General features: G+C 35.8%; 4 protein-coding genes, 1 long non-coding RNA gene and 1 pseudogene across 9 annotated transcripts; 3 read left to right on the forward strand and 3 right to left on the reverse strand.

The window, feature by feature from the left end:
- The first annotated feature begins 41,646 nt into the window (after positions 1 to 41,646).
- LOC145592395 (uncharacterized) lies at positions 41,647 to 44,610 on the forward strand. Of its 4 annotated transcripts, none has more exons than XM_081648840.1 (6): positions 41,647 to 42,433; positions 42,602 to 42,704; positions 42,902 to 43,474; positions 43,566 to 43,653; positions 44,196 to 44,276; positions 44,390 to 44,610. In XM_081648840.1, the coding sequence occupies exons 3-6, from the start codon at positions 43,230 to 43,232 to the stop codon at positions 44,474 to 44,476; spliced, it is 501 nt and encodes a 166-aa protein (XP_081504966.1). In that variant the 5' UTR covers positions 41,647 to 42,433; positions 42,602 to 42,704; positions 42,902 to 43,229; the 3' UTR covers positions 44,477 to 44,610. The 4 variants fall into 4 exon arrangements, 2 of the variants coding, with proteins under 2 accessions (XP_081504966.1, XP_081504967.1); XR_014102400.1 differs by having other exon boundaries at positions 41,650 to 42,433; positions 44,192 to 44,276; XR_014102399.1 differs by having other exon boundaries at positions 41,651 to 42,433; positions 43,581 to 43,653; positions 44,192 to 44,276.
- A 6,088-nt stretch (positions 44,611 to 50,698) lies between these two features.
- On the forward strand, positions 50,699 to 61,714 carry LOC145590830 (phragmoplastin DRP1C). The gene is made up of 16 exons (XM_081647220.1): positions 50,699 to 51,092; positions 51,209 to 51,272; positions 51,368 to 51,472; positions 52,099 to 52,200; positions 52,899 to 52,949; positions 53,080 to 53,141; positions 54,400 to 54,490; positions 54,615 to 54,679; positions 54,774 to 54,968; positions 55,081 to 55,200; positions 55,285 to 55,355; positions 57,204 to 57,429; positions 58,035 to 58,085; positions 59,743 to 59,974; positions 60,106 to 60,245; positions 61,132 to 61,714. Exons 1-16 carry the CDS (start codon positions 50,961 to 50,963, stop codon positions 61,258 to 61,260), a joined length of 1,836 nt encoding a protein of 611 aa, XP_081503346.1. The 5' UTR covers positions 50,699 to 50,960; the 3' UTR covers positions 61,261 to 61,714.
- Positions 61,715 to 61,826: 112 nt separating this feature from the next.
- On the reverse strand, positions 61,827 to 63,413 carry LOC145590831 (uncharacterized). The gene is made up of 2 exons (XR_014102175.1): positions 62,840 to 63,413; positions 61,827 to 62,319 (listed from the first exon to the last, which is right to left on the reverse strand). It is a non-coding gene; the product is annotated as an uncharacterized LOC145590831 (long non-coding RNA).
- A 1,996-nt stretch (positions 63,414 to 65,409) lies between these two features.
- LOC145592104 (auxin-binding protein ABP19b-like) lies at positions 65,410 to 66,043 on the reverse strand (annotated as a pseudogene).
- A 2,880-nt stretch (positions 66,044 to 68,923) lies between these two features.
- Positions 68,924 to 73,078, forward strand: LOC145590832 (transcription factor bHLH74-like). 2 transcript variants are annotated; one of them, XM_081647222.1, is made up of 9 exons: positions 68,924 to 69,217; positions 69,915 to 70,457; positions 70,922 to 71,152; positions 71,238 to 71,303; positions 71,394 to 71,462; positions 72,181 to 72,252; positions 72,348 to 72,488; positions 72,579 to 72,660; positions 72,776 to 73,078. In XM_081647222.1, exons 2-9 carry the CDS (start codon positions 69,918 to 69,920, stop codon positions 72,796 to 72,798), a joined length of 1,224 nt encoding a protein of 407 aa, XP_081503348.1. In that variant the 5' UTR covers positions 68,924 to 69,217; positions 69,915 to 69,917; the 3' UTR covers positions 72,799 to 73,078. The 2 variants fall into 2 exon arrangements, with proteins under 2 accessions (XP_081503348.1, XP_081503347.1); XM_081647221.1 differs by lacking the exon at positions 68,924 to 69,217 and having other exon boundaries at positions 69,352 to 70,457.
- Positions 73,079 to 89,894: 16,816 nt separating this feature from the next.
- Positions 89,895 to 101,652, reverse strand: LOC145592396 (transcriptional repressor ILP1-like). Its single transcript, XM_081648843.1, has 7 exons — positions 101,495 to 101,652; positions 100,156 to 101,304; positions 98,379 to 98,546; positions 94,633 to 95,309; positions 94,173 to 94,455; positions 93,785 to 94,074; positions 89,895 to 90,312 (listed from the first exon to the last, which is right to left on the reverse strand). Exons 2-7 carry the CDS (start codon positions 101,242 to 101,244, stop codon positions 90,120 to 90,122), a joined length of 2,700 nt encoding a protein of 899 aa, XP_081504969.1. The 5' UTR covers positions 101,245 to 101,304; positions 101,495 to 101,652; the 3' UTR covers positions 89,895 to 90,119.
- Between the last annotated feature and the right edge of the window lie 42,527 nt (positions 101,653 to 144,179).

A 144,179-nucleotide genomic window follows, 5' to 3' on the forward strand; every position in this document is an offset into this window, starting at 1 on the left:
TATTAATTATTGTTATTATTATTATTATAATTAATTATTGATTATTATTATTAGTATTATTGTTATTATTATTATTATTATATTTATTCATGATTATTATTATTATTTATTGATAATAATAATAATAATAATAATAATTATTTGTTGCGTCGTTGTAATAAGAGCTTAAAAGAATGAAATTTGGCTTTATATCATTAGCAATATCATTAGACATAAGAGCTGAACTGAACTGAACTGAACTGAACTGAACTGAACTGAACTGAGCTGAACTGAACTGAACTGAACTGAACTGAATTTCAACGGAAGAGAACAGACCTTACGTTTTGGAGCTTTGTTGATAATTTTAGTTGTTGTTTATAAAGAATAACTAAAAGGAAATTTTAGAAAATAACACCACAAAAAAACCCAAATTATAACACCAAAAAAAAAAAAAAAAAAAAAAAGTTTTTATTATAACACCATAAAAAAAACTTAAAAACTTGATTTCACCACCACTTAACTTTTCCATCCAAAAACCGTTAAGTGGGCCCATAATTGACACGTGTCAATAATCTACAGGTTTAAAAAATTAAAATAAAAAAAAAAGAAAAAAAATATTAAAACACAATCTGTCCCCTAATCCAGCCAGCCCCACCACCGGAGCCACCTGCCCCAGCCGCCGACACTCTAGCCTAGGCCGCCATCCGTCGGACCCCTAGCTTCCACTCAAAACCGACGAAAACCAACCCCACCACCCATTCTTGACTTCCCACTCCCCGAAAACCACCCTTCGGCGCAACCCAAGGCGTCAGAACTCTCCTACCACCGCAACATCACGCCACCATCACCTACCTCGCAACATCGCCGAACTACCCCCCCTTACCCAGATCCGTCGCCGATACTCCAACCCACACCCAAACCCAAACCCAAATACCGCTTTACATCTCTCACCCTCGCTCACTGTCACCGTGACCAGAACCCAAACCCGCACCCAAACAAAATCGAATCGGGGCTGAGGCTGAGGTTGAGGCTGAGGCCGGTGGTTTAGGTGGCTGGCTGGGCTAGCCTAGTTTCATCGGTTGACTAAAGGGAGTGGGCAGCGCGGGTTGGGTTGACGACGGTGGCCAGGGTGAATCGACACCGGTGGTGAAGGTGGTGGCCGAGTTAAGATTTAAGGGTTTTTCTTTTTATTTTTTTCATTTTTTTTATTTTCTTTTTTAATCTAGTAGATAACTGACACGTGTACAATGTGGGGCCTAATTACGGTTTTTAGGATGGCGCTAATAACTATTGGTGAAATCAATTTTTTTATTTTTTTTGTGGTGTTATAATTTTTTTTTTTTTTTTTTTTTTTTTTGTGGTGTTATAATCAAAATTTGGGTTTTTTTGTGGTGTTATTTTCTAAAATTTCCTAACTAAAACAACAAAAGGGGGGGGGGAAGGTAAGAAATAGTCACACATTAAAAGATAGGAGCAAGGGATATAAGAGTTATAAAAGCAAACTTTGAGCCCCCCTTTTTTTCTTTTTCTCTCTTCTCTCTCCTCTCTCCTCTCTCTTCTCTCTTCTAGGGTTTTAGTTTTTTTTGGCCGTTTAGGTCAAAAATAGTCTAATTTCTTCTAAAATTGGACTATTTTCGACCCTTTTTCTTTATTTCAATTGGCATTGTTTTTTGTTTTCAGTTTTCTATTTTTTTTTTAAACAAGAAACCAAAAACAGGAAACAAGAAGGAAAAAAAAAAGTGTTTTCACTTTTTTGTTGTCAGTTTTCAAAATTATCATGAATTTAATAAGTTTATCTAATTTTTGTTTCATTATATGACATATATCATATGAGTTCGAAAAACAAAAAACAAAAAAATCGAAAATCACGGTAGTGCCAAACGAACCCTTAGTTTTTTGTTTTGTTTTACGTTTTGGTTGTTTGTTTTGTTTTGTTCTCTCCATCTGTCAGAGTTTGTCCCAATTTTCTGGGATTTTGATTCTCATACATGGATGAGAATTATATTTTTAAGGTTCTTAAAATAATTGGGGAGGTGATTTAGACTCCTATGGGTCTAGGATTTGTCATCAACTGGTCGATCAAAATATCAGCGCAAATTACAGAGGTCTCAATTTGAAAAGATGCACAGACACATGCAGTTATTTGAAGCTTTAAACAACAAGTGTTCCCATCCTTGAAATCTAATTAGATATAGAAATTCCATAAACCTAGCTTTTCTACACCATGATAAATCAAGCCTATGACCAACAACATACCTTCCAGTGTTTGCTTCAAGTTCCGATTGATCATTCTCTTCCTCCATTGGATTGTTTTCCTCTTCTGAATCCAAATCCCTTTTACAAAATCCTCGACCTCCTCAATATGTTCCTCAACTTTTTTTTCTTTTGCCTTTCTCTCTTTCCATGCTCTCAGTCCCTTGAGGATGTCCGAAGAAGAAACTTCCTCGACTACTAAAGTCTTCTCTTTCACCATTGTGCTTTTCTTGGTAGTAGATGAAGTCAGGGGTGTTTTCTATGTGAGTTTCTTCGGGTTTATCTGTCAGGGCTTTGTAAATTACCATAGCTAGAGGTGAGGTTTCTTCAGGTTCAGAGTGTTGTGGAGTGGAGAATTTTTCTACGGAGTTTGGCTTGCCATGGATTCTTGACGTGTGAAGGGTTTTGAAAAGCTTGATGGTTTTTACTAGAGTAATTTTTGTGATTTGACAGTGGAGAGATAAGGTGGGTGGAAGATGCTTTTTATATTAATTAAAGCGGTGTTATGGATATGAGAAGTTTACTATTTAGTCATTTATTGAACACGTTCAATTGATTTAAAAAATCAGGATGAATTTTTACCAAAATCTTTTCTTTCTAAATTCAATTAATTTACAAAAATAAGATTTTCCAAAAATCGGATGTATTTGGAACACGCATTTTACACATATACAATGTACATTACTAATTATACACGCTTTCAAGCATTAGTGGACTAACCTCCAAGATTTCATCAACGGTGACACTTCAGCTATGTTTAGCACACCATAATTGTACCAAATGCTCTTTTTGCTCTTTTTACATTATTTCTGATTTTTCCATATCTTGGAACTTCAAAAGCAATCAAGTCATCATCCCAAGTTCCATTCTCAATTTCTCAAATCTTTCTCTGTTCAAGGGCTTGGTTAAAATATCTGCAATTTGATTTTCGATTTGACAAATTCTAACTTAATATTCCCTTGCTCCACATTATCTTTTAAGAAGTGATGCCTAATGTGGATGTGCTTGACCTTCGAATGTTGAACTGGATCTTTAAAAATACAAATAGCACTATTATTATCACAGTAAATATGAACACATTCAAATATAATACCAAAATCTCTAACCTGTTGCTTTATCCATAACATTTGAGAGCAATATGCTGCTACAGCTACATATTCAGCTTCAGCTGTAGATATTGCAACTGTGTTTTGCTTCTTGGAACCCCAAGATACTAAGCATGGTCCTAAAAATTGTACCATACCTAAAGTGCTTTTTTTAATAACCAAGTCACCTGCATAGTCAGCGTTAGTAAAACCATTTAAATCAAATGAGTCACTTCTAGGATAGAAGAGACCTAAGTCATCAATTCTTTTCAAGTAACGAAGGATTCTCTTTACTGCTATCAAGTGAGACTCCTTTGGGTTTGCTTGGAACCTGGCACACAGACCTACACTAAAAGATATGTCAGGTCTACTAGCTATTAAGTAAAGTAGAGAGTCAATCATACCTTGATACATAGTATGATCTATGCAAGTTCCACATGGATCTTCATAAAGTCTTGTTGCAATAGCCATTGGAGTTCTATTGGTTTTAGCATTATCAAGCTTATATTTCTTGATTAGTTCCTGTATGAAATTTTGTTGATGGATCATGATTCCTTCTTCAGTTTGCTTAATTTGCAAACCAGGAAAGAAATTTAACTCTCCCATCATGCTCATTTCCAATTCTCCTCCCATAAAGTCAGCAAAATACTTACACAAAGATTCATTAGTTGCACCAAATAATATATCATCAACATAGATCTGTACGACTAAGATTTCAGTTCCTTTTGATTTTAAAAACAGAGTTTTATCCATTAAGCCATGCTTAAAATCATTTTCCAAAAGGAACTTAGACAACCGTTCATGCCATGCTCTAGGAGCTTGCTTTAATCCATAAAGGGCTTTGTCAAGTTTGTATATATGGTATGGGAACTCTGGATTCTCAAATCCAGGAGGTTATTCCACATAGACATATTCTTTAAAAAATCCATTCAAGAATGCACACTTGACGTCCATCAGATACAACCTAAATCCCATATAAGCAGCAAAAACAATAAGTAAGCGAATAACCTCTAACCTGGCTACTGGTGCAAACGTTTCATCATAATCGATTCCTTCCTGTTGACTGAAACCTTGTACTATAAGTCTTGCCTTGTTCTTGACAATAATACCATTCTCATCTAGTTTGTTCTTAAACACCCACTTCAATCCGATTGTCTTTTGATCAATAGGTCTAGGTTCCAGATGTCAAACTTCATTTCTTTCGAAGTCATTTAATTCTTCTTGCGTAGAATTAATCCAATCAGCGTCAGTCAAAGCTTCAACATGGCTCTTAGGTTCCATGGAGGCTAGGAATGCATAGAATGCACAGAAGTTCCTAAGTTGAGATCTGATTTGAGTTCCTTTGGTGATATCACCCATGATTGCATATACTGGATGTGAACTTTAATGCTTCCAAGACTTAGGCGTAAAGTCCTCGATTGGATACAATCTTTCTTGATTATTGTTGTTTGGTACTTCTGTTGGAACTTCATTTTAAGTTTCAGCTTGAACTTCTTCTAGAACTTCCACCTGTTCTTGATCTTGATTTTGAACTGGAGTTCCTTGTACATCCTCTGTAGTTTGCTCTTCATTTGCTTCATGATTCACTTCACCTTCCTTCTGTGTGTGCTACTTCTGCAATGATGTTGGTTCCTCATTTGGATCATACTTTCGCACAAGTCCAATTCCAAAATCATCATCACCATCCTGTACATCAACTAATTGTTCAGCTTCATCAAAGATAACATGTACCTCAACTCACATTGTTCTTTGGAAAAATTGACAAAAATAATCCCAACTTTCACGTATTCGCTTTAAATAATCCCAACTTTGGATTATTTTTAAATAATCCGAACCTTAGGGCATACTTGCTTTAATTGGTCCCAAATGACTGGTAACCTAATGTATTTTATTTTGTTTGTTTATTGACAAGTGTCAGCACATTAATAGTCAAAAATTAAATTAAATTAAAAAAAGAAATTTTTTTAAAAAATCCAATCACATCCATGCCACTTCCCCACCCCGATCGTCCGACAGCCTCCCTCCCCACAACCACCCTCTAAACTGCCTTCTACCGACTCCCCGCCACTAGAAACACCCCATTCCCGACAACTGCAACCACCATACTTCGTAAAAAAGAAAATTTATGGTTGTTGACTGTCCAATTGTTGATTATACAACAAATTGGTGGCTGATTTGGTTGGTTGGCGGTCAAATTGATGTTTCTAGAATTGATAAATATTGTTGCGGGGCTAAGTTGGATGGCGTTGTTGGTGGTTTGAGCGGCACGGAGGAGGGAGAAAGGAACCTAAAAGGGAGAAAGAATGGGCAAAGATGAGAAGGGATTGTGATGGGGTGGTCGTCTGGCAGCACAAGGCTGCGTGTGGCTGGGTTGGGTGGTCACAATGGTCGAGAAGACGACAGGGAAGGCGTGGAAGCAGCGGTGGTGATGGTAGCGTTATTAAAGAAGTAGGGGAAAATATGGGGAAATTTGGGTATTTAGGGATTAAGTTCTAAACTCTTGAAATGGATTTAAAAGGTAGGTGTTGGGGTTCTCGGTGGTAGGCTAAAGGGCGGCGTTTTAGGGGTGTTGGAGGTGGCAAACTGGAAGGGGTTGCCACGTGCTGGAGGTTTGGGTGGTGGCAAGGGCTAGGGAGGGGGTTTGGGTATTTGTTGTTTTTTAATTTATTTTTTTTTTAATTTTTTTATTTTTTCAGACCAATTATGTAATGACACATGTCTAGTAACCTATTATAATAGGTTGGGTGACTGGCTAGGACTAATAAAAGCGAATACGCCCCAAAGTTCGGATTATTTAAAAATAATCAAAAGTTAGGAATATTAAAGAGAATATGTGAAAGTTGGGATTATTTTTGTCAATTTTTCCTAGTTCTTTTATTATAAACTCTATAAGCTTTACTGTTTGAGGCATATCTTAAGAAGACTGCCTCATCACTACGCTCATCAAACTTTCCCAAGTTTCTTTTACCATTATTATGAACAAAACATTTATAACCAAAAGATCTAAAGTAAGAGATATTAGGCTTTCTCCCTTTGATGAGTTCATAGGGAGTATTGTTGGTGATAGCCCTAACAGTTACTCTGTTTAGTATATAGCATGTTGTATTCACTGCTTCTACCCAAAAGTTCCTAGGCAGACCACTTGAGATCAACACTGTCCTGGCCATATCCTGAAGGCTTTATTCTTTCTTTCTACTACACCATTTTGTTGTGGTTTTCTTGGTGCAGAGAAGTCGTGATCCATTCCATGCTCTTTGCAGAATTCATCAAACTTGTAGTTTTCAATTTTGTTCCATGATCTGATCTTAGATGTACCAGTTGATAACCTGTTCTTCTATGTTCTTTCTTTACAAAAGCCACAAACTCATCAAACGTTTCATCTTTTCTAACAAGAAAGAAAACCTATGTGAACCTTGAGAAATCATCAACTATAATCATCACATATTTCTTACCACTTCTACTCTGGATTCTCATTGGACCACAAAGATCCATATGGATGAGTTCTAAAGGTCTTTTGGTACTTACCATGTTATTCGACTTAAAAGAAACACGAGTCTGCTTACCTCTAACACATGCATGACATACTTTATCATATAGGAATTTTATGAGAGGTAACCCTTCCACAAGTTCCTTGGATCTAAGTTTACCAAGTAAAGAAAAACTTGCTTGACCAAATATTTTATGCCATAGCAAAGGATCATCCTCAATGACACTAAAACATTTCAGACTGCTATTTGGAACTTCGTTAAGATCCACAATATATGTGTTCCCTCTACGAGTTCCTTCCAGGATAATGTTCGCAGTATCATTGTTGATGATTCTACATTTGTTAGAAGTAAAGCTAATAGAGTTACCTTTGTCATAAAACTGTGATATACTTAACAAATTGTGTTTGAGACCCTCGACCAAAAATACATTATCAATAACATAGGAACTTGACCTTCCTACTTTCCAATAGCAATAATTTCACCTTTCATATTATCACCAAAGGTCACAGTCCCACCATAGTATGCGTCCAGTGAGAGAAATCTTGATTGATCTCCAGTCATGTGCTTAGATTAACCACTATCGAGGTACCATGTGTTGTCTCCCCTCACTGGAACCTGCATGAAGAATCAAACGTTAATGTCAGGAACCCAGGTCTCCTTGGGTTCCTGTGTAACAGATGCAGAATGAGATTTCCTAATCCATATTTGTTTAACATTATTTTCATTATTTAGAGTTCACTTTTCTTTCTCAGGACATTTAACTTGTTTGTGTCCTGTGTTGCCTAGAAATAGCAAACAATACTACTAGGAAAATCAACATACTTCTTTTCGTTCTGGAACTTCTTTTTGTAACCTAAACCCTCAGTTCTTTTAGCTTGGGCATTGGCATTCCATTCAGGTACATTGTATTGTATGGGTTTCTTACCCTTCCTAACTCTTTCAAGTTCCCCCTTAAGTTTTGCTTTATCCATCTTCAATTCTTCTAAATCAGATTTTAGCTTTTCAAAATTCGGATATTGATCAAGAAGTGGAACTTCAGAGTTAGGAGTAGCTCCTCTTAATGTTAGTAAAGACAGTTCCACATTCAAAAGTATCTTATCATGTTTTAGTCTTTCAATATTTCCTTTCAAGACAACATTATCATCAAAAAGACTAAAGAACCTATATTGAATATCAAATTTCATATTGTCCATCCATTCACTGTGTTCTTTGTAAGTGTCAAGTGCCTTGTTTCTTTGTGCTTTCGCAACATGCAATTCCCTTAAGTCATTTTGAATTTCCAAAACAACGTGAATCAAGTTTTCTTTAGAGAAATGTTTTAATTCATTAGCAGAATACCATACCTCAGCCTCATATGCTTCCAATCTGGCCTTTTCATCAGTTTTGGCCATTAGACATATGTGTGTTGTTTCTTCTGATGGTTAATCTTCCTCCTCTTCAGATTCTGAATCTCCCCAAGCAACTATCAAGCCTTTCTCACATTCTCTTTCGAGAAGGATGGCTTGTAGGCTTTAGACTCCTTAGCTTGGTCCTTGCATTTGAACTTTGATCTATCATTTTCCTTTAGTGGACAATCTCTAATAAAGTGATCCTTTGAACCACACTTAAAATAGTTAGTGTCTTTGGAAATTGAGGACATCTTGTTCCTATGAAATTTCATGTTATTCATCATCTTCTTGAATCTTCTCACTAGCATGGCCATCTCTTCCTCATCAACTTCAGATTCTTCAGAGTCTTGAGCTTTCAAAGCAAGACTCTTGTTCTTGGAACTTTCAGCATTGAAACTTAAGTGAAGTTCACGAGTCATCAAAGATCATGCCAACTGTTCCATAGTGAACTAAGTGAAATCCTTGGATTCCTGCATTACAGTGACCTTAGATCTCCATCATTCATCTTGTGGAAGACTCCTTAAGATTTTCCTAGCCTGTTCATCTATAGGAATATGCCTGCCAAGGGAACCCAGTTCATTAATTATATCATTGTATTTAGTAAACATTTCCTCTATGGTTTCCTTAGGTAGAATTCAAATCTCTCATATCTAAACATTAATAAATCAATTTTGGAACGGTTTACCTCGTTTGTATCTTCACGAGTAACTTCAAGTAGATCCCATATTTCCTTAGCAGACTTACATCCCATGATTCTATTATGCTCATGGGGTCCAAGACCACAGTATAAGAATTTTATAGCTAAAGAATTTAATTCAAGTTTCTGATAATCTTCTTTGTCAAAATCAGATAAAGGTTTAGGAACTACCTCGTTTTTCTCATTAATTGAAGTTACCTCGAAATCACCAGACTCAATAACACGCCAAACTTGGTAATTTTTTGCTTTGATAAATATCTTTATCCTGTTCTTCCAGTAAGTGTAAAACTTACCATTGAACATAGGTGGACGTTGGGTAGAGTACCCTTCTACAAGCTTCTCTTTGTAATTCATCTCTCCTCATAAACTTACTCAGTAAAGTTATTTGCTTACACGAGAGAACCGTGCTCTAATACCAATTGTTAGTTGAGACGAACACTACAAGAGGGGGGTGAATTGTAAGTGAGTTCCCATTGACTACTTTTGTGGAATATTAAAACAGAATGTAAAGGAACTTACACAACACACAGTATTTTACGAGGAAACCTTCCAGGGCCTAACTGGAAGTAAAACCTCGACCCTCTAAAGGATTTCCATCACCAAAAAACATCACTATAATAGGACTAGCACACTTGTTACAACCTATTATAATAAGACCTAAACTCACAAGTTCCAGACTGAACTTGCTACACAATAGAACCCTAATCTACCCAATCTAAGTCCCCGGCTTAGATTCACTCCGTACTCTTTGAGTACTTAATCTCTCAGCCTCACTAATGAAGCTAAAAAAACTGTATGCAAATATAATTCACTCACCCAAAACCAAGCCAGTAGAAACACTTGACTTTTAGTATATGAAAGGAAAGCTACACATGGAATCTAAAACTAATATGACTAAGCTTAGACTTGTCAAACTTGCACAATTAAGCTCTTTTCATATTCTTCACGCATAAACTCACAAGTTGTATAAAATGTGAATGCTACTTTATATACAAGATGAACTCGTATAGTAAGTAGGGTTTTCCAAAAGATAGGTTGTATTAAATCTGCCGATTTAACATAACACGTTTTAAGTAAATCATTTTGTAAAGAAAATCTTTTTAGAAAATCTTATCAAAGATTTATTTTATGTAAAGAATAATATCTTTTAAAGAACCCGGATTTTATAAGATAAAGTACTTTAGAAAATCTTTTCATAAATTAAAACTTATCTTTTTAAACTTTCCTTTTATGACCTTGCCAAACTTGTTCACGTTTCTAATAAATTCCGTGCATAGACTAACATAACATATTTACAACAATCTTAAAATATAAACTTAACAAAACTCAAATTTCTTCGTCAAATGTTGTAAGTTAGAATACTTGGGCTTCACGTAGTCCAGGATTAAGTTCTTGCTATATTCACTTCTCCAGTACCTTTACTGGAACGTCACCGACCAAATTCTAGTGGAACTTGCTGTCTTCAACGAAGGCCAAGTAAATCTTCTCAACTTGTTATCTTCATGTTCCTGTTAGGGAACTCAGTTAGTTCCAGTGTGGAACTCTTGTTCTACTTCATTTAACTTTCCTCATAATCTCCTTGAGTCTTCATAGATAGGTTTCTCTTCCACTTCCAAAGTATATTAACCTGTTCTAATTCCAACACTTAGAGAGTTCTTGTTAGATGAATTTTGCTCTTTGTGTTCATCATCATCAAAACCTTTAAGCTTCAACAAAGCAGAGAAACTTTCTCATTATTTCTTTAGTAAATCTTATTCATTGTAGGTGTTTTTGTTTATACAATTTTTTAAATTGACAAATTTTTTACAACACATTTTGTGTACGGCTAGCAATGGTTAGGTGGCCATGCCATTTGCAAAAGAACAAAGTAACCCTATAATGCTGATTGAGTAACCCAAGTTATACTGACCGACTAATTTTTGTAACACTGACTGAGTAACCCCTGAACACTACTAATGAAGTAATCCCTATAATACTCATGTAGGGAATATTTCAAGCATCCCACACTTGAGCCCTACTGTGATTATACACTTAAGTATGGTGGCATCAAAGGGAAGGAAGTTAGAGCAAAAGAGTCGCCAACAAGTTTTAGGAACTTGTAAATCATTCACAGGGTGAAGGTTACACCCCTTCACGATCCATGAGATCGCTAACTCCATAGTGATCCTGAACCATGACTGGATATTCGGGGATGAAGGTACAAATCCAACCTAAAAGAGATTGAACCTGCCTTAAAAATAGGCCTCTATTTTATTCTTCTCATATTCATGTGCGCTTTCTGACTAACATACAATCACTATATTAATCCTAAACCTGTTTAATCTATGTTAGTTGAATATTAATGCACAAACAAATCTATTTTTGGTGATCACTTGAATTTAAATGATATTAGCCTAAACAAAATTATTAATTATCTTATTAAGCATGATTTCAAGTACCAATTCCCTTTAAACCTGCAAGAGAGGGCGTGATCAAGCAACAATAATAATATATCAAGCAACATAATAACAACAACAAATCATCATCATAATAATCTTAATCTCATCAAAGCATAATATTATTAGCAAGATCCTAGGCATAATATTAACATGATTAATAACAAATCCTAGCATGTCACTAAACATTAAAGATTAAAGCTTTAGCCCTAACATGATACTAACATGATAGAAGAAAAAAAGGAAGCAACCTAAACATGATACTAGAAAGCAATAAATAACATCCTAACATGACACTAGGAATTAATATAATCAAAACATGCTTTCTAAAGATATATAGCAAAACTACTTACTTTGTTGCCTCGTATCTCTTTCTATCAAAACAATACACACGTTAGTAACTTCAATGAAAATATATCAAATGATTAATTTAAATAGTTGAAATAGGGATTTGGGACCAAACCCTCAGAAATTATCAACCTTTCACTCTAGGGCGAAAGCAACTTCGAGCTTGCGTAGGTGTGTCTAAGTCTCGTGATGGATAAATAGTATTTTAAAAAGGGCAAGGCTTAGAAAGAGGGAGAAAGAATAAGCTTCTAGCTTTGAGAGAGAGAGAGAATAGAAAGATGATTGTTGATTGTTGTTGATGGTTGTTGGTGATTGAAAACGGAGTAATTCGACCCTATTTATAGAGAAAAACATCCGAAAACGATAGAAAAGAGTTAGAATTCAAATCGGAATAAAACTGGAGCCATCACGGCGCGATAGAGTCCATCGCGGCGCGATGAGACAGTTTTTTGCGGATTTTATTTTTATTATAACTTTTGATCTAGAGGTCCAAATAAGGAATATAATATGTCTTTGGAAAGATCTTGAATTCAATTTCCAACCCAATTAGAATCAGATTAAAATATTTTGTAGAATAAAAGAGATGGCTGAAATAGTGGAAGGGTGTCAGTTTTGGATAGAGTTATGTATTTCTTTCATATCTTTTTCGTTATAGCTTGGAATTAATATTATAATATATCATTGGAAATATAATTTCAAGATCTATCCAACATATAAGATTTGGATAAAAATTATGAGGCACGTAAATAATATCTGATCATCTTTGAACGTCTTTCATTTAAAAAAGAATTAGGACTTAAAAAAGGAAAGTTTTATTCAATTTCAAACTCTTTAATCTTATCTTTTTCAAAAGGATAATTAAGATCTTTTAGAAACTAATAAAATCTTCTGATAAATCCTAATTATTTAAGGAATATAATTAAGATTAGTGGACCCTCCACATGATCATTGGGTCGCACATAAAACTCGTTTTAGGCCCAGTTAAGTATTTTGACCATAACTTCCTCGTTATAACTCGGAATTGGGCTTATAATATATCGTTGGAAAGGTCTTTTCAAGCCCCATCCAAATACATTATTATTGGACCCTAATTATGGACTATATTAAACTGGTTTGGACATTTTTCACAAATAGGATACGAAATGAATGATTTTCTAAAACAGAAAGAATTATTTTTACGACCGCATCACAAGACTTTTCACATTTCACCTCACTCGATATTCATAAAGTGAAAAGTACTCATCACTGGGTTTGGTTTTTGGGGAGACACAATCAGGTGTCTACATCTTGTATTAAATGTTTTAAAATGATAGTAAAATAATTATGAGGAGTCAGAGCTTATGTGGCACCAATGAGTAAGTGCCACATAACTACATACGTAATATTGTGATAAACGTTTTTTGTCAGAAGTTGTGACCTTTTTAGCATCACCCAATCATCGACTTAACCTTTTAGTTGAATTAATATTTTAACATGATATCAGAACTAGTGTAACATATGTATATTACATATGTGTTAGGTATATTGACTCATGCTACATCCACACTTCAGCCCCAAAGGACTCTCATGTGAAGGGGTGTGAATACATGATAGTGTATAAAACATATTTTTGAGCCTCAACCAATGTTGGAATGTATTTTCAACATTAATGTTATATGTGGAAGGATTCTCCCACATGGAAATAATAAGGAGGAAATGAGTGGTTTATATACTAAACCCTTGAATGTGACTTATGAAATGGGCTTGAGTGTGGTATTGGTCTAGTGGACTAAGTGTTAATATATATTTCTAATCAAAGACTTAACACTTAGCCACTTGACACGAGCATGAGTGATATATTAAGGTAATAACGTTAATTACTTTTTGTCGTTTCTATTTACTCATGAATTAAATACTTAATTAAATATTAATTATTTGGATATTATTTATAAGTTATCATCATAACATAATTGTTCCTCCTTATCCAAAACTGATATTATTTGGATATTATTTATAAGTTATCATCATAACATAATTGATACAAGATTAGTTTTCCAAAACTGGGCGTTGTTTCAGGGGTTTTATGTGTCATGCAGTAGAGTTACTTCACAAACTGGATCCTCTTTGCCTATAGATGCAAGCAAACGAAAGCTCTGGTTGTTCGGAGTTCCGCCTCCGACGATCAAGTTAGTAAGAATCGAAGTTTAGTAAAATGCAGAAAGTAAAGTGAACCATCTCAGATCCCGAGATTAGGTAGATCAGATCAGTTAATTACTCTGTTGTAAGAGAATTATGTTTGATGTTATAAATGAATGTGTCCCCAAAATGTGGTGAATGTCCCTATTTATAGGGTATTTGGAATCAGCGTCCTCTTCCTAGGTTATTAACATAGGTAAATGGGTTGCGCCATTTTTACAGCGCCTCAAGATTTGGGCCTTTGAAGGCCACCATTTTCCTAATGATAGGGATGTCACTTGTCAGTCGTTGATTGGTCCCCCTGGGACCACTCTTGGGTTGACATGTGTCACCTTTTGATTGGGCCATGTGACCTGGGTATTTTTACCCAAATCATTTGCCCCTCACAGGGGTGATGTGGCTTTTCACATGGCGCCTATGACACTTGTCACTTAAGCACTGGTCAACAGATTTTAAATGTTCACCTTCTGGGGAAATTATAGGGATTCCCCTGAACTTTTCCCTATATAAATAGAAGTTTACCCCCCCCCCTATTTTTGACATTTTCAGAAAACGTCTAGAGAGAGAACAAAGAGATTTTAGAGAGAGAAACTCCTGATCACCGCCTGATACAACTGGTCAACGTCTGAGATCTTTCTTTACCAAAAAACTTTGAGGTAACCGTCTCTCTCCCTATGCTTTCTTGTCCTTTTTTTACCATTTGTACATACTTTGAATAAATGGCTTCACCAACAACACAGACGGCACAACCTAGGACAAGAGTTAACTGGTCTCCTGGTACGGCTGAGTCTAGGATTGGTGGTGCCGTCTTTGGGTGCTTGGACTACCCTTGTTCTTCCCCTAATCCGCCCGTCTCTATGTTTGTGCATGACACTATGGCTTGAACAAAGATGACGGCACCTGACCCAGAATATAGGGGAGACGGCACATTGAAGTTCCGGCTAACGAGGTCTATGACCATCCCCCTAGTGCACCAAGCACCCTGTACCCGAGTATTCAGGTACCTGAAGATCAGGGTAATACTCGGGTACCTAGATCTTCGGGTAGTTGATAATTCGGCCCATGTCCCGTCCTAGATAATTCGGGTACCCGGAGGTACCCAGATTTTATTTATTCATTTAATTCTAATAAGTTTGTACCTTAAATCTGGTGATATTTGTTGTTTTCATTTTAAATAAACTTGTTGTATTTTTTTTAAAAGAAAATTTGCTAAATTTTTACAAATAAAAAAAAAGAAAAAAAAACTGCTTTATTTTTAAAAATATTTAAAAAAAATACTTGTTGTATGCTTGTATTTATATCCTGCAAAATACTCGCAATTTTTTTAAATTTGTTGACAAACTTAAAGCTATAAATTAAGAATCAAAGTAAAAATAAAAAAAAATAAAAAATAATGAAAAAACTAAACAAAACAAAACTAGAGTTTAACGACAGGAATACAAGTGTTTGAGTCTTTAGTTACATAACTCCAAAACATACAAAGTACATAGGGGTGAGCAAACCGGATACCCGGTCAAAATTTTAGGATTCGGACCCGAAATTAGTTGGGACCGAGTCCTAAAATTTTGAACCGGAATTGAAACCGGTACAACCGGGTCCTAAAATTTAGGAATTGGAATTGGTTCCACCGGGTACCGGTTCCGGTTTCGGGTACCCACTTATATATATAAGTGTTGAAATATAAGCAAATCATAATTTTTTTTTGGTTTATTTTCACTTTTAGCGTTTAATACTTATATTTTTATATGCATTAAGCTATTTTAATTATATTAAATATTAATACAGAGTATTATTTTTTTATTTTATTAATTAGTTACATTCAACATGTTGGGTAACCGGGTACCTAACCGGTTCCGGTTCCAAAAATTTGAGAATTGGAATTGGAACCGGTTCCAACCGGATCCTTAAATTATTACTCGCAATTGGAACCACCGGGTCCAATTCCAATTTCTGACCCGCCGGCTCTTAACCAGTTCCAGTTCCAATTTCGTGTACCTGAAATTTTTGCTCACTCCTAAAAGTACAAATAATAGCACAAAGCCACCCAACAAACGAAATTTGAAGGGATCAACTCATTCACTTGAGAGATTCGATATTTCAATTGTCTCATCAATAACAATCGTCAGTTGATCCAAAACCAAGTCTTTGATTCCTACATAATAATGCAATAAAATAAATACCTATCACATATATTTTATACAATAAAATGAAAACAGAATAATAAAAACGAAAACAACACTTACATTAGATTAAATTAGTTTAAACAGAATAATAAAAACAAAATTAGATTAAATTAGTTTAAACAAAATATAAAAAAGAAAATAACATTTAAATTAGATTAAATAGATGACTAATATATACCTACATGATTGAATTAAATTATAATGAAAAAAAAACTCAAAATAGTTTAATACAGTACCACATAGTCACATACGAAACAGGAAGTGAAAAAAATCAAACGAAATGAAATTAGGACAAATTACTTGTTTGCTATTACAACTCCAACAAATCAAACAAAAGCACCCATCCACAATCACTAGAGACCACGAAATGATTTAGATTTATCAATTGATGATAAATCAAATTAGATTCGAAAATACCACAAAAATACTACAAAAATACCATGAAAATACTACGAATTAAACTAACCTGATATCGAGTGACTCCGTGAGGATGAATCGAGTTGAATTTAGGGCTTGAGAAATTGAGTGAGGTAATTTTTTGAGGGAGAAATGTGGAATGAGGCGCACGAGAGAGAGAATAGAGAAGAGGGTGGCATGGGACTTGGGAGTAAGGAAAATTAAAACCCTAGGTCACTATTAAGTGGGCTGGGCTGGCTTGAGCTAGAGTAAGGAATTTTTTTCTATTTTAATTTAATAACGGGTATCCGGGTACCCGAGATTAGCACAGCATGGCCCATGTCCTAGCCCACGAAACTGCTATTCTAGAGGGACGGGTACCTGACCCGAAAAAAAATTGAAAAAGGGTCATCAGGTAATCGGGACGAGACAATCGGGTTGGATTTTTTTAAACACCTATACATATTAGAGGAGTCCGAAGAGAGAACCGATGGAGAGTCTAGCTCTAGGTCGGACTCTAAAGAGTCTAGTAGCTCGATGCAAGCGGCTACTGGTAGTGAGGAGGATGAAGCATCCTCGTGGCCTAAGTAAACGGATCCGTTTGGGATTCATGTGTCTATTAGAAATAGAGCAAGCATGGAGACGAACTTGACTGCCTTCATTAGCAAACGTCCCCTAGGGGAGAATCATGGAAATAGAGTGTCGCATGAGGATGGCACAATTAATTGTATAGGAGGACGACCAACAAAATGTCGACAACTACTTCGGCTGCTATGAGGCAGCATTCTTAGCCGGCTTACGCTTTCCCCTTCGCGATATAGTGAAGGCTATCTTGAGGGGGTATGACTTGGGTGTATGGAAACTTATCCCCCAACTCTTGGGTGAATATTCTTGTCTATGTTGTCGCCTGGGAAATATAGGATATAAAGCCAGACTGGGAGGCCTTTGCAAAGATGCATTTTCTAAGCCGTGCTCTAAGTGACTGGTGGACGTGGTATACACTAACCACACATCCCAAATATAACTTATGTCTCAATACATATTCAAATTAATAGAATAGTAGGATTATAAATATTAAATGTAAAATTTTAGCTGTTGAAATGAAATTGAATAAGGAAAAAAATGGATTATTAATTCTTCCATTGACAATACAAAGTAAGATTGAAGAAATTAAAGGATGGAATATGAGAGGTTTGAGATTTTTTTTATTTATTTTTGGAAAAATTGACAAAAATAATCCCAACTTTCGCCCATTTGCTCAAAATAATCCAAACTTTAGATTATTTTTAAATAATCTCAACTTTGAGGGTCATTCGCTCAAAATGATCCCAGCCGGTCACCATTTAATTGGTTGGAAAATAAAATTAAAAAATCCTTAAAAAGAAAAAAAGAAAACACCCCCCTCAACCCACGACGACCTCCCCACCACCCAGCCACAACCCTAACCGAAACCCCCACGGCCCACGCACACGCCGTCGGTGCCTTGACACCCTCTTCCCATGTCGGCTACCCCATCCCCTACCCACAGAAACCACCAATCGAAACCCACATATTCCCACCCGAAACCCTAAAAAAATCCCTCCCCCACCACTTTAAACCCCAAATCTGGCCGTCCCCCACACTTGAAACTCCGTCGCCCAGGTTCTTAGGGTGTTAAAGGGCCGGATATAGGGTTTAAAGTGGCGGGGGAGGGTTTTTTGAGGTTTTGGGTTGCGTATTTGGGGGTTTTGGGTTGCCGTACGGTGGTTTTGGGTGGTGGTTCATTGTTGGGTTAGGGGGAGGAGTGCATCTATGCCAGCGTGAGGAGGAATGTCTAGGCACTGACGGGGTTGGGGGCTACTAGCATGTGGTGGTCGGCCAGTAAGGTTAAGTGGGTATTAGTTGTGGGATTTTTTTTTTTTTGTTTTTTTTTTAAATAATAATTTTTCCAACTTATAATGTGCTAACACGTGTCACTCAAAACTAAAAAAATAAAATAAAATCTTTATAACAGGTTACCAGTCACTTGGGTTCATTTTGAGCGATTGACCCCCAAAGTTGGGATTATTTAAAAATAATCCAAAGTTGGGATTACTTTGAGCAAACGTGAAAAAGTTGGGATTATTTTTGTCAATTTTTCCTTTATTTTTATAAATTAAAAGAATAAAAGAGTATTTAAGCAATGTGAATAATTTCATCTCAAAAAAATAAAAAGAAGTAATTTAAAGATTTATAGTGAATCTTTGTCAATAACTAGGGAAGTAATGTTGTAAATGTTTTGTTATATTGTTGACTAGCTGACTAGGTGACATCCAATACGGAGGGAGGGGAAGGGGTTTTTGTTTTTGGGAGCTTTTTTTATGAAATAAATTTAATAAACTTGAGCCCCTTTAGTTTTAGGACTCTGTGCAACTGGTTCATGTTTATATATATAGAGTAAAAAGGGATCGATCCAAATAATCTTTTTATGGGAAAATGCAAGGTAATTGGATATAAAAATAAAATTGTGAGTGAATCAGTGTATGAAGATGAGGTGAATAAGCAATTAGAGGCTTTTAATGAAATATTTAGTACTCATATATATATATATATATATATATATATATATATATATATATATATATGCATTAAAGATTACAAAAAGTGTGATTATGTGCATATATTAATAGTGGTTGTTCAACATGTTTTGGAAAAAAGATCATTATTTCCTTAAGAAAGGTTAAAAATCCTATGTAGATTAGAATTGCTAATAATAGTTGTACTAAGTTCACCATCTGAGTAGGGACTGACTAGTTTACCACCATGAGGGGCGAGCGACCTATCAAACTCTAACCTCAAAAGTGGCCAAAAACAACCAGACTTAGCATAAAGCCGCAAATCTTCATAGACAATCACACAAAAGTCAAAACCTATCGGATCTCTACTATCACGACAAAACCAGTAGTAAGCTAGGGGAATCCGGGAGCTGAGGATCTGACTCTTCTTCTCAATGTGGAATGCCGGTGACTAGCCAAAATAATGAAACAATCACTTAGTAGATTTCAGCTTAGAAGCCCCAACAAGTAAGCATGCCAACCATACTACAAAACCTTTCTAAGTGTAGTAAGGAGCAGATCACAAACATGACAACAATCTTAAATAACTTCGGCAAGGGACCAAGCATCAACCTATTAGGCACGAAAGCTACGCAGTCAGCTAAGAAGCCGAAAAAATTCCAATCTAATTGTCACTTTTGAATCTTCAATCTCTCAATTCTCCATTGAAAATCTCTCACTCTCTCTCTCTAAAACTACTCCTATGAATAACCCTAAAACTACATAGAGAGAGCGCACAAGCTTATTTAATGTAATTAAGCTTGAGTAATAGTTAATTACCCATTCGTTACGTGCAATTTTGGGTATTTATATAAAGCTAATAAATAAAGAAAGTAAGAGAAAAGAAAAAAAATAATAAGAAAGAAAGTAAAAGAAAAAAAAAAGTAAAACGAAAAGAAAGAAATTTTACAAAATTAAAAATGAAAACAATAGCGGAGGACTGCTTCTGTTTTCCAAAATTGGCTTCTGAAATCCCATCACCACAGCCATTCGCTCAATCACCGTTAATAACCAACGACTATCATCAAGCGTCAATTTAGAATTATTGAGTAAATATTGTTCTTTACCAACAAGTCAAATACCATATCTTGTTATAGAGTAGTAAGAGGACGTCCCTATTACTACCGGTTTCAAGTTTGATAACCTCGCTAACATAACACAAACAAAAAAGTAAAGAAGTTATCCTCAAAGAAGTTAGACGAGTTAGATTTCTAAAGAAACGAGTAGATAAACATGTGACAAAATATGCAAATGCTTTCCATTAATTGATAGATAAAGTCAGGGCTACAATTGTACAAGTTGAAGGAAAGGTTACCTCCATGTTCATTCAATTAAAAGAAACGACTAATCTTCAACACATGTTAAGGAAGCTACACTATTGCTTGGATAATATAAGGAAATGTAATGCTTTGTTTAAATAAAGTTTAAAGGAAATGAAATGCTTTGCTTTGATTGATAGCTGATGTCGATTTTTTAGATCTCTTTCTCTATTTATAGACGAATATCATGCAATTTTCTCCTACTTACTTCCATAACCGCTAGTTCGGTATAACTCTTGGCGCCAATTTGCTTTGAATTTTAATACTCTAACTACTCAAAACAAGACTTAAATTGTTTGTCGGGCTTCTCCTCAGGGCTTTGACACTTAATTACATTCTCCATCGCATGATCACTTTACGCTAGTAAAATAACTCTATTTTCAAAGTTGATCTTCATAGGTCAAATACTACAATCAACGTAAGTCAAGAAATTTGGGTGTAACAAGGACCATTCGATCTTTATTTATCCTACAGGCACAGAATGTAGATAGTTCACTCACAGTTTAATTTGCCACTCTCAAAATTTAAGAACTTCTTGCGTTGCTTTTTGCACGCGAGTTATGGCTTTGCGTGAGCAACTAAGCGGGGTAGCTGGAGTTTCATGTTGATTGCGGTTTGATGGTCGGGATTGGTGGTGGAATTGTTGTTGCTGTTGCTGCTAATCTACAGTTTGATAGTTGTTAAATGCAATATGAGTGCTTCTGCAATTATTATTTATGGATGCAAGTAGGTTGAGATTTGGGTGCTGCTGGGGTGGTAATTAATGGAGTGGAGTGAGGGTGTCGAGTGGCTGAGAAGGTGGTGCAGGATTGGAATTGTTGGTGTGCGGTGTGAGAGTAGATGACAAGGGGTTGTTGTTGGGTGTGCGAGGCAAGGACAATGAGAGGAGGAAGCAGGGAGGTATGTGAATTAGAGCTGCTGGGTTGTGTAGGGAATATTTCAAGCATTACCCCCAAGCTTGAACCCCACTGTGATCATACACTTAAGCATGGTGGCGTCCAAAGGGAAGGAAGCTAGAGCAAAAGAGTCGCCAACAAGTTTTAGGAACTTGTAAGCCGTTCACAAGGTGAAGATTACACCCCTTAACGATCCAGGAGATCGTCAACTCCAAAAGGTCTTGAACCAAATAGGGTTCGGGGATGAAGGTACAAATCCAACCTAAAAGAGATTGGACCTGCCCTAAAAAGGCCTCTACTTCATTCTTCTCGTATTCATGTGCGCTTTCTGACTAACATGCAATCAACAGATTAACCCTAAACCTGTTTATCTATGTTGGTTGAATTTAATGCACAAGCAAAACTATTATTGGTGATCACTTGAATTATAATCATATTAGCCCAAACAAGATTATTAATTATCTTATTAAGCGCGATTACAAGTACAAATTCCCTTTAAACATACATAAAAGGCGTGATCAAGCAATAACAATAAATAAGCATCAAGCAACATAATAACAATCATCATAATTATAACCATGTTAAAGCATAATATTAATAGCTAGATCCTAGACATGATACTAACAAGATTAATAACAAAACCCTAGCATGTCACTAAACAATAAAGATCAAAGCTTTATCCCTAGCAGGATACTAACATGATATTAGAAAAGAGAATAGGAAGCATCGCAGGAATCATAATAAGCATATTTGATATTATAACCTTTTCCCTAAACATGATACTAGAAAGCAATAATAACATCCTAACATGATACTAGGAATTAAACAAATTTAAACATGCTTTCTACAAGAATAGAGCAATAAGATTACATACTTGGATGCCTCGTACCTTTTTCTAATAACAAAATACACGCGTTAGTAACTTCAAGGAAAATATAAAATAAAACAATTAAATTAAATAATTAAAATAGAGATTTGGGACCAAACCCTCAGAAATTATAACCTTTCACGTCTAGGGCGAAGGCAACTTCGAACTTGGCTAGGTGTATCTACATCTCGTGAATGCGGAATTTTGTAAGAGGGAAGGTTTAGAAAAAGAGAAAGAAAAAGCTTCTAGCTTTAGAGAGAGAGATGATTGTTTGTAGATGAATAAAAACGGAGGTTCAGGACCCTATTTATAAGAAAACAGTCCGGAAATAGGTAGAATCTGATAAGGAATAAAACTCCACGCTGTCGCTACAAAACCGACCTTGTCGCCAGGCGACAGGGCTTGTCGAGTGGCGACAGGCCTGTCGCCTGGCGACAGCCTGGATTTCTACGTGCTTTCAACACGGAGTGCACATATGAATCAAAATCCATTTGTAAAGTCCGTATGAAACTGAAATCGTATCTTTCATAAAATAATATTTTATTCCAAATAAAACTTTATCAAAATATAATTATTAATTCTAATTCTATTAGGATTAAAGAGAACCCTCTAGAGAATTCTAGAAGACTATAATTAATTCTAATAACTTTAAGAATAATAATTAACATTGGACCCTCCCCTAGATCATTGGGCCGCATGTAAAGATCAAACCGGGCCCAGTTTAGTATTTTGGTCATAACTTCCTCATTATTCATCGGAATTGGGCTTATAATATATCGTTGGAAAGCTCTTTGCAAGCCCCATCCAACTACACTATTATTGGACCCTTGTCGTGGACCAAACTAAACTGGATTGGCTATTTTCATAAAATAGAGTTGTTTTCGAAAACAGAAAGAGAGAATTTTAATAAAAACCAACCGCAACACTTGACTTTTCACACTTTCACCTCATTCGATAATCATTTGACGCAAAAGGTATTCATCACTAGGTTTGGTTTTGGGGAGACACATTTGGGTGTCTACAGGTTGCTGCCTGCTGGTAGTAGCAGCGAAGTGAGGAGGAGCAAGAGGGCATGTGGTGTAGGTTTAGGATATGTGTGGTTAAATTTAATGGGTAGCTTTAGAAGTACTATCATTAGTTTAGTATTTATAGTTGTAATTTCATGTGGCAAAGTGGTTCTTTTTAGATGGGTTAAGGGTGAATCTGTAATAGAATAATTACAAGATGATTAAATATAATGAGCTGGATTATAGTAAACTTGACCTTAAAGGAGGGTATCTTCATCATTAAATATGATTGGGCTTAGGACATGGGTTAAGCCCAAACAACAATATTTTCCTATTTGTACATGTTTTCACTCTTTACCTCTCCTCATCACGAGTCTCTATCTTTATTCCTTTCTATCTCTCTCTTCTTCTTAAAAATCGTGTTGCATTCCCATGTTGCAATATTTTGGAAAGGGGGTTGTTGAACATCGCTCCCATTTTACTAGGTATCGCTCGCATTTTTTATATGAACTTCCATATTTACCCCTCGTAAATAAATACCCACGACACTCATAACACTCATTTCTGAAATCACATTTTACTCTCATACTTCACTCTCAATTTATCTCTCTAAAATTTATAAAAAAAAAATTAATTAAAATCAGAAAATAAAAGAAAATAAAAAGTAAACACCCACAACCCACCACCTACATCCACTAATCTAAGGAGGCGTGCTGAATTTCGGCAATGGAGGACTCGCGGCGAATCTGGGTGACATACGGTGGTCGAGGCGACGGGTCCGGAGGCAAACGGGTATGGCTTTAAATCGAAAAATATACCGGATGAACCAAGGAGGATCTGAAAATTTCAGGCGGATCCACCTTGGTTCTTCCGAAAATCTTAGGCGGAAGTCCTTTTTTTTTAGGTTTTTCTTGATTAATTTTTTTAAAAAAAACTGATTAATAATAATATTGTTATTATTATTATTATTGTGGTTGTTGCTTTGTATTATTATTATTAGTATGTTGCGAAATATGTGGTTTATAGTTATTATTATTATTATTATTATTGTTATTATTATTATTATTATTATTATTATTATTATTATAAAATTATTATTATTATTGTTGTTGTTGTTGTTGTTATTGTTATTACTATTACTATTACTATTACTATTATTATTATCGTCCTTACTATTATTATTAATAATGTCTTTGGTGATGGTGTTGTTCTGAAATTTTTTTTTTTTGAATATTAATATTTGTTGTTCAACTTTAATGAAATAGTGTTATTTGTAATTGTTACGAATATTGATTTTGTACTTATTTAATGTAGATTGAGGGTTCGGGTGCTCATCATGCAATATCACGACCTTTGAATGCGTCTGTTAGGAAGGAGTCATCTCGTTCAATAATTACAGGGCCACCGCTTCATCATGAGTAGCAATATGGGTTTTTTAGTAGTTTGTTGGGAGAGCATTAGTCACAAGGTAGCCACCCCATGTACTCGTCGGGTGGACTGCCTACATCTGATGATGAGGACGAAGATCCGGCAAGTCATGATGATCGGGACGAAGAGTCTGACCCACATTATTATCTTATGGTATATATAGGGGTCAGCATGGAAGATTTGTTAGTAGTCAAGCGAGTCAACCTATTACCAGCTCAATAGAGACATGGTTAGTGCAGCAGCAGATGCCAGGTGGTCCAGAGGATGGGATTGTTATCCCTAGTTTTGGTGGTCATGTGGCGTCATATATATGGGTCGAGAAGGAGCAAAATGTTTTGCGCTGTTTGAGTAAGACACAATTGTGTTCTGAATTGGTTAATTGGCGAGGTCATCTTGCACAGGAGCACCTCGAATTGATTGATGGCAGTGATCTATCTCACTTACCCGGGATTATGTTTAAGCGTCTCGATTGGCCGTTGATTTATGCTTTTGTTGAGAGATGGCAGCCAGATACGGACACATTTCATATGCCATTTGGGGAGATCACAATCATGCTGCACGATGTGTACCATATTCTTGGGCTTCGTGTTGATGGTTCCATGGTTTCCACTACCCCTAACACGGACGCCATACAGGACGCCTACTTGGTTACCATGGATATGGCTGCGGATGAAATGAATGAGAAGTGCGGTATTAAAACCATTTGGCAGGCTAGTGGGGTGCTGACTACGAGAGTTTTTGGTACGACTTTGGAGGTGCAGAGGCCCCTTTAGCGCCCATTATACTGCATACATGTGGTTAGTACTAGGAGGATCACTGTTTTTAGACAATAGTGGTAACCGAACTCATCCTTCCTTCCTCCACGAGCTTGTTGTTGAAGGTGTTCTAATTAATGAGTACTCTTGGGGTTCAGCTACTCTAGCCTACCTATACCGGCAGTTGGGTACAACATCGCGAAAAGATGCTGATTCGATAGCTGGTTGTCTCACACTTCTGCAAGCGTGGATTTACGAGTACTTTCCGTGCTTTCGGCCTCAGCAGGGTACCCTGACGAGGGAGCTTAATATCTCTCGTGCATCTGCTTGGGATGTTGGATTGGGATGCCCTAACAAAAGCATGGAGCGCCTCTTAGCTTTTCTTACTAGACTAGATGAGCTGACTGACCGTGAGGTTAACTGGCTCCCGTACGGAGTTATGCTGCATGACACGTGCCATCCACTTTATTTATTAGTTGCATCCAGTACCGTAGCATCATTGAGTCGTACATGCCTGATCGAGTGGTTCGACAAATTGGATTCGTGCAAGACATTCCAAGGAGAATTATCACGCTAGAAAAGGCCAAGAGACCAATCAACTTGAAGATGTATAGGGTAGAATTTCCGACCGAGATGACATCTGTGATGTGGACTAGGTTTGTCCCGGTTCATCTTTTAGTGTAGTTTTAAGTGCCCACACCAAACATAGTCGTCGAGCTCCTACGGTCGCTCTTGGTTACATGCAGTGGCTGTATAGATTTTCTCACCCTCGTGTATCTCTTGGGGGTTCAGCAGCTAGGAGTAGTAGTCTACCTGAGAGGACTAACACGGATTATGTAAGTAGTTGTGTTTTATTATACTATTAATTCGACTTCCAGTAATTGTAATTTCTATAATATGTTGTTTTCTTATTTGGAGTGGATGAGTCGGTCCATGGAGATTCACCAAAGAGCACTGGATGAGTATCCCAACATGTCGCATGAATTAAGGGCAATGACTGAGCAGCTGGTAGTTTATTGGAAGACGATGATGGGGTTGTAGGTTACTCTTTATTCGTATTAGTGGTTGCATTTTATTACCTGTCTTAGATATTTTATATTACTTTTTATTCGGCATGTAATTAAAGAACTGGACACTTTTATATTTGGTTTTGTTGGAATTTAGTTTAATTACTTTTATTAATTTATATTACATAGCTACAACTATTCAACCTTAGTAAAAGTACATAAATAAGTTCACTACCTAATTAATGCATCCCACATGTTCCTTCTAACTTCATATTGCTGATCCCATCCATCAACACTTTGCTCGTGGTGCTCATTCCACCAAACTGCAATTGGGGGAAGAGGTGAATCTTGTGCAAGATCAAGACAGATGAAATGTGACCCACCAACTGTAGCGATCACGAAATGTAGACACCTAATTGTGTCTCCCTAAAATGAAACTCAATGATGAATACTTTTCACGTCATTGAATATCGAGCAAGGTGAAATGTGGAAGAGTCTCATGAATATTTCTTTTCAAGCCTGTTTTGATAAAACTAATTTGTTTCTTATTTTAAAAATTATTCATTTCGTATCCTATGTATGGAAAACGTCCAATCCAGTTTATTTTGGTCTATAATATGGGTCCAATGATTGTGTAGTTGGTAGGGGTTTGAAAAGAGCTTTCAAGCGATATATTATAAGCCCAATTCCGAGTTATGACGAGTAAGTTATGGCCAAAATACTAAACTGACCCAAATTAAGCTTCATGTACGGACCCAATGATCATGTGGGGGATTGTAGGCGTCGATTGAAGTGCGCCTACGTTAAGCATGTGTGAATAAGCTTGGAACTCTTAAGAAGTGGGAATTGACATATACATTTAGGGACAACAATTAGAGACAAGGAAAGTAGGGAGCCGCCAACAAGTTTTTAAGGAACTTGTAAACCGTTCATGGATCATAAAAGGCAACCACGATAAAGGGACAATGAAAGGCAACAATGATTGACCCGTGAAGGTTACACCCCATTCATAATCCATGAGATTACTAACTCCATATGGTTCGCAATCAGGATCGGGGATGATGGTACGAAGTGAGTCATGAAGTCACATTCGCCCGTATTGGCTTCTATTCGATTCTTATAGTGAATAGTATTCCAGCGATCCCAAAGGCATGCAAACAAATATTCAATTTGCTCCAAACTATTATTATGCTAAATTGGTTGAATATTAATGCAACATATAATTCTAAAATATTCGTGATCACTTCGATTAAATAACAAGATTAAAAGGAACCTAAACCGGTCGTCCAAATTATTTTATTAGTCGTGATTTTCAATTACATATTTTCTTTAACATGCAATATGGTGATCAATAAATATAATAAAATAAACATTAATATTGGAAGCAATTCAACAATAAATTGTTAGTCAAATCAAATAATAATGAACCTAATCATGATACTAGCAATATAAAATAAAATACGTAACTAAATTAATTAATTACTCACATTTTGCGCGCTCCTTTAAATTGCTACATCATGAATAAACTGTTAGTAACTTCAATAAAAAAAATATAAAACAAACTGAAATTAAATTAAATAAAAAGTAGAGTTGATTTTGTCCAAACCCTCAGTTAATTCTACCTTTCACGCCTTGGTTTAAGTATAGAACTTCGGGTGTTGTATGGACTTCTTGGAGTGCTTAGGGGATGTATTGTTAGAAAATACGGTAGGCTAGGGTTTACAATAGAGCATAGAAGAGAGAATAGAGAATTATTTGATGCCCCGAACTGTAGAAAGGAGGGGGTATTTATAAAGGAAATCAGTAGGGGATCACACGAAACCCTTGAAAAGATAAGAGCCGCAGAAAAACCCTAATGGGGCACCGTGACACGGTGTGTTTACCGTGACACGGCAATGGGCACCGTGACACGGTACTGTCCACCGTGGCACGGTAAAGCACACCGTGTCGCGGTGCACAATTTGTCTAAAAATGCATCCAGATTCATAAGCGCATGAGAGAAAACACGGAGAAGACACGTGAAAGCACCGTTTCACGGTATGTGTACCGCGGCACAGCGCAGAATACCGTGTCACGGTACAAAGCACCGTGACACGTCAGCTTATGCCGCGACACGGCGTTTTAACTGTTATGCGATAATTCCAGTTTTTTACGCGTTTTTAAAACTATGATAACTTTTGATCCGTAACTTGAAATAAGGCATATAATATATCATTGAAAATACTATCAAGTCTACTTTCCAACCCAGGTCAAAATCATTTGTAGATTTTAAGATATGGCTGTTTTAGAGAAACGGTGTCGATTTTGGGCCGAGTTTAGTATTTTGCTCATATCTTCTTTGTTTTAAATCGGAATTGGACTTATGATATACCGTTGGAAAGCTTATTGAAAGGCCTATCCAACCAAATAAAATTTGGATCAAAATTATAGGGCCACAAAATCAGTTCAGCTCGGTTTTGTGATGTGGACACGAAAAGAGGAAAATATGTTATGGTTTGGGGAAATGGCTAAAAATTGGGTTGGTTTATGAAATTTATTGAATGAAATTATGGATTTAAGCACTCCAAAATTAAATACTCAACCCAACCAATGACGGCGGTGAAAGGTTGTTCATCATCGGGTTTGATTTCGGAGAGACATTTTTAGGTGTCTATCGAAGCCCCCACTTTGTCTGAGTTTGTAGAAACGTCAGCTTTGAAAACGATAGTTAAAGTAGTCAATTGGGACGGAGAATGATTTAAGATGTTCTGTGATCCTACATCACTCTTTATTCGCCGATACCTGCAGAAAATGTTAGTTCTACATATAAAAGAGTGAAAAGATAGAGTGCTTATCTGACACCAGTGTATCGGTGACGAACATGTTCGATAGTATCTAACACCAATGTATCGGTGGAAAATGAGTTCGGTAGTTTTCTAAGCTTGAAGAAATCCACCGGATGAAGATTGTTATGATATAATCGCTGACTTCTTCATCTTGAGAGGTGGCAACGATAGATAATTTTCCATGCTTGAGGAAAAGCTTGTCCGATGATGAGATTGCAAGTCTTTGTGCATCGAGAACCTTGTGTCATGAATGGTCTTTGCTTGGGAGATGATCACTAAATATTTTTAAAATGATAACTGTTCGATTGTCCCCGAACATGGGGTGTAAATGGTTCGCTTGTCCACAAACGTGGGTTGTATATGGTTTGCTTATCCCCGAACGTTGGTTGTAGATGGTTCGCTTGTCCCCGAACGTGGGCTGTAAATGGTTCGCTTGTCCCCAAACGTGGACTGTAAATGGCTCGCTTATCCCCAAACGTGGCTGTAGATGGTTCGATTGACCCCGAACGTGGGTTGTAGATGGTTCGCTTGTCCCCGAACGTGGGATATAGATGAGACCTGCAAAATAAAATTTGCCAAGGGACTCGTATAGACTATGATTGACTTCACCAAGCTTGACTTGACATGACATGTGTATGACTTGTGGTTATGTGTGTATATGTATATATAATTTGAGTGTGTGTGCAGACACAAGCAACTGAAAATGCAAAAGCAAAAAATTTTCCGTCATTTTTGTCATGAGTGGAGGGTATCGACTTTCTCCCAAAAAAGAAAGACGTGAAAAATGAAGTTTGTTTTTTAACTTCCCTCGATGAAAATTTTGAAAAAGTTTTTGAACTTCCCTAAAAGAAAAGACATGAAAAAGGGAAGAAGTTTTAAACTTCCCTGTCGAGCAAATAGAGAAAAGCAAGGTAAATCGCATGAATATTCTATTTGTCAAATTGAATTGCTTTTCTTGAAGATAATGTATGCATGATGCATGTTCTTAGGCCAGGAGGCTAAGGACGATTACATCATGTGACACGAGATGAATGAACTTAGGTCATGGATCTAAGCATAGTAGAATCTTCGATGGATGTTGCTTAGATCTGGGAGCTAAGCATCATATAGTGTATGAAAACACAATCTTGATGAACGTTGCTTAGGTCTGGAAGCTAAGCACGTATATAGATGAAGTGATTATTGAGTATTGCATAATGAACGTTGCTTGGGTCAAGGAGCTAAGCACGATATGCTTTGTATGATTACAAATCATTGAAATATAAATGTTGCTAAGCACATTATGTGATGTGTGAAATAATGAACATTGCTCAAATCAGGAAGCTAAGCAAGTATACAATGTTTCTTGTAATGAATGTGGTCTTGAAAGATGATGAAGCATGTGCGGTAGGGAAGCAAGGTTGCATGATAAAGGGTTCCTAAGGGAAAGATGATATGGCTATGTATGTGTGAAAGAAGTGTGTGAAAGTGATACTAAGGTGAGGCTGCAAAAGCTATGGTGATGGAAAGATATGTGACAAGAGTTGAGATGGTGACTCTTTAGGCTAGGTAAGCTAAGTGATGTGGGTTAAAGCCCTCAAGTCTAGCTCTATATGGGTAGGGATAAGCATTGGAAATGACTTGATCATGTGTGGATATGAATGTGGACATGAATGTGAGTATGAATGTGGCCGTACCTCATTGTGAGGTTGCCTACGTATCCGTTAGGAATTAGGCCGAACATAGATCTAACCGAATTTTATATGTACACCTCAAAGAGGTCTTTCAAGGGTTTTAATATGGTTAAGCTGATGGTTTAGGAAGAAAGGGGTAAAAGGCTCAAGACTCGAGATAAGCCCCCAAGATATGCAATTGTGTATTTGAAAATTTGGACTTTGCAAGCTTTATTTTTCATTATTTATATATATATATATATATATATATTCTGTTTTGAATTTCTTTTCTTTTTTTTCATTCTTTTGAATCAATGTAGGCAATCTCGGATCATGCAGTCAATCACTCACTTAGAATTCATGTTTCTCAGGCACGGTACCTAGCACTCGATGAGAGACGCGATTCGAGACGTGTTCGTATCCAAGACATTGGAACACTTGCCTTTAGACATTGTTTTTTATTTACTTATTCTTTTTTTTCATTAGAACTTGCTTTCTGAATGTTACACAAATTACACACTTTCCTATCCCAAGGTTAGGTGAATGTGGGTTGAATAAATAAGGTCAATTGTTAGACGAGGCTCAAAGTGGTTAATGAAGAAATGGATATGGGATTGAATGTTTAATGGGGAATGAATGAGTTGCAAAGGTGCCTCAAGTCATTGGTGTACCTTGTGTTTGGTTCGGCGATTTTTTTTTTTTATAACAAAGACATGATCGAGATATAAAGGAATAATGCTCATTTTATTGATGGGAATGGTGGATAAACAAACACATAAACAGAATAGAGTCTACGAAGAAAAACCTATGCTAGACATAAGAGGGCAATGGAAATAATTAAAAAGAATCATGAAATCTTGCATGATTGACTCGCCGTGCGCCTTGTCTTCATTACTTCTTGCCGCCTGGAGGGACAGGAAGTTTGTTTGCATCAACAAGATCTTGAATAACGCCCTTCAAAATCCAACATTGCTCGGTATTGTGGCCTCTTCCTTGATGGAACTTGCAGTGGGCATTGGGATTCCACTTGGCGCTCCTTTCTTCAGATTTTGGCTCTGAAAATGGCCCAATAGGTGTGATCAACCCTTGACCATAAAGGCGATCAAAGGCTGCATCACAAGTCATTCCTAAAGGAGTATAAGTTCTCATTTTCCTGGGCAATGGAGCATCAAGAGTTAACACTTCATTGAGATCGACTTGGCTTATATTGTTGGTAGTATTTTCGTGCTTAGAAGACGAAGAAGAAGGAAGGTCGTTCTTCTTGTTTTTCCAAGTGTTATTATTGTTACTACCAGCAGTCTTTATTAGCTCGTCCTCGATATACAGCTTCGAAAGTGTGCAATGGAAGAAATTTGAGATGTTCCCTATACTTGTGAGTCAGATTTTGGATGAAGAGGCGAACCATCTCTCTTTATTTGGGAGGATCTACCAAGAGTGAAGCCATTTCCATTTACCTGTTCAGATAAGCAGTGAAGCCTTCATTCTCTTTCTGTTTGAGAATTGAGAGTTCACGTTCAGAAGTTTTGGTTAGAATGTTTCACTTGTAACGATTCATGAAACTGTCGGTGACATCTTGCCAAGTTGCAGTATGCTTGGCATCTAGGGAATAAAACCATTTTTGGCAAGCACGCTCTAAGGAGAAAGGAAACACCGTAGGGAAGAGTGTTACGTCCAATCCCTTGAGAGCCATGGTTGCAGAGAACGCCTTCAAATGGAATATTGGATTGTCAGTAGGCTTGAACTTTGGAATATTAGCAGTGGAGAACTTTTCAGGAAACCTGTCCTTCATATCCAAAGGAGTGGGAGGTTGTTCCACATAAGTGAAATCCTAGAAATCTTGCTCATTTGTTCTTTAAATTTTTTAAAGGTAGCAACAGTGACCTTGTTTTGTTCCATGGTAGTGACCCTTGTGGTAAGGGTTTGCATCATGGCAGACAGTGCCTCGATGGATTTGTTGATGTTCTCAATATCTTCCTTAGTGCCCATTAGAACAAACTGAAAGTAGTTTAAAGGCGAAGTTTTCTTTTAACGCCTCTTAGATCTAAGAGATTGTTGCGGTAATGACTCAAACCGTATTAATCTACCCTTGCTTCTTGACCAAGTATTGTGAAATAAAACAATTCACTTAATTGTTTGACTCATTGCTCAAGATAGGAAAGGAAGGGGAAAAAATAGACAATTGAAAACAGGTGAGAAGAGCTCCACTCATTTTTTATTATGACGAAAAAGGGGGTGCATGAACCTAGTATACGATCATAAACGACATGGTGCATGACTCGAGTCGGAAAACAAAGAAAGTGTGTGGGCTATACTTGACTCGTGGGTGATTAAGTGATGTTATAAGACTCGTGGTATGATCGTATGGCTAAAAATGTGAACAGTAACCAAAATGACTGACGCGAGAACCGAATTAGCACGGAAGACTAAAAAAAAGCTAACTGGACTTATTCCCGAGGCACCGTGACACAGCAAACTGTACCGTGTTGCGGTACAAGCTGCCGTGACACGGCACTGATTGTCGTGATACGACATTTCTGTCGTGGCACGGTGATCAGTTCTAGGTGTTTTTGTGTGTTTTTTCCAGTTTTTTTTATTTTAGTGTTTGCGCTAATAACTAAGTGAGTACGATCCATTGGCATTAGTTAGTCATATAATAAACCACCATAGACAAAGAAAACTCGTTAAGGTTAAGATCAAAGCGATCACACATAGGGCACGTAGGCACAATGATGCAAAGAAGAGTTCGCAACCTAAGGTCAAGTTCTATGTTCCACTATGGTCAAGTTTATTTGGTGTCAAAAGGGTACCATGGTTAAGAGCTTGGACGCGTTAGCAAGGCAGCCTCCCTTGAGGGTGTATGCCAATGGGCGGCTCCGTAAGTTCGGGATTAAATAGAACTCGACTCCATGGTTTGGGTGAATTTATTAACTCGGATGAACCCTTATTGCCATGAGCGTTTTTGGGTTGATAGAGCTTAAATTCCCCGGGGCTAAGACGTATGTAGAACACACAAGTTTTTTTTCAGAAAAATCGAAGGAAGCTGATTGTAATAAAAAAAAAACCACTGGAAAGATTTCAGAACTACCGCGACACGGCACGAAGCACCTGTAGACACCAAATTTTGATCTTATTGTTGTGATTAATTATTGACTGGTCCTCTTTCTGGCTTGAAAAGTAAGTAGGTGGGGTAAACATTCTCAAGTGAAAAGAGAAAAGTGTCTGCTTAATCCGCATTATAGGCTGGTGTAGCTCATGCTGTGATACACCCGTTCAGTATGACACCCCTTACTTTAGAACATCCCAGGATTATCGGGTAATGGAATCCCATTCTCTCTGGGTATATGACAAAATCAATAAGAAAAGACGTAAGCTAACCCTTAAAGTCTCTTCTGAAGAGAGAGATCGTAAGAAGACAGAAGTCTCTACCTTCGTCCACTTCATCCATCAGAAAGATGCTGAGGGAATGCATCAAAAGCTACTAAGTCAGGCAAGCTTCTAAGATTTCAACTGTCCTATGGCTCAATGTCTTATTATTGAATTAAGAAAAAGCTTCCATTCCGATCAGAGTTTAGGCTGTAGTGAAATATTCTTTCTTTCTTCCCCCGCTGGAAAGAAGGGGCCCCGTTGAAATGGGAAATTCAGTTGAGTTATGAAAATTCGCCTTACTAAGGGTGCTTCCACAAGCGCATACACAGTCCCTTTTTCTATTTCTACATCAGCAACTATTGAGCTTGGGCCAAGCAAGAAGAAAAGAAAAGAGAGGGTACAACAATAAAGTGAAGTAGTAAAGAGGGTAAAAAAAAGTGCATCGCATCTTAGCAACGGTTCCTTCCTTCCGGCAACTCCATGAAAGATCACCGATGAAAAAAAGGGTAATATCCACTTGTAGATCGGTTTGGTTATATTTATTTTATATAAGGACTCTTTTGCATATTTTTCATGTTGATAGGCAGTAGGGTAAGGAAAGGATCATCAATCTATGAAATTTCCGAGTTGCAAAATCCCTCCTTAGTCTAGAGAGAGTAAGGATGAGAAGGAAATACAACCTTACTTGAATCCTTACTGAACTACTTCATATGCCTTCCGCACACAGGACAGAGGAATTCACTCCACACACGAGGCAACTCCCCTAAAAGGCCTTTCTTTCAAGTCTGTTTGAAGGTAATGCCAATTCACTTAGTTGCACAAGTAAGGCCTTAGGGCCTATTTTACTTGCACTTAGAAAGACTCTTTATTACTTCTAGCCTTTAGGGAAATCGCCCCGCCCAACAGGGATCATTATCTTCTAGACTAAATTGTATTGTATTTAGGATCGAAGATCTATTCGTAGATCGCACTTTAAGCGCCTTATTAGTAAGACAGTTTATTACAGGTCAACGATCAATCACCTTGTCTTATGCAATACTATTTGAAATATATTAAGTTTACTTTCTCTAGGAGAGAACTTGTCCTCTTCAAGGCTTTCTTTCATGCAATTGGCGACGCCATCGTCTATATCTTTCTTGTTAAGATCTTAAGCTTCCTGGGCGTCTACAAATCTGTTAGGCAGGAAATGTTTACATTGGGGAAGAGTTCATGCTATCATGTCGCTAAAAAGTGGACTTTTTCCTAAATAAGCTTTTTGCCTCGACTTTTTAAAGTAGTGTTAAAAAGCCTTACTTCATTGGTTCGATCAGTCTTTTCGTATAAATAGCATGGGCGTTTAGCACCGGTCTTCTATTCATTCCCACCCTGAAGCAGTTATTCGGACTAAGATCGTCATCGTACCCTCAAGTCAAGCTCCTGAAGAAGAAGTGTGAGGCAAGACGAGCGGATAAACTACGAAAATCCTTTTTTGAGGGTGGAATAAGGCACGCAGAAGACTTCGGAGTCAGAGATCATGAAAAAAGAAATCCAATGCTTGTCGTGGGCAATCCTATAGCCCCTTTCCTTGGGATCGGCTTAGGCTGGCTAGCCTTCTGCTGTTATTATTATTATTATTATTATTATTATTATTATTATTATTATTATTATTATTATTATTTATAATACCATTAATATTATTCTTTATTATTTTTATCATTATAATTATTATTTTTGCAACAATTATCATTATTTTGTTTCTTGTTTTTTTTTAATTACGTGGTAAGTATATGCTAAAATATTTTTTATAACTTAATAACATTTTTTTAAAACGAAAAAAACGAATAATAATAATGATTTTATCTCATAATTTCCAAAATACATGTTACAATTGTACTTCTAAATTACTAAATTACAAAACTTAGAAGTACAGCTAATACCACACGTATTTTTACTCTGCTACTCCGAAGTAATTTCAGGCTTCACTTGTGGATTAGCAAGTAAATTAATGCAGCCATTAGGAGGATCACTAACCCCACAATGTACATAAAGTACCCATATCATCCTCATGTCTTTCTCGAAGGAGAAAACCTGCTGATCTTCCTAGTTGTCTTGAAACATGGTGGAGGAAATTAATGGTGGTTTTGTTTGGTTTTTTCGAGTAAGGAGGGAGATAGAAGAAGATAAGAAATAAGTGGTGAATTGAGATTTGGATAAGGGTAATCTTCTTTTTATAGTAAAAAGTGAGTATTTTATACCGTATGTTTTTGTATATGTATAACAATCGTATAGTATAAAGTACAATATTTTTGTCTCGCCAGGGGAATACATTATTTTTGTTATAAACAAGTATTGTTTAACCCTTTAAAGTATAATAATTATATTGGTGGTTCACTTAGAGTATTAGAGTACTTTTTAATTTTATCTAGTGATTTTTACGATTTGTGTAATACTCCATTATTTGGTCCACTTACCTATAAAAAGTCCACTAATCCAAAGACTCATGCCCGACCAAGGTAGGGAAACGACAAACATTCCTTTTCCTGCAATAAAGTTTGTCACACCTAAAAAAGTATTACGTGTCATATTATTAAAGGGACCTCCTTTTATATACACTTGTTTTACCGCAAATCAAAATAACATTGTCTTTTTGTCGCGCAGTTAATATTTGATCCGATAAGCACAAGTTTGAATCAAACACATCGATATTTATCTAAGGATAATTGAGTATTGTATGGACGAGAGTAAAAGAAAAATATTTGTGGAATGTAATACAGCGCGTAGAATAATAGTAATAAGTATATGGGAATAGTGAAATCAACGCAAGAATCGGATCTTGCGTCTGATCAGTTATTGCGCCTGATCAGTTAGATTTCATGTTACTGACTTTCCCTTAGTCTTTGGTGGAAAGTATAGTAAGTTGGACTCTCTGATATTTATTTTCGTCTGGTTTTGTTTAGTCCTTTTTACTTTTTACTTTTTTCTTTTTCTTTTCCAATTTTTCATTTTTCATTTTTTTTTATTATTTATTTATATTATTTATTTTTATGCTTTGCTTATTTCGGTCTAGCTGTTATATCTTTTCGTCAATTTTGATGAACAATCGTCAATAGTGAAATAATGCTACTTTCTTTTTTATCCCGCTATTAATATTGGATCCAATAAACTTCAATTCGGATCGATTGAATCAATGATCATCTATCGATAAGAAGCGTGTATGTGGATAGGAGTAAAACGGGCTGATAATGGCTGAAATATATAAAGAAGCACAATATATTTTCGTTAGCTTTTGGAATATAGTGCGGATCGTAAGGGATATGAACGCATGGAGTAACAATGATCATTCAGATTATGGGGATATGAATGCATGGAGCAACAGTAGTAATTTAAGTTTGTAGCAATTAGCTATAAGCACTTTATGATGGTGAAGCCCCTTTTATGGATCATGTCCCCTTTAGTGGATTTTTTTTTCTTTTTTTTGTTTCTTCGATTTGTTTTGATCTAATTTTGTGACTCTTGTCATCGTCAATGGTAAAATAATACAACTGTAATAAATATAAATATGTGTTTTAATAGAGTAAGACAGGATAAGAGTTCACGTTTTTTTAAAAAAGTCGTTCGGTTAAGGAAATATATTTTACTCTTGACCACATTAACTTTATGTCGTATGACTTAATAATTTAATAATTATTACTCTTAACCATGTCAACTTTTTGTTATATGGTTTTACATAGTATATTTTTACTTTGACCACGTCAATTTTTATGTTGTATGACTTTATATGATTTACATTACTTTACTTTTTTTAGTAAGGGTCATTGTTTGTAATGCTCGTGCGTATAAAATTTTGTTGTATGGTTAGATGTTCTTTGGTAACTTTATATGTACTGTCTAATAAGGGCATAGGTTAATTTTTATTTTTATATATAAGCTCTGAAAATATTTTGTCTGACCCTACAAGTATTGTAACCTAATGTCTTTGTGTAACTTTTAGAGCTGACATTTTGGAGAGATATTTATTTTATAAGTATTGTTTTAGTATCTTGGTGAGTATAACGAATTAAGAGACTCATAATAATCACTTAGTTGATTTAGGTACTTTGTCTTTATATATACGTATATCACGTGAGTATTTTTGAGTTTTGACATAAGTTGGTTATATATTTTCTTTTTGTAATATCATCGCATTTTTTAGAACCTTTTTATTACATGAATATTAGAGTCTGATTTAGTTACGGTTTTCTTTATTTTATCAATTTAAGTATTGCAAAACCGATTAAGTAGTTTGTTACACATAAAACAAAAGAATTTAATATCAAGATTCTCATTATTACCAAAATCTTGATATTTATCATTTGAATCCTTGAATTATTTTTTATTTGTTTTTTTTTATTTACGAATTAACCCCTTTATTTTTCTATTAATACCCCCCTAATTTTCTCATCTTAGGACATCAAAATTTCCTACTAATTCTCTCTTTAAAAATTCTCTCTAAGAAATTCTCCTCTAACCTTTTGCTTTAGTTAAAATCTCCCTAATTTAGCTTTATTTTTAAGTTATTAGCTTATAAAAAGAATCATCTAATTAAGTCATCATCTTTATTCTAGTATTGTTATTATCTTTAATTTCTATAAAAAAAACGACAAAAAAAATATTTCAAGTATTATTTTTCTTTATTATCCTTGTTAAAAAAAATTATTTTAATAGCTTAAGTGTTCCTAGTCTATATTAAAACCAAAAAATAAAGTATATCTCTCAAGATTTAGTTTTATTTTTCAAGTTTATTTTCCTTAATCAAAAATTAAAAAAAAAAAGTTCATTAGCTTTATTTTGCACTAATTTCTTTTAATATCTCAAAAATTCCAAAAAATATCATTTAGTCTCTCTTATTTCACTTTAATTAAGGAGTTATCATCTTTTAATCCTTGATAAGCAAACGGGGTTATCCAAAAAATAGCTACATCTAGCTCAAGGTATTATCCTTATTCCTTTCTTAATTTTCTTAATTATTATTATTATGCTAACAAATGTGTTTGTTCCCATGTGATGTTACCAATAGGAGTAATGACGGTATTAGGTGCTAAATTAGCCATAAATCTTTCATTACTCCATATTAGAAAGCCAAACCTATTGGTGAAGTGATAGGTTATAAAAAAAGGGGGGGTTAATTGCATTTTGCATTTCATTTTTTTATGCATTTAAAGTATAAAGTGTTAATGCATTCATGTGTTTGTCTAAAATATATATTAAGAATAATTTTCTTTTTAAGTGAGTCTAAAAACCTAAGGAAGTAAGAGTTTTATTTAAAGGATGTTCAAGGATAAAGTGTAACTTACCACATCCTAAAGATGATATATGAAACAGCCCTTACGCCCAGAAACAGTTCCATTTCTTTATCTCACGATACAATTTTTCAAGAGCTTTCTAAACATATCTCACAATAATTTATTCGATTTTTCTATCATTTTTAATGATTTTTTTCGTTCAATATATCTAAAACGAGAAAAAGGCATGTTCTTCTTAATTACCTTCTATTAAAAAATTGAATTAATTTTGTTTTTTAAGAAACTAATGGTATGAAACCTATATTACACTATTACATGTAATTTTAACTTATGGAACTTTAATTATTTTTTTATTATTATTATGATGTCTTAATTTAATAAAGATGGCTTTCAAAATAAAAGAATTTTAAGGAACTTTAATCTAGAGATGACTTTAGAAATAAGAGTTTTAATAAGCTTTAATTTTTGTTCTTAAATGATTGTTTTTGAGGAAACTTAATCTTATATTAATATGACATCGGAAATAAATGATATTTTAAGAAACTTTGACTTTATTTTAAGACGATTTTAGAAATAAAAACTTTTATAATTTTATGAACTTTTTTATCTCAAACCCTTTCCATAACACAAGAATAAATCATAACATTGCATACTTGTTTTTAATAATTAATGATAGTTAATATAAGGTTATGGCCTCATTTCCAAACATGAGGCTAAGATTAATTATTTAATTGTATAAGGTTGTAACAATTATCCATCTCCATAAAAATAAACCTGGATCCCATTATAATTTCCCAATGGATTAGTTGACAATCGGATATGATTAAATAGTTTATTGTTCCCTTTTATTTGGAAGTAAAGCCTTGACAGGTGATGTGTTTTATTTGGCCAATTCCATTAAGCCTAAACACATAACCTTAAAACCTTACAAAAACTACCCTTGAATGATTTTAAACTTAAAGTAAGATTCCATAGTGAACCCTTACAGTTTCACTTCAAAAAATACCTTGACCCACTAAAAAGTCGTCAATTGGGACGCATTTGTTGAATTGTCTTGTTCAAAAGACAATTTTTGTAATCACTAATCGGGGTGATTTTCCTCAACCAAGGTGGTTTATTTTACTTTTATGAGTGAATCCGTCAAAGATCACTAAAATCCCACTTACAAAAATGACGTTTATGTCAACTACCCAAATAAAGAACCCAATGGAATTGGTTATTTAAAACACGGCATTTGTCCGAACTACGAAGGTTTTGATTCGTGAGTGAATTCAAAATCCATTATGATTGGTACGTAGTGCAACTTTGGTGCTCAAACCTACCTTATATTAATTATTATATCATTTTATGTGACTAACATGCCTTAAAACTTGACTTTAAACAACGCATTAGTAAGAGCCCATTCTTTAGAATGGAAAAGAAGACGAGTTCCAGACGTTCGATTCTCTTAACCTAAATCCCGAACCCAAGACTATGCCTTAAAATTTTCTTTTTATGAGTTAGCAATTAGTTTTAGTACCATTTCTTAAAATTGACTGTTTTACAATTTGTCCTTATTTGGGTAAAAAATAAAGTGGCGACTATAAGTTTTTAATTAAAAGTCTTATCAGACACTTAAGTGCACTAGTAGAAAAATGTTCATTTACGTCGCCCTATTTGCTTCACTCATACAAAAGAATGAAGCAAATATTGTTTTTTAGCATCCTTAAAAGTCATCTGCGTCGCACATTATCAAGAAGCGATGCAATAGTCAAATATATTTCGGCTTTCAGTCATTTGCGTCGCTCTTAATTATTGGAACGACGCATATGATAATGTTATTTGCGTCACTCATTTAGTGACAAGTGACGCAAATGAGTGAGTGAATTAATTTGCTTCACTCCTAAATTAATAAGCGACCCAAATGAATAATGTGTAGCATAATAGTGTTCATTTTTTGTGTCACATATTATTAGTAAAGTGACGCAAATAATTATTTTGCTTAGGGCCTGTTTACATTTACTTAATTTCAGTTCAGTTCAGTTCAGCTCCAATCAGTTCAGCTCCAATCAGTTCAGCTCCAATCAGTTCAGTTCCAATCAGTTCAGCTCTTAATTTCCCTCTCACATAAAATATTCATTTCAGTTCAATTCAGTTCAGTTCAGTTCAGTTCCAATCAGTTCAGTTCAGCTCCAATCAGTTCAGTTCAGTTCAGCTCAACTCAGTAAATATGAACAGGCCCTTAGGTTATTTTGGTTTCCCTTACAGCTTAGCTTGCTGCCTCCCTTTCACTAAAAAAAAAAAAAAAAAAAAAAAAACTTGCTGCTCCATCCCTTCCATGACAGCGATTTCCTCAGCAAAACACCCAGAAATTCGACCAAAAAACCCCAGAAATTCGACTAAAAACACCCTCAGATTTTCGTCCAGAAATTCGACCAAAAACCCAGCAACATTCGAGCAGAAATTTGACCCAAAACCCAGCGAAATTCGAACAGAAAATTGTCCAAAAACGCAGCGCAAATCGACCAGAAATTCGACCTAAAACCCAGCAAAAGTCGACCAGAAATTCGTCCAAAAACCCAGAGCAATTCGACCTGAAATTCGACCACAAAACCCAGCGAAATTCGACCACAAATTCACCCAGATTTTCAGCGATATTCAACCCAAAAACTCCCAGATTTTCGACCAAAAAACCCCCCACAAATTCAACAACAAAATTGCAATCAAATCGGGAAAAATTTAGAGCTACATTCCCCTAATTTCGAGCAAAACACCAAAAAAACCCTAACATATTCGAACCCATATAAACCCCAGAAAAATTGAACTAATTCGAGCATAAATCCTCCATTTTCAGCAAAAAAATCGAATCAAAACCCTAAGTTCGAACCCTAGAAACCCCAAAAAAAAAATCAATCAAAATTCCAGGCAGATTATTCGAGTAGTGCAGGGAATTATTGTCTGAATACTTGATTAATTTTGCCCCCAAAAACCCTAGGAAATTCAAGCAAATTAAAGCAAGAATAAACTTTAAAGCAACATTGGTGAATTTGTGAAGTCGATTTCACCCAAGGTAAGATTGCTTCTTGTTTTAATGTTCAAATTTTTCATGGTAGATAGAATGTAGCCACTAACTTGAACAAGGACTTAGTTTAATTTCAGGTTTAGTGTTAGTTCATTAGAAAATAATTTTAATGTGATTGAATTTTGTTGGTTTAATATATGTAATTTTATATGGCAGATTTCTCAATTATACGGAAGTGAATTCCTCTAGTTGCAGGAGTTTTTGATTGTGGACAAACGATTGAGGCGGTAGTGCACATACGACATTGTCTTCACTTGTGGTATATATATTTTGACCATTCTCTGTAATATTAACTTATTTTTTGTGGTTGGTATAACTTATTTTTCTATTTACCCATTTCATAAGTTCTTGTATTTTTGTAATTTTTTATGCTTTAGGGTTTATCTTAATGGAAATTAGGATTGTGGGTTTTTGTTTAAATGTGCATTAATTAATCCATTTTGTTTGTACTTTTAGGAGAATAATGATATTGACTCAGAGGAAAGTCAGCTTGAATCAATTTGTGAAGAGGGTTCTGTAACTTCAGTTGATGGACCTGATACCTCATCTTTCACTGCATTCCTTTATTCTCTTTTAAAAGATGATTACTTTAGTGCCGAAAGGGATGACGGGCAGCAGAATAATATTAACGGACCTGTAAAAGATGAATCTGAACCTGAAAGTGAAATTAGAGCTGAAATTAAACCTGAACCTGTAAAGGCAGAACCCGAAAATGCGGGTGTTGTGAGAGAGTGGTGGGAAGAGAGGGTTGATTTCTAAGGGGAGACAGTCTATTGGTAAAGCTATGAATTATGCTGCCAGATTAGCATGGTTTCGAAATCAAGCATCAGAGAGAATGCCCAAGTCTGAAGCTAAAACTGATGGTAATGATGGAAGTCCGGATGGAGGAAATATAAGGCCGATGGAGAATGTAGCTGAACTCCCAGACATGTCTGATAAGTCATTGCTTCTTTCGCAGAAAAACCGGTTCATACTATATGCTTCCCTTCCATCACTTGTCAAAGGGAGGAAATGGGTGTTGCTCTACAGGTGTAGGATCATTGTCCTAATGCATTTAGATTTTGTTTTCTGAAATTTTTGTTTGGTTCCTGTCTAGTGTTTGATGATATGTTTTCTGAAGTATTGAGTCCTGCAGCACATGGAAGCATGGCATATCACTCTCAACCCTGTACCGGAAAAGCATGCTCTGCACTGGCTTGAGTCTGCTGGTATCTTCTTTTCCACTTATTATTTACCTATCTCTATTTTAAGAAAAACTATTAGTGAACAAGAACTGAAGGACCTTTATACCCCTTTTTTTTATAATACAAGCCTAAAACTCTTCCACTCATTCCAATACCTCAGAAAGTTGATTGTTCACCAAAGATATTCATCTTACAATTTGCATTGTGTGTGTTGTTGTAAAAAGGTCTGGCTTTGTTTCACATCTGTGCCGTGCCCTTTTAATTGAAGTAGTTTTGCTTTTGAATAGTCCTTAAATCGGAAGAAAGATTCATCTATGTGAAAGATTGATTGGACAATTGAAATTTAATGTGTTTCTGATTGTGGTTTTCAGCCTTTTAGCTCCTGAATTTGCATTCACTATATTTGAGTGACTGATTTTGGTGAACAATTGAACATTAGGACATAAACTCATCTTCACAAACACTTTTTCACTGGCCAGTTGCATCTTATGTAACTTTAGGAATGTTTCTTATCATCTTGCTCTTGGAAAACTTAGTTTTCATCATGATCTGGTGGAATTAGACAGGTGGTTGGTGATCGAGGTGGTGCAGTTTTTGGCGGATTGGTTGAGGCGCCTCTTAAACCTTCTAAAAGCAGGAGGTATCAGGTGAGTTTGACCCGTAGGCTTTCTTAAGCTCGTGGTTTAAAAATTTTGATTTCTGCAACACTAGTCTAATTCCTCTTACAAACTTTCCTCTTGTATTTTTGTTGTGTTGATAGGATTTTTCAAGAACTACACCGTATACCGAGGAGGAGATAAATGAGGTTCGAGATATTTGGGCAGAGTATTTTACATGTAATGTTTAACTTTAGATTTACACTTAGCAAATGTTGGACTCTTGTTGTATATCTTAGTCTTGACATGAATGAATTTGGTAAATTGGTGATTGTGTTGGGTAATGAGTATAATATCAATGATATTGAGATGTAAACTTATTGGACAGGTTGTTGATATAATGCCGTCATTCCCAATTTTATGGGTAGGCCACAATACAAAGTAAACTCTGCCGAAATTTACATTTGAATTCATTAATATAATATTGCATTTTAATTTCAGTTTTTTGAATTCATTAATATAATATTGCATATTACGTTCTACCACTACCAAGGGAAACAGGTACTACAAACATATACAAGCAATTAATATAATTTTTAAAAAAAAAAAAAATTACATCATTTGTGTCACTCATTTAACAAACAAGTGAAGCAAATACCTTGATTTTAAATTGTCTACCAAGCCATTTGCGTCACTCAGTAGTTCAGCAAGTGACGCAATTTAAAAATAAGAAGTTGCTAAAATGAGTTATTTGCGTCACTCCATTATAAAATAGAGACGCAAATAACTGTCATTTGCGTCACTTGTTTAAATAGGAGTGACGCAAATAATTGTCATTTGCGCCTAGGAGCAACGCAAATAATTGTCATTTGCGCCTAGGAGCAACGCAAATGGTTTAAAAGTCATTTGCGTCGCGAATAGAAGCGACGCAAATACACTATAAATGAGTGACGCAAATGAACGTTTTTCTACTAGTGGTGGAACCTCTATAAACTAATTTGTCCACTAAAAACCGGGTACCACAGTACCATGTCATGGTACAGAACGCCGCGTGACGGTATTCTACACCGTGACACGGCAGTCAGGAAATCTAACTGGTGTCTCTGTTTTCTTCGTCCACAATCAGGTTATTCAACTTTTCCTACAGGCGAACCTAAAAAACGACGTTAAAACGTCTAAGTATGTGCAAAAAATGCGAATTTAATCACAGGTTTATGATTCAAGAATCTTTCAAGTCTCATCTACTCATCTTAATTAAATACCGATCACTCAAATCGATAAATAACTAAGAATCCTCCCCAGTGAAGTCGCCAAATTGTAGGCGTCGTTTGAAATGCGCCTACGTTAAGCATGTGTGAATATGTTTGACACTCTAAGGAAATGAGAATTGACATATACAATTAGGGACAACGATTAGGGACAAAGAAAGTAGGAAGCGGCCAACAAGTTTTTAAGGAATTTGTAAACCGTTCACAGATCATAAAAGACAACCACGATAAAGGGACAACGAAAGGCAACAACAATTGACCTGTGAAAGTTACATCCCATTCATAATCCATGAGATTACTAACTCCATATGGTTCGGAACCATGAAAGGAGGATCGGGGATGATGGTACGAAATGAGTCATGGAGTCACATTTGCCCGTATTGGCCTCTACTCGATTTTTATAGTGAAAAGTATTATTGCGATCCCAAAGGCATGCAAACAAATATTCGATTTGCTCCAAACTATTATTATGCTAAATTGGTTTAATATTAATGCAACATATAATTCTAAAATATTCGTGAGCACTTCGATTAAATAACAAGATTAAAAGGAACTTAAACCGGTTATCCAAATTATCTTATTAATCGTGATTTTGAATTACATATTCCCTTTAACATGCAATATGATGATCAATAAATATAATAAAATCAACATTAATATTGGAAGCAATTCAACAATAAATTGTTAGTAATCAAATAATAATGAACCTAATCATGATACTAGCAATATAAAATAAAATAAGTAACTAAATTAATTAATTACTCACATTTCGCGCGCTCCTTTAAATTGCTACATCATGAATAAAATGTTAGTAACTTCAATAAAAATATAAATCAAACTGAAATTAAATTAAATAAAAAGTAGAGTTGATTTGGTCCAAACCCTCAGTTAATTCTACCTTTCATGCCTTGGTTTAAGTATAGAACTTCGGGTGTTGTATGGACTTTTTGGAGTGCTTAGGGGATGTATTGTAAGAGAATAGGGTAGGCTAAGGTTTAAGCTAGAGCATAGAAGAGAGAATAGAGAATTATTTAATGCCCCCGAACTGCAAAAAGGAGGGGGGTATTTATAGAGGAAATCAGTAGGGGATCACACGAAACCCTTGAAAAGATAAGAGCCGCGGAATAACCCTAATTGGGCACCGTGACACGGTGTGTGTACCGTGACACAGCACTGGGCACCGTGGCACGGTAAAGCACACCGTGTCGCGGTGCACAATTTGTCTAAAAATGCATCCAGATTCATAAGCGCTTGAGAGAAAACACGGAGAAGACACGTGAAAGCACCGTTTCACGGTATGTGTAACAACGGTACAGAATACCGTGTCACGGTACAAAGCACCGTGACACGTCAGCTTATGTCGCGACGCGGTGTTTTCGCTGTTGCGCGGTAATTCCAGTTTTTTTTACGCGTTTTTAAAATTATGATAACTTTTGATCAGTAACTTGGAATAAGGCATATAATATATCGTTGAAAATCTTATCAAGTATAATTTCCAACCCAATTAGAATCAGATCAAAATCATTTGTAGATTTTAATATATGGCCGTTTTAGTGAAAGGGTGTCGGTTATGGGCCGAGTTTAGTATTTTGCTCATATCTTCTTCGTTTTAAATCGGAATTGGGCTTATGATATACCGTTGGAAATCTTATTGAAAGGCCTATCCATCCACATAACGTTTGGATCAAAATTATAGGGCCACAAAATCAGTTCATCTCAATTTTGTGATGTAGACACGAAATGAGGAAAATATGTTATGGTTTGGGGAAATGGGCTAAAAATTGGGTTGGTTTATGAAATTTATTGAATGGAAATATGGATTTAAGCACTCCAAAATAAAATACTCAACCAACCAATAACGGCGGTAAAAGCTTGTTTATCATCGGGTTTGGTTTTGAGGAGACATTTTTAGGTGTCTACAAGGGGTCCATTAATTTTTAAGTGGTATTCCTAAATCCATTGGGATTTATCTTAATTTTCTAGAATTATCTAGAAGGTTGTTTTAAGTTCTAAAGTTATTAGGATTATATTTATTATTTATTTTAATAAAGGATAATGATTAAAAATTTTACATGGAATAAGACAAGTGTTTTAGAAAGGATTAAAATCAGTTTTAATAAAGATAATACTGACTTTGGCTGACCCAATTCAATTGAAAGTCAAAATGCGTACAAAATATTATCATACGGAATCTATCGCGCCGCGATAGGCTTATCGTCGTGCGATAAAGCCATCGCGTTACGATACCCTATAGCGCCGTGATAGAGCCTGTTTTATTCCGAGTTAAATTTTGACTCTTTTCTGATCTTTTTCGGTCGTTTTTCTCTATAAATAGGGACTATTTTCCCCGTTTTCAATTCACCCAGAATTATCATCTCTTTTCTCTCTAAGCTAAAGCTTATTCCTTCTCTCTCTCTTGATTTTCACAAAATACACCATACATCCTTTGCGAGACTTAGACGCACCTAACCAAGCTCGAAGTTGCCTTAGAGCTCGACGTGAAAGGTTGATAGTTCTGAGGGTTTGGTCCCAATCCATATTTCAATTCTTTGATTAGATTTATTGTTTTATATTTTCCTTGAAATTACTAATGTGTGTCTTGTTTTGAAAAAAGGTACGAGGTTTTAAAGTAAGTAATTTAATTATTCTTTTGATATAGAAATCATGCTTAGAATATCATTTTAATTCCTAGTATTATAGTAGGATGCTTTTATTGCTTTCTAGTATTATGTTAGGATTAAGGCTTTGATTTTTATTATTTAGTGACATGCTAGGATTTGTTATTAATCTTGTTAGTATCATGCCTAGGATCTTGCTAATAATATTATCCTTTGATGAGATTGTTATGATGATGATTTGTGGAGTTAATATTATCAATGTTATTATGTTGCTTGATAATTCATATTATTATTGTTATTGGTTGATCATGCCCTCTCTTGCAGGTTAAAAGGGAATTTGTACTTGAAATCACGCTTAATAAGATAATTAATAAATTAATGTAGGCTAATATGATTTTAATTCAAGTGATTGCCAATAATAGCTTTATTTGTGCATTAATAATCAATTAACATAGATTAAACAGGTTTAGGATTAATTTAATGATTGTATGTTGATCGAAAAGCGCACATGAATATGAGAAGAACAAAGTAAAGGCCTATTTAGGGCGAGTTCAATCTCTTTTAGGTTGGATTCGTACCATCATCCCTAAATATTCAGTCATGGTTCGAGACCACTATGGAGTTAGCGATCTCTGTGATCGTGAATGGGATGTAACCTTCATCTCGTGGACGGTTTACAAGTTTTAAAAACTTGTTGGCGATTCTTTTGCTCTAGCTTCCTTCCCTTTGGACACCACCATGCTTAAGTGCATGATCACAGTGGGGCTCAAAGTTGGGTGTTTGAAATATTCCCTACATGAACTCTTGAGCGGGTGCCCTAATCGTGCTTCGTGCCCGCAACGATAACACCGTGATGCATGGGTAGTAGTAGGTTGGTATGCTGCCTATACTGAGACAAATCACCCTGGCGTTGAACCAACTAGCAATAGGAAATAAATCTTGAATTGTTACCATCCAATGTTGCATATCAACCGCCCCACCATCCCATTAAATACGTTCTATATTCATCCAAACCCTTCCAATCCCGTAAATCTGTTCGTACAACATTGGATTTCCTCAGTTTCAGGGCACCAAAAATCATTCTCTTTCTCCCTATACCAAAAATCATTTTCTTCCCTCTTTAGCCTAAATACTAGCCTCCCTATTCTTCCATAATACTTCCCCTAAGCACTCCAAGAAGTCCATACTTGACCCGTGGTTCCGTCCTTAAACCAAGGCGTGTAAGGTAGAATTAATGGAGGGTTTGGAACAAATCAACTCCCTTTTTATTTAATTTAATTGTTTCAATTTGATTTATTTTTATTGAAGTTACTAACAGTTTATTCATGATGTAGCAATTCAAGGAAACACGGAAAGTGAGTAAGTAATCACTTAATTACTCTTATTTTTTCTTATTGCTAGTATCATGATTAGGGTTATTATTATGATTTGATTTGACTAACGATATTATTGTTAAATTGCTTCCAATGTTAATGCCGATTTTATTACTACCTCCGTTTCATGTTTTTTGCAACTTTGGAATATTTTATATCTCACAAATAATGGCCAAAGTTGCAAAAAACATGAAACGGAGGTAGTATATGTTATGATCACCATATTGCATGTTTGAAGGGAATATGTAATTGAATATAACGCCTAATAAGATAATTTGGACAACCGGTTTATGGTTTTTTTTTTTAATCTTGTTGTTAATTGAAGTGATCACAATATTTTAGAATTATACGTGCATTAATATTCAACCAATTTAGCATAATTATAATTTGGAGCAAATTGAATCTTGTATGCCTTTTGAGATCACAGGAAATACTTTTCATTATAAGAATCGAGTAGAGGCCAATACGGGCGAATGTGATTCCATGACTCACTTCATACCATCATCCCCGATCCTCCTTTAGTGGTTGCGAACCATATGAAGTTAGTAATCTCATGGATTATGAATGGGGTGTAACCTTCACGGGTCGATCGTTGTTGCTATCGTTGTCCCTTTATTCGTGGTTGCCTTATAATGATTCATGAACGGTTTACAAGTTCCTTAAAAACTTGTTGGCTGCTCCCTACTTTATTTGTCCCTAATTGTTTATGTCAATTCCCACTTCCAATGAATGCCAAGCATATTCACACATGCTTAACGTAGGCACGCTTCGAATAACGCCTACACTTAATAATTTTTTTTTAAAAAAAAAACGGTTTTTTGGTGGTGGATCGAAGGTGGTGGGGTTGGATAATGTGGGGTTCGATGTGGTGGGCTCGGGAATTTTTTTTAACCATGTGGCATTAAGTGGAGGGGTCAGAATGATATAATAATTCCCATATAACTCATAAAGGACCATTATATAGTCCGACTTACACAAAGGGCAAGATCGTCCTTTCATGTCAAAAAGAGAGCATTATTTCCTAAAATGAGAGCGTTGTTTAGCAGTTCACTTGGAAAAAGGAGAAAATATTATAAAGATTTAAATTAATTAAATTGCTAAAAATATATGCCAATCAAAATGTAACATTTATATTTAAAAAAAGAGGAGGGAGTATAGGGGTAAAGAAACGAAGGGAGGATCTTTGGAAAACTTCATTTAGCAAATAACCCCCTAAGTTGTATTTCAAATATTTTGTCGTTCCTCTCCTGAGCTACAAACACATAGCGGTCGAGAAAGAACTATATTCCCATCATCGTGCTCGCGCTTTCTCTTTCTCCACCCTCATTGCGGATCTGCCCAAATCTCCGCACCAACTTTCATCTACCCTTCTCTCTCTCTCATTCATCACACTCTAAAACCCAGGAACACAACAACCCTATTTGATCCAATTCAAACACCATTTTCGAGATTTAGATCTTCATTACAAATTTAAAAATGGCGACAATGGAGAGCTTGATTGGATTGGTTAACAAAATCCAACGAGCTTGTACTGTTCTCGGTGATCATGGCGGTGAAGGTCTTTCTCTTTGGGAAGCTCTTCCTTCTGTTGCTGTTGTCGGTGGTCAGGTCATTCATTCAAACCTTTTTTTGAATTTTTTGAATTTCTGATTATTTCATTTGAAATTACGTTTGTGGTTGTTACATTGTTGAATCAAATTTGAAGTATTTGAATGAAATATCAGAGTTCTGGAAAATCATCGGTGTTGGAAAGTGTTGTCGGAAGAGATTTTCTTCCTCGTGGATCTGGTATTGTTTCGATTTCATTTCGTGTTGATGATGCCTAATGACTGAGATCCGATTCAATGATTTGATTGAAATATGGCTTTTGTTGATGTTGAAAGGGATTGTTACGCGGCGGCCGCTGGTGCTGCAATTGCACAAGACCGAGGGTGGATCTGATTATGCAGAATTTCTTCACGCACCGAAGAGAAAATATACCGATTTTGGTTCGTAATTTCAGCTTTCTAGTGCTGCTGCATTGACTCTCGTAGTTTATGAACTATTTTCTGGTCATTATGTGATTATTTGAGCTAATGCCAACTATATGTTGATCTCTAATTAATGATACATAAACTTTAATTAGTTGAAATTTTTATTGTATTTGATACTTAGTCTTGTTAATTCGTAAAGCTAATTGCTTTTTAACAATACATTTCTAAGGAAAATGCAAGTGTAGAATCATTTAGGTTTAAAGTAAGGGTTTGAAGGTGATTTTTCTAGTGATATTAGTCATGTATAAGTAGGTAGATTACCGATTAGGCTGGTAATTGACTGACTCAATTATTATTTGGTTGAAAATGGTGAACTCTTCTTTCGGGAGCTGGTTTGAAACCGTTTAAACTCATTTCAACATGATTAAGTATTTGTCCTTGTTTGAACTTTTAGTTCTTTAGTCGATTCCTGTACTTTTTGCATGATTCGTTACCCTGTTGGATGTTGGTGGGTCTATGTTATTGGCCATTTCCTATTAGAGGAAGATTTCCTGTTGGTGGCTTTCTTATCTCTTTCTTTTCATGGCTATGCAATTCTTGAATATATACATATATTATATATTTCTATTTTTCTTATGCAGCTGCTGTCCGCAAAGAAATAGCTGATGAAACTGATCGTATAACTGGAAAAACAAAAGCAATTTCTAATATCCCAATTCACCTGAGCATCTACTCACCAAATGGTATGCATCTATACTGATATTTATGCTTATGGTTTCATTAAGATTTGTATATTTTGTGTTCTTTGCTTCGTAGTTTGGGGGCAGAGGTGACCTTCATAGCTATCTCCAGAAGTAACCACCTGGGTAGCAGACTTACAGTCAATACTGTTGTACCATATATCCTGGTCTTTTTTCGATGATGCCTGTATTTTTATAGTTGTCCCTTTCTTTCATTCTCCTTGGACAACCAACTTTAATAACTTTTGCTGTTTACTTTTTTTCCATTTTTATTCTCTTTGGTTAGATTATTTAGTACCAAAGTTGTACCTTAGTAAACCTTCATTGTGTGCAAACATCAGATTTTTGTTATATGTTGCCACTTTCATCAAATTATACAACTAATAGTTCATATTGGATATCAAACAGTTTTTCCGTAGTCGATATCTTCTTGCTAGCCACAACATGTCTACCTGAAATTACATTTGGCTTATCACTTGAGCTCCAGCAGACACTAATATTGTTTATAAACATTATTTGCGCAATGCTCTTATATTTGCACATTGGATATTGACATTTTCATTTAGAACGACAATAATTGGACAAGTTACAAAATTTGTCTGCTCGATGCTTCTTGTATATTAAAATTAATATGCTGAGATCTACTTTGCCATATTTCTTAAAAGCATCATTGCTTATACTTTTTCTGTTTCTTTTTACAGTTGTGAACTTGACACTTATAGATCTTCCTGGGCTGACAAAGGTTGCAGTAGGTAATTATCTGACTATATTTGTATAGCAATAATGAATGCAATTACATAATGGACATTGCACAAGTATAATCTGACACAGTGACATTTTAGTAACCTTTTACACTCTTGTGTCTTATTTGGCCTACTACAGAGGGACAGCAAGAAAGTATTGTCCAAGACATTGAGAACATGGTTCGCAGTTATGTCGAGAAGGTACATGAACTACTCTTTTGTTTAAGTCTATTGTAATGTAGGAGCGAGAGGCAGTTTTATGGTCATTAATTTCTGGTTTCTTTTTAGGCTGTAGATCTCGTGTCAGGTCATGTTTGATTGATTCTGATGTTTCTTGAATCTTGATAGATAAATTAGGAATGCATGGTGTTGTTATTTTTGTTGGCTGTGTCAAAGAAGAGTGCCACCATGATAGTGGTTCAAATCCACTTCTAAGCTGGAGCAAGTTACAAAAAGGATGTGAGAGTTAATTTCTAGTCTTTGTCGGTTGGCAAAGAACTAGATGAGCTCTATATGTACCATGATCACTGTTAACTGGGATCATTGAAGACTTTGGTCACCCTTTGGTGCTCATTTCCATGATTATGGTCTAAATATGGGTCTTCTGCTTGTAGTTTTGTTGTTGAGTGATTGCTTTTTTTGTTTAGGTCATTTCATTTGTGGGGGATTATGATTGGTCTGGTCTAGATGTTGGTGCTGACCAATATTATATATTGAGTTGCAGCATTGTCAAGTTGGTGTTTGAACCGTTGTTTTTCATTTGTTGCTTGCTTGGTCTTTTCTGCCATAATTTTACAGCCAAAACTGCTCTATGCGGTTGGAAACAATGTTTTTTGTTTTTCTGACTCTCTTTTCATGGGTGAGGAGGGAAGGGTAGGGTTGAAGTGCTGGCTACCAAGTTGTAGCTGGGTGCCAAGTTTTGATTAAGCCCCCTGTGTGTCTAGTAGTTGTTGCATGTAACAACATACCTTGCTGTTTACAGTTTTGGTTGCAGGGTGTAAACTATGGTTCCATGGAAATAGAAATGCAGGCTATCTCTGCAAGGATATGTGCTAGGAATTAGCATGGTTTCTGTCATGATTACAGCTTAATAATGGCAGAAATTAGGGACTGAAAATGATGATTGTAATGATAATATGTGAATTACACTAATCAAACGATAATTCCACTTTCGAGAGGTGGATGCTCTCCTAATATGAGCTTTCGAGAGGCTCACTCTCTCCCAATAAGAATCCTCACAATATTCAACATGATAATTACTCCTCCTAATGAGGTCTATTTATAGAAAAAGTCTCATAACTAACTCTAACTTATTCCTCAAGACACTACTAATAGGCTATGACTAATGTGCCCCTCCCACAAATACTGATTCCTTGCAATATGTTACATGTAGTTAGTCAAGTTTACATATAGAACAACCAATAGTCATTTAACATGCCTATTTCTGATTTTCTTGTAGCCTAATTGCATTATCTTGGCTATTTCTCCTGCTAATCAAGATATAGCCACATCAGATGCTATAAAGTTGGCGAGAGAAGTTGATCCTTCAGGTAAGTTAGATGTCTTTTATGAGCTATAAGAGGACATTAAAGTAGTAATAATACTTTCCCAGAACCCTTTTTTTTTTTTTGCTGGCTGATGTTTTATGTTATCAGCTATCTTTTGCATTTGCAGGTGAAAGGACATTTGGTGTCTTGACAAAACTTGATCTGATGGATCAAGGAACAAATGCTCTTGATGTATGTATCTTTCTGTGAATGATTAGGTGGTATTTTCAATTTATTTGTAAGAAAAAAAAACAATAACTCATGAACTCTTGCTCCATATACAAAGGTTCTTGAAGGAAGAGCATATAGGCTACAACATCCCTGGGTTGGTATAGTGAATCGTTCACAAGCTGATATCAACAAAAATGTCGACATAAATTTTGCTCGTAGGAAGGAGAGGGAGTACTTTGAGCATAGCCCAGAATATTCTCACTTGGCTCATAAAATGGGTTCTGAATATTTGGCAAAACTTTTATCTCAGGTTAGAATATAAAGCTTGTTTTATGCTCCATAATGTTTTCATAATTATGCTAATACCATTCCCAATTTTTGTCAAACACTCATGAGGCTTAAATGTTGTTCTTTTCAATCAGCATTTGGAGGTTGTAATTAGACAGAAAATACCAAGTATTATTGCCCTTATCAATAAAACAATTGATGAAATCAACGCTGAATTGGACCGTATAGGCAGACCTATTGCATCAGATGGAGGGGTAAGTATTGAGTCCCACTATAGTTTTAAGCCCTTCTTTACGGTGGCACGATATAGAGTTAACCTTTTCACCAAAAATGTGCAGGCCCAGTTATATACAATATTGGAAATGTGCCGTGCATTTGATAAAGTGTTCAAGGAGCATCTTGAGGGCGGGTAATTTTTGTTAATTCATTTCAAGTATTGGCTCACAGAATGTTTTATCTTTTGTTTATGTATTTATTAATTTATTTTCTTTTATTCTTCCTCCCCCCTAGTTTCCTTGCTACTTGTGTTTTTATAATTTGTGCCAGAGAGATATTCTTATTTTCAGAACAAATCTTTTGAAATTTTGTGCCCAAATAGATCCTAACATATGGCTCTTTGTAATAACCCAAATCCAGTGCTGAACCTCACCTTCCCTACTGATGAAGGTTCATCCTTTGCGAAGTTGCAGAATGTTAGGAGAGGAGTAGAAGACATGTGTTTAATACTTTAACCAAATGCAACATCACACTCATTTTACATGAATCATAGTTCAAACTACATCTATTGACATAAATTTGTCACTATTTAATAAATTGACACGAACTTGGTCACTAAAAACGATGGCATTGCACCCACCAAAGTTGGCCCCACATTCTAGAAAAGCTAAATAACATTTTAAAATCAAACTATTATTAGACTTGCTAACTACCAACAATACATTACTTAAAATTGCAAAATCAAAGGGTTGCTCTTTTGGATTTCAGTGAGCAATTTTTACATAATTTTGTAGATTATAATTATTTTAATAACATTTTAATGAATTAAACATACTGTTCAACATGTAAGACTGTAGGACCCACTGTCTAGAGCAACCAAGTATGACCAATTTATTATGAGTGACAAATTCATGTCAATAGTTGTTGTTAGCCTCTATCTATGGCAGTGTAATCTTGCCTTAAATAATACCAGTTCCCTTTAATATGGTACAATCTTTGCCCCAATTTAATGTTTACCATGAACATTGTGGCTCACACTATTGGAGTCGCATTGTTTTTGCTAGACTAGTGGATGGATGGAGCAATTTCTATTGATAAATTCAAAATTAGCTCACTTATAAAAGTTGAATGGTACGGAAGTCTAAACTTCAGGACTGTAGCTGAAATGTAATTTTGGTAAGCAATTCAACAAAATCCTACGTCAGAATAAAAGCTTCATTTTGATCTTATGCTCTGATAATTGAAGCTTTTCTATCATATCATTGGCATTTAGTACTAGCAGTCTAGGAACAAGATCCTATCATATATTTATTTATTTTTTTAATCTTAACCCTTCTCAAGCTCTACATCTCTCTAACTATGAGCAACTCCTTGAGCTGTAACACTCCAATTTTCTTCAATTCTGATAGCGCATCGTAAATTCAACAGTTCAAATCAAGACTTGGGGGTGTTTTAATTGATTTGACTTTATGTCATTGAGCCTTTTGACCTCATCAGCTATGATGTTTTGGCTAGTAAGTTGGTTTATGTATGATTTAGCTCCAATTTGAAAACATGCACGCTAGATATGTATAATGGAAATGATTGCATGTCATTATCCATAAGTACAAAAATATGTTGCTTGTACCAATATAAACAATAAACTGAGAACATTATCATTCGAAATAGACTACATGTAATAGCTAAATGATACTAGCTTGTTTAATTTTCAACACAGCTATAAAGTTGTCTAGTGTTGTACAATTCATTTCATGCCATGCATGCAGGTCTGAGTAAAAAATATATGATACCAATAATAGGGTGCCAAGTTGCTGGATTGTATTATGCAAATGGGACATGTTTTACATGATGTTGGGAGACTATATATTTTTTTTATTAATTGTTCTTCTGACTCAATACTTTGACATTGCTGTTGGTATATTGATGGCTTTCTTATATGAAGTAATAGATAATTTGGACTATTTGTAGCTCTGAAATAAGAATAATTTGCACCTGAATATCTATATTGGTTGCAAAAATCTAATGCACAATGTTATTTCAGGCGGCCTGGTGGTGATCGAATTTATTTGGTTTTTGACCACCAACTCCCAGCTGCTATGAAAAAACTCCCTCTTGATCGTCATCTCTCAACGTCAAATGTCCGGAAAGTTGTATCAGAAGCTGATGGGTACCAGCCCCATTTAATTGCCCCTGAACAAGGAATCAGAAGACTCATTGATGGATCACTTGGATACTTTAAAGGCCCTGCTGAGGCAACAGTTGATGCGGTAAAGTTCATTTCCACATTTATATTGTCTCTTGTGTATTACATGACAACATTATTCTACACTGGAAGTCAACATGCTAAAGTGAAGAGATGGCTTACCAAAGCATCAATCTGCAGAAACTTCCAATTTCACAAATTCAGTGTATAGTTGATTGTTTACTTTTTAGAAGCGACTTATCTGACTCTCAGAAATCATCTTTTAAGTGACCAGTAATTTGTAGTTGTAGCTTATTATCTTATCATACCCAGAGTAATTGAATGAAGTGATAAATAAATGGACAATAATGCAACTTTGGATCACAATGTACTAAATCAATTTTCCTAATAATATGTCTTTTAGAACATTTTTTTCACCCTTTTGTGTTTTTAAATGCAATTTTAGTTGACCAATATAAATAGGAGGCAGCAATTTTGGGTCAAGGTTATATGTTGGACCAATTTATACCATGGGTGGGAGCCATTGCATTGTTTCAAAAGTTCAATTTTAAAGTGTTGTACTTTTCGTAATTGTTAGAGATTACTAGCAAAGGGATACTTTCCTTCCTAAATTGTTTAATTCATTCTCTATACTATATTATTTAATTCATTAAGCTTTGTTTTTCACAGGTGCACCTGATTTTGAAAGAACTCGTCAGGAAGTCAATAGGTGCAACATTGGTGAGAAAATGAACATAAACTAATACATCCACCCCCACCCCCCCCCCCCCCCCCCCACCCCTCCTCTGCGACAAGTCTTTCTGTACACCTGAATATGTACAGTCTTTCTGCAAATAAGCCACACACGTATTCCACATCAGTTTTTGGTTTCTGAGTTATTACATCTCGTGATTCTTGCTTAGGGACGGGCAACCTTTCCCATGAAACTTTGACCATAGTTGCAACCCTTAGGATTGCTAAATTTAGAATATCCGTAAGCTTGAGTGTTCATCTACTCTTGCAATATTTTCGCTTACTGCCTGCAAATGGCCGCATCCTATTTCTTTCCTCCTTTCTTGACATTCTCTGGAATCAGAGTCCCTTAGAAGTTGCTACCTTTAGCTCAGACCCTTGTTTTGGATAATATTAAACCAATGACAAATTTTGAAGTCAACAAGAGTCACATGCCTTATGTGTATTGTAGAAGTGGAGAGCGAGACATGTATATTATAAAATCTCAATGGTAAGACATGCTACGACACCACATTTCAGTTCCTATCATGCAATGATTCTATCTCCAATAATCCCTTCACATTGAAAAAAATTATCTGGCAAGATTTGAATATTCTAAACAGTGATCAATGTATATGCACTATTAATACATCATTGGTTTTTATTACATTTACAGCATGTTAATGTCTAGTGTGATGGAACAGATAGAAAGCAGTCGTATATAAGAAGCTAACTTTGATTGATAAGCAAAATTAAGTGGTAGTGATCAATGTATATGCACTAATAATACATCATTTTTTTTTTATTACGTTTACGGCATGTTAATGTCTAGTATGAGGGAACATATAGAAAGCAGTCACAAATTACAAGCTAACTTTGGTTATTAAGCACCAAGAAATGAAACTAAAGAAGCCAAAAACCCTATGAGCAAAATGAAGTGGTAATGATCAATGTATATGCACTAATTATACGTCATTGGTTTTTATTACATTTATAGCATGTTAATGTCTAGAGTGAGGGAACAGATAGAAATCAGTCACAAATTAGAAGCTAACTTAGATTATTAAGCTCCAAGAAATGAAGCTAAATAAGCCAAAACCCTTGTGAGAAAAATAAAGTGGTTGATTAGCTTATTCTCTAAGGTTTTACCACCTTGATGTAAGCTTACAATACAGCAGAATGGCTCACTGATTCATTAAACAATGGCTAATGAAAATTAGGAAACGAAGAATCGATTCTTATTTTATAGGAATTTTTTTTTGAAGATTATCCGTATTGAGCCACTAAGCTTTCAAGTATAGTACTACGGAGAGAAATTAGTACAATGAAGGCATTGAGATTTTAGCTTGGGGCTGATCAGCACAAAACATCGCCATTAATTTGCTCAAGTAATATGGCAATTTTACTGCATATATTTCTCTTATTTTTTTTATAAAATTTATCAAGTAATGTCAAACCTTGGTGCTTAACATATTTAAGTATTTTAGCTTTGTAAATTGTAATTTTTTTATTCATTTTAATAAGTGAGTGAATTAGAAATGCCCCTTGCATCTCCAATCTCCATGCTTTTTAAATAATAAGGGGATAAGGTTCCCATGAGTTACACATATATATTATACCAATACAAAAGGTTTCTCTGCTAATTTTGATGTTTTACATCTCATAGGAGCTCAAGAGATTCCCATCACTTCAAAGTGATATAGCTGCAGCTGCTAATAACTCACTGGAAAGATTCCGTGATGAAAGTCGGAAAACTGTCGTGCGTCTGGTAGAGATGGAGTCCACGTATCTAACTGTTGAATTTTTTAGGAAGCTTCAACTTGAACCAGAGAAGAATACTGGAAACCAACCAGCTTCAAATTCTGATCGTTACACTGATAATCACCTTAGAAGAATTGGTAAGTTCATTTATGCTTCAAGTGTTTATCCCTGTATGGCTGTATCTGGGTTTAGTTCACCGTAGTCAAATTTTCTGCTCATATCACTTCATGTTGCTAAAGCTGGAAAATTTATCTAATTTCCTTTCCAGGATCAAATGTCACAGCATATGTCAGTATGGTTTGTGACACATTGAAAAATTCTATTCCAAAGGCAGTTGTACATTGCCAAGTCCGAGAGGCTAAAAGAGCACTTCTAAACAACTTCTATGTTCAAATTGGGAAAAGAGAGGTAAATTCTGTATTGGTTTGACATTGCCTTATCTATTTGCTCCTGTAGAGCTCCTCTGCACTGTTAGTGATTCCAGTTATAAACTTGTATATTAGTTATAGTAATTTCTCATAAAGGGCTAGGATAAATTGCATCAGTTACCTAATGAACTAACCACCTCCTTTTCCCACAGTAACAATTATATCTTTTCTTTTGTCCTCTATCTTCTCAACTGTCTTAGTTAATTATCCAGTGAATTACTGAAGTTATTCCATAAAAAAATATGCTTATTCTCTACCAAGTACCACTCATGGAGAGGTCCAAATGTCAGCAGCCGTATCTTTTAGAGACCTTATCATTAAGACTTCTTCAAGTTAACCAGTAGATGATTTCCTGAGGAAAGTAGCACAAGAGAATTTTTCTGGAATTAATGTAGTACTAATATCTTTATTAGCTGCATAAAAAGAAAGAAAACTTGACATTCTTAAAATCAATGAAGCAACACAAGGGCATTTTCTGGTGTACTTTGGATGAGCACTCTATGTAGTTAGCATCTTATTAGATCAGAAGACAAACTGAAATCAGCTAATATAATTTAGTTAGACAATTAATGTGTTCTCTTAATTTTTTCCGGCTATTTTACTATGCATGGTTGTACAGAAGACATAAATTATGATTCTTTTTTACTCCGTATATTAGATAATTTCCCAGCTCTTTGTTTGCAAGAATGCATTTGCATACTTTATCGGAATCCTCCTTTACAGATGCATGTAATGGAAGAATTGGTAATGAGATATGTATAGAAATAGGAATTGTGTGTGTTTGTCTGTGCATGGTTTCCTTTCTGAAAGTTGTCGAATAGAATACTTTTCTCGGTTAGTAATACTTGCGGTTCATCAATATGCAGAAAGATCAGCTTAGTGCCATGTTGGATGAAGATCCTGCATTAATGTCCAGAAGAGAATCACTATCAAAGAGGCTTCAACTCTACAAGTCAGCAAGGGATGATATTGATTCCGTGGCATGGAACAGATGAAGACTCACGCATGATTGAGTCTTTCAGGTTCTCACTGTCCCTTGTAAACGAACTATGCAGTAGTGAAAGGTAAAAGGCCCCTCTTACAAGCTACGTATGATTGATTATTCAATTCACACCTACACATACATCCCTGACACAATTCATGAGATCTTGATAACATTACTTCTCTATTGAGCACCAATTTTGAGATATATGATGTAGGTGATTTAAAATGTTCTCCGAGGAGATATCAAAGTGTTTCTTACACACTACCAATATGGCTTTGGTCGTTTGTTATTGTAATTCTTTTGTGAAAAACACAATAGCTCTTTCAGATATCTTATATTAACTAAAAATCAGGGAGTATACATGTAAATTTTGTGTTTTGCTTGATTCTTTACACGATGAGAGCATATTGAGTAAAATGAATTTGTTTAATATAATTTGGCTGTGTAACGTACTTTTGGTGATTGATATGTGTAGACCTTAACTTGAGGTTCGACTCACCCAGCTCAAGATCAGTTATTTCTGTTACTCGTACTAATTGTTGACGAGAAATCAATCATGTAAGAACAAATGCAACATTGTTAATAAAATTACTACATGATACTTGGAATTTGATTCGGTTAATTGCACAAGAGAAGACATCAGTAAAAGCTATCCAGCTAGATTGAATACATCATGTTGTCAGATTGCTAATCAAATTATATTGTTAATATGACAATAAATTCCGAACAAAGAGAGCATTTATACGTATCTCTTTGAAATTTTATTCTTTTAATAGCTAGATTTACAGGGCTTTACTTAAAGAACTAGAGATCTCAAAAAGAAAAGATCAAGATATGAATCAAATCATAGGAAACACTAATTGAAGAATAATGAAGTTTATTCATTAGTATTAGTAGAAGCAAAACGACTTTTAAATGTCTCCCATGTCAAACCTTTCTCTATGTATTCAATATTGTTGGGGTTGAAAGGACCCTTAATCCTGTCTATTAACATTATTCTTGCTCTTTGTGGAAGAACACTTTTTGATGGATCTGGGGATGTCCCATAGCTCAAGCATGAAGAAAATCCCTGCAATCAACAATCAAGCTCCATTGAAACATGCATTTTTTTTTTTTTTTTATTTGTAGTCAACTACTCCTTCCATCTAAAAATAATAATCACGTTTTCCATATTAAAATAGCAACAATTTTCTTAGTAAAAAAATAAACTAAATAATTGGATGGTTTCAATAATTTTAGGTGGTGAATTTAATAATTTTATATTATACTAATATTGCTGATGTGGTGTTATTTGCCTAATCAACTAATCATCTTGTTTGTTATTACATAGTAAAGATTCCTTTTTATTCTCGTAAACACTCTTTTATTTGAGTAATGTATTTGAGTAATGTGAGAGTTGGGATAGATGATGTTGTGACAATATAAACTTCTATTGGACTGAACGAAATTTCAAAAGTCTATGATGAGACGATGGAATAATGTGACAATTAATTTTTGAGTTAGAAAATACATATGGTATATGAAGTATACTGTAAAGAGAGAATATTTAAAAGAAGTTGAGATGTGAGAACTATGAATTATGGTGTCACCTTAAAGATGAGAACTTCTACTTGTTGATCATCAACCATAGCTGTCACAAGCAGAGCTTCTCCTCTGGCTGACTGACTATACATTTCCAGTATTGCTATTTCTTCATTGTAACCATAACTTTCATCATCTTCTTCGTCATATCTTACTCTTCTCCTTGCCCTGCAACATAATGTTTTACCAGTTGGGGTGCTTGTATCATCATCGGATTTGAATTTGTAGAATGATAAATTGCAGATTAAGTTTCTGTAAGAAGAATCGATGTTCTTGTACCCATGTAAATGGGTTGAATTAGATAGTGATGAATAAATTGCAGGCCTTAAATTGTTAATGCTATTCAGAAACATTGGACAATTTAGTTCTTGCATTAGCAAGTTAGATTATGTGGCTATCAACTAATGTATATTTGTCTGAAGCTTGAAGATAAGGGTTTTATAAGATTGTGTTTCGCAAATTATCTCTACTTGTCTTGTTGTCTTTGATGGAATGTTGTACTTCGGATTTTTGTGTCTTAATCATCTTTGATATTACCACATCATCTGCTATTAAAACTCATCATGGTTTCATCTGGTTTGACAAAAATTGTTTACAATGGGATATGGTTTCCATTAAAATGTTTTAAAAATACTATGCAGTTGGTTTTCCATTAATATGTTTTAAAATGATATGTTGGTAATTTTATATTTTTAATGGTCGAATCGTGCACAACGCGCATAATTAGAGGCGGATTGTAGTTGAGGCGTTCAGGGCTCCTAAAGGTTTTTCCTTTTGGCTATAAGAGTAATACAACAAGCGAGTAGAGAACATTTGGTCTAGTGTTGTTTGTTTTGAACAGAAGTTTGGGAGAATTCCCCCAATTATGAATACAAGGTAATTTGTTGGAGTTTTAAATAGTAGAAACACATTCAAGAGTAGCGTGAGTATCATTTGGAATTTGATTCTTAATACCTTATGTTTAATTGTGGTTCAAGAATTTTTTTTTTTTTTTCTTTTTCTTTTTTTTTCTCCTTTTCTCTTTTAAACCTTGTGTTTTACTCATTCCAAATTCATACCTTATGAGTCATACCTAATACATACAAACCGCACCCTATAAGAGTATAAGTATATGCATACAAATGACTAGTACTGTCATATCGGTTTGACTGTTCGGTTTCGGTTCGGTTTGAAATCGGGTCGGTTTGAAATTGGGTCGGTTTGAAATCGGTTCAAGTGTCTTACGGGTCGGTTTCAGTTCGGTTTAATTAATTATTAGTTCGATTCGGTTTCGGTTTATTCTTAAGCGGTTTTAATTCGGTTCGGGTTGTTAACGGTTCGGGTAGTAAACGGTTCGGTGCAGACGGGTTGCGGTTTGTTAACGGTTCGGTGTAAACGGTTTTTATACCGGTTCAAACAGCTTCGGATTGGAAACGGGTTTGAGTTAGAAATGGTTCGGTTATTTTTTGGTTCAGTTTTATTTTAGTTTGGTTTATAACTGGTTCGGTTTGTTAACGGGTTCGAATCTGATATGTTTTAACGTTATTCAGATCAGTTCCATTTCGCGTTTACTAAATTATGGTTCGGAACCGTTTTTTATTTCAAAAAGTCGATTTTTTTATCGGGTCGTTTGGATTTGGGTAGTTAAAAGATTTTGGTTTGAAATTTGATAGTACTTGCTAACCTTTTGTTGGTTAACAAGTTTTATATTAAGCCGAGACTTCATCAATTCATATTTAGGCATCATATTATTTACAAATTTTCGTCGATTTAATAAATACATATCTTGTTATTTTCAAGTTTAATGATACTGATCTTATTAGTTTATTATGAAGTAGATTATAAAAGTTTAGTGTATTAATGTATTATTATTGTTTTACTATCAAGTTATTAGCTGCTTCTTATTTAATCATCTAATTGATATGTCATAATCATGATTTGATGAGTTGTTGTGACATCGAAATTACAGTTTGATTTATAGACGGTTCGACTTGTAAGTGGTTTGGTTTATAAACGGTTTGGTGTAAATGGGTTACAGTTTGTTAATGGTTCGGTGTAAACGGTTTTTTCCTCGGTTCAAACGGTTCGGGTTGAAAATGGTTTCGAGTTAGCAACAGTTCGGTTCTTTTTCGGTTCAGTTTGAATTCAGTTCGGTTTAGAACTGGTTTGGTTTGTTAACGGGTTCAATTCTAATACGGTTTGACATTATTCGGATCGGTTCAGTTTCGGGTTTACTTTAATACGGTTCGGGTCGGTTTTCGGTTTTAAAAAATCGGTTTTTAATCGGTTCAGTTCTCATTTGGGTTGGTTGGTTTCAAGCAGTTAAACGGTTTCGGTTTGAAATTTGACAGCACTACAAATGACTAATGTGAAGGGGAATGTGCAATATGAAAACTACTGATTAGTGGCACTAGAGTCTTCAGTCTTATACAACCACCAGAAGTATATAAAAAGATGTAGTATAATGGTTAAATACCGTATGTACTAAATAAATTAAAGTGATGTTAAAAAAAAAAGGCTATTTATTTTTACAAATTACAATCATGGAAGCATCCATCACATAAAACAGATTATTACATAAATAAAACGTGAAAACAGATCAATTATCAGTGCCACCAAAGATTTTCTTGAGTTTCTTCACTTGTGCCTGATCTATCAAAGTAATCTTCTGAACCAACTCCGAGGAAAGGCTACTTTGGAACAATGCACCATAAACAAATTGGACACCAGGATTTTCACTTGGGAAAAGTTGCATATGCAAGCACCGGCGTTGATCCTACATTAACCTGAAAATGAAGTAATATCGGAGGGATAATCATCAGTTCCCCCTTCTTCAATGTTTTATAAAACACTGTATTATTTGTGTCAATGAATCCAGCAATGATCGTTCCTTCGATGACAATGAGTAGCTCAGACGCGATGTGTGTGGATTGGTACGGCTCCACCAACATCCAAGTCTGCTCGTACCATCGAAATGCCCATACCATTCAACCCTGGAAACTGTGAGGCAAGTGCTGTACTTGCACCCGATTTGAAAGGTTTGCTGTGTTACTTGCAACACTTAGACCGGAATAAACAAAATCATTTACTGTGACTTTTGTAGGATCCCTACAAGAATACCCCGTTGTTCCATAAGGTAAGCTTAAATATCCAACACAATAGTCGAAAGCAATAATGTTAGCAGAACATAGAGATGTTAGAAGAGAAATTACGAAAAGAATACGAATGATCATCTTCTAATAACGAATTAAACCTCGTTGGTTGTATGTTAGTATTCTTAGTAATGCTAACAAAGGGTGTTCTATATCTTTTGTACTCGATTTCTTTTTTATGTATAAGATGTGTAGATGGTCAGTAAGTTGTTAAATACTAAGAGATTGGTTGTCTTTATTTTGTCTTATTAATGTAATTAACGATGTCATTCATGATAATTCGAAAGAATCAAGTCATTAAGAAGTTGATAATTGTTAATCGATGATGTGGTAATTTAACCTAATTTCTTTGTTTTTTCGACAGTAGCTAGTTATTGCATATTTATATAGGTTAGTGCCTCTAAACATGATTTACGTTATTGCCCGCATAAATCTGATAGGTTCAATATTTTTAGTAATGAAACTACATGCATGATTAACACCTACTCGTGAATTATTTAAGAGCGAGCAGTTATAACCCTTAATATGACACTTCAATGTAGTTGTTAAATACGGGTGTAGTCTGCACCCACAAACTAAGAGAGAGTGTTCACTTTACAAGTCAAAAAAAGGTTTTATCTTAAAATCATATGGCAACAAGAGGAGTAGCTCCTTAACCTTATAAAGTGATTAATTACATGTGGTAATACTTGGGAGGTCTATTCCTAAGAGAGAGATTCCACTTTACAAGTCCAAAGGAGGTTTCATCCCAAAACTTATATGGCAATATGAGGAGTAGCCCCTTAACCTTATAAAGTGATTAACTTTCTCTTCATCAACCAATGTGGTACAGTTACATGCATGTGATGATACTTGGGAGGTCTATTTATCTACAGTAATGAATATACATGCATGATTAATCGATTTTAGGATCCTCTGGTATTGAGAGGTAAACTCTAACTGCTTAAACTATTCCTCACTCTCGTGATATACTAGAAAATAACCTTTAAAATGACACTTCAATTGTTTTTCTTTTTAATTGAACAATTTTTTTTTTTTTTTTTTTTATTTCAAGCATAGCTTGCTAATCCAGTAATCATCATCTTTAAGTCAAAAAAAGTAATGTTCAAATCTTTTAAAACATATATGATATTATTTCTTACGTATAAAAAAAAAAGAAAAGAGATGATTAAATGAAAGTTTGTGAATTAAAGCACACATGGTGAATTTTTACAAAATTGGAGGAAGCATTAAAGTAGAAATGCATGATAGAATTTACGACACCCAACTCCCAACCCCTAAAGTTCATGATGTTCATTGCACCATTTAAAATTCATGTTGGTAAGGGCCTGTTCTGATTAACTGAATTGAGCTGAACTAAATTGAACTAAACTGAATTGAACTTATTGGAGCTGAACTGAACTGAACTGAATTGAATTGAACTAAATATTTTATGAAAGAAGGAAATTAAGAACTGAACTGAACTTATTGAAAGTAAACTGAATTGAAAATAAGCTGAAGAGAACATGCCCTTAAAGAATGATATTTTTTGCTATTTTAGCCAATTTTGCCTTAATTATCATGATGTTATTGATGTTTTATTGTTGTTACTTTCCCTCTCTAAAGCTAACTCTTTACCTTCTCAAAATCTTTCCTCTACCACTTTACCCCAAAGCTCATGTGTAAAAAATTCCGGCCTATATATATACTGAAATAAAAGAATAATGCCTCTTTTGTTAGAAATTTGAGTCCAAACTGTTTTTCTAGCGCTAACTTTTGAAATTAATAATCCCACCTTTGACTCATTTTCTCAAAACAATCCCAACTTTTGAAATTTTGGAAATAATCCCACCTTATTACCCCATCTTCTCAAAATGGGCCATTGAACAACTTTGAAAATACATTATTAGTTAAAATCGATCTTGGCCTGAGAAAAGTCTAACGAGACAAACCTGACACCTTTTATGTGGGCTTGGGCTTAAAATTGTATACTAAGGCCCATTATATCCCAAATTCCGATCACCTCTAAGTTAAAAACCAACTTAGATGTGATTAGCTCAAATAAATAAAAATTGCATAAATAAAATGCACCTTAATTGTTCAATTCTACACCCAATTTTTACCAGACAACCATCAATTAGATTTGTTTTCCCGGTTAAATAATCCATGATTACCACACCAGTGGTCAGTGGACAATGTAGATGACGAAAGAGGTGATCATATAGGGCCATGAACCTTTCTTTTTTTTTTTTTTTTTTTTTTTTTTGAGGGATATAGGGCCATGAACCTTAGTTTACACAATAATGAGTTAGTTTTATCAAAAGAAATGAAAAAGGAACAAAGAGTGGGGTTAGTTGGCACTCAGAAAAAATGAGTGTGAAACAGCAAATTGTTTAGAGAAGGCTAGTTAAGAAATAGTTGGCATTTGTGTCAGTAATTTCATATTTTAAAAAAACAAAAAAATATTAATTAATAATACAAAAAGTAAAATGTACTACCAACAAGCTTGGGCTACAAGAGAAGCACCTCTCAAGTCTTAACTCTGCTCTTCCAAGTTCCCATTTATTTACTAATTAAAACTAACTAATCAATGCATTTCTCTGATACATGTAATTATTATTTTTAAAGCTTAGTTAAAAGATTACATAAAAGTTAAAGTAAGTTTTTTTTTTTAGTGCTTAGTTCTTAGGAAATGATTTTACCAAACAAAGAGCAGTTGGCAGTAGTTGTTAGACTTGTATTAAAAAATAATGTATGTCACCATTTGCTTCAGCAGGTAACCAATCTTTTACCACCCTTTTTTCATTCTCTCCTAAATCACAATCATTACACTCTCTCTTCCTTACCTTCTAGTATTACATTACTATACTAATCTAATCTAATCTAATCTACTCCCATTATTATTATTATTATTATTATTATTATTATTATTATTATTATTATTATTCCTGTGATCCATACTATTTATTTTTATTATATTTTTTATGCTTCAATTCAATTCAATTCAATTCACTCTCCTTTGAATTTCTCGAAATCTCATTCTGAAAATTGAACAAATTTAACAAAATTTGATCCATTATTATTGCAAGTATTTGATACCCATTTCGATTCGAACTGTCGATTTGATTGCAGAGTTGTTGTTATTCTTGATCCCTTCTGTTTTTGGTAGCCCGGATCAATTTTTTTTTTTTTTTGGTTTGATATTTGGAGTGAATAAATAAAAGGTAGAACGAAGAAGAACAAGAAAAGGGAATCTGCTTTCTTTATGCAACTCTGGTGAGCTGTTAATAATGCTATTCGTTTCTTCTTTGTTTGCAAAACTTTATGCTTCTGAAAAATTCATCACTTTCTTGTCGGTTTATTTATTTCATATAGTATTACGTAGGTAACTTGATTGATCTTTTGGCAATGGGATAACTTAGCTAATTAGTCATCTATTATCAAGTCGTGTTTACTAAAGAATCGCAAACTTAATTCATCCTTACGAATCTAATTCATCCTTACCAATGAACCGTGGTGTAACGACTTTTAGATACGGGGTACGGGGTAGTAGATTTTATGCTTGATATAAAGGATTTACACAATCCCAATTCTTTTTCTTTTTTTTTTTTTGCAATTTTTTTGGGTTGTATTCATAGGATGCTGAATTAAGAGCCTTCTTTTTACTTTAGCTCATCTCTAGTCAGTGTCTATAAAAAGCTGCAAAGGTAATTTGTTCCTTGTTGAGTCATACAAGATATCAACAAGTTTCATTTTTGGTCAAAGTCACTTTGGCTTTAGTTGCTGTAACTCCTTTACTTAATTTATCAATTTTTTGCTCCTCTTTTGTGTACTGGGTTTGTGTTAGTTTGTTGAATTCTGAGCTCTTTTTTTTTTTTTGTTATATTTTAGTATTTTATTTTGTTACATTTTGTGTATTTATATATCAACCATGAACTTACGTTTTGGGGTCTTTTTGGTTATTGTTTTCTAGAATATGGGTGATGATGGGAGTAGTAATCAAATGGGGTTCCATGGTGAAAATATACCCAATTCGCCGTCTTCGGGTATGATCTCAAGATCTACGACATTAAGTTCAATTTATGGTTCTAGTTGGGATCAAATGGTTAATCTTGGTAATCAAAGTGGAAATTATGGTGGTGCTTCTATGGTTTCTAGTGGTGAATTGACAAAGTCTTCTTCCTATCCTATGTTAATTGAATCCCAAGGGGTTAGCAGTTCACACCTTGGTAACTACCCTGCTGATCCGAACCTTGCTCATCAGATTTTGCCCAAGCTTCCGATGTTCGGGGGCCGGAATTTCCCTGAAATTGTTGGTCCTTTTGGCCTACATGGGGGCTCACAGTCTCACTTTCCTCAAGCATATGCATCCAATACAAGGGGCGTCGATGAGAAGTCATCGGCGAATGTTGCACAGACTGATCGAGGCTGCCAAGTCGCCGATGGGAGAGCTGTAGGTGTATCACCAAATGGCAAGAGGAAGCGAGACTCCGAGTCTCCTTCTCCGACTAATGAGGTATATATCAGCTTATGTAACTTGATTGACTTGTGTAATTTGTGAAAATGTATTTGCAATTTGATTGATTAATGTGTTGTGTTTGACAAATGTGTCAATTTAGAAAATCATGACAAAAACACACTAATTACACCGATCTGCGCGTGTTTTTGTCATGAATTCCTAACTTTATACATTTTTCAAGAGTAAATTCAATGCTTATATATAGCCCTAAGGGTTATGTATAGCATTACCCATAAATGTATTGTATTGTATTGTATTGTATTTAGTTAGCTAGATAATGTGATGGAGTCCTGCTTTATATTATTGGGCTTATATCAGTATCAATGGATCAATTAAAGTCTTAATCCCATAAGTGGGGTTTGGGCTTATATCAATGATGACCTTTAACGGTTTGTGTATCTTGAACTGGTTAATTCATTGATGCACTAGCTGATTAATATGATGGATTTTGTGCATGATAGACTACTGATGGAGACCCGCAGAAAGATCATTCAAGTGATTTGTCGGGCCAAAAGGGACACGATGATCAGAAAAAGAGAAACGAACCAAATGCTGTTGCCAATTCATCCAGTGCACAAGCAGGAAAACAGGTGAAAGATGGCTCTCAAAGTGAAGAGGCTCCAAAGCAAAATTACATTCATGTGAGGGCTAGACGCGGTCAGGCAACAAATAGTCACAGCCTTGCGGAAAGGGTAATCAGTTTGAACACATTAGCTTGTGGTATAAACTTAAAACTTAATGTATATGTTCTTAACATAAACCATATCCATTGATTAGGTGAGGAGAGAGAAGATCAGTGAGAGAATGAGACTTCTTCAAGAACTTGTTCCTGGGTGTAATAAGGTGACTAAATTTTCCTTTACTTGTTAGTTGCGGTAGAAACTAAATTTTCGTGTAAACTGAGTTGATCATAATTTGCTTAATTATTTCAAGATTACCGGGAAAGCTGTGATGCTAGATGAGATAATCAATTATGTTCAATCACTCCAGCAGCAGGTTGAGGTGCGTAATTTGTTTTGGTTTAGCCCTTTGTTGCTTGAATACTGTCTTTGAAAAAAATTGTACCTTCAGTTAAAGCAGATTAGAAGTCATAAAACGAGTGTGAAAAAGTTAATTGATTGATAAAATAAGTTCAAAATGCATGTTGGTACCTCCATCTTGTATGATTTGTCTGTTCTCAAAAAGCAGAGATGGATATATATCTTCTTAGATGTTGCTTATTAATTGTGAAGCCTATTTCCAAAGAGAACCAGTAGTGCTTACGGCATATCACATGTATCTATGTTTACATTTGGTACATGTCTTTGCCATTGTCGTGGAGTGCTACATTTTAGGTTTGAAACCTTCTTTGCTTTACTTGATTTCGGTCTCAATTTCCTGAAAAAACAGCATTTTCATATAGTCGTTCATTTACTTTGTTACAGCTTTGTTTATTTTAGCTGACAACCAATTATCTCAAGTTGCATGAATTTCTCTTTTTTTATTGGAGCAAAACATAAATCGTTTTAATCTTGAAATGAACTTAAATACTCGTTGCTTCGTACAGAAAATATTGGAACTTATCAGAACTTAAATTTTTTGAGGTTACTAAATAGTACTACTGCAATCATTGTGGAATGCTGATAGCACATGTTAGTTTTGGTTTGGGAACCCATTTGACCATTATCGAACTCTTGGGGAATTTAAATGCTTGCTAATCATTTTCTATTTCATGTTACAGTTTCTGTCAATGAAACTTTCCACTGTGAACCCTGAGCTGAACTTTGATATTGAGAGACTTCTAACCAAAGATGTAAGCTTAAGTTCTTCAAAAGACTCATTAATTCCATAATCAATTATACAATAATTGAGCTAGTGTTGAGCTTGCACTCATTTCCTCTTGCTTAGATTCTGCACTCACGAGGTAATGCATCGTCTCCACTCGGATTTAACCAAGGAATGGGCTCTGCCCATCCATTTTCTCAAGGAATCCATCAAAGTTTGACTGCTATGCCAAATTCAGCGTCGCAATATCATCACATGCCTCAAGTAAACCCTCAAACCCCTTGAAAAAAGTAACTTGCCTGTTTTCATAGTGTAAAAAAAAGTGTAACATGTTTATTTTCCTGGCTCATACAGGCTGTATGGGATAGTGACCTGCAAAGTCTTCTTCATATGGGTTTTGATTCTAACTCTGCTGTTGGTGGTCTAGGACCAAATGGTAGGAAAAAATTAATTTATTTTTTGTATTTTCTTTGTATAATTATTTCTCTATTAAATTTACTTTTATTGGTATTATGATTGTAGCTGAAATTTTATCCTTGGAACTGTGACAGGTAGCTCAAAGACTGAGCTGTAGGATTATTATGGAAAATACGCAGGTTCTGATCACTCCTAACAGAAAATTCAATATTTAGTTTACTGCGCATTTGACTCAAACTAGAAGAACGAAGAAAAAAAGATTTTTTTTTTGCAGGAAAAATGGAAAATTAAGGCTGTAGTGTGGTGTTGTATAGGTGTTCAGTTCCTGACTTTTCTTCGAGTTTTAGAGAAGAAGGTGACTTGTTAGATTCACAACTTCTTTGTAAATTGAGAAAGCTGTTTCAAAACTTGTTAAAGACAATTGATTTTTTTTCTTTTTTACCCAACATTAACTTGCGAACGCAAAGCTTTGAAATGTTTTGATTGCTATGATTAGTAGGAAATTTTTTTTTGTAAAGAGATCCAAATTTAAATTTGATGATTGATAGTATGAGAAGTGAGATCGGGCTTTTTCCTTATGCTTCTGTCAATTACAAGTTTAACAATAGATTACTTGTTCATCTTTGTGTCAATATTGTGTAGTTGTAACTTGTAAGGTCCATGGTCCCTTCTCCCGGGTTCGGGATCATGTCCAATCTTGTGTGTCATGTCTTATATTGGCATATAATGGCATGATAGTATACTAAGTGTACGTAACATTCAATCAAATGGCAGCCTCCGTGCACCTGCTGTTGAGGAATCCATTGTTTCTCTCCGTATGAGAGGTATTCATGTACTAGACTATTTTGAATATACCAACCTTGAGGTTGATCTACTACTTACTTTGTTTTTCTTAAATGTATATATGGCTATGTTAGATCTCGTATGTGTGATATGACTGTTTTGACCCTATAAATAAAGCACAAAGATCTGCAAAAAAGATGTCTATGTAGTACAATTACAATCAATCAATAATTATATATACTAAAGTAGTCATCACGAAAGTTATATCTAAATAGCACGTGTCGCATTCACAACATAAATTTTCCCGTCAAAAACATTTTCATTTTTTTTCCTTAAAAAATAACATGATAAAAAAGTTACTTAATAAAAACTTACAATAATTCATAAAATTATTGTAATTATATATCAAACAAGAGAGTTTTAAAGGTATAGACATTAAATGAATTAATTTTTTTTTTAAAAAAAAGTTATATAAACCCTTAAATTTAAATTAACTTCATTTAAATTGACTTTTATTATTTATAAATTTTATTATTATAAATCTGTGCATTGCACGGGGCAAAAAAAACTAGTATATACTAAAAGACAAGCGAATTAATGTGAGGATGACAAATGTCACTTTATGATTCGCTTGTCTAATTTATATAATACTTTATTATATGTAGAAAAACTTGACATGTTAGTTTGTATTTTTTTGTGGTAACATTTTATCATTTAAATCATATTGATTCTAATATATATATATATATATATATATATATATATATATATATATATATATATATATATATATATATATATATATATATATATATATATATTTTATTTTGATTGATTTCAAATTATTTAGAAATGAATGAACTTATTTATGTCAACTTATGTTAGATGATTTTTTTTCCTAATATGTAAATTGTTCTTATATATATATATATTTTATATTTTATATTTTATATTGTTCTTATATATATATATATATATATATATATATATATATATATTATATTGTTTATATTTGATTCTAATAATGTGTATTTCCTACGAATGTAAATTTTCAAATTGTGAAAAATTTAGAAATCTCCAAACAAAAAACTAAAGTATGTTTCTACCAAAATTTATGCAAAAAATCTTACGCACTATAATAATTTAATATGCTATAAAAAATTTTAAATAGCATAAAATTGACTTTGATGATTAATGAAATTTACGTGAAAAATATTTTACTATTCTATAACCATTTCCTTAGTTAAAGTAAATGCTTATATTTTCAAAATAAATTATACACTATCTGTATACATTATATGTGTTACGCCATAATTAATTTTAAGAATGCATTACATGATTGGTTAGAACTGAAGACCTGAAGTGTAACTTATATAGATATCTATTTATTTGTGCATATATTCAATAGATTTTGTTGGTTGTATATGAATGTGGTGTGATAATTTCTTGTACTATGCTTGTGAAAAAATATATAGTACTATATATGAATATACCACAGGAATTCGAAGGGAAAAATGGGTAATAGATCATTGGTACAAGAAAAATAATTTTAGAATTTTTTTCTCCCAACGGGTAATAGAAATATGAATAAGCCTATTCAAGTATTATTTATTCATAATTTAAATTAAAAGATAACAAATACTTGTAAGATTATTTTTATATATGAAAAAACATGATTATTATGAGTTATATGGATATTCGAATGACGTGGCTAACAAATATTTGTAAAGTTCCTAACAAATAACTCATAATATCCAATAAAAGTCTAATACTATTATTTTGATAAAACTAGGGTGGCCACGCATGTGATGTGTGTGTCATAGGTAGTCATGTCTGGAGAGCCCTTTTAGTTGTTAACAACATTAATAAGGGAAAATATGTAAACAAATATTTTTAGGGTTATAAATGTCCGTAGAATATTCTTATGAATTCCAAAAAAAAAAAAGACAATTAACATCAATGAAGACAAACTAGTAAATAAATATTTTAGAGGGTAGAATTGTCAAATACTATTCATAAGAGTTGAATCATTAAAAACTAAAAGGCAAATAACATCATATAATAAGGGCATATAGGTAACAAACATTTTAAAGATATAATTGTCCTCACACTATTCATAAGTATTTTCTCATACTTTTTAAAAGATATATGGAGGGAATCAAACAAAATCACATTTAAAATTTAGTTTGAGATTAATTGCTAACATAATTAATAAATTAATTTATCATTAAAGTTTTTTTTTTTATTTTTTTATTTTATTTTTTATTTTTTTCCATTTTGGTGGTAGCCATTTTTCAATGCAAACTTTAAACCTTAATATTCTTAGTTGTTTATTATTAAAAATTATAGAGAGTTGGTGTTGTATTTCAAAACTATAATATATTAGTATATTACTATGCCATTATAACTATTAATACTATTTCTAGTTCTTATTATTTACAACAAAAGGGTATTATATATTTATTTATTCGTGAGAGTTAAAATATTCTTTTGTTGTAAATAATAAAGGTAGTATATAAAATTTAGCTTGGGGAAACTTATTAAAAAAACTTAATATGGGTTATAAATAACATTATGCATACTTCTAAGGGAAATAATATCTATATTTCACTTTATGACAATTACATACAAGCGTAATTATAAGTTAATGAATATGGTATGTAATTTAAGTTTTTTGAACGAGTAGGGCAGAGGTGGCTTTATTGTCATGTTTTGGTTAATGGAAAATATAACTAGTATTCTAAAATGAATGAAGTATATTTATGCATCGAAAAGATTAAAAAGTATATTTATTATTTCAATGTACAATATTCTAATGTCATGATGTTTATTATTGTATGATTAATTTAGACATATCAATGAGGCAAATTTGTAGAATAATTGTCTCATATTTGTCCTATCTAAACGGGAAGAAAAAAAATTAAATTAGGAGGGTGATGGGATAAAATAGGAGAAAAATGTATTATATTAAACAAAGTTACACTCCTTGTATTGTTAATGTCATTATATTGAGAAAAAGACTAATATTTTGATTTCATAACCGTGTATTGCATGAGTGCTATGCTAGTTTAAGAACAAAGGAAGTACTTCCTTCATTATATTTTAATGACTAGTCAATTATTTTTACATTTTAACATAAGTTATTTTGACCGTGTTTTGTAATTTACTCATGTAGTCATGTGGTGTTTTATTTGATTCATTTAATGTAGGAAAAATTGACAAGAATAATCTCAACTTTGCTTCATTCGCCCAAAATAACCTCAATTTTCATTTATTTTGTAATAATCCGATCTTTATTATCAATTTGCTTTTAATGATCCCAACTGGTCATACAACTTGTTATAACAAGTTATCAGACACGTGTCATGACGGGATTGGTAAAAAGATAATTAAAAAAAGATTTTTTTTTTAAAAAAAACAAAATTTTAATTAAAAAAATTCAATTAATTAAATAAATCACACCACCACTCCTTGAAAGCTCCAGCCACCCTCCGGAAGCTCCTGTCAGCCTCCAACACCACATTCCTGCGTAGCCCAGGCCCCCTCCCCCTCCCCTGCGCCGACGACGGTGCTGCCTTCCCTACCACCTATATCGCTCCCAACCCCAAAACTCCTCAAAATTCCAAAAAAAATATCTCTTGCCGCAAAAACTCTCGAATTCCACCTCGTCCACCCTCAAAACCCTAACAAATAGGGGTTTTGAGCGTTGAGGGAGGAGCGATGGGCGGTGTAAGTGGTGGGAAAGGTTTTTTTTTTGGATTTTAGGGGTGAGGGAGGGGGTTTCATGGTGGGTCTCTAGTGGGGTGAGCAAAAATTCAGGCTACCCTAACCTGAAACCGGAACCTGCTCGGAATTGCACGTTCTAGAACCGGAACCTGTATATCTGGTTCTGGTTTCGGGTAATAAAAATGGGAACCTATTGCAACAGGTTCCGGTTTCGGAAAATAAAATTTTGGACCCGGAACCTGTAGGGTACCTTGTTAGTATAGGTTCTCTATAGGGTACATGAAACCGGAAACTATCATTTAAGCCTAAGTATAAAAGCCCTATATCAAAATTGTATAAAAGCCATCACCTACCTCTCCCCCTCCTTATTCATTTTTCATATTATTCTTAAAGGTTTAATTAATGGTATTAATATAAGTATTTATAATTTTGAATTAAATATTCTAGACAATCAAGTAACTATTAAGCTTACTTTGAAAGATAGGGTACCTTGTTCCTGAACCGGAATTTGCAGGTTCCGGTTTCGATTCCCAATTTTCAGGAACCTGTTGAATAGGCTCTAGTAGAAAAATGTATTTTGGCACCGGTTCAAAACCCCCATAAGGCACCGGTTCACTAAATCCCGCCTATTTTTTTTCCCACCACCGGTGGGCATTAGTCGGTGCCCAAATACGATTTTCTACTAGTGAGGTTCCGGTTTCGGTTCCTATTTTTGGGAACCTGTTGCAACAGGTTCCGGTTCCGGGTATCGAGATTTTTACAGGGTATCCTGCTACGCCCACCCCTAGTTTAAGGGGAAGGATGACGGCGGGGGTGATGTAGGGCAGTGGGTCTGGGCGTGGTGCGGATGATGGGTCGCCTGGGCTGGGTGGTGGTGGCGCTAGGCGCTGGCGGTGCTATGGTGCTTTTTTTTAATTAGCCTTTTAAAAAAAACATGTGGTTAAAAATGTTAGTTACCATTTGATTAGTAATTAAATAAATTTCAAACTTATTTTGACCAATCATGTAGCAACATATGTACATTAAACTTTTAAAAAAAAAAAAAATTTACATGCTCAACAAGTTACAAGTCACTTGTGACTATTAAAAGCAAATTGATATTAAAGTTTGGATTATTAAAAAATAATCGAAAGTTGGGATTATTTTGGGTGAATGATGCAAAGTTGGGATCATTTTTGTCAATTTTTCATTTAATGTAATACCTCCTTTTTTTAGTCAACACCTTTCTATTATCACGCTTTGAGCTGTCAAAAGCTAACCCAACCCGAAATACCGACTCGAACCTGATTATTAATCGACCCGTCTGAACCTGGAAAAATGGTGACCCGATCCCGATCTGACCCGACCTGAATATAACCCGCAAATTATTGACTTGAACCGAACCCGACTTAAACCCGAGAATGACCCGACCTGATTATAACTCGCAAATTATTGACTTGAACCGAACCCGACTCGAACCCGAGAATGACCCTAACCCATTTTAACCCTTGAAAACCCGAGTTAAACCCGACCTATTATTCACTCGACCTGTTATTAACCCGACCTAAACCCTACCCAAACCCGATAAGATGTATGGCCCAACGTGACCCGACTCAAGGATTACCCAACCCGAACCCGACCCGCATAGGTTACGACATTAACCCGAGTTGACCTGACCCACACTTACCCGACCCGTTTACCCGAATTGACAGCTCTATTCACACTTACCAATGCACTATTGTAACAATTAATATCTCCAATTATCGATATATAAAAAGTGGATATTAATAAAATATATATTGAGACGATTCAAACAAGATTCCATACATGGCTATATTTTATCGTAGCTATTAATCACAAAGGTAGTCAAAATGAAGTTTGTGAATAGTGCAAAAATTAAATAGTGTCAACTAAAAAAAGGAAAAATTGCTCCCATTAATCTGAACTTTGCCTCATCCGCCGAAATTAATCCCAACATTCGTTTATTATCTATCACTCCCAACTTTAGGGGGTATTAATTTTCGTTGCACCCTACAAGTTAAGCAACCTGCTGTAACCTGTAAATAGCTGACGTGGCATCTCCAACAGTTCATTTTTTTGATTTCATGTTACAAGGGTTGACTTTTCCCTCGTCTCTCTTAAAGAAAGACCCCCTGTCTCCTCTCTCTTCTAAACAAAGACCCCATTCTCCATTCTTACTCCCCTTTTCTCTATAAAGATTCACGATTTTCACTATTTATGCGCAATGTCAACTGGATCTTCTTCTTCAAGGGGTGGTGGGTTGATTTCTTCACGAGTGAAGCGCAGATGTAGGGTTTTTGCGGTGGTGCGAATGGCGAAAAGTGGTGATAACGCAGGGATGAAGTTCTTTAGGTGCCCTAATTGGCTTGTGAGTTGAATTTGTCATTCGTATACAATTATTGTGTGGATATATGAATTAGGGTTTGTAATTTCAATTGAATTGGGGGTATAACTTTTGCAGGTTGGTGATTGTGGGTTTTTCCAGTGGGTTAATGTATCGAATGGAGTTGATGCTGAATTGCGAATTAAGTTATTTGAAAAAGACACCACTCTTGTTGAGAAGGAGATGGAAGTTGATTTCATGAAAGAGAAATTGAAGGTTGTGGAGAAGAAATTGGACATGAAAACAGAGGAGTTGAATGATACAAAAATGGAGCTCTCCCACACTAGAATTGAACTAATGAAGGCTACAAGGAATGAAAAAAATTTCTCACTTGCACTCTTTGTGTCTTGGATTTTCTTTGCAATGTTTCTAGTTTATTTGAAAGCTTGAACTTGATTTTGTAGTGGTGATGGTGGTTTAGGTGGCTTCATTTAGGGGTTATGTTAGTTGTTGTTTATTAGCCACCTAACCAATCTAATGTATGATGTTCAAGTAATGAATAAATAAACAATGTTGTGAATATCATTTGCAATTCATAATTCATAAGTACTTGGTTAGTGCAAAATATTACAATTCATAGTCATTGTTTCCAAAAGACACTACTAGTGCAAAATATTACAAGTGATAGTCATTGTTTGCAAAATACACTACACATAAACATTGTTTGCAAATTATAAGACAACACAACAATGTCACCTAAAAGATTGATTAAAACAGAGTTTTATAACTATGCCTAAGTGAGACATCCATCCACTATTGAGTAGGCTAATGCAGGGTTGAGGTCTGGCTTGACTGACTCATCTGGAACCAAGCCGTAGCTGATCTGTGAGCTGGCCTTGCAGCTTCTCCAGTTGTCCCTGACCCGGACCTTGTTGATCTCAGCTGCCTTGTTGTCTGCAAACAGGGCAAACCATAATAAATTAGAAAATGGGCTTTAGTGTTAGGAAAAAAAAGGTTACAATGTCATACACTTACTGAAGTTATTGCTGATCCATCAGGTGCAAACAAGACACCTACACCAACAGGTAGCTGGTTCCTGCCTCTACCTCTGCCCCTTCCCCTTGCCGCAGTAGCTCCCCTTGCAGCACCAGAACCCCTTGCAGCACCAGATCCACTTGCATCACCACTTCCCCTACCAGAGCTAGAGCCTGCCCTGCCACCTCTTGAACCCCTTCCCATGTGAATTATCCTGCCACCTCTACCTAGTTGAGTAGGTTGTACTGTCATTGAGTGGTGGGCAGTAGATGGTGCAGCTTGAGCAGTTGCTGTAGCTTCTACAACTACAGTCTCCTTCTTTGGCCTCCCTCTAGGTTTTTTAGCAGGTGGGGGAGGAGGTTGCCTAGTGTCTTTCTCAGGACACTTCCTTTTATTATGTCCCTTTGTGTGGCATAGGGAGCAAGTCATTTCAACCCCATTTTTGGTGATGGTTCCTGCCTTTTTGGGATTTTCAAAAGGATCCTTGATCTTGTTCTTCCTAGGTCTCCTAGGTCCAATTTTAATTGGAGGTTGGTCAATTGGCAAGGAGACCTTAGGCCAATGCCTTTCCCCTTCACATGGGGGAATAGATCCTACACCATACAAACACACCCTAAATAATAAATACAAGATTAAGATCAAAAGTAAATAGAAAATACAAGGAAAAGTTAGTGCTATACCTGCATATGCTTTGAGGTAGGTTGCCTTGTGGTAGCATTGATCAACATATTTCTCAGCTTCTTGTCTTATGTAATAAATAGAAGCCACTGCATGGCAACATGGGATACCAAGCATGTCCCATTTCCTGCAGGTGCAGCTCCTTGTTTCCAAGTTCACCACTAGTTGGTCCAAGTAATATGTCACATTGAATAGGGTCTCAGATGATGGCATGACCTCACATTCAGCTGCCTTTTGCTTTTCAATATCCAACTTTGCTTGAATTCTTGGACAAAGCATGGTTGTGGCTTTCATCATTGTCTGCCTCTTCACCACTAGCCTCTGCATCAAAGCTGTTCTGATGTCCTCTAGGCAGTACATCAAATGCTTTGTTCTGGCTTGTATGATGTAGCCATTAAAAGTCTCAGCAATGTTACTTGTAATGGCATCTGTCTTGATGTCAGGTTTGAGGAAAGCCCTACAAAACAGCTTGGGGTTGTGGGCTTTGAAAGCATTCATGGCATCCACATTCACCTTTCCTAACTTCTCAAGGTTCTCCTCATAATCAGCCATGCTGTATGCTTTAGCTATCCTCCAAAAAAGCAACTTCAGTTCATCTCCCCTATATGTCTTGTGCCAGTGTGCAAAGACGTGTCTTGCACAGTGTCTGTGCTCTGCATTTGGCAACACAGTTGACACTCCATGCAAGATGCTCTGTACATGAACCCAAGTTAAACATGTTTACATGAATCTCAAACATATGCAAGTAAGCAAAATAGCATGAGAGTGAGATGGTTCAAACCTGATGTTCATCTGAGATGATTGCCATGCCTTCCCCATCCTTCAGATCTAGAGTGCTCTGCATTTGCTTGAAGAACCACTCCCAAGAGTCATTGTTCTCACCTTCAACAATGGCCCAACAGACAGGGTACATGTGGTCATTGCTGTCTCTTCCCACAGCTGACAGAAGCTGACCCCCCAAAAAAGTCTTGAGGAAGCATGCATCTACTGCAAGAACCTTCCTACAACCCTCCTGCCACCCCACCTTCAACCCTTCAAAGCATATGAACAACCTCTTAAAAATTGGAGGCTCTTTCTCACAATCTGTGACTAACTCCAACCTAGTAACAGGGCTGCTTCTATGCAATGCAGCCATGTAACTCCCAAGCTTGTTGTAATGGTCATGCATAGAACCATGCAACATTCTATGTGCCTGGTACTTGATCTTGTATGAAAAGTCCCTACTCACCAACATTTTGAAAGCCCTTCTAACACACTCTTGAATTTCCTTTGCAGGCCAATGAGGCCTTGTCTTGAAAACCTCAAGGAACTGCCCAGCTACCCAACTTGACGTCAGCTGCCTATTCCTCTGGCACCAATGTTTACCTTTCACGGTCTTAACAACTATACAAGCTCTCCTACTGTCCCATGAAGCATACACATAAAATGGGCAACCATCAACACAGCAAACACCTAATCTTTGTTGCCTTCCACTATCACTGACTTTGAAATATACATCCCTACCCTGCAGAATCCCATATTTAGCTACTTCACTCCTAAACTCAGCTCTGTTAGCAAATCTCTACCCTATTTCCCAATTAAAAGTCCCAAAATCTGTGTGTGCAAGTGACATTGATTTGCTGGCCTTTCTTTTCTATCCTGGTTCCAAGTCCTCTTCACCACTGTTAGGTGGAGTATGCACCTCCTCATCACTCTGCTCATAGTCACTCTGGGGCCCAGAACCCTCACCAACCTTAGTTGCTGTCCCCTCACCAACTTCTACCCTTTGTTCTCCCTCCTTGTCTTTATTCAGCCACTCAACTGTCTCCTTTTGGATTCTCCTAGCATTGTCAATTAACTTAGTTGTTGCATCTTTAACCCTTTGCCTAGCTAAACTGTACTCCTCATCCTCAGTCTCTGACTCATACTGCAGCTCTTCATCCAATATCTCCTCCCTCTCTTCTACCTCTAAGTCATCCAACCCTTGCACTTCTTCCCCTACTTCAGTTTCTAGATCATGACCCTGACCAGGATCTTCTTCTTCCCCTATCTTATCCTCTGCACCATCACTTTCAACATCTGAGTACACTTCACTAAAAAAAGAAATAGGCCCTTTCCCTTTGTCTACAGCTGCCCCTTTCCCTTTGCTTGACTCTGCCCCTTTCCCTTTATCTGTAGCTGGCCCTTTCCCTTTGTCTATCTCTAATTCTGGTTCTGGTGGCTGGTAAAGTGGATCTTCTCTGTCACTCTCAGAACTAACAGTTGGGATTAGCTCATGTATAGGAATAGGGCTATCAGGTCTTGCATCTTCCCATTCATAATTGTTCACAAGCTCAGAGTTAATTTGTGAAGCTGAAAGAAAGGAAGAGGCTGTGGGATATGCTTTTGCCAAGTCTGAATTAGGGTTTATAACATATTTAACTTTGAGAGTACTTTGGTTGGGTGGAATGGCAACAAAAGGAGTGGGAGCATATTCTTTTTCATTTAATGAGCTATTACGGGTATTTTGGGAAGGTTCAGAAATAGTCAAGGGAGGCTGAATTTTGTTCCTTGGACTTGCTCTCACTGGTGGTCCCCTCTTTACAGGTAGTTTTTTGGTTCTCACAGTTTTGGGGTTTTTTTGATGAGGTAGGCTGCTGTTCTTTTGGGAAAAGTATTGGGTCATTCTGACCATGCACAACATACACATCAACAGCCCTATTATTAAGTGAGACATCTATCATCTCCCTCATACTGTCATCATCATCAACTCTCCTCAACCCACCTTTCAAACTCAGTCTTGGAACTAAGTACATAAAACCCTGTACTCTATCCTTATACTTTCCACACCTCATAACCAACTCCAATAGATAATAAGCACACAATTGATCAGGGTTTACATTAAAGGTTCTACCTTTACCATTCATATAACACAATTCACCATTGTCAAGATGTTGAAACACTCCTCCATGCCACATTTTCAAGCTAAATTTATTTGGAGCCATACCTAATTTAACAGCAACTACATTACAATCAAGACTACACTAAATCATTTCCCAGTTTAATTAATTAGGGTTTGAGATAAAGATGCGTAATTTAAGCACAAATTCAGTAGAATTCAAGCGAAATATTAGGGTTCAAAAACTTACCTAAAATGGAAGTTCGTCACTTTCCCAAGAACGCGTGGTGCTTCTCCTTCTCAGAAATCGAAGATCGTGACGTTTTGCCCAAGTACAATTGTGGTTGAGAAGCTTCAATAATGGCGTCAATTTGAGGTTTTTTTTTCGATGCTCTGTTGTAGTAAATGAAGTAAATGAAAGGGAGGGAGTAACAGAGAGTGTAAAGAGAGTAGTTGGGAGGGAAAGTTGACGTGGCAGTAACAAGGGAGGGAAACATCTCAACCCCCTAAAAGGTAACCTTCTAGTCCGGTTTCAGGTAAAATGGGTGCAACGAAAATTAATACCCCCTAAAGTTGGGAGTGATTGATAATAAACGAAAGTTGGGATTAATTTCGGCGGATGAGGCAAAGTTCAGATTAATGGGAGCAATTTTTCCCTAAAAAAAATGGATGAAGTACAATTTATTACTCCCTCTATAAGTACATAGTATAAAAGGTGTTTATTACCTCAGATTTTATGTATTCATCATTACACAATCATTTTTTTTTATCAATATAAAATCTCTCTTTCTATTTAGCTACTCTCTTTCTCTCTCTAGAATTTCCTCTCTAAATTTCTCGCTGAAAATAAAAAATAACTGTAACACAAAATTTTAATTGAATTTTGAGAATGTGGTTATTAGTTGTTATTTAATAAAAAGTTACATATGATGGTAGATGGTTGAGTATTTTTCTTATCAAATGTGAGGGCTGGTTAAATGCTTTTAGTATTAGGAAGAAATAATTACTTCAAAATAATGAGTTCTTGCCATAAGAAAAAATTAATTGGTTAATACAAAACCTTCTAGAAACTAATTCTGTGATGATGATGTAATAACTTTTGCTGACTTGTACAAAGTCATAAGAAATAACAAGTTCTTCTAGAATTCTTGAACCGTGCTTGAGCCTGAACCATAATGCTGATGTAGGAAGCGTAGCTGAGCTGGAAGGCTTGTATAAACTTCATCGCCCCCTCAAGTTGGAGGTAGGTGAGCTGTAGGATCAAACAACCCCAACTTGGACAAAAGATCTTTAAAATGATGAGCAGGCAACACCTTGGTGAAAACATCTGCTAGTTGAGATTTTGTCGGCAAATAAGTTAAATTAATCAATCCTTGCAACACCTTTTCTCTAGTGAAATGGCAATCTATTTCAATATGTTTTTTCTTGTCATGAAAGAGTGGATTCTTGGCTATGTATATTGCAAATAGGTTGTCACAGTGAAGTGTGGCAGGATTTAAACTTGTAACACCCATTTTCTCTAGCAACCCAAACAATAATCTCTGATGAAGCAGCAGTCATAGCCCTATACTCTGATTCACTGGAAGATCTGGAGACTATGCTTTATTTCTTATATTTCCATCAAACTAAATAGGTGATTTGCCAGAGTAATATGTACCCTATAATAGATCTTCTAGAGTCTAAACAAGCTGCCCAATTTGAGTAAAAAAAGGCTTGCACAGTCAGAGTATCAGAATCCTTTAAAAGAATGCCCTGACCTTGAGTGTTAGCCAAATATCTCAAGGTATGTTGTAAAGCATCCAGATGAGAGGTTCTAGGAACTTGCAGGAACTGACTAAGCATTGGACTGTAAATACTAAGTTCGGTCTTGTATTGATAAGATAGTTCAACTTCCCAACTAGTGACCTATTAATAACTTGTGGATTTGCAATTAGATCACCTTCAGTAGCTGAGAGTTTAAGATGGAGAGGTAGTGGTGTAGTGACCTTTCTGGTAAGATCAAAAGTAGATTCATCTAATAATTCCTCGGTAAAATTCTCCTTCTGCACTCCCAGAGTACCACTATCAGTGATTAGAAGAATTCATGGTACAGAGCAAATATCACTGATAGTGTTGAAGAGGAGGTAAGGAAGGCTGCCTCGGTTACTGCTAATAACCCCGATGCTAAGTTGTCTTCAATTCCAATTCGGTTTCCGAACAATGAACCAAAATATAGGAATAAACGAGTTAGATTTGGAAACTCAGTAAACGATGTTGATTTTGATAAGTCTTGGTCTTTGTGCATGTTAAGGGAATATCACCCGAAATTCAGTCCCACTCAATGAGTCCTCATGGTAGCGGTTTCTAAACCCCTTTTATTGTTTATTTTCATGTTTGATGATAAATGGTGGTTGGATTTTGTTGATGATTAAAGTGGTTTGTTTGTAAAATGCTCTGTCTACATATTCTGTCATTGGTTTGTTGTGTGATTGATTTATGGGTTCTTGTGAGTCCCTTAGTGGATGCTTATTAGTCCCTTTTTCTAAAAAAAAAAAAAAAATGTTTGATGATTATGGTTATTGTTTGCTTGATGTTGGGGACTGTTTTGTGCATGTAATGGCTGGTAGCAACTAGCAAGCAACTGAAGGAATGGTGTCCTTCGAACTAGTGTATTATTCCAATAGAGGTTTGGAATCAATTACGGAGTTAATAATTCAGTGAAGTCAAGAGATCGGAAAGTCGGGCTAGAGGCCATCTCCAATCAGTGAGATTAATTATATTTATCTCACAGCTTTACCTAACTGAACCCTTCAAGTCACACCCAAGCTTGTAACCAAACTAAGGCGACGAATTAAGGCGAAGGCCTTAATATGTCATACAAGAGGATATGTATTCTGACGTCGGATTCCAAGCTTGGAGAGTCGAAACAAAACGTCGAAAGTCGAGTTAAATTCTAAGAATTAACGAGACATGTAAATAAGTTAAACAACAAGTCAAGGCGTATAGTCCTAGCCTCGCATCGGCCTAGCCGTGTGCGTGGGCTAAGGATAGCTTGATGTTGCCGTAAGCTTAGCACCAGCCCCAAGTCCAGCAAGCCATGTTCGTGGGCTGGCTGGGGCTGCTGGCCGAGTGCATGGTGCGCAAGCATCGCAAGCAAGGGCCCAGCAGCTAGCGTATGCTGCGGCTAGCAAGCAACAGCAGCAGCCCAGCTTGCGCCTGGGCTTGCGATGGCAACAGCACAGCCCAGTAGTAATACCAGCCTGCAAGCATGCGAGGCTTGATGTGTTGTGATGGGCCACGCTGGCTGGCCCAGCCAAGAGCACAGGGCAGCCAGCAAAGACCGGCCTTGGTGCTCAAGGCATAGGGCCCAACCGAGGCACAAGGTTGCCACTTTGGCCAGCCTTGTTGCCCAAGCCTTGACCAGTCATAAGATAATATGATTGGTGGAGGTTTTGGCCTGAGGAGCAAGGAGACCATGTGGTCCTCCTTGTAGTTCTCACCTAACCAATCCCATGTGATTGCCACTCGTTGATTGACTATATGTTCTACCTATTTAATTTATTTTAGAATTAAATTAAATGCTAGTTGTTCTCAACTTTGCAAAAGTCTCACATTGATTGGAAATCAAGGGGATGGAGATGTTTCTCCTATAAATACCCAAGGCCTCCCTTGAGAATTTTTTGCAAGAGAAAGAACTCTATAAAAGGCATCTCATATTGAGAAAACCTTATAAGGAGATACTCTTGTTTAGTAGTGTTAATATTGCCCTACCCGGTAATATTAGCCAAGTTTGGGGCGCAGGTGGACTTCGTTGGAGGGGTTGCGCTTGAGGCTCTTTCTTCGTTCATCCGTGAGTCCGTGTTCGTGCTAAGTGGAAGGGTATGATCGCCTTTTCCTCTTTCTCTCTCTTTGTTAATTAATTATGTGGTTGTTAATATGCATGTTAGTTACTTTAATTTGTGTGCAGTCCGCGTAGTGTCGGACACTACGAAACCCGACAGCGGCATCGAAACCACGTGCATTTAATTATTTTAACTAAATAATTAATTAAGGCAATTTAAATAGATTTAAATCTCTGGTTTTGCTTTCTAATTAGATTATAAGCTCGTTTTTAATTAGTTTAATCTCGTTTATATACTAATTTTGGCTACCGAACTCCGATTCTGACTCGAAAGTAGTGAATTTTTGGTGGAATCGACGATCATTAATTAAGCCGTCATTTTTAAAATAATTAATGCCTTCATTTTGATTTGCACATTAATTATTTCCTTCATTAATTATTTGAGCTAAATTTTGATTTGCACATCACGTCATTTTTATTTATTTATTTTTTTTTTTATTTTTTTTTTTTATGTAAAGCTTAGCAACGTTCAGAGGTCAATGCCTTCACTAGACAGTGAATTAAGGCATCAAATTCTGATCCTAGGTTGCTGTACCATTTATATCAATTATTAATCTTTCCAAATAACAAGCTACTTCTGAAACTATTTAACCAAAGTTATCCAGCTATTATTCCTCCACCCAGACTCGGCTGTTTGGCTATTCCCAACTGATGCCTGCATTTTTTATGCACGCTTCTATTTCAGAGTAGAACCATTTGGGTTCACTTCCTAAACCATGACTAGGAAGCATTTGACCATACTGCCTACTTTTCCTATGAAAAACCCATCTTATTATATAGTCCCAAGAGGTGGTCCTTAATCAAAGTCAAGCACAATCATTCTTTCAAGCTACTATTACAAATATAGGCACTCATAAGATGTCATGCAACCGAACCACATTCTGAGTAGTTTGTTTATTAAAAAAATTTGAGTTGCGGCAAGTATAGAGCTACCAAGATAACCTTGGAATTCACTTATGTAATAAATCAGATAAGTTTATGTCTAGACATAGATACGCAGTTCCAAAGGTCATCTGACGTAAGATACCAACTATAATATTGCCATGTTCTCATGTGTATTTACAGGTTTTAGTGGTCAAACTATTCACCAAAATTTAGCCCAACTCTTTTGTAACTTATGTCCCTTTCAGAATCAAATTTGCACCCTTTTTCTTGGAATTTTGTAACATTATCGTTGATAACATTATCTCTAGTAAGCCATCATGAGTTATCAATTCAAGTTGCACTGAAAAAACAGTTAATAATACTTGTGTAACTCTGCTCGATTGAGTTCTCTTCCACTGAACTTGTCATCTAGATCACTACAAGTGGCAAAGGATGATTTGGAGCCTAGCACCCCTACTGAAGTAACTGAACCTTGCAAGCCTGCAGCGCACTGCATCACGCTTGAGAAAATTTATGCTGAAGAGCAGACACTCTACGCGGCAGTAAGGGTAAATTCTAAACATATTAAATACATAAATTTTAGTAATCATAGCCGTAACACTAATCCTAATATTCCTAACCGGAAGAGGCCGCTAATTCGGGATTATAACAGCAATAACATCAAAGCATTGAATAATATAGAACGAAACAGAAATCAAAGATGAGAGAAACCATTACCATGCCTGCCCTTTGCTCTGAAATGCATCACTCTTAGATCCCAACTTCACACAAGCCATTTTATCCACAATGCAGTCCAAAAATCAAAGTGACAGTAACTTGCTCCCTTCTTCAGAGAACACAAATAAGCACCCTTCAAATCAAATTTACCAAAACCTAAAAATTTCAACCCAGACTCAAATGTAGCCTCTTTACTAATCAACTCTGCATCAAAATCAACCCTAAACCTCAACAAAATCACCCATTATTAATGTAAAATCAGCCAAAATTAGAGCAAATCAATGAGTAAAGAAGCAAAACCCAGTTCATTCCAATCACAAAACAAAAAACTGAAAAAAAAAAAAAAAAAAAAAAAAGAGCAAGAGGCAGAAGATTCCAAAATTGGACCATAAGGGGAAAATTAATCATTACACTATACTGTACTAAAGGGAACAAAGAGACAGCGTTTTGCTGTAACTTTTTATGGCTACTAATGACAAATTAAATATGATTTACAAAGGATAATAATTGTAGCACCAAGGAAAGGGACCCTTAAAGCTGAGAAATAAAAAACTTGAACATGCATATTAAAGCCCTAGATAACTAAAGACAAGATTACAGAGCTTCTTTGAGATGAAAAGTTCTTAAAATTGCTCTGGCCTTATCATACTCATTCAGATCAACAAGCATCTTCTTCAGACGCCGGGCAAGGACACCAGATTCACTCTCCGGCAGTCCTGATGCATGCTTCTTCTCCAAAGTCTTCCCAAGCTTCAGCACAAAATCAACCAGCGGCAGCAACTTGTGACTGCATGACAATCATAATACATGAAAATATAAGTTTTCTGAAACCAAACAAAAAATGACTCTACAAAGTTCTTTAACGCACAAAGAGTATCAAAGCATTTGATTGCATGGAACCAAAACAACTTAAAAGCATGTTGAATATTAATTTAAGAGGAAAGGAAATGGAAACAAATAATGGCTTATTGGCTTGAGGAGAACAGAGGGTAATGTTAACTGTTGCCAAGGGGGCTGGGAAAGGTAATAAATTGAACCCCTCAAACCAAACATGTAATGAAAATGGTCATAGATTCTATATTTCCAACACTTACTACTACCTCTGTAACGTATTATGTGCAATTTTGGAATTTTTTATATCTCACAAATAATACCTAAAAGTTGCACATAATATGTAACGGGAGTAATATAATACCTAAAAGTTACCTTCGGGAAATAGTGTGGTAAAAAATTATAACAAGGAGATGGTTCTAAATGACTAATAAGTACCCCTAAAGTCCTTTCTATGATTCTATCCACACTAATCAACCCAACGGATTTCTGTCCAACAGATCCTGCCCCACTCAAATAGCTCATTATGTACTGACTGTCACTTCCACTCTCATCACATCCCTTTCTCATCCCCTCAAGCCCCAACTAGAAAACCACCTTTTATAGCAATGAACCTACATAAAAAATAAAAAAAAATAAAAAAAATCCCAACGAGGATAGGTAAACAAAACCTGAGCAGATTTATGAATCATAGAATTGCAGACAAAGCACCCAGAAACGAAAAGAGAAAGAAAAGCAACTAGCATACATTGGAGGACTAATTGGAGAGATTTCTCCAGATCCAATGTTTCACGCAATTGATGAAGGCAACTAAGGTTGAAAGCGGTTCTAATGTGTTAGGTGCCATCTAAATATAACAGGGGTATCAAGTTCTAGGTCACAACTGTCTAATGCATCATCTGCATGGATCATTTAAAGTTGCAACATTGCTTTCAAAATTAATCTCACAAACAGTTGACAAGGGAATGCCCTAGCTTAAAAGTTAATTTAGAAATAAAAATATATATTCAATATGGCTAGGTTTCGGAGTTTTAATGTGGGCAATAATTCCAAGCAACTTAGGAGTCCATGTATAATTCATTATCACATAATATAATTCTTTAGCCCCTTGGGCCTTGGCACACAAGTTTAGGAAGAGATAAGATTGGGTAAGCAGAGTATTTAATATAATAAAATAACAACTTAAAAGACCATTAAGAGAGTGGATTTTTTTTTTATTTTTTATTTTTTTTGAGAGGAACCAATAAGAGAGTTGATTGAGATGATATGGTTTTAACTTTTCAGTTATTTGTATAAAATGGTATGCTAATTTTCTCTTTATGCTTCCTCAAACAATGAGTCCAACATGCCATAGATTAATTATTTTGAAACGGATGAAGCATAATAGGAGAGAATATGAGCTTGTAAAAAGGCCGCAATCGGAAAAGAATAGTACCTCCTCTGTTTTTTTTAATTGACAACGTTTTATTTTGGCTCCATATTAATTAAGTGCATCAAAGGATGGTAAAAGACAATAATACCCCTTTGCCAAATGTCTGAGAGCCACACCACCCCCGTTTAAACTGCCACTGTCACTTACACCACCACCATAAAACTGTAACCAATTCATATACACCGTAAATTTGGTGGGGGGGAAAAAAAATCAACTCCAAAAACTACTAGGACCTAGTATTATACAAACAAAAAAAAAAGATCTAAAATTACTAGTTCAAAAATAAAAAATGAAGAATTCCAGTATTCCACGCCATATCTGCAAGTGCCCCATACCATCATCCCCAAGAATTGAAACAAAGAAAAGAAAGGAGAGAGAAAAATCAAAACCTCCACAGACCACCATCATGAGTATTTTTCACAAAATCGATGGCATGTAAGTCACAAATTTGGCTATATGAAAAACCTCCTGCCACCATGGTTCGACTATGGTAAATGTCGTTGGGTAGGGCTGCGTTGAGGGTTGAGAAAAGAGGGAGACAGGGGAAGCATGGGGATGGTGGAAATGCTGATGATTAGGAGTGAGGGAGTTGAGGAGGAAGTGGTGGCTAATCGAAAATGACGATGAAAATGTTTCAATTGAAGAGTGGGGAGTACAAAAGTTAGAAAATGAATTTGATGTGGGAGGGTTAGGGTGGAGTTGTTTAAGGGAAATTCCCAACGAAATTTGTTTCTTATGGGGGCATTTTCGTGAATAAATCAACAACTTTTTCATTATTTTGGGCTCCACAATTGAATAAAGTTGAATAAAGTTATTGGTTTATTTACGAAAATGGCATGTGAGAAACAAATTTTGTTTCTCACTATGAGAAACTGGGGCATCCCCATTGTTTAAGTAAGGGTAATATAGGAATTTAACATCACAAAACTTACCAAAAAGAGAAACTTGTCAACTAAAAACATATATCCCATAGAGGAATACGTGTCAATAAAAAACGGAGGAAATAATTAACAAAAAATAAATAAAAATTAGACATTTTGCCAAGGATGTTCTATGTTTTACACATGAAGCACTACGAAGACACTTTGTTGTGCTAGGCGCCTTAATTATTATCAATAGATCCATTTTACTAGGTGAGTGAAGCCTTAATGAGCAAACATGACCCCTTTACTTATGGTCATTTTCATTAGATCATGGGTATAAAAGGTTGGATTAAAACTTAAAAAAAATAAAAAAAATAAAGGATAATTATTAGCAAACCAACAAAAGGTTGGATTATTAGAATAAATTTTTACTATGAAATAATCCTAGTTTATGGTTATTCAAGAATATTCCCAAGCTTAAGGAGGAACATCTTAAAATAAAAACAAATATTATCATCCAACACTCCCTCCATTAATAATCGCAATACTAGGCATTGCATTAAATTTTAGGAAAAATATAGGCAGGGACCAAAGGAGGAATTTTATAATTTAGTGGGAAATATTTAATTGTTAGGACAGATAATTCTAATAAAATAGTGTAATTGGGGTTGTTAGGAAAGAAAAATAATAAAAATACAAAGAAAAATATGTGCAAGTGGGGTTTGTGGGAGAGAGATAATTAAATAGTAATAGGTCCACACAATATAAGGAAGTATTACAATTATTATGAAACGAACATAAAAGGATAGTGTCGCGATGATTACGAAACAGATGGAGTATACTACACACCTATGAAGACCTACCAAAGCCATACAAGTAATACCTAAGACTTTTATGAAAAGGACCCACCAAAACTTGGGATAAGTGTATGAAGATGAGTAAAGCTTCAGATAATTAATACGGAGTATCAAATTTTCAAAAAAGGAACACATAAAAAAGGGATACACAATCTTAAAGTAAAAGCCTACATTTCCACCTTCAAGAGATAGAAAATAGGATAGAGTAGATCAGACACTACATCCAAGCAAACAATTTTTAAGATATTACACAAGCCTATGGCATCAGAAGATTACCTGCGTGCAGCTGTAACACTTGCACCGGACCACACCCCATTTAGTGAAGCAATTATTCTCTCAGTTCTAGTAATTGCATCATGAATATCAGGAATAAGGCTTTGAACATGCGGAAGTATTTTTCCACCCAAAAGTTCATCAAGAACAAGCTTCTCCAAAACCGGCAAAGCAAGTATATCTTTCCACATGCAGATGTTCCTCATCAATCGAATTGCCACACCCAATCGATATGCTGCAACTCTTGCAGCATTTGGCACAGCTTTCATAGCAACTGTACTCCACGTAGGAACCTATAAAACATCAGAAAAAAGTAAACATCTCATTCTACAGTAACATTCACATCGCACATTTATTAATGCTAAAAGTTCTGTGCAGGTTTTTAAAGTACCACAAGATTCGCAACTGCTTCAGTTAGCCGAGTACGAACGGCAGCTATAAGTTCCTTAAGGGCCTCACTTGAGGCAGGAATGTAGTTGATGATTAAGGTTGTTGCTGAAACGACATTCTTTGACTCTCTACTACTAAGCAAATCCCAGCAGTGAGCTATGTCATGATGCAATATGGGAAGTGCCACCTTCTCCACTAATCCAGGGACTAGATCAGCATCTGCATCATCAGGACTAAAGCAACTTCCATCTTCTGGAACACCATAATCAAAGAGTAGAGAATGCCTGCAAAAACAATATAACACCTATAAGAGGCACAAAACTACGAGACAAAACAGCTGGAGAAAATTATAAGCTTTATCAAGTGAGATATGGAGCATATGGCCCAGCATGAAAGGAAATAACATTATTTTTAACCCACCAATACCACAATCAGCCAGAGAAAAGTGGGTACTTACATACCATCTCATGTCAAAAAAGTCAACCTCTTCATGGAGAGGGTCCCACTTTAACAGCTCTAATCTCACATATGGAGAGAAGATAGATGGAATGCTCAATGATATATAAGCATCACGATAACTATCCAAGTATAATCTCTTCCACCTTTCAAATCTTTCTTTGACTGAAGAAAGTTGAGAATATTCTTCAGCTGCGTCACTGAACACTTCTGCAGCTGTCTGAAGCAACAAATCACGATTTGACTTATAAGCTTCACTCTCATTGTCACTCTCATCAGTGCTAGATTCACCCTCCATTGGATAGGAGTTGTCATTTCCAACATATGGCATTCTCTTAATATCTAAACGAGATCTCCTACGCTGTCGAGCATCAGCCCTCCGAGCCATATCCAAACGCTTTTGCAAATTTTCATCTCTACCATATTCATCGTACTTCACCAGAAAGGTTTTTTGTTGCTTGATGGTAGCAGCTGCAGCTTGTGCTGCATTAGTGGCGGCAGCAACTGCAGCAGCATTGCCACCACCCTTTCCTAAAACTGACATAGCTGCATCTACAGCTGCTTGCACTTCTGCCATTTCCTCATCATTATCAGCAGCTCGTCTTTCAAAGATAGTCAAAGCACGTTTCTTGTGTAGTTGCTGCATATGTTCTTCAAGTTCCTCTATGTAAGGAGCTTTATGCTGAAAAGTTGCGAGAAAATTAGCTAGAATACATCAAAATGGAGGATCACAAAAGTAAAAACGAACATATGTTGATGCCAGAGAAGCAGGAAAAGGTAACTGAGAAACAGAAGTAGGCATTCATTTGTTGAATAGAATAATATATCTTAAAAACAAACTTCAGAAGTAACAAAAATAAGCACTGTTTAATTAATTGGTCTTAAAATCCCAAATTACAGTTGCCCCTCAATTGGAACTGCAATTAGCAATACCCCCAAAGGAGAAATAAAAAAATCATCCTAACATCAGATTATGGCATTATTTATTTTGCCTCGATGCGCCTTGGTTGAGGCGGTAGGAGGCGCGCGCTTTCTATTGCCTTTTGGACCCCACTACGCCTTCTTTCACTGAGGCGATTTTCCCTGCGCCTCAACAGCGCGCTTTTTAAAACTAAGCATAATCTTGGTCCCAACAATGGTTAGCCTTAGTCAAACTTGCAATGGGTGTTGCATGGTAGCAAGGGGAATTGACGTGGATGTTTGGACTCTTCCAATACACTCAATTACCATAATCTCTTCCCAACCAAGCAACTCCTCTTCATTTCCACGACAGTAAATATAGCAACACTCCCTCCCTTCCCCGCTCCCCATCCAACAAGCAAACAAACACACTATTTATATTTCTTCCTTTTTAGCGTTTTTGCAGGATTGGGGAACTCTCATAAATCCCTACCTTTTAAAAAGTATGAGATAACTCTTATGAGTAATGCTTGGACAATTATACCCTCTAAAATATTTATTTACTTAATTGCCCCCATTAATGTTAATTAACTCTTGTTTTTAAACTCTTAAGAATAGTGTATGGACATTTATACCCCTAACAATATTTGTTACATGTTTTCCCACACTAGTTAATGCTATTAGCAACTAAATTTGTGATGTAGGGCCAAACCGAAAAAGCTTCCCGAATATTGCTAGCTTTGGCGCGCGCAATACACCCTAGTTAACTCTTAAAAACAAAAGAAGTATGACCAACTACACAAACCCTCTCTAATTAAACAACTAACTTATTCTTATTCCATGTTAATACATAATAAGTCATGCAGATATATTCAGTGGTAAAATGTTGTAGAGAAAGATAGACCCGTTTACCAAATTAGACAGAAACACGCAGCAGCTAATGTTTCAAAGAGAATTTACTTTTTCATTAACAGTAATTGCAATTTCTTCCTTATGTAAGCCACCTCCTCTTCAGCACTCATATTAAGACTTGGTTATCTTAAACAGGATCCACTCGTCAAGGTCTCAGGTTCCAACTTATGACATTTTGGTGTAGCTGAAATCTAAAATTAATTTCTTGAGAGTCACTCGAGTTTTAGAAAAATTACTCAATGATATGGGTGACACCACCTTTGGTGTTGTCACCAAGAGTATATAGCTCACAATCCTATGTAAATGACATTATCCTAGCCACAATTTCAATTCTGTTGATTGTTAAGGATAGGCCTTGTAACTACAAATCACTATTAAACAATGAGATGTGCTTTTGGTTTTCCTTTTTTACCAGAAAAAACACCTTATTAAAGTTACTCTAACAACTGACTTGTTCTACTATGATTAAAACTCCAACTACATGAAATTTATTTAAATTAAATTTTAATACTTATGTATAAAATAAAATCCTTAATGCAATGCCAGCCTCAAAAATCCAATCTTAATTCAAATTCATCTCAGTTCCTTCTATATCCACTTTATTTCTCTTTCGTCTTTACTAATGGAACCCCTTTCCATAGCCTAATAACCTTTCTTCTGATGAACCTATTGTAGCATGATGGAGCAAGCAGCAAATGCTAAGCAAATAATGCCCTCATCAAAAACTAACCCCAACCGCAGAGAGCAGCCATTCATTACCCATAAAAAAAACCACAAGATCTGAAAGTAAAATAACCCCCTATAACTAGGCCTGACAAAACAAGATGGGATTATGTCAATTTCTACAGACATCCATGGATCTGTTTGAGTTGATAGTATACGAGCTGAAATTCCTGACGCAAACTCAATTCGTTTTGTTAAATGGGTTGGAAAACCCTAGCCTAAACAAACCTATTTGTTTGGGGGATTCCATAGTTTAACCCTTGTATTTATGAATTTCTTTTTATTCAAATCATTATATATAAACAAATCAAATGCACAAGTCTCCACCATTTTCCTTTTTGGGAAATTACATATTAATTGCACCATTTCCTTATTTGGTATGTTTTATTTACTTTTTGCTTATGTTCACACACAAAATACCCTAACTACCCATGTTTACATGTGATAACAACCATTATTAGTCCACCTTTTCTCTCTCATTTGTTTGCATCACATGAGCATATTTGACATTCCCCATCTTTTACTCTCTTTATTAAATCTTATGCCCATACTAAATGATGTGATTATATAAAAATAGAGGAAGTACATATTTTCTAGGTTAACATTTATTAGTATAATACTTTGGGAATATATACGTATAAGGGCTAAACAAGTAAATAATTCATACATGATTTTGGACTCGAAATGACACCCTAACCTGTCACATTTATTTAACGGGGCAATTCAACTTAGCTCAATTAATTAGATGGGTTGGAATCCAAGAGGATCAACTTTTGTCAACACTACTAACTATTGAGATTGCAAATCATTGATGCAATAGTCTTTGCCCAAACCTAGACGACACCAGATACCTCAAATATGATGAAGAGATACATATACTACCCTTTCCTTTATCATATACCTCTGTAAAAGCTGCATTTATATGAATGACTATCGTCATCAACCAAAAGCCCAAGCAATACCCTCCTAAAAGTCCTACTTGTTGAATGAAGCCACAATTTCAATATGAATATCGAGATTAAGATATTCATCTTTGGTAAATCTAAGATTTTAATGGCACTTTCGATGCAGTGAAGTCATTCCAGTAGTAAGTTGAAACATAAAAAACTTTTCTTCCCATCTTACAAGAATCATTACTTCAAAATTTTCATTTAATCACCAGTAACTCATTGGGATATTAATGCAGGGAATCAGATACTATAATATATTATCCTACCTGCAAGAAGTCACATATGACAGAAACAAAGTCACGAAGTCTTTGCACAAATACATATTTCTCTCCAGCGTCAGATGAAGACTTCTCAAGCACAGTGATATTCGTCAGTGATGCAGACAAACTTTCATCAACACGAGCCAGCGAAGTCATGGTTTTTGCATGTGTTTCCTAAAAACAAAGAAAGGGAGCAGAAATCAAGCAAAACATATGAGAACACAACTAGCCAAAGAACGAAAACTTGCAGCGTTATTATGTCCACAAGCGTAAAAGGTGTGTGGAAACAGATGCCTAACATCCACGTAATGCAGAACAAAATTACACCAGGGTTACAGTCCTTACAAATGGCCATCATGATTTCATGTTTCATGATTCAGCAAAAATACCACCCATTTTTTGGTATCATTAAAACTCCAACTACTTTCCATACAAGAAAGAGACAAATTCTACTTTTTAAGTAATTTCACTCAAAGCTGGAGTTACAGAAAAGATTGATATAATCATGTGTCAAAAGCAGCATAACACCACACGCTTGCTCTTTCACAAAAAAAAGTCCTTTTACAGCTTGATGCACATTACTGATAGTTGGCATATAACAACCAGTATTTACAGTTTTTTACAGGATAGAATATCATCAAGTTAAAAATAAGACTAGACCACAAAAACTGTAATCCAGATTAACATATATGTAGAAGATCCCAAACTATCAGCATCTCTAGTTCCTTTTCTTTCTTTCTTTTTTTATGATATGATGAGAAGCAGTCCTATGAGAAACCGAAAGCTAAATATTGAAAATTAAATCCAAAGAGAAACCATGGGTAGTCAAACCCATAGGACTCTAGGGACAATGTGAGGAAAAAATTCTCAACTTCGAAGGTATGAGGGAGCTCTAACATACTCTCACACTTAACTGATTAACTCATACAAGGGTAGGATGGACAAAGAGAAAAGGGTGTGGGGGAATACGGAGAAAAAAAAAGTTAGCACATAAAAAACCTTCAATAGCTCCATCCTACACTCCTATTTGGAGTTTGTTAAACTACCCAAGCTGCAGATGCAACTATCATGAAAAAAATGTGACAAATAATCTAAACATGTGTCGTGTGAATCACTTCTTCACATAAAATGTAAGGACAATATCTAAATTTAAAATACAATCATCTTTTCTTAAGCAGATGGAGGAAATTCTTTACCAGATAATGGATGTTTCATTCTCCACCTTGAGCCAAAGTATATTATTATCAATCAATTCAAATAAGTTCAAAATAAAATTCACCAATTATCAGGTGGAAAAACTATGAGCACAGGTATGCCTCTTAGCTATAGGATCACAATCTATACTAAAAAAAAATAAAAAGATGACGAGTCTAAGATGAATACTCTCACTTTTCTAACTTCCCTAGGAGTAAAATAAGAACTCAAACAAGTGTTCATTTGTGATGAGGAATGGTTGGGGTTATGGTCATAATTGTCATATTATATTACATGTATATATGAGCATCCATAACAACAATGTTAAAAAGAAAGAAAATATATTGTCCATGTAATACTTCTTTTGTTCCATTTACTTGCTCCATTCTTTTTGGGTGTGCTGATTTACTTGCCCTATTCCTCTTTAGCAAATAAAAGTTCTCTACTTTTTATCTTGAGTTGGGTCTCAGACACTCATCCACCCAATTTTTTCTCCTACATCTCCACCCCTGACTACAATCTAGAATTTCCACAATACCTAAACAAGTTTCTTGAAAAAAAAGATAAAATAGGAAAAAATTACACATACCTTAAGTCTCTTCAAGTTATCTTGAAAAGCTTGTTTGGCAATTTTAGCCTGCTGAGATATGGACATTGTCCCAGCACCCTGTACACCACCAATTGCCCCTCCAATGCTGGGTAGCCCAGCAGGAATACTGGCAACAGATGAATGAGAAATTGGTGATGCGTACATGTAACTTTGAGGTTGAATAGATGATGCATTTCTGCTAACTTCGGTAGGTCCTTCTTCCATTCTCTTTCCCAGACCTTTCCTAAATTGCTCCTCTTCCCATTTTCTCTCTTCCTCATCATCGTCATCATCTTCCAGACTACTCTGTCCAGCACGCACTGCTGTTTCATCTACATCCTCAAATACACCCTTTCTGGGACCATCTATCTTCTCACCAAACATTGCAATTCGAGTTTGAAATTCTGGTTCCTCATCGCTTAACCCCTCAGCAGCTCCATGATTGCTTCCGGAATCCAATGATATATAATCTGGTGCTGCAGCCCGTGATTGACGAAGTTTCTCCCTCTTTGCCCGTATAGCATTAATTGTTGCTTGATCTAGAAGATCCATATCCTTCTCCCTCGTCTCTTCTTTTCTTGAAGGTTTGTCTTCATTGAACTCATCACCAGCACTCCCAGTTGGTTTGACAAGACCCTTGAGAACAATTACAGGCTCTGAGGAAGAAGTAGGTTTTGTGTCTGATGCTGCCGGTCTTGGCCTAGAGCTAGCAAGGGTTTTGGTATTCTTTTGCAGCTCAAGGAGGGCTTCTTTTGTATATTGGCCAGCTTGAGGTTGGACATTGGAGGGAAGTGAAGTCGAGGAAAACCCGCGACGATCCTTGACAGACGTAATATGATGAGAGGAACTGGACTTGGAAAGACGGGATGAGGAAGATTTTTGCGGACGAGAAAATGGGGTCTCATTTTCTTCATCTTCAGCAAAACTAAGAAGCTTTTGGTGGCTTTTCTTCGGTTTGTTATTAGAAGCTGCAGCTTTGTTCAAAGATGGCTTTGTGGGAGTTTTAGATGGATCCCCACTACCGCTAGTTTCATTATCTTCATTGTCATCACCTACTCGACGACGAAAATTTTTCGATCTAGAGCTCATTGATATCACTCCCAAAACCCCCTCAACAATCCCTAATCTAATCTAAATGTCAAGGTTTACCTGTTACAATTAAGGCAGGGCATAATTTTAGGAATATTTGATTCAATAATCTCATAATTTTGCTTATGATATTTCATAATCTAAGAATTTACGAACTAAACTTAGAGCACTGATAATTAAATTAGATGAGATCAAATATAAACCCTAGATTGTGAAATAGATATGATGATAACAACAACAAACAACTTACCTTGGAAGCTGCTTCAATGGGGGATACAACAACGGAGAACGCTTCAATGGAGAATGCTGAGTGCGCTTCAATGGAATAACTCAGAGAGGTAGGAAATAGGAATGGAGGCCCCATGACCCGCCATAGTTATAATACGGGTTAGATCCGTCTGATAAATAAATGGGGTGGGTCTTTATATGATCTATTGATCTTCTAATTATAAGATAGGTGGGTTTTATAATGATTTTAAGTAAATACAGTATGTTTTAAATATTTTTAAATATTTTCATACACCAAAGCTTGTATTAATTCTTTGTAAGTTTGTAGATTTTTTTTTTTTTTAAAAAAAAGAGCTGAAATCAATATATGTGCATAAGTTTTTCATTAAATATGCATAGTATTTTCACTAAATGTGCAAAATTAATTTTCGAATTAATAAAAATTTTGAATTTTTTGGAAAATCAGAAAACGTGCACATTATGTTCAAAATTTATGCACATCGAATTTAGGTCAAATTTTTTTTTTTTTTGTACATGTAGTTCAAAAAATATGCACATTCAACATAAAAGTTATGCACAAAAAATCCTTCTCATTTCACCCCAAATCTATATATATATATATATATATATATATATATATATATATATATATTTGTCAAAAATTACCTTAATAATCAACAAGTATGAGTAATAAACATCAACCAATAACTAAATAATATATTGATTGATGACTTTTTTTTTCTTTTATTATTTGTATAAGATATTGTCAAAACATAATTTAAAACATACCAATATCTAATAACAATAGAAAGGTTGAATAAAGAATTAATAGTATGTTATTTGGAAGATATAGATTAATAAAATGGATAGATTTGAGATAAAATAAAAGCGTGATTTTATTAGCGAGTATCAAGGGAATTGAATTATTTTTTGAGATAGATATATAGCTTTACAAAATAATTTAATTAACAAGAAAATAATGATACCACACTGAAATACATAATATATAATTATATGATCAAATGCATAATTTTTAAATACATAACTAACTAATTAGATCTTCCATGATTATTCCATTAAATATTTTGGTAGTTTAATTCACAATATTATCAGACAATTTTCTTACACTATATTTTGTACACTAATTAAAATATTGTAGAATTGATAATAATACTAAAATTTACCGTACATGGCACGGGATTTAACCTAGTATAATACTAAAATAGACACCAGGAATGACAGGTGTCACTTCCGGGTGTTGTTTTTTTCCCTCCAAAACCCCCTTTTCCTCCCCAATTTTTTTTTTCTTTTTTTAGTCAATGCCATCAAAAACTTACTATATAATATAAATAAAATATTCCCCAAATCTTTAATTGTAATAATTTTGATTTACATATTTTTCATATGTATTATTTCGTATCTTTTATATGTATCTTTTATAATATATTTTTTATCCATTGTATTATTTCGTATCTTTTATCTTTTATATGTCATATCTATTTATGACATTTTTTTTTAGTCAAATGTCACTTATTATAATATATGCACAAAATATTCACCAAATTATATAATTGTGGTAATTTTGATTCACATACTTTTCATATTTATAATAAAATATTTTTTTTATATATTACTTTATATCTTATATAATATTACTCTGTTATACTTCGTATATCATATCTTTAAATAGCATATAATTCATCATATTTTATTCATTTAATATGTTATGATTATATCACTTTGGACACATGTCAAGTTATCATTAAAAAAAATTCCGCTAAAATAAATAATATATATGATGGCAATTTTATGGTTTTTAAATTAAATTTCTAATTATTCTACTAAACTTATTATTTTGAAGTATGTTGTACAATTTTATTGGGAAAACATGCGTCATAAAATTTAATATAATGTATTCTACTTTTAGATATTTTCAACACAACTAATCAAGTACTTCGTATTTTTTTCCTCACAATTTTAGTTTTAATAATTTTTCTTATATTATATTTTATTTCTCTTATACACATTGCAATTGTTTATTTTACTTACATCAGTTCATTGCCTCATGTTTATATTACTAGGGTGGCTAATACACGCGATGCGCGCGCATAGTTAGCCATGTCCAAGAATCTCTTTCAATTTGATTTTATGTCACAACTTTAGTTGTTGGTAACATTAATGAGGAAAAATAAGAGAAATAAAAAGTTATGCCATATATGTGGTTAAAAAATAAGAAAAATAAAAAGGAAAATTCACATGCATAAATGGAGGTATATATGTAAATAAACATTTATAGGGATATAGTTGGTATAATACTATTTCTAAGCATTTGATTAAACTTTTAATAAAGTAGGGATATCACAAATTAATTACGGGAAATAAATATTATCACTTCCGTGCATTGCACGGGCCCTAATCTAGTTACACTAATTAAACTGAGTTTACAACAAACGAAAGGACAATAAAGTAACATAAGTTACGATTGGCATAAGAAGCCCTTACATAATACCAGTTAAGGTCATTAACGATATTTACTTTTAAGCTTACAACGAGTGAGAACAACGTATATAAGGCTTACCAATATACATTTAAACATGCAATGGGACTATTGATAGAACGAGGGAAGTCGGTGATGATGTTTCGTGTTGTGCAATGTATTTTCTAACATACAATTAAAAGTCTGAATGTTGCTAAAATGACGGAGACAACCCAAAATCGGTATACCTTACCCTAAGGAATCCCAATAATTCAAATGGATAAAATCCTTTTGAGATCTATGATTCATACATGTCAATCACATTTCTTTGTGATCTGACAAAACCATATCTTATACTCCCTCCGTCTCATAATATAGTTCCTATTGTGTTTTTTCACAATATTTAAGAAATGGGGGGGGGGGGGGGGAAGTGGAAAAAGCTAGACAAAAGTTAGACAAAACTACAAGGCAAGTGGATAATTTAAGGGGGAAAAAGTAAAAAGTACAATTATAGACAAAAGTTAGAGAGAGAGAGTGAAAAAAGTACAATGCAAGTGGATAAGTTATGGGTAAATTACTAAATTCAATGAATAAAGTACAAAAATAGAGTATAATGGTTTTTACATAATTTTCAAAAATAAAAAGAGGAACAACATTTTGGGTCTCTAAAATAGGAAAACGAAAACTATATTGTGGGACGGATAGAGTATATATTCTCATACAAGGTTATGATGTTGTAACACAAACAATTGGGTCAGGCTTGTACGGCGAGAAGAAGACCAACACTCCCACTCATCACTTTTACTACACTTTCTCTCTCCTCCCTCACCTTTAACCCACCTCCCATTTCCTATCTCCTCAACTTCCTCTAAATATCTTTATTGTCTCTCTCCTCTAATCTTCTCCAATCCATAACAATGGAGGAGACTCATGAATTAGTTCGAACTCAATTTGATGCATTGATGGAGATTGCAACGACAATCTCCAATCCTCTACTCCGTCGTAACAACACCCGTCCTCCTAGAGCTTCTTGCAGGCTAATATTCAAACTGGGTTGTCGTCGGTGGTTCGGTCAGCTAACTGCGGCTACTGCTTGGTGTTGGTGGTTCGGCGATTGTGTTGGTGTTGTTGTTGTTGGTGGTTCGAGTGAATAGTGAGGTGAGGATTAGTGCTAGACAAAGCAGGGGATATGTTCATTGATTAATGTGTAATTGAATTAAATGATCAATTAGATTTATTGTTCTTCAAATTTTGAATTATTAATCATCAATTTGTGAGGTTGTTACAAATTAGAGGTTGTTATATCATTTAAATTTTAAGTTAGATGATATCATTCATTATTTAGATGATATCATATATGGGCTAGATGATATCATCTATTGGGTGTGTGATATCCTTTATTGCCTAGTTGATATCATCTATAAAATGGATGATATCCTCTATTAGCTATATGATATCATGGCTGGATGATATCCTCTTAACATTAAAGGGTTGTGCAATACATTAACAACCAAATTTGATTCAATTATCTCGAAAAATCACATAATTTTAAAGAATTTGATTAAAGAATCAAATTGTGCGCATAATTTTCTGTTCTGGTAAAATAATCGCTAGTTATGAAGGTTAATCATAGAATTTAGAACAATAGTTACACTTAATATAATGACAATTAAATTAAACAAGATTAGATGAAAGATAAACCCTAGATTGTGAAATCGATTACAAAAAGAAGAAATAGCTTACCTTCGAAGCTGCTTCAATGGGGGATACAAGTATTAGAAGGCACCATGTATAGGGAATATTTCAAGCATCCCACACTTGAGGCCCACTGTGATCATACACTTAAGTATGGTGGCTTCCAAAGGGATGAAAGCTAGAGCAAAAGAGTCGCCAATAAGTTTTCGGAACCTGTAAACCGTTCACAGGGTGAAGGTTACACCCCTTCACGATCCATGAGATCGCTAACTTCATAGTGGTCCTGAACCATAACTGGATATTCGGGGATAAAGGTACAAATCCAACCTAAAAGAGATTGAACCTGCCCTAAATAGGCCTCTACTTTATTCTTCTCATATTCATGTGCGCTTTCTGACTAACATACAATTATTATATTAATCCTAAACCTATTTAGTCTATGTTGGTTGAATATTAATGCACAAACAAAACTATTATTGGCGATCACTTGAATTATAATCATATTAGCCTAAATAAGATTATTAATTATCTTATTAAGCGTGATTTCAAGTATAAATTCCCTTTAAACCTACAAGAGAGGGCGTGATCAAGCAATAACAATAATAATATCAAGCAACATAATATAATTATAGACACAACAAATCATCATCATCATAATAATCTCAATCTCATCAAAGCATAATATTAGCAAGATCCTAGGCATGATACTAACATGTTAATAACAAATCCTAGCATGTCACTAAACAATAAAAATCAATGCTTTTATCCCTAACAGGTACTAACATGATAGAAGAAAATAGGAAGCAACCTAAACATAATACTAGAAAGCAATAAAAGCATCCTAACATGATATTAAAAATATTAGTTAATACCCTAAACATGATACTAGGAATCATAAAGGCATCCTAACATGATACTAGGAATTAAAATAATCTAAGCATGATTCCTAAAGAAATAGAGCAATTGAATAACTTACTTTGTTGCCTCATATCTCTTTCTATCAAAACAATACACACGTTAGTAACTTCAACGAAAATATTAAATCAAACAATTAATTTAAATAATTGAAATAGGGATTTGGGACCAAACCCTCAGAAATTATCAACCTTTCGCGTCTAGGGCGAAGGCAACTTCAAGCTTGGCTAGGTGTGTCTAGAACTCGTGAATGCGGTATTTTATTTGAAAAAGGAGGGCTTAGAAAGTGGGAGAAAGAATAAGCTATTGCTTGAGAGAGAAGAGAAAGATGATTGTTGATGATTTAAAACGGGAAAATACGACCCTATTTATAAAGAAAATAGCCCGGAAACGATCAGAAAAAGACCGAATCCTATTAGGAGTAAAACTGCCTCTGTCGCAGAACGACAAGGTCCAGCGCGACGCGACAGCCTTGTCGCTGTGCGACAGGCTTGTTGTTGCGCGCTGACTTTGTCGTTTCGCGCTGATTTACGCGTTTTCTAAAAACCCGTACGAAATCCTTAATCTAATTAATTTCAATTAACAATGTCCGTACTTATCTTTAAAAATCAGATTTAATCTCTTTAAAAACACTTGTTTTAATCTAGATAGAATTCTTTATTTTTATAAAAGATATAATTATCATTCCTAATCTCATTAGAACTCAAAAACAACCTTCTAGATTATTCTAGAAGATTAAAATTAATCCTAATAAATTTAGGAATATTAATTAATGAGCCCTCCACTAGATCATTGGGCCATAAAACCATTTCAGGCCAATTTAGTATTTTAGCCATAACTTCCTCATTATTCATCGAAATTGGGCTTATAATATATCGTTGGAAAGGTCTTTTCAAGCCCAATCCAACTACACTATTATTGGACCCTTATCATGGATTGAACTAAATTGTATTGGACATTTTCATAAATAAGTACATTTTCGAAAACAGAAGGAAGAGCTATTTTATTAAAACAACCGCATCACAAAACTTTTCACACTTTCACTTCGTTCGATAATCAAATGACGTGAAAGATATTCATCAATGGGTTTGGTTTTGGGGAGACACAATTTGGTGTCTACACCATGCGATTCAACGGAGAACGTAAATTGCGATTCAATGAGTGCGCTTCAATGGAGAACGTCGAGGAAGGAGGTATGGGCTAGGGCTTTGTAATGGTTACTTTTTATTAAAGGTCTATGAATAAGCATGTAATTTACTTCGTACTCATGGAAAACTTTTAGCTCAGCACCGTACTATGCCCAACACACGGTAAATAGAGGAAAATTCTTGGCTCATAGGTCCTATGTATTTAGCATGCAAATATGATGTCATTTTTGTAAATGATGGGAACTTGAGGGCAGAAAATATGATGGAAAAATGTACCACTACATGGATAATAGTACACAAAAAATATTATTCAGACAACTTATACTTAAATGGTACATTATACATGCATAATAGTACACAAAAAATATTATTCAGACAACTTATACTTAAATGGTACATTATACATGCATAATAGTACACAAAAATGTACCACTATACTATTAAGAGAGAGAAAATGTACCATCGAAGCCAGATTTCCCTCTTATGTGCATGTCAAATACATAGGCCCTATGCGCCTAGATGCACTCGTAAATAAAATAAACAATTGGGAAAGTCTTGTATGTGGCTAGCCACATTGGTTTATAAGAGTAATATTCATTTATATGCATGAGTAATCTCATTTTTTTCATAAGAGTAACCTCATGTTATCCATAAAAGTAACCTAAGTTCATTATATGTGTAAATCAAGTAATTTAGAAATAAGTAAACCCATTTGTTTATTCGAGTAACTCATATTATTTTGTTTTAAAAAATGAAAGAATAATTCCACTTATTTAAGAGAGTAACCCATTTTTCTCATTTAAATAACGTACATACGTTAAGATAATTCCATTTGCTCATCACCGTGACCCCCCTATTACGTAATTTATTGTCTTATATGTGATTATGTGAAGTAGCCATGCCATGTGGCTAGCCGCATATAAGAATTTGTGTAAACAATTAGGTTATGGGTCCCGCGTCCAATAATTTAGTACACTTTAAATGGAATACATGTATTGCTATACAACTTTAAAATACACGGATTTTTTTGTTCCTGTTGACAAACAGTGTCCCGATTTGAACAAGTTTTACCAATTTTGCTCGTTATTCAATTGAATTTGTTTGTTTTCTAGACTATCTTCCTCATTTTCTCAAATTCTTTCCTCCAAATCATCTCCTCCTTATTTGGAAATTCCCAATTGGTTGTAAAGTTGTAACTGAATTAATTAGTGAATTTATGTTGTCCTCTTTGATACAAAATTAGGCAAAGTTAGGGTTTGTGTAATTTAATTTGCGAATTTCGGGTGTTGGAGTTGTTGAATCAAATCCTTCTTCCTTTACATTGTAAGTGTGTAGTTAATTCCTATTTCATATATTTGTTTAATGTTGAGTCAATTGAATGAATCAATTGAATGTGTGTGTGTTTTTTAGTAAATAGTCATAGTCATTGGTATCTTGTTATTGCTTCATTGAGGTAATGAGTGAGAATTGTATTTGTTTTCTACAAATCTAATACTTATGCAATTGGTTATGCAATTGTTTTATGCTAATCTAATACTCGTTCAAGAAATTGATTATATTAGTCGAAAATTTATGCAATTGGTGTGTTGTGCAAAATATGTGATATACTAATTGGTGTGTGTGTTGTATGTATGTTGGTGATGGTAATCTTGAATTGAGTTTTGCGTTTCTAATTTGTGGGTTTGTTTGAAGGTACTTACACAGGCTAAAAATTGCCAAAATTTGTTGGGTAGTTATTGTCCAAATTTCTGGCTTACAGTTGTTTGAATATAGGTGTAAATGTCAGATGGTGGTGAATACGGTGAGTATAATCAACATATGGATGAGATGGCGGGGTATGCTAAAGAAATGGATGAGATGGTGGAGTATGATCAATTAATGGATGAGATGGTGGTGTATGATCAACAAATGGATGAGATTATTGCAGGGGGGACTGGTGACACTGGAGGTTATTCTAGATGAGCAGGAGGAGAAGGCTAATCTTCAGAACATGGTGAACATGGATCGTGTTAGGGTGGATGCCCTTGAGGTGGGAATGATTTTTAATTCATGGTAAGAAGCTGATGTTTTTTTACAATGCATATGGGAAGCATGAAGGATTTGGGGTAGTGCTTGCTCAAAGTGCTTATAAGTAGGTTGAAGGAGTGAAGATAAAACGTGCCACAATCTGGAAATATGACTGTGCTGGTAAACCAGATTCTAGAAAGAGGGTTGGTCGAAAGAGAGTATCAAGGGAATCAGAAAGTGAACCTATGGCAACAAAGAAGTCAAAAAATGTGGTTGTGGTGCAAAGGTGCATGCAGGGTTGTTGGAGAATGGTAGATGGGAGTTGAAGAAGTAGTTTTGAAGCATACTAACCATAATCCAACCCCATCTAAAGCAATGTTTGTACCAAAATACAGGTTGACTGAATTGGAGAAAGTGCCATATGTTAGACGTGGGCTTCAATTTGGTGATGATGTTGGTATTAGCACTTCAGCAATGCATAATATGATTGCTACCGAGAGGAATGGCCTAGATAATATTCCATTTACTAAGAGGGACTTGCATAACTTGAGGGCTAGGGAGAAGAAATTGAAATTGAAAGACGGTGATGCCAATGCAATGATGAGTTATTTTAAGATGGTTCAAAACAACAACAAGAATTTTTATCACATGTAGCGGTTGGATGAGAATGAGGTTCTACAGGATGTATTATGGGTCGATGCTAGGAGTTGGGCTGCTTATGAGGATTTTGGTGATGTCGTGTGTTTCTATACGACCTTCCTCATGAATAAATATGATTTACCCACTTGTAAATAGTTTGCTTTTCCCTGAACGTGGGTTGTAAATAGTTCGTTTTTCCCCGAACGTGGGCTATAGATGGTTCGCTTACCCCCGAACATAGGCTGTCAAATGGTTCACTTATCCCCGAATGTGGGCTGTAAATGGTTCTCTTATCCCCGAACGTGGCTGTTGATGTTTCGCTTATCCCCAAATGTGGGTTGTATTTTGTTCGCTTATCCCCGAACGTGGGTTATTGATGGTTCCCTTATCTCGGAACGTGGGCTGTAGATGGTTCGCTTATCCCCGAAGGTAGGCTGTAGATTGTTAGCTTATCCCTGAATGTGGGCTGTAGATTGTTCCCTTATCCCCGAATGTGGGCTGTAGATTATTCGCTTATCCCAGAACGTGGGCTGTACCTAAGACCTGCAAAATGTGGTTTACCAAAGGACTCACATAAACTATGATTGACAAGACCAACTGACTTGGCCAAGCTTGACTTGACATGATATGTGTATGACTTGTGATTGTGTGTGTGTGTATGTGTATGATTTAAGTGTGTGTGTAGACACAAGCAAATGAAAATACAAAAGCAAAAATTCCGTTATTTTTGTGAGTGGAGGGTACCGACTTTCTCCCGAAAAAGAAAGACGTGAAAAATGAAGTTTTGCTTCCCTTGATAAAAAAAATTTGAAAAAGTTTTGAACTTCCCCAAAATAAAAGACATGAAAAAATGAAGAAGTTTTGAACTTCCTCGTTGATCAAAGAGAGATGAATCGAATGGATCAAATTAAATTGCTCGTCTTGAAAATAATGTATGCATGATGAATGTTCGTAAGCTAGGTGGCTAAGGACAATTACATCATGTGACAAGATTAATGAATGCACTTAGGTCATGAAGCTAATCACAATAGTTTGTTGTCAATGTATGTTGCTTAGGTCAATAAACTAAGCATCATATAGTGTATGAAAAACAATCGTAATTAATGTTGCTTACGTCTGAAACTAAGCACGTATATAGATGAAGTGATTGTTGAATATTGCATGAAATGATGAATCTTGATCAGTATTGCTTAGTTCAAGATCTAAGCACAACATGTAATGTTCAAACGAATATTGCTTAGGTCAGGAAGCTAAGAAAGTATGCAATGTTTCTTTTAATGCATGTTGTCATGAAAGATTATGAAGCACGCGCATTATCGAAGTAAGATTTCATGATAAAGGGTTCCTAAGGGGAGGATAATATGGTTATGTGTGTGTGAATGAAGTGTGTGAAAGTGATACTAAGGTTAGCTGCAAAGGCTTTGGTGATGGAAATAGATGTGGGAAGAGTCAAAGATGATGACTCTTTAGGCTAGGTAGGCTAAGTAATCTGAGTTCAAGCCCCCAAGTCTAGCTCTACACGAATAGGGATAAGCATTGGATATTCTTTGACTCGATCATGCAAATGAATGTGAATATGATCGCACCTCAATTTGAGGTTGCCTATGTATCCGTTAGGAATCAGGCCGAACGTAGCTCTAACGGAACTTTGCACAAGTGTATGTATACCTCAAAGAGGTCTTTTGAGGGTTTTAATGTGGTTAAGGCTGATGGTTAAAGAAGAAAGGGTAAAAGGCTCAAGACTTGTGAGAAGCCCCCTAAGATGTGTATTTGTGTGTGTGAAAAAAAATTTGAATTTTGCAAGTTTTATTTTTCACATTTTTTTTTTTGCTTTGAATTTTTTTTCTTTTTTATTTATTTATTTTTCATCAATGTCAGCAATCTCGGATCATGCGGTCCATCACTCACTTAGCATTCATGTTTCTCAAGGACGATACCAATCACTCGATGAGAGACGCAATTCGAAACGTGTTCATATCAAAGACATTGGAACACTTGCCCTTAGACATTGTTTTATTTTTACTTTTCTTTGCTTTTTATTTATTTTTTTTTTTAACTTGATTTTGAATGTTTCACAAATCACACACCTTCTTATCCCAAGGTTTGGTGCAATTGGGTTGAATAAATGAAAGTCGATCGTTAGATGAGGCTCAAAGTGGATGATGAAGAAATGGAATATGCAATGTGTGTGGATGGTTAAAAGGGAAATGATAGGTTTCAAAGGGTGCCTCAAATCATTAGTATTCCTTGTACTTGGTTTGGCAATTTTTTTTTTTATTTTTTTAAGACATGATTGAATGCAAAGGAAAGAAATGCTCATTGATGGAACATGACACATAGACATATGGAAAAGGAGAACCTATGCTAGACTTATTAGGGGGAAAGGGTTGAAACAAAAGAAGAAAAAAGCATGAAATCTTGGCCGTGGCGCAGCAAATTCCAGTGTGGCACGACATAGCCATGACACGAAGTTTTTTTCTGGCCTTTTTCAGTGGCGCCTTCACATCTAGGGTTCCGTGATTCACCCCACATATTTTCTCTATAAATACGAGGGTGATTCCTCAGTTTCGGGGCACCAAAATCATTCTCTCTTCCTCTCTTGTACACCAACAATCATTCTCTCTTCTCTCTTTAGCCTAAACACTAGCCTCCCTATTCTTATGCACTCCAAGAAGTCCATACTTGACCCGAAGTTCTATACTTAAACCAAAGCGTGAAAGGTAAAAATAACCGAGGGTTTGAACCAAATCTACTCTACTTTAATTTAATTTAATTTAATTTCAATTTGATTTATATTTTTTATTAAAGTTACTAACAATTTATTCATGATGTAGCAATTCAAAGAATCGCGGAACGTAAATAATTAATTCACTTAATTACTCTTTTTATTATTTTAATTGCTAGTATCATGATTATGTTTATTATTATTTGATTTGACTAATGTTATTATGGTTAAATTGCTTCCAATGTTAATGTTGATTTTATATTTATTGATCTTCATATTGCATGTTAAAGGGAATATGTAATTGATAATCATGCCTAATAAGATAATTTGGACGACCGGTTTAGGTTCCTTGTAATCTCATTATTTAATCAAGTGATCACAATATTATAGAATTATATGTTGCATTAATATTCAACCAATTATATGTTGCATTATAGAATTATATGTTGTAATCTTTGTTTGTATGCCTTTGAGATCGCATGAGTCACTTTTCACTATAAGAATCGAGTAGAGGCCAATACGGGCAAATGTGACTCCATGACTCACTTCGTACCATCATCCCCGATCTTTCTTTCGTGGTTCCGAACCATATGGAGTTAGTAATCTCATGGATTATAAATGGGGTGTAACCTTCACGGGTCAATCGTTGTTGCCTATCGTTGTCCCTTATTCGTGGTTGCCTTTAATGATCCGTGAACGGTTTACAAGTTCCTTAAAAACTTGTTGGCGGCTCCCTATTTTCCTTGTCCCTAATTGTATATGTCAATTCCCACTTCCTATGAGTGCCTAGCATATTCACAACATGCTTAATGTAGGCCCGTTTCGAACGACGCCTACAATTTGGCGACTCCACTAGGGAGGATTCTTGGTTATTTATCGATTTGAGTGATTGGTATTTAATTGAGATGAGTGGATGAGACTTGAAAGATTCTTGAATTGTATTCCTGCGATTTAATTGGTATTGTCACATATACATATGCATTTTAGCTTACCTATTTTGCCACAATAGTATGTGTTATACGTATGTGGCTAGCCCGGGGAATTTAAGCTTTATCAACTCGAAAACGCTCATGGCAATAAGGGTTCATCCGAGTTTTTTAAATCCACCTAAACCATGGAGTCGAATTCAATTTCATCACGAACTCTCAAAGCCGCCTGTTGGCATACACCCTCAAGGGAGGCTGCCTTGCTAATGCGTCCAAACTCTTAACCATGGTACCCTTTTGACACCCAAATAATCCTTGTTTCTGGGTTTTCTATGTCCTTCGGGAGAGTTACAACACCAAGACTGGTTTTCGGGTCGTCTGTACCTGCAAAGTAACGGAAGCTCCGGTTGGTCGGAGTTTTGCCTCCGACAGTCAAGTTAGTTCATGTTCGGAGTAAAAAGGTGTGGAAAGAAAATATCTTCTTGGATTTCGAGATCAAGTGTTTCTCTGTTATTGAGAGTATTAAATGATGTAATGATTGAACATTGCCCCAATAATTGAGGGAATCTCCCTATTTCTAGGGTCCTAGAAGTTTGTGCTCTTGTCCTAAGATTTGGTGACCTAGGGACATGGGCTGTGCCGTTTTGCGGCGGCCTCGGGAATTGGGCCTTCAAGGCCGCCATTTCCCTAATAGGGTATCTGCCTGCCACATGTCGTACCCTGGTTGGTCCATTTGTGTAATACCCCGTATTTTTATATGTATTTTAATTTAAATAAGTATTTTGTGAAGTATTTAAATAATTCGAAATGAATTATTAACGACATATTAATTATCTATTTTAATAATTTTAGAAATACTTTATAAAAGGAAATTTTTAAAGTCAAATTCAAAAACAAGTTTGAATAGAAAAGGGATTAGTAAGGGTAGGAAGGGAATTTAAGTATAGGAGGGTTTCTAGAGAAAAAGGGGTATAAATATTCAACACACGGGCAAATTGAACTTTGCCCAGAGTGGAGAATACCCAAAGTGATTTTCTCTTTCTTTTCTCTTATTTTCCTTTTCTTTTTATTTTAATTCCCCATCCCCTTATTTCATGACACACGGCCGGCCACCACCACCACTCACCGCCGGCCGATCACCCCAGCCACCAGCGCGCATGCCAGCAGTCGCGGCGACACCGGCGGGCGCGGCAGCAGCCCAGCCGCGTGTCATGGTGGTTGTGAGCAGCGTGCGGCTTCAAAAAAAATAATTTTTTTTAATTCTTTGCTTAATCCTAAAACTAGCCTTTAATTAATTAATGTTTTTGAATATTTGTGAAGATTTTATGTCGATTGATTATAAGTGCTATGCAAATAAATTTTTAGATTTGATTTTTAATTAATAAGCCCTAAATTGAAAACCCTAGATTTCTAAATTATTGCATATTAAAGGAATTTGATTATGGGTGGTTTAAATCTTTGATTTGGGTGTTTTAGAACATATTTACAACAAGTTTTAATGATTTAATAAAGCTTGAAATTTTGTTAGTAAGCCATAATTGATTTTCTTGAATGGATTTTTGATTACCCATTAATTAGGATTAAATTAAGGGGTTTTAAATTAATTTTCAGCTTGTTTTAAATAAATTATGAGTGATTTAAGGAGGGTATATATTGTTGGAAATTTGTGTGGAGTAGATTTTAATGCCTCTTTATAATTTTGGATTGTAGGAGATTTCCAGGTGAGTGATTTCGTATAGTCGTGGCGATTTTAAGATCGTATTCAAGGTACGTTCGCGTACTTGGTATTTATTTGATGATGTAGGAACATGCTAGGCTTTGAAATAATTAATTCCAAATAGTATCATGATAGATTTTGATTGGAATTTGTTGCTTGGTTGATGTTGGTAATTGAATTATGAAGGATGGATTATTTGTGATGGATTAGTGATTGGAAATAAGTAATTTGGCATATTGTATATGAACCACACTTTTATTATTGGCATGATAGTGAGCATGTTTAATTAAACTAAAGGTTTAATTTTGTTTGGAATATTGAAAAGTAATTTTATTATGGTTCATATAATTTTTATTGATGCTATAAGCATGAGGAAAGAGCTATTTAAGTGTCCATGTACAAGAGGAATAAATTATATATTGGTGCCTTAGTGCACTTAAGGTGTTTTTAACACCGAGGGATAGGAATTTGGCGTATTGTGCGTTTAAGGTGTCTTTGACACCGAGGTAGATTAAAAAGGGTTCAACATTTAACATTATGTGGTCACTAGTTATTCAAGAATTAAATTGGTATGTTGAATTGTTTGAATAATTATAATGATTGAATTGTGTTATGGTTTGAGAGTCATCACCAAGTCTGATAATATGTAAATAATGTAAAGTGAAAGAGATTACGTACCAAAACTCTAGGAACTTATATACCTTGAGTATGAACGTATGGGGGGAGTTATGGGGTTTGATATTTAACCATAACTTCTACTGGGAGTACAGGACGCTGTATATTCCTTTTTATTATTATGCGTAGGAATTCCGCCACATAGGAGTGGTTCTTTTATACTGGCACAGTTAGCTCCCGTGTTAGTATCCCTTTATTGGGGCAGGATAGAGGGGAAACCCGTTCGATGCGTAATCAATGCTAAATGAATAAATTAGTTATTTATTTGAGGGTCATTTTGCATGCTTGTAAACAAGTGCAACAAGGTAAGTTGTGTGATGATAGGTGAAAGCATGTTAGTGTTGTTTATTTACGCTTATGTACTCAGCATTGCTGATTGTGTGTTGTATGTTTGTTTGTCCTTATCTTTACTTTAGCCCTACGATGATCCATTTCGAATGGAGAGTAGTGGGGACAAGTAGAGAGGAGCTTTTTAGGTGATGAAGCGTATTCATGATGGGCATGAGTGAAGAGCGAATCATGCTTAGTTTCCATAAGTTTATGATGTGGTTTTTTACTTTGATTATTTCATTATGTTATGCTTGTGAGACTAACGCAAAGGTTTTAAGTTGTTTAGTTTAAATAAGGGCCTATAATGGTTCCTAGTTGTAGGTTGACTTCGTTTTACTTTGGTTTGACTTTACTTTCTTTTGGTTGACTTTTAAAGTTGAATAGTTTTGAATGTTTTTAAAGATAGTCTTCCGCTATGTGTCTTTGACAGTTGCCTTAGCCATTTTCACGGTGGCGGTAATGTCTTAGATTTTCCTATTTTAAGTTTTAAAAACAGCAAAACATGTATTTTAAAGGAAAGGAATTTCTAGGGTGTTACAATTTGGAACCCCTCCAAGGGTGACACGTGTCAAGCTCTGAGAGGCCCACGTGGCAGAGCAAAAATACCCAAAATATTTTCCCCTCACAAGGGTGACTTGGCGTGCCACGTGGCACCTGTGACAAGTGTCACATATTTATCGCAATTTTTCACCGTTTATTCGGAGTAGAAATTAGGGTTTTTACCCTAGAATTTTCACCCCTCTATAAATAGAAGTTAACCCCCCTCATTTTGCACGTTTACGAAAGAATCTTTGAGAGAGAGAATCTTTGACTTCAAGAGAATTTGTCATTTTCTGAGAAGAATCCATTTGACCGCTTGCACCCTGTCCGCCTGTTTCTATAGACGACCAAGCTCTTTCAAGCGTCATTGACACAATCGATTACAAGGTAACCACCTTTTATTTTCTCTTTTTTTCCTTTCTTTTTATTTTTCCTTTTGGAAAATGGTTTCCCTAACGCGCATGGCATGACCTAGGTTAGTGATCAGCCGATCACCGGGGACGATTGAATCTAGAACTAGGAGTGCCAAATGTTCCTTCTTGGACTCCCCCTTGCGAACTTCCTCGAATTCGACCGTCTCTGTATATGTTCAGGATACTACGGCCTGAACCAAACAAATAATAAGATAGCGTAACCCAGACGACTCCTTTAGGGCGCTTGTCAGTGACATCTCTGACTATCCGCCTGGTACCCCAAGTACCCCCAGTTCTTCAATTTTGGAAGAGTTTGGGGAAGAGTTGGAAGAGGATGTTTCGGGGCCGGTTGATCAGGCTTCGTAAGAAGAATTAAAGGAGGATGCTTCTGGCCCCAATCATCGAGCCCATTATTCGGACTTAGAGTCCGACAGTTTTGATGGCGAGTGTAAGCCGTCTACTTCTAGTAGAGCTTCCATGGATTATGAGGAAGTGCGCTCCCGACTGAAAACAAAGAGGAAGTCTCTGTCAGTTGATAGAGGTGAAGGTTGGGCCGAGCCTTCGCTGCTCGTCGAATGGAATATGTAGCCTACCACCACCATGTTCCTGAAGGCAGACGAAACTCCATGAAGGATAAAATTAGGGAGTTCCTCTCCAAATATGCCATGGGCCATGGCTTCCTTAGCTTCTTAGCATCCGGGATGCTGAGGACACTGTAGTTTGGCCATAAGGGTCCAGCTACCGGGACGAATGCTTTGGCTGCTATGAGGCGGCCATCCAAGTTGGTCTTTGTTTCCCTCTCCATCCGCCCGTGGAGAGGATTTTGGATGGATACCAACTGGGTATCTGGCAACTTGCCCCAAACTCTTGGGTCAACATCCCCTACTACATTATTGATCAAATGTAACGGCATAAAATAGGCTAATGCAACGGTACATTAAGAGTCGTTGGGATATGGTAGGTTTAATGCAACAGCCTTTCTATATTGCCAAATTAAACGGGCTAACGCAACGGTATATAAAATGTCGTTGCATTAGGTTGGCTAATACCACAGCTCTTTATTTTTTTATTTTCAAAATTAAAGAATATACTTTGCCATTCTCCCGTGCGATATATACTCTAATACTATATCATCTTCATTATTTCCCCAAAATTCAGTTCTCTAGTTTAACTGCTCAAAATCCTTCCTCTTCCTCCATTTCTTTTCCCTTCCATACTTATACTTTACTATCTACCTTATTTGAGTTATTTCCCTTCTTCTTTCTTTCTTTGGTACTCTGTACTTATTTTGTGATTCCAAATTTAGGGTTCATAGGCATCTTTCAATTGGCATTGGGGGTTTTACCTACTCCAACGAAATTGTGAAGATTTTCATGGGTAAGCTGAGATTGTCTCCTTTTCTCCTTCTATTGCGGTTTTCTTTCATATTTTGTGAACTGTATTCATGTTTTATGTAGTTTTGTTTTGAATTTTGTTACTCTAGTAAGGACTACAAAATATGAAGTATGATATTTAGGGTAAAGTTTTCAAATTTCCGACCATGTTTGAATTCAAATTGCCATGTATTGAAGCCAATCAACAATTTCATTCAATTGAGTTGCTTAAGACCCCCAAATCTATCATTTAGATTTGTCACTTCATTAATTTGTTGGAGAAACCTAGTCACTTGGTCAGAATTTAAGCCTAAAAAATTTATATATTTTTAATCCTAGTTTTTCCTTCTTTCTTATCTTCATTTTTTTGGTCAATTTTATACATTCATATACAATGTATTGTATCAATTAATGGTCTGAATTTATGCAATTTAATCAATTGAGGATTAGAGGATGTTATCAAAATTAAAACTTGGATTATAATGTTTTAAGTGATTAATGCTTAATTAAGAAAATCTTATCCTGCTTTTAGGAAATTAATTAGAAATATTCTCTTTGAGCATGTCATACAGGAGCTGAAAATTAATGTCATGCACTAGCCTTTTTATATGTAGCTTTATAATGAGACAAAGACCAATGAAAGCAGCTTGTATTTTAGCTTGTAATGACATATCCAACTAATTTTAATTGAACTAGAGAATTAATTTATTTGACATGCTAAGATACTCAAAGCAAGGTTTTTTTTTATCTATTTTTCCTACAGGCAAGAGGTTCCTATCAAAGCCTTCTTTCCAAAGTTCAAATTGTTTTGAAAAAAGACATATTTAGCCATTTTAGATAATTTAAATGGTAAACAAGTGATGTTGCATCTCCAAAGGGATGACAACAGTACACTAGAAAGCTTGTTCTTTATAGTAATTTATTAGGTATATGTGCCTTTAGTGTCTTTTCAATCTCTTTGTGTGTAATATTGATCTTTATCTACCATCTCTTTGCTTAAGTTCATCCTATTTGTGTTCTACAAAGAATTATATTCTATTTGCTTAATTTGGGTTTTTGTTTCTATAACTTGATGGTAATATATAGGTCAATGAACTCTTATAGTTGAAATATATGAGCGGCATTATCCAACCAAACAGAATATCAAGAAGAGGGTTTTTCCTTGCTTTCTTTGTGTATATATTGTTATTATTTTATGAGATTGAGTTTGAGTTGATTGTTTATAAAAATGTTATGCTCAATAGTTATATGATAATAAGAAGCAGTTTAGTAACTTGGAGGATACTATATAACTATTCAGGTGATGAAACTCTTGAAGGAGGAAGCTAACAACCCCAAATCACAAGTCAAATATTGGGTTCACTCGGGGCCTAAGGTCATCTATTATCTCCCTCAGAGGAAGGAAATCAGAGTGAGAAATGCCATAAGGAAACTGAGACTAAATTCAAGTTGCTTTCTGAGGCTTATGATGTAAGTCGTTGATTTCCTTTTATCTCTTTCTGTAGTTGGAATTAATTTGTAAAGAGGATGAAGTTTTTTTTATATTTAAGATTTGCATTTTTGTTGTATAGAGGTTGAAATCAAGGTTGATTTTCTGCGATATATGTATTGTTATATTATAAGCTTTAATTAAGTCACAAAAATCGTAAGAAGATTATTTGGATTTAGGACCTCTTCTCTATCTTCTAGGCTATTTTAGTCATCTATCTCACTGCTCAAACCCACTTTCCTATCTTCTTTTTACTGTATTAAATAGGTATGTGATATACTGACATGCACTATCTTCTTGTATTAAATAGCAGATCGGGCTATTTGCGAATACTCATTTACTATAGTAGGCCTGAATATTACCTTCATGCTGATCCAGTTGTTAGATTATTATTATTATTGTTATTATTATTGTTATTACTATTATTATTATTATTATTATTGTTGTTGTTGTTGTTGTTGTTATTATTATTGTTGTTATTAATATTGTTGTTATTATGTTATTATTGTTATTGTTATAATTGTTATTGTTATTATTGTTGTTATTATTGTTATTATTATTATTATTATTATTATTATTATTATTATTATTATTGGCAATAGGGTATAAGCACCGTGGCATTAGGTATAGGAAACCGTGGCATTAGGTATTATAGTTAATGCCACGACAATAATATTGCCGTTGCATCAGGTATTAATCTTACGCAACGGATCATTGATGCCGTGGCATTAGGTGTCATATGCCGTTGCATTAGACCTATTGCAACGCCAGCAGATGCCATGGTACATGGCCGTGGAATTAGGCCTAATGTAACAGAATTTGACGCCTAATGCAACGGATTTAGGGGTTGCAATAGATAAAAAATGTAGTAGTGATCTTGGGCTTTGTTGTCGCCTGTGAAATGCTCGAGGTAGAGCCGAGCTTTGAGGCTTTTGCCTAAATGCACTACCTCAGCTGGATCCCAAAATCAAGTGAAACCGAGTGGTTCACCCTAACAATCCACAAGGGTTACATGATGGCTGTCGGGAAGGAGTCTAAGTGGAAGGAGTGGAGGAGGAAGTTCTACATTGTCTCTTCCCCCGACCGAATAAGGAATAAAAGATACAACCGGTGAAACCGTGTTGCGTTACCGCATGTCCCCAGGAGGGCCAGGGAGCAGATCTAGATAAGGGCCTCTTTAGCGTGGCCATTCGGTCTAACAAAGAGACCAGGGAGAAGGAGATTATCCCCCAAAGTTACATTCCCCGCCACAAGTGGCTTTCTAATGGGAATTACTTGGCCGCTTGTGGTCTTAGTACTAAGAGGCCGAGAGGTAGTCGACCGAATGTTTTCAATAACTTGCAAGACTTAGATGTCTTTTTGTCTAGAGTAATGGAAAAGCTATCGGCCTTAAAGAAACCGGCTGCTCACTCAGCTGCCTACTACCACTCGTCCATTTTGGGAAAGTGAAAAAAGGAAGAACCCGAGGTGGTTAAGCCAACCAAGGTGAGTCACTTATACTCAGCTTAAGTTATAAGAAAGATTCGTCCCACATGCTACTTACTTTTATGACGGTTGTGCAGGGAGATTCTGATAAGCCTTCCCCTTCCAAGTCTTCAAAGGCAAGGAAGCATGTGGCTCAAAAGCCGGGGAAGAAGATGGGAGACGGCTCCCACCCTCCTATTGGATAGAAATCTCCAGAGGTCCATGAGGCCCTGAAAAAGCTGGATGCCCAAAGGGCGTCGAAGAGTGGTTGAAATCCACTCATCATTGCCTTTGGCTGGGCAGCAGGGTAGCACGAGTCCTCCAAGGGACATCGGTCACCAAGCGGGAGAAAATCCCGAAGGATAGGGATGAGGCGGAGGCCCGAGGTATAACATCCTTTAATCCCTTACCCTATCCCTATAGGGTTAAGTTCAATCATTAGTCGTCCAGTACCTCTAGAGATACCCGGTCCTTCGGCCGGATTTACGTCAACTACTTACAGAGTGTCGAATGTGCAGATGCCCCTCCTAGGCCGGATATCCAACGAATGGTGAAGACCATGCTGAGGGCTCTCTTCCTCGAAGACAAGAAGTCCGTCAGATGAGTCGGGACCCTCAACTTTAATGCCATTCTTGCCCTCCTTGCTGAGGTACAAGAACTTATAATTTTTACTCTGCCATTTTATTGGTCGCTTAATTTTAACAACTTTCTCTTGTCGAATGCAGTCTACACTACGAGTGAAAGGCCTCAAGAAGCCGTTTAATGAGAAAACTAAAGAGGTAAAGCTGCAAATGCTCGGGCCGCTTCTGTCTTAGATACGACTGACAACTAATATACTGTATTCTCAAGCGACGACCAACCTGCAAGTCAAGAAGGACCTAGATGCAGTAAAGAGGCGGATCCTCGAGCTAGAGAAAGAGAACAAGGACCTCAAGTCCAAGCTCGAGCCCCTCAAGGAGTTGGACAAGGAAGTAGACGACCTCCGCACCCGGGTGAAAACCCTCCTTCAGCGGCTGCAGTACCAAGAAGCCCAAATTGGCAAAAAGTTTAACTCAAAGGCCAAGGAAGAGAAAAAGGACTTGGTCAAGCAGATGATGGAGGACTATGACGCAATCATGCAAATGTCTTGGGAGTCCTTTCATCCGAGTTCCGATTACAACAGTTGGAAGGACAAATTCGAGGCGGCCCATGATGAAATCAATGCCAAACTTTTGTAGAAAACCCAAGCAAAGGCAAAGGCAAAGGCAAAGGCGAAGGCCGAGGTTGAATCGTCCAATTCTACTAGGGAGTTGTCGTCTGGGGGTCCAATAAGGAGGAGGAGGAGGAAAAGGAAATTGAGGAGCAGCAGTCTAAGGGTAACAAGGATGATGTGGCTGCCAATATTGAAAACTTCTCCCCTGATACTTAAGCTTTTTGTTATTTTTGCGGCCGAATGGCAATTTATCATGCTTTTCTGGCCTGCGTGTCGAGTAATTATGTTTCTTTACCGACCAGGGGGTCGGGTAATTCAACATTTCTCGTCGGTTGTACCGGTTAACATTTTGCAGTCGACTCTGTGGTCGACTGCTTTATTAATGAATCATCCGGCTATGAGACCGATTTTTATCATATTTTCTTTGCTTTAAAATTTTTTAAAGCCTTCGAATTTATTTGGAATGCATAGATTTAAGCTAAGTATTTAACTTGCCCGTATACTATACGATTGTTACTATACCGGATGTCTTTGCCCCTGGCCGTATGTGCGCTTGGTTTTAAGGGTGAATATATTGACTTAGGAATTATTGATACTTAAAAAGAGTATGATTGGTTTCAAAGTCAATCAATCACTATAGTGATTTCCCCAAACTAAGTGATCAGTCGGTCATCGAGCAGAAGGGTAAGTACTAATATTATCCGGCTATTGACCTCATTAAGTTATTTTAGAACAAACTCTTAGCTACTAAGTTTTTGGGACTTAGCTTAGCTTAAAATCATTAGGTAAAATTTGGCCGACTGCACTGCCCAAGAGCAATGACATGCGGTTTATCAATTTTATGTCAGAGCCTCTAATTGAAAAAGTAGCCATTTACTGCTTGCTGTGTAACAGGATGTAATTTATGCTTTTAAGGTTTCAATTTAGATTAAGTCAAATAGTTGCGAGCTTATCTTAATCCAGACAGTCGGTAGGGCCATTAATTTGATATTTATAGAGCAATGTACCACCCAAATGGGAGATGCTCTCTGCGACAAATTCACCCGGATGGGCGTCGTCGAATGTCGTACTCATGTTAGAGCAGACGGATGTAGTACCCGGATGGGTATTTTAATATTATCCAGCCATTGGTCTCATTTTATTCAAATCGAAAGATTAGCCGCTAAGATTTTGATCTTAACTTATTTAGCTGTGTGAAATATAGCAGCCTGTACATTGCACATGCAATGTTCCTAATGGGAGACGTTTGCAATAAATAAAAATTGAAAACAAAACTGGAAATAAAAAGCAACTTTTTCATTGATAGGCTTTTCATTTACAAAAATTTACTAGTCTCAGAAGTAGTACTTTTTTAAGTTGTCTACATTCCAAGTTCTGGCTAGGTGCTTGCCATCTGGTGTTTTTAGGCGGTAAGTACCGCCTGTTATTTCCTTATTGATTCGGTAGGGGCCTTCCCAATTGGGCGTTAGCTTGCCTTACTCATTGGCCCTACCGGTTGCCTCCATCTTTCGTGACACAAAGTCCCCTACTTTTAAGGCCCGTTTGTGTACTCTTTTGTTGTAGGCTCTCGTCATTCTCAGACGGTAGATCCCATGACGTAAGGCGGCATTGCCCCTGCGTTCTGGGAGTAAGTCCATTGCTAGCCACATGGCCTCCCAATTCGTCTCTTCGTCATATATCATGACTCGAAGGGTTGGTTCATAGTGCTCAATAGGCAAAACAACCTCTACACCATACACCATGAGAAACGAGGTTTCACCGGTTACCCCTTTTTTAGTTGTTCTGATGGCCCATAGGACATTAGCTAACTCCTCTTCCTATAAGCCGCCAGCTCTTTCAATTTTCTTCTTGATGCCGTTTGGGATTAGCTTATTGAAGGCTTCAACTTGGCCGTGTGCTTGGGGTCGACCGACTGATGCAAAGCAATGTGAGATCCCTTGATCTCCTAACCAATTTTTGAGGGTAAACGTCTCAAACTGAGGGCCATTGTCAAAGACCATAGACATAGGTACCCCAAACCCGGTGATAATGTTCTTCCTGATGAAAGAAATGACATCCTGTGCCTTAATGTTCTTGACTGCCTCCGCCTCTACCCATTTGGTAAAATAGTCGACAACAACTAAGATATACGTCGTCCGCCTAGTGAAGGAGTATACGGACCTAGGATATCCATGCCCCATTTGGCGAATGGAACTGGGCTATGAATGGTCTTCAGATCAGTGGTCAGATGGTGGATTAGCTTGCCAAATCGCTGACACTTATCACACTTTTTTACCATTTCCATGGCGTCTACCTCAAGCGTGGGCCAAAAGTAACCCTGCCGCCTATATGGGAGGCGTAGTAGCTCGAATGTAGCTCTTCCAGAACCTCATGCCCCTTCTCAGGGGTGATGCACTTCAAAGTAGGCTTTAGAAAGCCCTTTATAAAGAGTTCTCCATTTTTGATTTCAAAATTGGCTGCGAGTTTTTTCATTGCGACCATTTCTGGATGGTGCCAGTTTTGACAAAGCATCCGCCTGATTGTTCTCAGACCTAGGCACTTGACTTAGTCGAAATTCTTCGAGTGTCCCAGCTTTAGCTTTGACCGCCTGCAAATATTTGATCATAGCCGGATGGGTTGCTTCATAGTCACCATGGTATTGGCTAAAGAATAATTGTGAATAAGAGCAGGGACCAATTTTTCTTGCCCATGCTGCCTTGCACATGCGGATGTCAGCTAGTAGGGCTTCATACTCTGCCTCATTGTTTGAGGTTTAGAACTTGAACCGTTGTGCATACTCATACTTGTCCCCTTCAAGAGACTGACATATAATTCCTACGCCACAACCGTTCATGGTAGAGCTCCCGTCTACATACACTTTCCAAACCTGATCAATATTTTCCGGCACAACCGGCCTTGTCATTTCGTCAATGAAGTCGGCAAATGCCTGACCCTTACTGCCTTCCTTGGTTCGAAAGTGATTTTAATACTCTGCATTGCAATAGCCCATTTGAGCATTCTATCGGATGACTCCAAGGTTGTCATTAGCCGCTTAAGAGGTTGTTTTGTATAGATTACTACCGGATGTGCCAGGAAGTATGGATTCAACTTCTTGACAGCCATGTAAAGAACAAGCCAAAATTTTCAACCATGGGGTACCGTAGTTCAGCATTTCGAAGAACATGGCTAATGAAATAGACCAGGAGTTGATTGTCGTTTCTCTCACCAAGGAGAACATTACTGAGAGCATGATCTGAAACGGCTAAGTACACATAGTGCGTCTCTTTGGGCAGAGGGCTTATAAGCCTCAACTAAGAGTGTAGATGTTCTTTCAATTTTTGAAAGGCCGCCTCAGTATCATCCTTCCATTCAAACCTAGTCTTCTTCTTGATTGCCTGGAAGAAATAAAGGCACTTGTCACCTGACCGGCTGAGGAATCTCCTCAATGCTGCTAGACAACCGGTTAGCTTTTGAACCTCTTTGATAGTGCGGGGTGACTTCGTGTCAATGACCGCCTGTATCTTCTCAGGGTTGGCTTCTATCCCCCTTTGATCAATTAGGAATCTAAGAAACTTCCCAAACTCAACACCAAATACACAGTTCTTGGGATTGAGCATGACCTTGTGCCGCTTGAGTGTGGTGAAGATTTCTCGGAGATATGCAAGCTGATCCGTCTGTAGCTTGGATTTGACTATCATGTCGTCAATGTAAGCCTCTACATTCTTCCCAATTTTATTAATGAAGACTGTATTAATCATTCATTGGAAAGTAGCAGGCGCATTCTTCAAGCTAAATGGCATCACAGTATAACAGAATAATCTCTGATCAGTGACAAATCCCGTCTTTTCTTGATCTTTCTTCCATAAGGGAATATGATTAAAGCCTGAGTAGGCATCCATGAAGCTCAATCAGGCATGCCAGGCTGTAGAGTCGACTAGACTGTCGATCTTTGGAAGCGGGTAACTGTCCTTTGGACATGGCTTGTTCAAGTCAGTGTAATCAACACACATGCGCAAGGTACCATTCGGCTTCTTTACAAGCACATTGTCGCAACCCAATCAATGAAGTTACATGGCCGAATGAACCAGGCGTCTAACAAGTTTTTTACCTCAACGGCTGCCACCTGACATCTTTCCTCGCCGTGATTTCTTTTCTTTTGCTTCATAGACTTCTTTTTTGGATCCATGGCATGCTTGTGGACAGCAAGATCCGGGTTGATGCCTGGCATCTCTTCCACTGCAAAGGCAAAAATGTCTTTGAATTCTTTTAGTAGGTTGTGCAAGTCTGCACCCAACTTTGCAAAAGTAGCCGTCCCCACCTTAATAGTACGCTCTGGATGGCTGTTATCCGGAACAATATAAATATGTTCACCAACCGGCTGGGGACGGAGTTCATCTGACCGTTCCCTAGTCAGTGATTGCTATTGCTTCTCCTTCTTCTCCGCCCCCAGCTGATCATCTTTCCTCTTTTTTTCGGCTGCTGATGGGGCAGGCTTGGGATCCTTGACATCTTTAAGGTCTATTGGCTCCTCCCCCTGGTCTGTTGCTACCGCCATGGGCTTGACGTACGAGAGATATCACTCTCTAGCCGTCTTCTGATCCCCATTCAGGGAGCCAACAAAACCATTATCCGTTTCGAACTTCATCATCATGAGGGAAGGGATTATGACGGCCTTGGACTCGTTCAGAGTTAGATGGCCCAAATGAGGTTGTAAGCGGTCAGCGCCTCCACAACCAAGAACCGGACGACCATGTGGCGTCCCTTCTCTCCTAGCCGGATGGGAAAATCAATCTGTCCGACTGGGTGCATGACTCCTCCTCCAAAGCCAACCAGAGGATGAGAGACCTTGCGCATGCTGTCGGGCTTGTACTTCAGCCTGGACAAGCATTTGTAGCTGATGTTGTCAGACGAGCTACAAGTGTCTATTAGGATGCGGCCAACTAGCTGATTGGCCACCTTGCATTCAATAACCACGGGGTCATCATGTGGCCGGCGGACTTTACCCCAGTCTTTCTTAGTAATTATGACCTCAGGGAACGTACTGGTAGACGCCTGACCCTCGTTAACAGAGTTGACGTCCATCTTCCTTATATGGTCCTTGGTGCCCTAGATGTAGGGCCCCCTCCGGCAAAGCCGCCTGCTATTGTGTAGATTGGCTCTTTGTTAGTGTCCGAACAACTAGTAGGCTGGGCAGCCTTTTTGGACGACTGCCCAGGGTTTGTCTTCAGGGTAACCTTGGACTTAAGGATGTAGGACTTCTTTACCCCTTAATTTGCCAAACGGTCCAACAACCGTTTGAGGCTATAATAGTTGTTGGTGTCATGGATAATGTCCTCATGGAAATGGAAGTAATTGTTTTTGTTCTGATTTTTTGCGAAACCTTTCATAGCAGCGAGCTTCTTAATGGTCACCCAGTCTTTGATCTCCATAAGGATGGAGTAGCAGTCCTTGTTAAACTCATACTTGGGGACGTACGGTTTAAATTCTTTCTTTTTTTTCTGGGACGGCTGATTAGATTCATCAACTGCCCAGACTTCTTTTCTTTTCTTGCTCCCTTCAAGTTTGGGAGCCGGCCGGCTATCCTTTTGTTTGTCAGACTTCTTAGAGTCTGACTGATTGTTGGGCGAACAGAGGTCGGTTGCCTGTATATAAGCTTCCGCCTCCATCAACGCCTCTTGGAGAGTGAAGACACTCTTTCAGACGAGGTCAAACTTAAAAGTTGACCCGTCCTTCAAACCCTTGAAGAAGTTTGTGTAGGCAACTTTGTCAGACAGTCCTTGAATCTGGATTCTCACTAGATTGAACTGCCTGACGTAGGAGCGAAGCCCTTCTTTCTCTCCCTGCCGGATGGTGCTCGAGTCGAGACTTGTTTTCTTAGCAGGGATGTTCATTGAGAAGATGGAAGCAAACAAGAAGACAAGCCTCCTAAGGCTGTCAATGCATCCGGCTGGAAAGTTTCCAAACCATTGTTGGGCGATGCCCTTCAATGTAGCCGGGAAACATCTGCACCAAGTGGCATCATCCAACCCCAATAGGTACATCAGGTTGGTGTAGGCTATGAGGTGGTCCTCAGGATTGGTGGTACCGTTATACGTACCAACCAAGACATTCTTAACCTTGGCTTGCTGTGCCGCCTCGGTTATCTCCTTGGTGAACGCAGAGGGCTGTTCACCAACTTTCAGCAGAGGAAGCTATTAGTCCAAGGGCTGGACGTTGAATGTTGCTTGACCTCCGAAGAGGGCCGGCTGCATGTAGGGTTGGACATATTTTCCATATGGCATTTGAGGCACATACGGGACTACACCAATCATTTGAGGACCTGTGTGGACAGACTAGCCGCCTGTCAAGTTCTCATGTACTAATTGGGAACACTTGGCCGAGGTATTCTTGAAGCTGTCTAGGAAGCTCGACGTTGAAGCCGATTCAGACAGTTGTTGGTTCCTCTTCTGCTCGATGATGTGTCGGGCATTAGAGAACGATTTCTTGCTGCCATCTGACTGGACTTACTGGATGACTTTCCTCGTGCTCGTTTGGGGCAGAAGAACCTTGGACCAGTCAATTAAGGTCCCGACCTTCTCCTTATTGGAGGGGTGTGGAGTAGGTTGCTGGTCCCTTACTAGCTTTCTTCTCTCAACATGAGGAGATTTTGGACCGAATGACCCTTGCTAAAGCCACCCGTCCTCTTGTTGATGAGATTCTTGGTCTCCCCCTTGAAACTAGTCATGAATTTCATGAGTTCGTCTCTAGTGACGGGAGATGTCCCTATTGCTGCTTAGGTTTCACCAGTTAGTTTTCCAGAGGCTTTGCTTGGACCTGACAGGCTATTGCCCCGTTCTAGGTTGTCCCTGAGACGGATGCGCCTGGTTTTGAGTGACCCATTAGAGGCCACATATGTTTCGACTTCAACATCGTTGTCTGTATCATGGTTCGAATGGACCACCTCATCGACCGGAGGTCAGTTGGGTTCAGGAAGCGATATCGACTCTTGAACCATCTTAGAGGTACTCTCCCCATAGACGGCGCCAAATGTTTTGGGGTTTTCTATGTCCTTCGGGAGAGTTACAACACCAAGACTGGCTTCCAAGCCATTTGTTCCTGTAAAATAACGGAAGCTCCGATTGGTCATTTTTTTATTAGAGTTGAGTCATAGATTTTATTTTATTTTTTTTAATTTTTAGTCAACTCGGATTTTTATTCCTGTACCCTGCACAAGGGTCAACTTATTTTGGTCATATCTGAAGTTCTAGAACGTGTCGTGCCACCTATGGATCAGTAGCCCCGAGTTTTATCTTTCATTTGGAGTTGGTTTCGTTCCCATCAGAGTCACAAATCAAATGTTATAACCGACTACAACCTATCAAGTTTAGGTATCTTTTTAGCGTCCAACCTCTTCTTCTTTTTTTTTTTTTATTTTTATTTTTTTTATTTTTTAATTTTTCTTTGTATCTTTTCGTGTCATGCTTGTCTTAGCCAATCTTCTACTTCTCTTAGTCCTCTAATCCATTTCAAAGCCTATAACGTAGGATTGTAGTTTTATTTTTTTATCTTTTCCCATGAGTCCTAACTCTTCTAGAATTCCAGTCATCTTCCTAGTTTCTTGTGATTATTGTGATAATCTTAACATGCGTGCTTTGTCTTTGATTGAGGTTGATTGTATTTATGACTATTGACTAACGATTGCCAATGGACCGTTATCGCCTAGTAAACATCACCAACATTAAAATTAAACAAAATTAATCAAGTTAGTTTGTCTTTTAGTCTTTCGTGCTATTTGGTCCTTGGGTCCTTTGTTTTTTCACGACGTCCGCATGTCTAGCCATGCGATAATACCATGAGTCTTAATAAACTCACCTAATCACACTTGTTGAGTCATTGCACACACTTTGTTTTCGAGTAATGCACTATATTGTTTTCGAGTAATGCACTATATTGTTTATGATACTAGTCCTAAATTATTTCCCATTTGTTTTCAAAATTATTTCATACACTCTTCCTTTCCAACCCGAGTATTGAGTCAATGCATTAATTGAGCTCATCTTGTTCCACAGTACTTGAGTCCAACAAACACTAGGCAATAGTTGGAAGAATAAGGGAACGTCACTCCTTCCTTTTTTTCTTCCAAAAAGCATCACCAATTACAAACTTCTTGTCCTTCCTAGTGGCAAGAAGGAACTCATGAACAACCAGGAAGATGAAGCACGGCGCAAGCGTCTCACCAAGATTTCATGTTTTCATCTTCTTTTGTTTCAAACCCTTCCCCCTAAAAAGTCTAGCATAGGTTCTCCTTATCCGTTTTTCTATATGTCATATTACTCACCTTCTTCACGAATGAGCATTCCTTTCTTACATTCGATTATGTGATTAGCAAAAAAAAAATATTTTTTTTTCAAAATCAAGTATAAGGTATACCAATGATTAGAGGTTGCAACCCATTATTCCCATTAACCATTCAATCACATATCCGGGATGGGAAGATGTTGTTATTATTTATTCAACCCACATTCACAAAACCCTGGGATGGGAAGATGTGTAATTTTTGTAATATTCAAAAGCAAGTTAAAAAAAACAGCAAAGCAATAATAAAACAATGTCTAAGGGCAAGTGTTCCATTATCTATGATATGAACACGTCTCGAATTGCGTTTCTCATCGAGTGTTTGGTACCGTGCCTGAGAAACATAAATGCTAAGTGAGTGATGGATCGCATGATCCGGGATTGCTCACATTGGTTAAAAATAATTATGCAATAGAAAAATAAATAAAAACAAAGATGAAAAAGTAAAACTTGCAAAGTTCAATCTCAAATACACGGTTACACATCTTGGGGGGTTTCTATTGGGTCTTGAGCCTTTTACTCTTTCTTCTTCAAACCAATAGCTTAACTACATTACTACCCTAAAAATACCTCTTTGAGGTATGTATACACTTGTGCAAAGTTCGGCTAGAGCTACGTTTGGCCTGATTCCTAACGGATACGTAGGCAACCTCACATTGAGGTGCAACCACATTCATATTCATACATGATCGAGTTAAAACATTTCTAGTGTTCATCCCTATCCATACACAGTTAGACTTGGGGGCTTGAACCCACATCATTAACCTACCCAGCCTAAAGAGTCACCATCTCGACTCTGTTCACATCTCTTTCCATCACCATAACCTCTGCAGCCAGCCTTTGTATCACTTTTACACACTTCATTCACACATTTCATTAGCATATTGTAGACACCTAAAAATGTCTCCCCAAAACCAAACCCGATGATGAACAACCTTTCACTGCCATTATTGGTCGGGTTGTGTATTTAATCTTGGAGTGCTTAAATCCATAGTCAATACCAATACATTTCATAAACCAACCCAATTCCTAGCCCATTTTGCTAAATTATAAATTATTATCCACTTTTCGTGTCCACATCACAAAACCGAGATAAACTTATTTTGTGGCCCTATAATTTTGATCCAAATATTATTTTGTTGGATAGGACTTTCAATAAGCTTTCCAACAATATATCATAAGCCCAATGCCGATTTAAAATGAAGAAGATATGAGCAAAGAACTAAACTCGGCCTAAAACCGACACCCTTTAACTAAAACGACCATATCTTAAAATCTAAAATATATTTTAAATTTAATCTAATTGTGTTGGAAAGTAAACTTGATAATATTTCCAACGATATATTATATGCATTATTCTGAGTTACGATCAAAATTTATCATAGTTTTAAAACGCGTGAAAACAAGAAAATATCGCGCCACGGTATGCAAACCGCGTGATGGTGCTGTGCACCGTGTCACGGTATCCAGCACCATGTCACGGCACACACACCGTGATGAGGTGTTGAATTAGGGTTTTTTCGTGGCGTCTTTTCACTTCTAGGGTTCCGTGCTTCACCCCTCATATTTTCTCTAAAATACGAGGCTAATTTCTCTAGTTTCGGGGCACCAAATCATTCTTTCTTCCTCTCTTATACACCAAAAATCATTCTATTTCTCCCTATAGAAAAAATCATTCTCTTCTCCCTCTTTAGCCTAAATACTAGACTCCATATTCTCTCATCATACTTCCCCTAAGCACTTTAAGGAGTCCATACTTGACCCGAGGTTCTGTCCTTAAACCAAGGCGTGAAAAGGTAGAATTGACTAAGGGTTTGGACCAAATCAACTCTATTTTTTATTTAATTTAATTATTTCAATTTGATTTATATTTTTTATTGAAGTTACTAACAATTTATTCATGATGTAGTAATTCAAGGAAACACGGAAAGTGAGTAATTAATCACTTAATTACTCTTATTTTTATTCTTTATTGCTAGTATCATGATTAGGGTTATTATTATGATTTGATTTGACTAACGATATTATTGTTAAATCACTTCCAATGTTGATGTTTATTCTATTGTTTATTGTTGATCACCATATTACATGTTTGAAGGGAATATGTAATTGAAAATCACGCTTAATAAGATAATTTGAACGACCAGTTTAGGTTCCTTTTTAATTTTGTTGCTTAATCAAGTGATCCCAAATATTTTAAAATTATATATTTCATTAATATTCAACTAATTTAGCTTAATAATAGTTTGGAGCAAATTAAATCTTTGTTTGTATGCCTTTGAGATCGCAGGAAATCACTTTTCACTATAAGAATAGAGTAGAGGCCAATATGGGCGAATGTGACTCCACGACTCACTTCGTACTATTATCTCCGATCCTCCTTTCGTGGTTCCGAACCATATGGAGTTATTAATCTCATGGATTATGAATGGGGTGTAACCTTCACGGGTCAATCGTTGTCCCTTATTCGTGGTTGACTTAATGATCCGTGAACGGTTTACAAGTTCCTTAAAAACTTGTTGGCGGCTCCCTACTTTCGTTGTCCCTAATCGTATATGTCAATTCTCACTTCCTATGAGTGCCAAGCATATTCACAACATGCTTAACATAGGCGCGCTTCGAATGACGCCTACACATATTCATGGCCATATCCTCCTTCCCTTAGGAACCCCATATCATGAAATCTTGTTCCCACACCACGCATGCTTCATGACAGCATCCAGAAAAATCATCATCATCATTCGATAGAATTATCACAAATGTAGTTAGCTTCCTGACCTAGGTAGATTTTTCAAGATTCGTTGTTACACTTGCTTAGCTCCCTGACCTAAGCAATACTTAGCAATCACCACTGTATACGTGCCTAGCTTCCGGACTTAAGCAACTTTCTAGATTGTTTGTTTTTTTTTTGCACACACTATATATGATGCTTAGCTTCCTAACCTAAGCAACATACATTGAAAACAAACTATTGTGCTTTGCTTCATTACCTAAGTGCATTCATTGATTGGTCACATGATGTAATTGTCCTTAGCCTCCTAGCTTACGAACATTCATCATGCATACATTATTATCAAGACAAGAAATTTAAGTTGATAAGAAGAAATTCTATGCGATTTATCTCAATTTGCTCAATGAGGAAGCTCAAAAGTTCTTCCTTTTTTCATGTCTTTTATTTTAGGGAAGTTCAAAATCTTTTTCAAATTTTTTATCAAGGGAAGTTCGAAAACTCTTATTTCATTTTTCACATCTTTCTTTTTCGGGAGAAAGCTGGTACCCTCCACTCATGACAAAAAATGACGGAAAATTTTGCATTTTTAGTTGTTTGTGTCAGCGCACACTTTAACCATACTTATACACACACAGTCACAAGTCATACACATGTCATGTCGTGTCAAGTCAAGTTTGGTCAGTTCAGTTAGTCAATTCAATCACAGATTATATGAGTCCTTTGGCAAATTCCATTTTTCAAGTCTCAGGAACAACCCACATTCAAGGACAATCGAACTATTATCATATACAACCCACGTTTGGGGATAATCGAACAATCAAACCATCAACATCTACTGCCCATGTTCGAGGACAATCGAACTATTATTATCATCTACAACCCATGTTCGGGAACAATCGAACCCTTATCATCTACAACCCATGAACGGGGATAATCGAACCATTATCATCTACAACCCATGTTCGGGGATAATCGAACCACAATCAGACATTTATCAAATACCAGTGATCATCTCCCAAGGCGAGGACGATTCACGTTACTAGATTCTCGAGACACAGATACTTCTAATTTCTCATCATCAGACAAGCTTTTCCCGAGGCGTGGAGAATTGTCGGTCGTTGCACACTTCTCAACACGTAGAAGTCGGCGATTTCGTCACAAGGCGTGGACATATAGTGTTATTCCCGGAGTATACAATTTTACTTGTAAGTTACTTAAGGCGTAGGAACTCATGATAGAGTTCTCGAGGCGAGGAAACTATCTCATTATCAGACAAGCTTTTCCCGAGGCGTGGAAAATTGTCAGTCGTTTCACACTTCTCGAGGCGTAGAAGTCAGCGATTTTGAGGAATAATATTATCTAACAACATTCCCGAGGCGTGGAAAAATTTCAACACAATATTCCTGAGGCCTGGAAAAATTTCATCTAACGGCATTCCCGAGGCATGGAAAAATATAATCTAACAACATTCCTGAGGTGTGGAAAAATATCATAACAGTATTCCCGAGGTGTGGAAAATTATCATCTGGTGGATTTCTCGAGGCGTAGAAAACTACCAAACATATGTGCCACCAATACATTGGTGTCAGATATACATTCTATCATTTCACTCTTTTATCTGTGGAACTAACGCTTTTTAGCGGGTTTCGGCATATACAAAGTGATTTAGGATTGCAGAACGTCTTAAATCATTCTCCGTCCCAAACGACTACTTTGACTATCTTTTTCGACACTGACGTTTCTTTAAACTCAGTCAAAGTGGGGCCTTCTATAGACATCTAAAAATGTCTCCCAAAAACCAAACCCTCAGTTAATTCTACCTTTCACGCTTTGGTTTAAGTATAGAACTTCGGATCAAGTATGGACTCCTTGGAGTGCTTACGGGAAGTATTGTGAGAGAATAGGAGGCTAGTGTTTACGCTAAAGAGAGAAGAGAGAATGATTGTTGGTGTATAAGAGGGGAAGAGAGAATGATTTTTGGTGCCGCCGAAACTGGTGAAATTAGGCTCGTATTTATAGAGAAAATGCGAGGGGTGAACCACGAAACCTAAGGATTAAAGCGCCGTGAAGAAATTAAACCTAGAAAATGTCGTGTCACGGCGCAAATTACCGGGACACGGCATTGTCTAATGTGTCACGGTATTTTTACCGTGGCGCAGTAATTTCTAGTTTTTTTGTGTTTTTAAAACTATGATAACGTTTGATCCGTAACTTGGAATAAGGCATATAATATATCATTGGAAATATTATCAAGTCTACTTTCTAACCCAATTAAAATCAGGTCAAAATACTATGTAGATTTTAAGATATGGCCTTTATAGTGAAAGGGTATTGGTTTTGGGCCAAGTTTAGTGTTTTTCTCATATCTTCTTCATTTTAAATCAGAATTAGGCTTATGATATACCGTTGGAAAGATCAAAATTATAGGGCAACAAAATCAGTTTTGTGATGTGGACACGAAAAGAGGAAAATAAGTTATGGTTTTTGAAAATAGGCTAAGAATTGGGTTGGCTAATGAAATGTATGAAATTGAATATGGATTAAGCACTCCAAAGATTAAATACTTGACCCGACCAAAAATGATGGTGAAAGGATGTTCATCACCGGGTTTGGTTTTGGGGAGACATTTTTAGGTGTCTACACTAAGCACGCATATAAGAGGGCTTTTTGGGGTTTTAATTTTTTTTTTCATTTGATGTTTTATTATAGTGGTACATTCATGTGTATTATTATGCATGTATAATGTACCATTAAAGTATAAGTTGTTTTGATAGTACTTTTTGTATACTATTATGAACGTAGTGGTACTTTGTGCCATCTTATTTCCACCAAAATCCCTTCCACCTTGGCCCACTTTCACTTAATTTCAACAATGTCATCCTATATGTTAGCAAACATATAGGTGCTATGCGCCTATAGTTATTCAGTCACAATTATTTGAACAATTCGGTAAATACAACAAATTTGATTGTGTAATTACCTTGAGAAAAGTATAATATAAAAATTAATGAAAAATAATACCCCTTTGGTAAAGTTAAATGCATCCGCATTTATATATTATATTAAGTCACATATATGTCACACCCTTTACCCATAGTAGAACAGAGTTTTTCATTAATAGGACTAGGATTTAATTTAATTTAACTTCTAATAGAATTCTAATAAATTATAAATTTTGAAAATTATTTAGTCAAACCTTATTTGAAAGTTATTTTAATAAATAACAAATTACACTAGTGTTGTTAGAATATGCGGAGCCATCACGATTATGGGGTCAATTGACTCCACTTATTAACTCACTTTTGTAAAACTAAGATTTAATTTTTATGTTAATAGATAAATAACATAAAATAATATTACTTAAGTTAACCACTGATCGTTAGACAATAAGATTTATATCGTACCATTAGATGTTTAATTTACTAAGGTGTTTTTATTTTTACAAGAGTGAATTAATAAATTATACCAAGGTGGTATTATTTTTCATTTATTTCATATTATAATTTTCTCATGGTAATAACCCAATCAAATTTATTGTATTTATCATTTTACCAAAATGTCCCAATAGTCTAAAATTTTCTTCTATATATCACCTTCTCTCCCATACTTCTTTTCTATCCACATTTTTCATTCCTCTCGCTCTTATACAACATCTATACAATTTTAAAACTTATGGCAAACCCTAATGAAAACTCGTCGCCAATTGTATTTAATCTTTTGGAATTGCATTGAAAACCCTCAATATTTTCATCTGGGTAAACCGTTATGAAAATTTAATTTTCCTTTTCAATTACCTCTTTGCATAACATTTTTGGCTCCTTCTTTAATATATGTTTGAATAAAATGATGATTTAATTTGGTGTCATTATTTGTGTATATGATTGATTTTATATCTTCATGCTTTGTTTAATTTTTTTTTTATTGATTTTAAATTTTACCTCATTGAGTTGTTTGGTTGACATAGAAATTTAAATTCTAATAGACATTTGTATTTCATTAGAATTAAATTCCCATGTCAAATTTTCTAGGAAAGGGATAAAGTTGTTTGGTTGTTATGAAGACATTTACAAATCATGGAAATTGTAAGTTATTAGGGGGACTTGGTAATTTAATTCCCATGTTTTGTGGGAATTTGCACTTCTTACATTTTCACTTTTTTATGGTATACCAAACAAACCCCTTATTTCTCAATTCACATGAATTTTCAATTCCTCCATTTTTTATGTGCTACCAAAAAACTTTGATTTGTTATAAGCTAGTTGGTGAATTGGTGATGTTCATGTGAAGGGAACAAAGAGTTTGGGGTTTTATCTAGCTATTGTATGCATGTTTCTTCCATGATAACTATACTGATTTGATTTATGTCAGTATTTAATTACTCACTTCTAGTAGGAGCTCAATGGATTAAGTCAAATTGTTTTGGGAAATTCTCATTTGGATCACTCTAGATTTGACTTTTCCAATTGGTATAGTATTAAGTTTTTATCTTCCCATTGGTACACCTATAGATTAATCTTTTTCCCAACCGTGACTAAAAATGACCTTAAAACCTTAAGTAAACAAAGGAAGGCAAAAAGATAATATTGTACCAATTGGAAAAGTCAATTCTTAAGTGGTAACAATGGGAATTTCCTAATTTTTTCTTCTATCGACTTCATTTGTAATATTTATGTCATTTTTTTGGATATCACATGTTATATTAATCAAAATTTACTTTCTTTTGGAAATAGATCAATGAATCAATACCATGTATTTTATAAAATTTATTGTAACATTTTGCGTCACGATTTATCTACTATCACATGTTATATCAATCAAACTTCAGTTTCTTCTACTGATTGATCAACAAATAGATCAATGAATCAATACCATGTATTTTATAATTTTTCTGCCAACTTTTTATGTCATGGCATATCTATCTCCTATTGCACGTTATATTAATCAAATTTTAATTTCTTTTAGAGATAAATCAACGAATCAACCCAATTTTTTTTTTTTTTGGAAAAACCTAAATAGTTTTCTATCAACTTCATAAGTAACGTTTTATGTCACTAATTTTCTGCTATCGCTGATAGATTAACCAAAAATAACTTCTGGTGTCAGATCGATGAGTCTACCCAATTATTTACAACACAACGCTAACTTTAAGGGTTTTTTTTATTGTTTTTTTATGTACTTTTTTCTTCCGAATTTTGCTCATACATGTTGTTTCACTAAAACAACGATTTCTTTATAGTTCAAAATAAAACAATACTTATGTGCTCAATGTGTTGAAAATTGTTGACCAACACTTATTATACTTTCTTTATCTTTTTCATCGTTTGTTACAATTCATCTTATTAAATCAGATGGTAATTGAAAATCATCAAAATTTTAATTACTTTTGTATATCTTTGAAAACAATCAAATAAACCTTTAAACAATTAAATATTTTTTAAAACATTGAAATAAATCTTCAACTAATTAATGTGTTTTAGTAATCCAATGCTCAATTATTATAATGTTTGTCAAAAATTAAGAAAAAAAGTACTGATATTTTACAATAAAACACTTCGATTTCTAGGATCTTGGTTGGAATCGTTAAGAAAATGGATATTATAGAGAAAAATTTCACCATTAGAGCTTTTTCCCTTAAACCTAAATTTTTAGTTCAGCATCCTTCTAGTTAAGCGTTTCCTCCTTAAAGTACTTACTTCCATAGACTACATTAGAAAAATACAATAGTTGTGAATAATACCAATTATAAAAAATAAAAATAAAAAATAAAAAAAAACATGCATGTATAAACTTGATTAATAGAAATACTCAAACCAATATAAGCTTATATTATCAGTTGGTTTTGCCTCCTTCTCTTGCTTCTACGGGTGGTAGCCAAGTTGAATGAATTCATCGATTTCATTTAGAGACCTAAATTAAAGGGGTGAGCACGGATCAAATATCCGATCCGAAATTTTATATCAGATATCCATATCCAAATTTAATTAGGTGATTTGATATATGTATCCGCAAAATTTTTGGATATCCGAAAATTTTCGGATTGGATTGTTCTGATTTCCAATACCCAAATATTTTAATAAAAGGGTAAAAAAATGATAAAATTTAGTAAAATATTAACATAACTACAATCTTGATTTGTTTTTAAAGGCAAATTTATGTATATTTATACATCATCATACATACATTAATTTACTAATTGAAAGAAAGAAAAATTTAACAAAATTCATATTTTCACTAACTAGGATAATAAACTATAGGATATTTAAAAATTAATCCTTTTTTTCTACATAATTAATTGCAATTATGTATCAGATTCTACAAAAATTAATTGCAACTAATTATTCAACTCAACAATTAACCCATTTTTTTGCTACGTAATTTAACAATCCCCGTTGTACAATCAACTCGAACAAAATCCACCAAAAAAAATTAAAAAAAATTGTTAGGGTTTTTAAATTTAGGATTGAGAAAAGGTGAAATTGGGGCAACAACGACAAGTTTTTGTTTTTCATTGTTGAGACAGCAAGAGCGGCGAGGAGAGAGATGGAAGAAAGGAATACCAAGTTCCAATTCAATAGATGGGTTCAGTTCCGGGTTGGAGGTGGAATCGGGTATGGTATCCCAGTAATTGGGGAAATTGTTGGGAGATATTTGATGGGGATTTTTTTTAAAGTGGAAATCGAACCCAAAATTGACGCTTGATTAAACTCTTTGATTGAAATTAAACAACCCATAATTTGGAAAAAGAACTCGATAAAGCAGAGAACGACTGGTGCGAGGAAGAAGATGCAAAGATTGATTGAGAAGTTAGGAAGCCTAACTAAGAGGCTAAGGTTTGAGATGAGAAGAGGAGAGAGAAAGTTAGGATTGATAGATAAGAGAAAGAGAGGCGGGGTAGGTGGGGGTTTGAATGTAGGAAACTAAATTTTAGGGTTTGGTGGAGTCTAAATAAAGGAAAAAGGTGATTCTCTTAGGGTTTGGTGGGGTCAAAACTTTAAATGAAGGAAGATACGAAGTATGTGATTTTCTTTTAATATCGGATCTTTCAGATATCCAAATATTAAATTTTGTATATTCGATATCCGATTTTTTTGGATTGGATATCCGATCCGAAATTGATGTCGAATCGGATATCTATAATTTTTAGATCGGATGGGGATCGATTTATTTGATTTGTAGATAGTTTTTCTTAACCCTACTAAGTTGTAGGTTGGACCATAGATTAGTATAGAATTGGAAAGCAAGAAGATACAACTTTTTTTTTATATGAGCTTAATTATTAACATAAAAAGGAATTACAAACTACGGAATAAGTTCTACTCAAATGAGCTTTACTAGTACCAAAGTTACAAACAATACACTTAAAACTAAAGTATAAACTAAATTTAATAAACATAAAAAGGATTAATAAAAGGCTAACTTGAAAACGCAAGTATTTGCGTTTGAACTAGGGTATAGAAGATAAAACTTAGTCATATAAACTAGGGTATAAACTATAGTATGTGGATATCTTTTAAACAAAGTAAGAATTTTTTCATACCTATTTCATTATTTCATATCCTTAAAACAAAGTAAGAACTTTTTCTTACTTTATTAATCATTATGTTATCATTTTGAACATACATCGTTATCAAGTAATTTGGTAAGAGTTCATTGTGTGAAAATGTTGACACTCTTCTTTGCTTAATGTCAAAAACCATCACAATTTGCAAAATGTTCATACTTGTTTGATAAATGAATTGAAAAGAAAAATAAAAAATTTCTAAAAAGTTATTAGATTAAAATAATATAAAGTGGATATATTAAAAGCTCCACATAGTGTATAAAGTAAATAAAAAAATGTCAACTTAAAAAACTATGCGGTAGTATTTAACCCAAAAAAAAAAAAGTTATTTGGCGACACTTATCCACTTATTTTTTTCTTTAGTGAACTAGAAAAAACAAAATTATTATTTTGATAGTCATGATTTTTTTTTATTATCAAATGTAATAACTATTTTAATTATAATACTTAACCATGGTTAGTTTTATAATAAATATATATATATTTTTTTTATTAAAACCATTCTTCCCCCTACCTATTAGCCCAATTCAACCTCCATCGATCTCCCTCGCCCTCCCCCTCCCCTATCGGCGCCCAGCCCATCTTCTCCGCCAGTGCCCAGAGCTTTCCCTTGTCGACTGATCCTACCTCGACACCCCAGCCTCTACCCCTTGACCCGCGCCCCAAAACCTTAAGGTCACGTGGTGGAATTGTCGGATTTTTATTTTTCCGTCTTCAACAAGTGTGGCCTAAAAAGTTTGTGATAACCCAATTACGTATAGTGAGTAGTGAAGTAGTATAACAGAAGTTGTAGGTAGTTCAAACAGCTTCAAAATCATGTGGAAATGCGTTTAGAAACTTTTATTATTATTATTATTATTACTATTATTATTATTATTATTATTATCATTATCATTATTATTATTATCATTATTATTATTATTATATCTCAAAAACAAAATTCATACAACCTACAATAAATTAGTGGAAAGCCGAGATACAATCTGGGCCCCCACTCCTCTAGCTATAGCAAAGCCTACCCTAGTGAAGATATGAGTTGCAGCACGAGCCCCAATGTCTTGCGTCGTCGAGAACCTCTGAATTCGCTTCAGCAACGCAACAACCTCCTTCTCTAATTCCCCAAGCGAAGAAAAGGAGAAGGGAATGAAACCATAGCCAATCACCCGACAACGAGCTTCATACTTAACCCGCTTCCGATGAGCCGCATTAGCCACAACCTATCCAGGAAAAAAGTCAGATAGCTCTGTCTGTGTCAAAAGAGAAGACCCTGTGAAGTCGACACATACATCACGACCACGATCCCATGACTATCTTGATGTTTACGATTTTTTTTTATTATTGTAATTATTTAGTTTGATTAATTATTGAATTTGATTTGGTTTTTGATGAGTGGCATTTATGCCACGATTGAGAGCCTATTTTAATGGTTTTTCCCCATACTTATAGCTTGTTTGGACCCTCTTTTCTATCTTTAGTTCTCTTTTCTTTTGCTCGTCTTCTTTCCTAGTTTTATTTCTCCTATGTCTATTTTTCTACCTTGGTTTCTTTGTTTGTGTTTTGTAGGAACCGTTATGTTGGTTAGGAGAAGATCTTGGCTTAAAGGTGCGTTGCGCGACCTAAGAGAGAGCTTGTACAACTATTGTGTGGGCGCGCAGCCTTGTGAGAAGGGGCACGGAATGTAGATGCAAAGGGCTCAAGGCAGACTATTTTGCACGACTAAGCGCGACCGTGGAGAGGGCGCGCATGCATACTGCGCGGGCGCGCGGTGAATGTGAGAACCCGCGTAGCTGAAATCAAGATAAAGTAGAATGGGGCAGGAAGTATGCGTGGCCATGGAGAAGGTGCGCATGGTTTCTGCGCGGGCGCGTATGGTTAGTGTGCGGGCGCGCATTTTTAGGTTTCATTTCCCGAACCCAGAATGTTGTGAGCGCAGAAGTACGGGAGAGAGCGCGCATGTGCTCTACGCGGGCGCGAGTCATAGGGTTTCAGTTTTCTCCTCCGCTTTGTTGCGGGCGTGCAAAGGCTACAGATTGGCGCGCAACTATCCATCTCTTCTTTTTCAACACTCCTATATATAGTCCGTACTTTCCTTTTTGATGTAACTAGATTAGATTAGCTTAATTTTCTTGTTTTATTAGTTTAATCTAGAGAGAGAAACACCCTTAGTTTTGGCTTTTTAGAGGGAGAAAGTGTGGATTTCTCCTTTGTTGAGCTTGGATTTTAAAGAAGAAGCTTAATCAACCTCTTTGTAGAATCTCAACGTCAATTAATGAGCATTTCTTTACTCTTTTCTCCTTATCTTGCCATTTGATTTTGTTTAGTTTGCTTTTGTTTTGTTGGTTACTCATTAATCATGCCTTTGCTTGTTGATTTCATGA

This window comes from Chenopodium album, chromosome 18, assembly GCF_948465745.1.
Source record: "Chenopodium album chromosome 18, dcCheAlbu1.1, whole genome shotgun sequence".
NCBI lineage: Eukaryota > Viridiplantae > Streptophyta > Magnoliopsida > Caryophyllales > Amaranthaceae > Chenopodium > Chenopodium album.

Bases quoted from the DNA above. Each gene is read 5' to 3' on its own strand.
- LOC145592395 (XM_081648840.1), top strand. From the start codon at position 43,230: ATGAATTATGCTGCCAGATTAGCATGGTTTCGAAATCAAGCATCAGAG. The intron at 43,654-44,195 runs GTATCTTCTTTT...GGAATTAGACAG, and splicing joins GCACTGGCTTGAGTCTGCTG to GTGGTTGGTGATCGAGGTGG. The intron at 44,277-44,389 runs GTGAGTTTGACC...TTGTGTTGATAG, and splicing joins CTAAAAGCAGGAGGTATCAG to GATTTTTCAAGAACTACACC.
- LOC145590830 (XM_081647220.1), top strand. From the start codon at position 50,961: ATGGCGACAATGGAGAGCTTGATTGGATTGGTTAACAAAATCCAACGA. The intron at 51,273-51,367 runs GTATTGTTTCGA...TGATGTTGAAAG, and splicing joins TTTTCTTCCTCGTGGATCTG to GGATTGTTACGCGGCGGCCG. The intron at 54,491-54,614 runs GTAAGTTAGATG...TTGCATTTGCAG, and splicing joins GAGAGAAGTTGATCCTTCAG to GTGAAAGGACATTTGGTGTC.
- LOC145590832 (XM_081647222.1), top strand. From the start codon at position 69,918: ATGGGTGATGATGGGAGTAGTAATCAAATGGGGTTCCATGGTGAAAAT. The intron at 71,304-71,393 runs GTGACTAAATTT...AATTATTTCAAG, and splicing joins TTGTTCCTGGGTGTAATAAG to ATTACCGGGAAAGCTGTGAT. The intron at 71,463-72,180 runs GTGCGTAATTTG...TTCATGTTACAG, and splicing joins CACTCCAGCAGCAGGTTGAG to TTTCTGTCAATGAAACTTTC.
- LOC145592396 (XM_081648843.1), bottom strand. From the start codon at position 101,244: ATGAGCTCTAGATCGAAAAATTTTCGTCGTCGAGTAGGTGATGACAAT. The intron at 95,310-98,378 runs GTAGGATAATAT...GCAACTTTTCAG, and splicing joins TCATATGTGACTTCTTGCAG to CATAAAGCTCCTTACATAGA. The intron at 94,456-94,632 runs GTATGTAAGTAC...TTGTTTTTGCAG, and splicing joins GACTTTTTTGACATGAGATG to GCATTCTCTACTCTTTGATT.